Consider the following 138,178-nt stretch of genomic DNA (forward strand, 5'->3'; position numbering starts at 1 on the left):
TACAATTTTCAGTACATAATTACATTTTTGTTTCATTGTATTTTTTGAGCACCTAGGTACATATTAAGTTTTGATTGTAACAAATATTAAAAATGTATAATATTATTATATTGTAAATTAATATTGTTCTTTTACATAATGCTTTTTATATTAAAAGTAAGCAATGGATACCTAATTTAGATTTGTTAATAATTAATAACTCATACATGTTATTATTATTGATTGTTCGTATTAAAAATACTAATTTTGGTCATCTCCCTGAAATGGGCGTATTATTTTCATTTTACCCGTGTGTTAAAAAGCTTAGATCCGGAGGTCCATTTCAATGGCCCCCCCACTTTCGAAATTTGAACTTCTGACCACGCCAAACGTTTGTGCATCGTTTGTGCAGAAATGTGCACCAGGTCCCGATGTTTGTGCACAAAAACTCCCAGCGCTATCCAAAAAACAAAGTATTTTTAATTTATCAAGAAAGCATTATCTTGTTCTAATGTTTTTGATTTCAAAATTGTATGAATAAATACGGTCTGATGTACCTATGGAAAGTTATTATTATATTTTGCTGATGAAAATGTGTTTATGGACAGGTACCTCAACTCGACGTTGCTGTATGTCCGGTCCAATAATGTAAGTTATAAGTCATTGTGTATATTTTAATACAATAAAAGCATAGTAAAAAAATAATTAATAGACTATATTAATATAGTACCTACTTAATTAATTTAATATACCTAACCGTACCTATATACATATAAAAATATTATAATAATATTTTATTTATGTTTGAATTCATTAGAACAATGGCGTATCAAACGTCGCTCCCAAACCGCGCGGTCGACATCCATCTGCATAACTGTGAGTTGAAAACGTCTATATTTAAAAATTGTTATAGTATAATATTTATCTAATAGATTAATTTTCTTTAGCATTCCGCAAGAATGAGTGGTATAGTTTGAAAACTTACCAAAGTTATCTGGTGGATGTCGATACGTTGGTGAGCAGCCGTCGCACATAGGTCTGATGTACCTATGGAAAGTTATTATTGGATCGGTCATAATATTACGCTGAGAAGTTATGTGTCCATAAACTTATTTTCAGATTTTTAGGCCAATTCCGTTGCCATTTTTTAATCATTCTTTGTTTTTATTAAGGTTGAGGTGTAACAGCATTTTAGGGGCTATTGTAATTCCCACTTCCAGGACTTTATCATACATACAGCCGACAGCACGATGACCTACATTTTTGTGTATTCTGGTCTACACTATGATGGCAGCGAAAGTAACGATCACGTCACCGTTTATCAGATTGCCCAGTTTGAAAGAGTCTCCAACAATTTCATCGGATATGTACGCCATAAACCGTGGCATAGCGCTGGGCCAGCATCATTTTGTCCGGATCAATATCTAAAAAAATGGCGTCCCAATTATTAGAAGCTAATAATATAGGTACTTAATATTTATTGTAATATAATATATTAATATAATATTAAACTCATTATACCCAGTTATTACGATTAAGTAGAAATAATATTTTTCAAATAATATTACAGTGTCTTTGTCGAACAGTCAGCTGTACGAAGTTTCCGCTGTGCCACAAAACGGGTCGACGCCGATCGCTGAACATGGGAAGTCCTCAAGTCCACCCAGCATCGTATTGATGAATCAACAATACATCTTACATCTTACATCTATCATTGCAATCTTATAATTATTCACCTGAATGCATGTAATCCTGAATGTACAGTTACTTTATTACTACCCATCTACAAAGTCAACCCTGTATTAATAAAAGTATTTATTGTTAAAATAAAATTGAGTTCTATATTATTTGTAGGTATTTAAAAATAATTTGGGTATAAAGGAAACATATTTTAATCATACAAAATTAGATAAACGAAAAGACAAAAATAATAAATAAATACGTCGTGTTAAAAATAGTTTTTAATTAATATAGGTAGGACAGGTACCTATTATGTAGGTACTTATCCAAAACTCGTTTATCAGGAATTAAATAAAAAGGGAGGTCAATTAAAAAAAGGTGGGTAAGTGGATGTCACTCTGCTGTACAGTAGGTTACAAGTGGGTCACTGTAATGGATGGTGTTAAATTTGAATTCAATGATATAATATCATTGTATAAGAAAAACGATTCTGAGCGAAAACGGTCCGTCAGCCTATGATATTACCAAGTATATTTGATGATATTATAGTGAATAAAGTAATTTATATATAAACTATTTACGTGGAACCTTGTTTTAAATTTTTAATCCTTAGCTACAAAATTTGAACATTTTATAAATTTTTAACTACAAAATAATTATTAAATTATAAATTTGATAAATGTTGTCCAAATTTGATCTTTAAATGCTTATAAATAAAAATTGAGCCTATGTATTTTTAATATTTTTAAACTGCTATTAGAACGATATATCAGCAGTCTTATATTAAATTTTCACGCTTTTTTACCGAACAAATAAAATTTTATTGATATTTATAGAAAAAAAAACTAAAATAATTGAAAACTGACTATGTCCGTAAACCGCTCAAAAAGAGTCAAAATATTTTCAAAATTTTATGGTGTATAGAAAATGCTAATATAAACATTCAGTGAAATTTTCAAGTATCTACAGTCATACGTTTTTTAATTACAACAAAATAAGAAAATCGTTACATAAGAAATCGAGTGAATATCAAATGTTGTAAAAATATGAATTTCAAACGTTCATAAAAATTTAATTTGACTTTCTTGTAGACATTTTTTTTTTGATAAAGGTACATAAACTTATGAGTAATCTTATATTACATTTTCAAATCATAGATTTAAAAAGAAAAATTTTAATGAATTCTCAACTCAAAATATTTTGCTAATTTTCGTGATTTTTCAGTATTTTGTCAAAATTTGAACTTTAAATGCTTATAAATAAAAACTGTGACTAAGGATTTTTAATTTTTTTCATCCGCCTTTGAAACAATAACTTAGGAGCCTTCTATTAAATGTTCAAGCTTTTTACTCAACAGATAAAATTTTATTGATATTTATAGAAAAAAAAACTAAAAAAATTGAAAACTGAAAATGTCCGTAAACAGCTCAAAATAAGTCAAAATATTTGGAAAATGTTACGGTGTATAGAAAATGCTAATATAAGTATTCAGTGAAAATTAAATGTACCTACGGTCATTTGTTTTAGAGTTGCACCAAAAACCAAAATCGATTTTCTCGAAAATGGACTTTGCGTAAAAAATTCCCGTTTTTCCTTTGTTTTTCACGTCGCTTTTGAAAACCACTGGGAAAATTTTACTTTTGACCCCTCATAGTACCAACTAGATTCACTTTCCTATCAGAGAAGTTACTGTTAAAGAAAATTCAAGCACTTTTACTGTCCTAAAAGTTGATGACAGACACAAAAAAAAAAATATAAAAAAAACACACATCATTGTAAAATCAATACATTCATCGCTTTCCGCAGAATATAAAAAAAAAAATTGGAAGTGACTCTGCTGAACAGTAGGTTACAAGTGGGTGACTGTTATGGATAGTGTTAAATTTAAATTCAATGATATAATATCATAGTATACGAAAAACGATATTAAGTGGAGACGATTTGTCAGCCTAGGATATTGTATACTATATTTATATTGATATTATTAAATATTATTAATACCGTAGCCGGTTAAGTTGAATTATTATTATTTGTTTATTACCGTATTTGTATATGATAATATATTTTAGACGTTTCAATTACCCACGAATAATATTTTTAAAATAGGCATAGGTATGTATATATTACAAGTAACAACGAATTAAGAACGATAATGCAAAAAATAATTGCCGGAAAACATTAGTTTTTAACTGAAAATTTATTTTTAAGTTATATGTATTATAACTAATTGAAATTTTTGGTATTTTCATATGTACACGGTATACCACACTGCGCTTGCTCGAACAAATAAAATCAAAAACATCCCTCGACTTGTTATGTAAAATCAGCATGAGTGGGTGTCAGAATTATTTTTGCATCCTCAATTTTAAAACGTTGATTTACCTAGATTAAAAAAAAAATTAATTTGTAATACTTAAGCTCGGTAAACTTTAAGCGTTGTACGGGTGCGTAAAACACCGAAAATCGTGAACTTCGTAAGTCTATACCATAAAAACCAATGATTTGCAGGTAGTCGATTTTTGGACAAGTACCTACATAGGTAACTTATAATAATTCATATTGTAAATTAATTAGGTACCAAAAAAATATAACTTCTCAAACACTTTGTCTATTGGCACTGGCGGGAGAATGTATTAGAATGTCTATAAACTTGCGGACCTGCAGTTTGTATAGTTAAATTTGGCATGCGAACTATAATTGAAATAGAAAACCAGAATAGGTGCATTGCAGATCACAAAGATTTCTGTAAAAGAACATACGATTTATAAATATACCGTATTATAGGTTTACTGAGTACTTATATAATAATATTTAAGTTCTTTGGATTTATCATAGTAAATAATATATTTTATGATATCTATGGCCATCGTCAATTGTCGAAATTCGTCGGCGACGGTTAACAATTCTAATAGTTTCAGAAATACTATTGTATTATAAATATAATATATTGTATATTTTGATTTCAGTGAACAAAAAAATAATAGGCCACAAATATAAACGGACAGTTCGTTAAACCGGATAAGTTGTAACACAAACTCGCAAATTTCGTTTGATCAGGTTATTTTCATAAAATATTTCGATACTTTCAAGTTTCAGCTCATCGGAGTGAGATGATTAGATAAAGATGGATGAAGATAGCTGTTTCTTCGGCGATGGCGGCACTCTAGCTACGTTTCACCGGAAGAGTAGATGTTTACGAGTAAGTTTGTTTTCAAATTATTACCTACTATTTTACATTTACTTTTTAGACTTAAATTAAATATTTATTGCCACGGACAATCTGTTAACTACGTGACGTAGAAGCATTTATAAGTTTAATCCCAATAGCGCAATGTATAAAATACGCGAGACCGTCTTCGTTTCACCACGTCAAGTTTAATACGCACCTTTTTGCATGTTATACTATACGCCGGGTATCACCTTAGGTTTGCGCGAAGTATTTAAAACAATATAATGTTATTAATCTTTATATTTTATATTTTTATATACATAAATACATTATACACCTCAAATATTTTATTAGTATACTTACACCTTTTTTAGTGTAGTTTATACCCAGGATGGCTATAGATATAGGTATTAAATGTCTTGCAATTATATATTTTACTATAATCATTAATTTCGTTATAATATAATATAACAATACACTCTAAATTAAATTAGTTGTTATCAAGACAGACAAAATTGCACAGTTGTCGTAGCAGTCAGTTGCTAGATCAACCCGTGTGACATCAAATAGGAATTATTCTTGTTTTTTTAAACAGTTTTTTCGAAAAATATATGTAACATGTATAGCTCATACAATTATGAATTTATAGTTAATGGAAATGCGGATGTTTATACTTCATATATTTAGTTAATAATCGTGTAAATTTGATTAAACAATAAGGTACTTACCTACTCATCACTAGTATCAATTTTATTATATTACGTGTAAAATCACCAACACAAGGTGCAGACTGCGTTTAAAAAATTAAAAACATAAAATAATGTTGTAGTAGAAGCTGGAAACTGTAGTTTATTTTAATTTATAATCCAATTAATGTAACCGAGAATATAACTATCAAATTCATCATTGAATGATTATTCAGAGATCACTTTGGGATAAATGTAAATGTAAATTAAAAATAATTAAAAAACATTTTGTGAAAGGAACAAGATTACTGCTAATATTTAAGTCTTAATTATTATTAACAAATAAATACAAATAATAGATATTTTAATAGCTTTTTACTATTAACATTCAGTGTAAATATAGTTTCTGATCGACTTACCAATATGTAATAAACCTAAGCTATATGTAATAAAATAATTATTCATATCAAATAATCCTAACAATTTAATGCAAGGATTCTCATAAATTGATCTTACAGCAGCTTTAAAACACCAAAAATACATTTGTACATCATTTACAAAATTTTAGTTCCCTATTATGGTGTAGGTATTAATACAAACAATAAATTGCTATTCGAAAACACAATTTCGTATACCTATTATTATTTACTAAATACCTACAATTAAATTAAACTAAAAATAAACATATGATTACATACTGAGTGCCTATAATATAATATTATATATGAAAATTGAATCTTTATTACGAATACTTATCGTTTACACAGACCACAAGAAAAAATAATTAAAAATATTAAAAAAAAAAAACACACATCATTGTAAAAATATAGTTGGTATTATAGTACTTGATGAATTTACTGTATACGTTTATGGCTTTATGTTAACTCTAAAATCCAGTAATCACATTTTTATTTAATAATTCATAAAATACAATATGCTCTTATAAACATTTTCTTGTGCTTCTGATATCTATTCACCACCTTAATCAATAATTAAATTGATAAACTAAAATAATAATTTAAATAATACCTATATCATGTTATTATAATTCAAATTCAAAATTATAAACTATTTTGGTTTATTGTCTTATCAAATTTCAATGAACAAATTGGTCCTTAACACAGAACTCTTTGATATAAAAAGTTGCATTATATTATATCCGTGGATTCATCATATTGACGTACCTAGTATAATATCTATCATTTATTTATTTAATCTATGGCAAATCTCAAAGTCGTTGCAGAAGACACAGTCGATTAAAAATTATAAATTTTCAATAAGCAAAGAAGATATGAGCAAAAAATTTACTGCGTTTCGTATAATTTTATTTTTCATAAATCACAATATTCTAAGTTCTGGCTGTATTCTGGAGCGTTTCCTCATGGGCGTCGCAATTCACACACGTCACGGATTCTGCCGAATAAGTCGATAATTAAAGTAAGTTTGTTTTTATATTCTTTTGGGGCTTAAATTTACTTTTAAGACTTAAAACAAATATTTAATGTCACGAAAAATGTGCTATCCAAGTGTTGTAGGCGCATATTTTAGTTCCGGACTAGAAATGTATAAAATACGCGAGATATAAACGCCGTCGTCGTTTTTCCAGTCCCTGTTTGTAGAATAATTATAATTAATAGGTGCATACCTATACAGTATACAGGGTACTTAATAAAAATATATAAATATTTTGGTTTAATTTATAGAAGTATATGTTATGACTTATAAGTTATAACTGATAATAGTCATAAGATACAATTTTAATTAATAACTGGTAATTTTTTTTCCAAATACAACGTTATAAGTCAGGGATGGCGAACCTTTTGATAACTGCGTGTCAAATCAAAATGTTTGGTTTGATTTTAATTGCCTCGCGTGTCAGACCTTTTTTTTTGCTTAAAAAATAATTAATTAAACATATAAACATGATTTTATTTGTTGTTAGGTGTATAAAATATTTAAACTTTACAGCATTTTCTATTTAGGTACTATTGCATATTAATATAAGTTATAGGTAACTATTAATTTAGTGTCACATACTTAACTTCTATTGTTCACCTAATATCTATATTCTATATCATAGGGATTAGGGATGTATAACCATGTACACATAAAAGTATATTCACGGAATGGTCAACTGCCTATCCTGACGTGTGCGCACTTATGAATAATATACCTACTCATATACTCGTATAGGTATATAAATTAAATATACCTATATAAATAGTGTAATACTACATACACGAATGTGTTACCTATTATGTCCCTAAAAGTTCAACAGTTATTATTATATTTATTTATTTTTTAAATATAGGTAGGTACATTACAAGACTAATTAAAATCACATTTTTTTTTTATTTTTTTGAACACAATGTATTAAAAATCATTAATTAATATATAATTTATGGGTATAGTACTAAATAAATTAATAAAATAAAACAAACACAACTACTATAATTATTAGTAATAATAATATATCCACGTATAAATTATTAAAATACAAAACGAACAAACGAAAAACGATTCTGAGCAAAGATATCGTTAACTAATAAATAATATTGAGATTAAAGTAATTTATTTTTTCGGTAGTAAATATTTTTTTATTTTCATACCATGACGCGTGTGTGAAAAATTGTTTATATTAAGTATTTAAAATGTTAGATTTTGGTTCGGCTGATTGTCCACCCCCTCACTCTTCCGCATCAATGCATCAGAAATTATTATTTATAATATTTAAATATAAACTGCATTTTCTGAATTTTCTAAAACATTGCTTTCCAAGCAAAGAATTCGTTTCATATATTATCAACGAATTTAAAAATGAAATTAGAACATTTATATGGGATAAAGTCAATATTATAAAAACTTATTAGAAAAAAATTAAATACAATTAAATAAAGGTAATTTTTTTTCTTATATTTCTATTTTTTTACGTACCCATTATGTTTGATACTATAACTTCAGTCTTCAGTTATAGAAAACAACACTTGCCAATATGGAATTACTGTCGAATTTTTTTATTTTAAAATATTAAATAGCAACTGATCGACTGATGTGCTATAATGAAACTCAAAATATAACGAATACACTACCTATACACTTATCTAAATTCTATTTTATATTCGTTTAAATTGGACTTTTAATTTTTCTGGCCATTTTATTAAGCTTTGTAATATAAGTGCATTAAATCGTATTTTTAAGGCATTTTTCTTATTTTTAATGCATTTAAATCCACGTCCTATTTATAACTAACGTTATTTTGTATACCAATCGATTAGTGTACACAATAAAAAATATAATATTATTGATGGGTTAATAGGTTGATAACTATTATGTAGGTAGGTACAGTTTTGTAAGGGGGGTGGGGGGGGGACGTGAAAATTTTTAAAAAAAACACGAATTTATTTAGTTATTTTGTTATTTTGGTAATACATATTAATTAATAGGTATTTCTTAATTTTTTTTTATTATTTTATTTGAAACATTATTTTTAAATATTGGGATCAATAAAACTATTTTTATATAATTACTATTTTATATCAATTAGAATTTGTTTATAAACCAAGTAATAAATAAATGGTTACCAAGTAAAAAAACCGTTATCTATATTATAAATTTGAATTCAATATACCGCATTTGCGTCTAGTAGAAACAAATAAATGTTTTTTTGAAGATAATGTAAAAATATCCATCATCCATCGGTTAGGACCATATATATATTTTCTATGATTGGGACGGTTAGGTTATAATTATAAATAATCTATGGAAAATGACAATCGTTTGAGACGAACAGCGATTCCAATACGTACTCACATATTTCGTTCCATTTTGGTTATTAAGCTAAGTGCCTATTTTTATAAATGTCATTAATCTCAATACTTCCAGACTGAACTTTTGGATCGGAGATATGAAGACGGCGCTGCATTTTGCTTGGTGGAGACGCACAGCTCTGACACTAGACAATATTATACACTCGAAGGGAACGCGTTTCGCCGGAAGAATAAATAATAACGTAAGTATTGTCCTACTACTCTGTTGACGCGGTAGACCTAATGTAAATATTTATTGTCAGACAAACTTAACGCTAGACGTAGAGTAGTTTTTAAAATCCAGTTGTTATAGGTGTACAAAAATTAGTATATTACGAAAAATACCTTAAATTATAATACTTTGCCTACAACTGTTAATTTATTGTTATAGTAGAATAATTTTTAAAATTTGAAATCAATGATTAGGTAATGCTTTTATAAGTAGGAAGGTAGGTTTTTATACCTACCTAACAAAATAAGAAAATACATAATGATTAATATTATTTAATATGATTTGTAAGTACATAGCAGATTATACCTATCACTTGGTGACGATTATTTTTGTTTTATACGTTCTTCGTAATTCAGTTCCGTCACGATAGTTTTAGTTTTCGTTAAATGTGAACACATTTTCTATGCATACGGGCATTAAATATTCGGGTTTTAAGAGAACACCTCAAACGTACGTTTTATTTTGGGGGTTTTACGGGATATACCTATAGGAAATTTTCTTCAAATTTTCACATTTCACTATTTGATATTGTGATATTATTTGTACCTAGGTTAAGTTTCTGATTTAGAATCGGTCGATATGTTACCTAGGTATATCACATTCTTTAATTTAAATTCTGGTAGTCGAGTATTGGACAAGTAGCTACGTAACTTATAATTCGTATCGTAATTTAATTACTAAAGAAATATAATTTCCTCAACAGTGTCTAGGGCCACCGGCAGCAGAATGCATTATAGAATGTCTATAAACTTGTGGTCTAGTATATGGTTAAAATTGGCATGCGACCAACAACTGGGGGCTTGTTCTGGAAAATTTAAATGATCTAATAAGGTTCATCTCATTATTTGAATTAAATTAATTTTTAAGCGATTGTTGTGTTAATCAATTTTTTAATTTATTTCATTCAACACACTCGTCTCAGTTTTCTAGTACCTCTGGATTTTTAGATTCCGTCACGGGGTATGTGTTTTCTTATTTCTCAGTAGGTTTTTTTTTTATTATTGTTAATTGATCAAAGGTTGTATTGCCCGAAATTTTTCAATATTTGTATTGTAATTATACTGGTATAACACTATTCCGGCTATCAATAAAGTCGTGTTAAAAATTAGAAAATTGGGAGGTATGGTATTTTTTTAAGTAATTCTTTCGAGTAGGGAATTCGCTCAATGATATTTAAATATTTTCACCGATAATCAAGTACGATGACTTGTAGGTAACTAGAGACTGGGTGAATAGGAATTAGGTAGTGTGTAATATGGTGAAGATAAGGAAATGGGTCAACAGAATTTCAGAATGTTTGGTGTATGAAAGGGAAAGATGAAAAAGAAATGTAAGGTTAGGGTAGGTAAGTGGAGTGAGGGTAGCAGATATGAGAATAATAAGTTAGGTGTTAAGGTACAAAAGAGGATAGAATAAGAAATTAATTAATTAAGGGTAGTGTAGGGTAGTGTACATATTGTAGTGAAAACAAGAGAGAATAGGTTTAGGTGGTTCGGTCACTGTATGATAAGAGATAGTGAGAGTGGCTATAGAAGTTAGTTAATTTAGATGGGAAATGAGGGGTGAGAAGACTGAAAAAGAGATGGATAGACAGAATACCGATCATATGGAGGTGTGGAATGAGAGTGGCTGAACCTGTATATAGCTGTGAGAGACGGGGGAAGAAAAAGTGTAAAGGTAGAATAGTTATGTTAACGATGCCGAATACGTAGGAAAAGATCTTGAATTGCAAAGGCCACTAGCTTCAACTAACCATAGGTTTACTAACTAACCTTCTTATGACTCATTAGGACACTTTTCAGAATAAAAAGATCCTGAGTTAAAGGTTGCCGAACTTAAGTGTTTGATTATCAAGTTTATCCTCTGTTGACACCATGGATAGTCCACGCCTATGTTAAATACATTTGAGGCCGCGTTCCCGGAGGGGAAGGCAATTGAGGCTCCTTTATATTGATAGTCGATACTCGATATGAGTATACTTTATTTGGCCTCAATTGTTCCCCTCGAAGGACGAAGACCGCTGATAAGACCATTATGTCCTATCCATATCTTTATTATCTATGATGGAGCCATACAAAGCTCACTCGTGTTGCTGGTTGGGATGTCAGCGCACTATTTGTTTTCCATCTTTGACCCACGCGTAGCATACCAAATGTACGATTAAGAAAACACTAAAATGATTGTGCGTGGGTCGGAGAGAGAAATAAATGGTGCGCTAAAAATCTGACATCCTCTTAAGTGTTAAATATTTGCCTGCATGTATGCACTAAAAACAGGCAAATATATGCACTGAAATTTTCAAAAATATTCAAAAAAATACTGAATGAAAACGTTTTTATTAAAATTTTTTTAAATTAATAAATAATAATTCAAATTGGTTTACAAAAAAAAATCTTTATTTACACACTTGATAGGTAGGTAACGGATGAACCGAAAATATAAAAACATTATAAGAAAATAAGCATAAATACGAAGAAATCATGAAAACATGCAATTATATTAACTAACCAGAAAAACACGCATATTGGTAACGGTGTTGTAATAATAGGGATCTCCCCAAAAAAATACGTACTAATAGTTCAAACAAAACATAAAAGCCAACCTTAATAAATATTAATTTATGAAAAAGTATATTAAAAAGCATTATTATTATAAATGAAATAAAACTATCAACTATGGACCGTGACAAAGTATAGGTATTTCTATATTTTTAGCTCCATAATTTCTGTTAAAATATTAGGAAAATGTATTAATTACCGTAAAAGTGCTAAATTTGAGTAATTACTATATTCATAACAAATAATAATAGAAGGTTAGGTACTGTTATTCCACATACCTATATTATAGTTTAATGTAACTACAACATTCTAGTAGAGTCTGATAAAATTTGGTTCCACGACTTTGATCATACAAACTTTAAATACTAAACTATGGGTCTGAAATTTAGTTTATATAGATCTAAATAATCCAAAACATATAATATTGCTTCAAAATATAAAAATAAAGTGTCTTGTATTGTAGTAGGTAGGTAACTATCAAAAAAAAAAAAACTAAAAAAAAATCATACTTGAAATCTATGTATAATATACGTATATTGTAATAAACGTTCAAATGTTTACTATAGTACATTATAAAAAATTAACTCAAGTTCAATATAATACATTATAACAGGTGTTCAAATAAACATTTCATACCACAAATTTTGTTAATTCACACAGTCTCTCTTCAATTTTAAATTTTTCTTCAAATTCTAATTCTACAAAACATAAATGTTTAGTAAATCGGAAGACTTGATTAAGTATTTAATCATTTATCTAAAAGAGATGTGCCGGGTCGCCACATTACTATATCGAGGGGCCATGGTGCAAGTGTCATCCATAAATATCATAACATATATTATATTAGAAATACAAACTTAATATTCCACTAACAGTAAATATTGTAAAAAAATATTACGTAATGTACTATACTCATATTATATTATGATTGTATTATAGTTACAAACTCTTGAATTAAGAGTTATGTTTGAGGATTTAATTAATTTCCTAAAAGGAAATGCCTCAAGGTTGCCTCAGTAGGTTAGGTTTACTAATTATTACTAATTATACAAAATACTGAAAATTAATGAAATCACAAATATTAGTACAATAGAGAGACTGTGCATTGATTTACAAATTTGTCTTAAATTTACTTTTTGCATAGAGAATATGAAGGTGGGCTGGGCTCTTAATATCAGAGTATGGGGGACAGGTCTGGGATTTCATATTATCATTAATAGAGACTCGTTAATCGATTTTATGTGCTTCAAGTTGTTTACACGAGTGAGCTGGGTATGGCTCCATCATAGATAATATAGATATAACATAATGGATAGGACATAATAGTATATGGTAATAGTCTTACCAGCGGTTTTCGAGGGGAACTAAGGTGTCAACAATCTAAGGATCAACTTGATAATCAATCACTTATAAGTTCGGCAACCTGCAACTCAGGAACTTTTTATTCAAAGTGTCCTAATGTAATTAGTCATAAGAAGGCTAGTTTGGTAAACTTAAGGTTAGTTGAAGCTATGGTAATGATAGACGACTACAATCACTGGTCGTGAGCTTTGCGATGATCTTTTCCTACTAACTATAAAGGTATTCGATATTGCAAACATAACAATGAAAGAAAATATTTAAATATTATTAATTTGGTTATGTTAGGTTAGGTTAGGATAGGACAGTAAATTAGACGTTAACTAATTATTATAGTTTTTAACACGATCTTAAAGACTGTCAACTAGAGTTGTACCAGTATAGTTATTAAAAACATAAATACTGCGGAATTAAATAATAATAATTTTTTTAACAAAACAAATTATAAAATGTATTTTAAAATATAACAAAATATAATTTTTTTAGTATTTTATAAGGTTTTCAATACTTATGAGCTTTTGTAAATAGAAAATGTATAAAATCAATAGTTTTAATTTAATATATAGTATTGTGTTTATCCTACTGTCATAGAATTCACAGGGTTTTCTTTCCACATTTTTTTACATTGTACTAAATCTAATTTTTCCAAATTTTATTTTTGTTTTTTAAAATCTATTTGCCTGCGGGCGCCAACACCCTCCTTCAATTTTTTTTTTAGGATTTAACCTCTAGCCAAATATTTTATACATTGACAATCTGGTGTCCTATGAATAATCATTCTTTAATGAACTAAATATTTTGATAGTTTCTTCTGTTTAAGTTTCGGGGCATTTTAGTTTATACTTTGTAATGTGTATTCCTACAGTTACATTTATTCAAATTTTTTTTTTTAGTACTGTAACTCTATTTGAATATTTTGTATTGACCTGAAAATTGATAATTTGGAGCCCCATGAATAATCATTCTTTAATGAATTAAATGTTTAGAATAGTTATTTCTAAATTTTTTTCCAAATTTTATTTTTGTTTTTTAAAATCTATTTGCCTGCGGGCGCCAACACCTCCATTCAATTTTTTTTTTTTAGTGCTGTAACTCTAGTTGAATATTTTGTATTGACTTGAAAATTGATAATTTGGAGCCCCACGAATAATCATTCTTTAATGAACTAAATATTTTGATAGTTTCTTCTGTTTAAGTTTCGGGACATTTTAGTTTGAACATTGTAATGTGTAATCATACAGTTAAATTTATTCAAATTTTTTTTTTTGTTTTCTAAAATGCATTTGCCTGCGGGTGCCCACACCTCCCTTCAATTTTTTTTTGATAGTTATGTAACTCTAGTTGAATATTTTGTATTGACTTGAAAATTGATGACTTGGTGCCCCATGAACAATCATTCTTTAATGAACTAAATAGTTTGAATAGTTTTTTCAAAATTTTTTTCCAGATTTTTTTTTTGTTTTTTAAAATCTATTTGCCTGCGGGCGCCAACTCCTCCCTTCAATTTTTTTTTTTAGTACTGTTACTCTAGTTGAATATTTTGTATTGACTTGAAAATTGATAACTTGGTGCCCTATGAATAATCATTCTTTAATGAACTAAATATTTTGATAGTTTCTTCTATTTAAGTTTCGGGACATTTTAGTTTGAACATTGTAATGTGTATTCCTACAGTCAAATTTTTTTCCAAATTTTTTTTTTGTTTTTTAAAATCTACTTGCCTGCGGGCGCCAACACCCTCCTTCAATTTTTTTTTTAGGATTTAACCTCTAGCCAAATATTTTATACATTGACAATCTGGTGTCCTATGAATAATCATTCTTTAATGAACTAAATATTTTGATAGTTTCTTCTATTTAAGTTTCGGGACATTTTAGTTTGAACATTGTAATGTGTATTCATACAGTCAAATTTTTTCCTAATTTTTTTTTTGTTTTTTAAAATCCATTTGCCTGCGGGCGCCAACACCTCCCTTCAATTTTTTTTTTTCAGTACTGTAAATCTAGTTGAATATTTTGTATTGACTAGAAAATTGTTAACTTGGTGCCCCATGAATAATCATTCTTTAATGAACTAAATATTTTGAATAGTTATTTCTAAATTTTTTTCCAAATTTTATTTTTGTTTTTTAAAATCTATTTGCCTTTGGGCGCCAACACCTCCATTCAATTTTTTTTTTTTAGTGCTGTAACTCTAGTTGAATATTTTGTATTGACTAGAAAATTGATAATTTGGAGCCCCATGAATAATCATTCTTTAATGAATTAAATGTTTAGAATAGTTATTTCTAAATTTTTTTCCAAATTTTATTTTTGTTTTTTAAAATCTATTTGCCTGCGGGCGCCAACTCCTCCATTCAATTTTTTTTTTTTATTGCTGTAACTCTAGTTGAATATTTTGTATTGACTTGAAAATTGATAACTTGGTGCCCTATGAATTATCATTCTTTAATGAACTAGATATTTTGATAGTTTCTTCTGTACTTTTTTAGTACTGTAACTCTAGTTGAATATTTTGTATTGACTAGAAAATTGATAATTTGGAGCCCCATGAATAATCATTCTTTAATGAATTAAATGTTTAGAATAGTTATTTCTAAATTTTTTTCCAAATTTTATTTTTGTTTTTTAAAATCTATTTGCCTGCGGGCGCCAACACCCTCCTTCAATTTTTTTTTTAGGATTTAATTTCTAGCCAAATATTTTATACATTGACAATCTGGTGTCCTATGAATAATCATTCTTTAATGAACTAAATATTTTGATAGTTTCTTCTATTTAAGTTTCGGGACATTTTAGTTTGAACATTGTAATGTGTATTCATACAGTCAAATTTTTTTCCAAATTTTTTTTTTGTTTTTTAAAATCTATTTGCCTGCGGGCGCCAACACCCTCCTTCAATTTTTTTTTTAGGATTTAACCTCTAGCCAAATATTTTATACATTGACAATCTGGTGTCCTATGAATAATCATTCTTTAATGAACTAAATATTTTGATAGTTTCTTCTATTTAAGTTTCGGGACATTTTAGTTTGAACATTGTAATGTGTATTCATACAGTCAATTTTTTTCCAAATTTTATTTTTGTTTTTTAAAATCTATTTGCCTGCGGGCGCCAACACCTCCATTCAATTTTTTTTTTTTAGTGCTGTAACTCTAGTTGAATATTTTGTATTGACTAGAAAATTGATAATTTGGAGCCCCATGAATAATCATTCTTTAATGAATTAAATGTTTAGAATAGTTATTTCTAAATTTTTTTCCAAATTTTATTTTTGTTTTTTAAAATCTATTTGCCTGCGGGCGCCAACACCCTCCTTCAATTTTTTTTTTAGGATTTAATTTCTAGCCAAATATTTTATACATTGACAATCTGGTGTCCTATGAATAATCATTCTTTAATGAACTAGATATTTTGATAGTTTCTTCTGTTTTAGATTCTGGGCATTTTTGTTTGTACTTTGTTATGTGTATTTCTTACAGTTACATTTATTCAAAATTTTTTTTTGGTTTTCTAAAACGCATTTGCCTGTGGGCGCCAACACCCTCCTTCAATTTTTTTTTTAGGATTTAACCTCTAGCCAAATATTTTATACATTGACAATCTGGTGTCCTATGAATAATCATTCTTTAATGAACTAAATATTTTGATAGTTTCTTCTGTTTAAGTTTCGGGGCATTTTAGTTTATACTTTGTAATGTGTATTCCTACAGTTACATTTATTCAAATTTTTTTTTTTTAGTACTGTAACTCTAGTTGAATATTTTGTATTGACTTGAAAATTGATAATTTGGAGCCCCATGAATAATCATTCTTTAATGAACTAAATATTTTGATAGTTTCTTCTGTTTAAGTTTCGGAACATTTTAGTTTGAACATTGTAATGTGTAATACAGTTAAATTTATTCAAAATTTTTTTTTTGTTTTCTAAAATGCATTTGCCTGCGGGCGCCAACACCTCCCTTCAATTTTTTTTTTGCTAGTAATGTAACTCTAGTTGAATATTTTGTATTGACTTGAAAATTGATAACTTGGTGCCCCATGAATAATCATTCTTTAATGAACTAAATAGTTTGAATAGTTTTTTCAAAATTTTTTTCCAAATTTTTTTTTTGTTTTTTAAAATCTATTTGCGTGCGGGCGCCAACACCCTCCTTTAATTTTTTTTTTAGGATTTAACCTCTAGCGAAATTTTTTAAACATTGATATCGAGTACCCTTGAATAATCCTTATCTTTAATGAACTAAATATTTTAAATAGTTTTTTCTGTTTAATTTTCTGGGCATTTTAGTTTGAACTTTGAAATGTATTTTTCTTCTGTAAAATGTATTCAAAATATTTTTTTGGTTTCCTAAAATGCATTTGCCTGCGGGCGCAAACACCCTCCTTCAATTTTTTTTTTTAGTAATGTAACTCTAGTTGTATATTTTATATTGACTTGAAAATTGATAACTTGGTGCCCTATGAATAATCATTCTTTAATGAACTAATTATTTTGAATAGTTTTTCTGTTTAAGATTCTGGGCATTTTAGTTTGTACTTTGTTATGTGTATTCCTATAGTTAAATTTTTTCAAAATTTTTTTTGGTTTCCTAAAAGGCAGTTGCCTTTATAAATATTGAATATTAAATATTGATTTTGATGTTTTTTTGAATTATTCAATAATATTTGAATATGGAAATAGATATTTTTCATAGAATACCTACATAAATTAATTTTTATATTGGTATCGCCATTCCTATAGTTAGTAGGGAATGTTGGTACGGTTGATTGGGTTTTTTAGTTTTTTAATACATGATAAATTCAAAAATGTATTCATTATTTAAATTATTCAAAAATTAATTTTGCGGGAAATTTTCTTTTGTCAATCTTAATGTCGATACTTTTTTGAGAATATAAATTTGATTTCAAGGCTTGGTTGCGTTGAATCTTGAAGATTTTATGTCGATACGAGCAATATTGAATGATTTACGTTTTCGATATAATACGAATTTGGAAAACATAACAAACAATTTAAAAGGCTGGACTGCGTTGTATCTTAAAGACTTCATGTCGATAAGACTAATATTGATGAAGTTAGGATTTCAAGTATTTTTAAAAAAACTATAAATCTAAAGTTCAATTTTTGGAACTCAGATCAGCTATGATAAATTTTCATTAAGTACCTACCTGAGCAAAAGTATTCAAATACTTTTTAATCACTTGAATACGCGTATTTTACAATTTTACATACTTTTCAAAACAGGTATCTGTATTTGAATACTCTTAAAAAGTATTTTTCCTAGTAAATATTATATTAATATTGTTAAACTAACATTCTAATAGATTATAGATTTAAATAATAATTCAACAACTGTGTTCCAGAATACAGAATATAATATATAATGTATTATTTATGGATACATTTACGACTTATGTTACACTTACAAGTTATAATATATATTTTACAAGACTTATATTTATTTATTTGATTTTTTGTTTATTATAGTCAACAAATAATACCTTTTGGATAAATTAGGTATTAACAGAGTTAATTTGTAATTATGTTAATAAATTGTTATTACTTATTTGTTAACTGTTTTTAAAATTTACATTAACAGTAGTAATATTTAAAATAAAATTGTCAAAATTGTACTTCATTGTTAATGTAGTCGTTAAACGTCTGTGTTAAAAAATTTCCTTATTTATATGAAAAAAACATTATATAGCTATATAGGTAGTATTATTTAAACATTGTTAATTAATCAAAAGTTCATATTATATAATATCCATTTATAACTTAGAATATAAATTTAAAACCATAGTACGTGCAGTGCTACTTTACCTATGTTGTGTTAAAATAAATTTAATTATTTATCCAAGTAATCACTGTAGCTTATGAAAAAAACAGTCTGTTGTGGCATTGTTCATGTACAAAATGTATCTGAACCACTCAGAACGCCCTGAAAAAAAGTTCTAATGATGTGCCTGATAGTTCTTAATATACTATAGTGCAGTGGTCGGCAACCTTTTGAAGAAGGTAAAAAGAAAAAAATAACTGTTTAAAACTTTAAAATCATAGAGTATAAAAATTACAGTTTTTAATAATATAATAATTATAATATAAAAGTATGGAAATTACAACTGCTTTAGGCTTAATTTGATTTTTGTTGTTGGATATTGTTAATTATTTTTTAAATTTCCACATTAAAATTTCTTGTGCTGGCTCGAAATACATGGTGGAGATGGTCATTAATTAAACGTGAACGGTATGGATTATTAATTTTTTTCATATGAGAAAAGGCCTTTTCACACACGTAAGTGTATCCAAACATACTGAAGTATTTTGCAGCTATATATTTAATTTTTGAAAATGATGCCGGAAGTTCAACGAAAAAAAGTAAAGCAGATGATTTGAATGAGTCTTTTAAGATATCTTGTGACTGCAAATCTATTATTTCCATTTGAAACTCAACATCAACACCTTCATAATCAATATTAAATGGATTGGCGAGTAGTTGAAAAACGCAACGTTTTACTTTACTGAACAGAATAGAAAATTAATATTATAATCCAAATACACTCGTCGTATCTACTCTAGGTATCTTATCGGTAACTGTCAAGGTATATCTACCATTATAAAATATGACTGATAGAAACGTTCAATTATATATTTTATACAATATGATTTTTTTGATATAATATTCGATTAAATATCGTTGTCGTAGAATTTAAAGCAGTCCGCTGGTTGCCGACCACTGGTATAGTGTGTACTGAAAGAATTCAGATTTGTTTTTTAAAAAAATTAACTTAAATTATAAACTTGCTGTATATTTTATTATGATTGCTTCTAACAGTAATTCAAGAAAGATAATGTGTTTATTGGTGCAAATGTATGTTTTCTTGCCAATTATAAAAATATTCATCATATCCACATTTCTGCACAAACGATGCACAAACGTTTGGAGTGGTCAGAAGTTCAAATTTCGAAAGTGGGGAGGGGGGGCATTGAAATGGACCTTAGATCCGGCCCTGACTAGCAGTTACAAAATATGACACAATAGAATTAATACTTAATAGTTACATTTTTTATGCTATAGACAGGCGTATTCGAAAAATATTTAATTATTAATTAAAAACCGTGAAAGTTGACGAAAGCGATTTTAGATTCTGAGCGGAGCGATGGATGTATTGATTTTACAGTAATGTGTGTTTTTTTAAATTTTTTTTCAAATTGTTGTGTCTGTCACCACCATTTGGGGCAATAAAACGGCTTCGATTTTTTTCAACAGTATCTTGTTTGATGGGAAAGTGAATCTAGTTGGTGCATTCGGGAGGTCAAAATAGAATTATATTCACAATGGCCAATAGTTTTCAATAGCGCTGGGAAAAACAACATAAAAATTAAAGAATAACGAGAAATTTTACGCAAAATTGTTTTTTGACAAAATAAATTTTGGTTTTTGGTATAACTCTAAAACAAATTAACGTATATTCATGAAATTTTTACTGGTTATTTATATTTGCATTTTCTATATACAATAAAATTTAACATTGTAACTACAAAATAATTGTCTAAGTTTGTTATTTTGACAGATATTTTAAAATCTACCTTATGACAATAAACTTGAATTTAAGTATTTGTATAAAATTTATAATTTTATAATGAGTGTTTATATAAAATTAACCATAATTACTTTAGCTTAGTTTTTATTTATAAAATGGGTAGAAAAATCGTTAGGTTCTAAATTATATAAATCACGATTCTGTTCAGAACTTAACACTCCCAACACAGGCTGGGATTTTTGTACTCAACTATTATAATATTATATCTATAATACATTTATAAGTATATATTTGTATGGTACAAATAAAGTGTTAATATTATAAATAATAATAATTATTGTCAGTCAAATAGACAATTTACTCATGTCGTGTGGAAGGCTTCAAAAGAGTCTGTTTAATCTGCCTTTTTATTTTAATTTTTATTTGAACCTATATTTACCATCAATTGTTCTCATTATTCTCTTTTTTATAACAGATTGAATAAGAACTCATGGACGTATAAATTACAAACATACAGGGAAAAATAATAACGCTCTAACGATAAACGCGACGATTACCGCGTATGTATTGCAGGTGCATCTAAATTGCATATCTAACACGCCTTACTGTATGACGATATTTTTACTAAAAAAATGTTTGGGCAATTTATCATTTGTAGCCCGCCAAAAATCACAGCAGACAATTTATATACACAGGATGTTGCACGGACGTAACACAATAGCTCATTTTTTATCTATTTATATTTTAGAAAACACAACATAATTGCGCACAACAAATATTTTATATTATTGGTTTTAAAGAAGTCCACAATATTGTCCTATAATGTCTGTAACAACTTACTTACAGTATTATAATACCTGACATATAATAAATACACATCGATATAAATATTTATTATGTTTATCATTGTTATTTCATTATGTATGAATAATACATCCAATTACACATTATGAATCAGTTTATATTTCGTGACGAGCCATTTCTCGAATTATAGTATTTTTCTTTAACATAAAGATATATTATAATAATCAATTTCAGAATTTATTACTTTTAGGTATCTATTATAGTTTAATAATTGTTCTAACCTTGCGTAAGGTATAAAAACGTTGAGGAAGTCAACCTCATAAAAAATCAATAAAATAATCAATTCTGCAATTGAGATATCGACACTAAAAGTCGAAAGTGCGGTGACTGAACAACTTAACGTTCACGTGACACCGGTTCAAATCCAGTTGTTCGTTGCACTGGCCGATGATAACGAATTGGTTCCGGACGAGGAACGACTACGATCCAAGCAAAGTCAGCAGCAGCAGAAAAACCCCGGCAATGTCGTCGTAGATCGTTCTTATCAGCAGTGGGGAGGCGACTCCTCAAGTTTGGAAGGACATTATGCTGCTGTTGCTGTTGCAAATAAATAGGGTAGTAGGTACACTGATACCGACATGTGGTATGACAATACGAGTTTAAAAGAGGAGAGGGATGCAAACAGAGATGCTGACTGGTGGCATCGATCTAAAACTAAAGTTTATAATTTATCAAAATTAATTTTTGTTGTAAAACTTTAATCTTATAAGTTATAATGATTGTTAATTTTCTCATATTATTAAATAAACAATGAAGCATAAAATATTTAAATATTATTCATACTTTTAAATTTTTACTTCCATCTTTTTTTCTGATTGTTATAAAAAATAAAAAGCAGATAAGTGAATGTTGCTCTGCTGTACAGTAGGTTAAGAGTGGGTCAATGTATAATGGATTGTATTAAACTTGAATTCAATGACATAGTATAATATTGTATAAGAAAAACTATTCTGATCGGAGCCGGTGGGTCAGTCTGGATTTTTTATATTGTTATTATTAATTATTATAGCCTGTTAGTTGAATTAATATTATAATATTATTATTATTTTTTATTCGTTGCTCTGGCGATAAACAAAGCGTTAGAAATTATTTTAATAATTATTGAGAAAATCGAAAAATGACCTTTCTAAAGTATTATCTTGATCCAATTTTCTAAAATATTAGGTACTATATGTTGAAATCGAAGCACTCCTTCTGGTAGAAATTTTGTATACAGGATATAAAAAAATAAAAAAATAAAAAATAAACACCATTGTAAAACCACTAGCTTCCTCGCTGCGCTTAGAATCTAAAATGTGAGAAATAAAAAAAATTACATAATAAATAATAATATTAAGTAATAACAATAAAACAAATAATATAATTTAATGTGTACAATCGTTTTGAACACTAATTACTTTTTATTTTTATGATTATTATATATTATTATTATTATTTTATATGTCGTATTTTAATGTTGAACAATAAGCCTAACACACGGGAGATACCGGATAAATAGAACCACGACAGAGGTATAGCTAAATTGCCTATCCACAACGCCGTGTAATCATAACGATAACATTCAATTACACGAAAAAAAAAAACTTACGGCATTACAGAAAAAGATCAAATTTACAAGTATACAAAAATGTAGATAATAATATTCATACACCAATTATTAAGTTTATATACCTACCTAAACCTAAGATAGACCTTTTTTTAAGTTATTCAATGTTTAAAGCTTAAAACTTTAAGCTATATTTTAATATTTCTTTATACATTAAGTAACATTTTCTACTGCACAATAATAAAATATTTTTGAAAAGAAAATGTTTTAACTTGTTTTTATTTACCTGTATACTTTTGTCCAACAAAATGTAGCCTTCCCCATGAATTCCCGACCATTGGAGATAGTATAGGTACTGAAATTCACGTATGAAATTTAAAACTAATATTTTTGATCAAACATTTTTATTAATTTTGTGTTAGATATAGGTAAAACAATTTCAATAAATTATCCACTCCCAACTTTGTTTATTGTTGATTAATTATGTTTCTTAATGATCACAAATCGTAACATACCTATTTCAATACGATTTTCTATAAATAAATAAATATAAATTTAAATTTAAATATTATGTTAATTAAAAATGTAAAACTGTTTTATTTGACTACGCAGATTCAGTCCAAACTGAAAAATCCTCACAGTGAAACTACCAATTAAGATGTCGGAAAATATAATATAAAATATGCACTCGTTCAAGCTCCATTTAATATTATATAAAAAAAACTAATATTTCGTAATTATAATGACATGAGCATGATGTGCACGGTTATGCAGGGCACGCGCTTGCATACTCTGCGGGCAGACGTTCGTTTTAGAGGGGGCACATAAACAGGCTCAGACCATAACGCTGGGCTCTCAGTTCATAAATTTGACTGGTGGTAAATGATAATGATATTATAGCGATATCAATATGGTCATATGGATTTGTTTTTGAATTTACTGTGAGCAGTTCTCAATAATCAAATGAAATATGGGTTTTATTTTTAGTGTAGATATTTGCTATTTGGTTTCTTAATATAAGATAATATTTATATATTTTAATACATGCGCAGAGTGCAGACTAGTAATAGTATAAACAGTCCTAGTAACTATACACTTCACTATACGTATGCCGTTGCCGTATCACCTATAAAGATATGGACCGCTCGTCCAACGTACTCCTTCAATAGGTACCACCGTATAGGACCTTTATGAAATAGGACCTTTGTGGGTAGAAAGAGACAGCTATTATGGCTAATAGTTTGGGATGCCCATAATTTATAGGTCTAAAATGCATTGATGCATCGTAGACCATTGATATACACGGGCAGCATAGCGGCATAGAATCAACCTGAGTATAATATATTAATATGTAACCGTGGTTAACAGTGATCAATTTATAAAAAAATATCTTTACCGCGCATTATAGTAATCAAGTTACTTATCATTATTAGTATAATTCATTTTTTACTATACATACAATTACGCAACGTTGTTCAGGAGTATACTATATATATAATTGTAAATTGTATATTAATTTCTTTAGCTTAAATAATTTAAGGTGACGGCAATAAAAAATATTTATGCGCGCAATCGTGTATTGAGTTTTTTCAAATATAAAAAGGTAAAAAATGAGCAATCGTATCATATTTTTTTCAGGTAAAAGGGTAAAAAATGGTATTGCACCGATTCTTCACTTTCTTCACTGTCTGCGTCTGCCATTTGTATGAACCTCTTCTAACCTTTACGCAACCCACACCAAAATTGTCATAACGACCCACTCTTGGTAGCAATCCACAGTTTGGGCGAAGCTACAGTCTGCAGTGTATACACAAAGTATTGAATATAATTATAACTAGTGGTGATATTGTGTAGCATACCTACTTAAAGTTAATTGTAATATTTTCTATATTTTTTGATAACATGACTGATTATTTGCAGTATGTTGCAGATGTGGGTATATAACAGGTAGGAATATGGGTAAATAAATATTTATAATATTTTAGTACATTTTATTTGAATATTATTTCTAAACAATTTTTACTTACACACAGATACAATATATCAATATTTATATGTACAAACATTTTCGTAAACAAAATTGGTATAGGTACAGTACTATATTATGATGGGAAAGGAGGGGGACGGTTGCAGATCAGATATATTTGCCTAGGGTGGCAGAATATTTTGGGCCGGCCCAGGATTCGTATTTACAATATAATATATATAAATTACAATAATTTACATTCCATACAAAATCAAATTTTCACAATGATAATGATGATAATAATAATAAAAATAATAATAATAAAGATAATAATAATAACAAATTTCAAGCATCTTATTATACACGATCTGATCAAATAAGATATATTTAATATAATATATTATAAACGCACTATTGTCTATTAAAAAGGATTACAATATAAAGTTCCCGTGTTACTATTATATGATAACATTGTGTGGTATGCGATGAAGCAAAAAAAAAAAAATAACTATAATAATACGTGAGATACTATTCTTATGATATAAGTAATAATAAAAAGATTCTTAAAATTAATAAAATTATTTAATTTCATTTAGATAACAATAAAATATTTTCGGTGGTTTTTGGAAAAAGTAAAATTTGCTTATATATAGGAACGCGCATCAAAACTGCAACGGACGGAAGAAGAAACAGTTTTTTATTGGAGGGGAGGGGGTTTGCTCAAACACGGAATCATGTTACGTTCTATACCTGAACGTATTTATAATATGATTAAATAACCATCAAAAGTAGTAGGCACTATTGTTTTTGTAACGATAAAGCGTATAGTACGCGTTTTGTCTGCGGCAATAGCTAAATATAATGCGAATATACGAAAAACACTTTGTGAATAAAAATCAGGATTTAACAGCTTTTGATAAATAGTTTACTATATCCGTATATATAATATAATATACGCTCTACCGCTGAAAATTCCGTTATAGCGTATATTAGGTGTTTATAACAATGTTACAGTAAAATGGAGAGTGGAAAATTTTCGACGAAAAACATACGAAACGGTGAAGAAATGCGAATAATATACGGATGTGTATAGTGTACAGTGCGAGAAGGCGCTAAATCGCGTAGTAGTTGTTGTTCCCTATGTTGACGAGCTTAACTAATGGTAACTATGTGAATATTATTAACATAAGTTGCGGGCCGATGGACGCGGAACACTAAATCGTGCTGTATAATAATATAATAATAATAATAATAATATGATAATTAAGTGTTTGTAAACATGTGACGAGGAGAGTAAACTGTCCGTCTAGAGATTCTAACATATTAAAATACGAACGGATTGAAACGCAATGCGGGCTTCCATCCGGTAATTAAACATTAATTAATTAAATATGATTATATCACAGTAAAAATAATTTAAAACATTTTATTCTCTCAAATTATATTATTTCTCATAATAATAATAATTATTATTATTATTTCGGACGTGGTCAACGTGGCGGATGGTTGTTGGCCCCACCACGGTCTTCGTCTCATACCGGATCGCTGTTCCTGCCCACCGAACACATCATCATGGAGTCTTGAGACAGGTCGTCTAGGGACGACGTTTCCGAGGCTGTAACCGTACACGACAATTATTAATACCAAATTACGAACATTATTGGAACACTTTATTAATATACGGCACGGTGAGCTCCGCTCTCGAAAATCGACGGTTTTTGCGTTTACCTGGATTTTGGGGTATATAAATAGGAGATCCCCTCTGGTGCGAATGGTTCGACGACGGAGGCTGTTGAAACGAATACGTAAGGTGTAGATTTATGTGCCGGTTGAAATGATTTTCGGAACCGTTTTGTTGGTGGTGAACTGTAAAACGAAAACGACAATGTTTTATAATCTTGGTCAGAAAGCGCTTGTAATATAAGTATATCATATATATGTCAAAACTGAATACTCTATAGTATCGCATCGGCGTAACTGGACAAAGGGGCTTAGCTCTCGCACATTGGTTATTCTTGTTTTAAAATACAAACAATCGTAATGCCGAATGGATATATAAAATAAGATTGGTTCTTTTTCCTGTACGAAGAGAATTAAAGCGTAGGTGCATATAAGATCCTGTCACCAAACAGATTCAGTGATCTAGCATAACATTAAAAAATCACAGAAACATAAAATATACCAGGGGTGATGGCCACTAATCTTAATTTTGGGAGCCGAAAATGTATGAAGCTAATTCGAAGCGAGCCACATTGTTATGAGCTAGGTGTTTATAAAATAGATTATAAAATGAAGGAACATTTTCATTTTATAAGAAATGAACGAACATTTATTTACAAAAATAACTTGGAGCCGCACGAAACTGACTCAAGAGTTAGGAGCCACATGCGGTTCGCGACCATCGTGTGGCCACCATTATAATATACAATTAATGATAAATTATCATTGGTAATGATATTTTAAAAGTGTTCACTTTTAAATTTAGGCAATTATACGATTATAAAATTTTAAATGTGCTTATGCAGAGGAAAAAAATAAATACATATAAGATATTATATTTAATTATTTTCAATTTTGACTTTTGAGAATTATTTTTTAAGCCTCATTTGGAACTTTGATTTTCTAGCACTCTATATTATAGTCCCTGTAACCACTATTATCCTATAGTTACGTCAGCATGCTAATATATGGCTGTGATTTTAATAAAAATACGATCCTTATATAAGGTGAATTTATAGTAGAATATAGTGTCTTCGTATGCACCTACCCTATGATGAAAAATGCTTGTTGTGAAATACTTACGTAATCCGGATGGAGTGTTTTTCACTTTACCGGTGTGCAAGTGCTTTTTTTGTCTCGCCCTAGAATTCTGAAACCACACTTGAGTAACTCTTTTGCTCAGTCCAGTAATTTGGGCTATCCTTTCTAGGTCTTGCCCGTCGGGATTAGAATCCAATTGGAAATTAGCTTGCAACACCTGCAACTGTTCTTCGGTAAATGTGGTCCGTACACGTTTTGCTTTATTCTTGCTGTGATAACTTTCTGAATCTCCACCCTCTGTATAAAAAAATAATCAACAATATTATTTCTACTTATCATGCATATGTATCGGTTATATGTTATAATACCATAATATTCATATTTTCATTTAAATTATTAAGGTGCCTGCGCGTGATCTCTTATTTTACTCTAAAACAATACAAGAAAAACTCTCACGCCTCGTAGAATAATTCGATTTCGTTAGTTTTTTTTTCTTTGGAAAGAGATACACTTCTTACAGAGAGCATTTGACTTGGATTTTAAAAATGCTATTTAAACATCATATACTACGGTTTTGAATATGACAAATTTTCATAAGCTTTTGTTATTTTTATTATGTTTGTTTTTAGGCAACGGGATTAAAAATATAAGTCCAATGCGCCCTGTAGAAAACTATCCTCCTTCTAGCGAAAAAAAAATCTATAAAATCAAACCACTCTACGATGCACAAGAGGAAAGTTTCCCTTGTAAAGCCTGTTTTGAGCAAAACATTACGCTTTTCATTTTTGATCTTCGGTGGCGTTGACATGTGTGTGCAAACGACTATATAACACAAATGCCATGGGCGGCGGTAATGAAATTGCATATTGCTTATAAATATTGCCCCCCTTTTTAAAGTCACACGAGCAGGCTCCTTGGAAATTATATTGACTAAAACATCACATGACTAACACTGTATGAGTTCCACCACCACGGACACTTCCCCCCCCCAAAAAAAAAAAAAAAAATATAAACCAACTTCTCGTTTATTAAAACTATTTTAATTAACTCGGTTACATTTCCGTTGTCTGTCATTCTATAAGTTTAAAAATCCGTATATTTGAATTCATGTTGTGACACTATTACACCATATACTGTATATAGGTATACTGTATAATGTTTAATTATACAATGCCCGAGTTTTGCAGGTTGTTTGCAGAGACCGAAGCCAGAAGAAGATCATTTCAACCATCGCCAGTATTTGCCCCACGATTGAAGGATATAATATGTATCGTAAATCGTAATTACAGAGGAGGACTTAACCCTCATGAGCGCGATTCAGCCGGATGTTCGGGGCGCTTTATACTACAATCATTATATTCAACCTCGGCGACTGCGATTTGAATAACCAACCGCGCGCAAAATTATATGTCTATACAATTTATTTAATAAAACAGACACGCACGCGATGATGAATATTGCCGATATTGAAATGTCAACCAACACGTCATGTCGATATACTATATTATTTGACCTACAGATGTATACCTATGAGTTATTAAAACTATTTCCAATATTTATCATTTCAATATATGTATATATACTACTAGGTATAGGTATGAATTGTAAAAGTATATAGTTTTTCTCGATTTAAATATTTGGAACAGACTTGAAGAGTAGTAATAATTGGCTTTCGCTGTAACGTGCATTCACGTTTATATTAAAAGAGCCGTACCTACATAATATAATCGCATTATACGTATAGTACCTATATATAGGTATAGAATATGGACAGGTAAATATATAATTTAAACTAAACGAGAAAAAGGCTATATTTCACCACTATGTACAAATCCGATAGTGCCGCTTTAAAGCCGATTGAGACGGCAATAAATATTATATCTCAGGTTTCTATCACGTGAATCCTTGCGTTTTACTGCACTCGTTAAAGGTACTGTGTTGTCGAGTGGCAGACGCGTTTCGATGAATCGTCCGCAATACCGATATCTGCAGCGAGAAAATCGATCGAATCCGTTGACATAATAATATTATAATATTATAGATAGAGACAGAGGGTGGCCGTCTGACTTCGTACATACACCACCTACAAGATTTAAAATTTAAAAGACAACATACTAGAACACGGTTAGATTTTTAAAATATTTACACGAAAATAGCAGGACTATACGTGAAAATAGTCCTGCATGTCTGAGAAACGCACTAGAAAAAAAATCTCGAGAATAATATTATTATAGAGATTAAGAAAATATGCTATAAACCATAAAAACGTTATAAGGTAGTAGGCGAGTAGGCCATTATACCTAATATGCGCACGTATATGTGCGTTATCTTCGTATAATATGCAGCAATATAATTATTCTCAAATGACATAGACAACAAATAACACTGATTATTTTCAGTCTGTAAACTCATTTTCTCGAAAAGTATTGAAGATTTTTTTTAAAATTTTTTATTCGATTTTCAAAAAAAAGATTATTGTTTTGAGAAATACAGTATATAAACATAAAATTTCAAATAAATAGTTGATCAGTACTCTTATACGTTTTGATGAGCAGACTGGAGTGGAATGCTGGGGTACTATAGTACGTAGGTTTATGTTGGCCTGCACTACTGCTCGTCTCGTATAAACTTCAATGATGACTATACATATTAATTTACTAGTTTGAAATGTGATTTTTATACAGATAGTTTTGAAGTTCTCACGAAAATATTTTGCTTAGTAATATTAATTGTAAAATATACGTCAGCATTCAAAAAAAGTAATGAAATATACAAAAATTATAAAAATGAAAAATATGGTTTTTTGTTTTGTAACGACTATCTAAAAAAATATAACTTCTGAAAACGTTGTCATTTTTCCGGAAAACTAATGGTTTACTTTCGGCAGAACCGCCAGGTATGTACCTACGACCTACCCATATACTTAGACGTGCCGGGAACCTCTACATAGGTACGCATGTGACAGGAACACTATAACTGCATCCTGCATACTACCTACATATTATAGTAAATATTATTGTGCACGCTGCAGCGAGAGTGATGTATAATATACTACGTGCAGACGATCGTCATTCGCAAATGTATAAACACGTTTACTATTATCGTGATTTCGCGGACGGCGGTACATATTATACGAGGCGATGCACGTGTACGATATTTCTGTACAGATCTTATAGTGATTTCAGTATACTATATATAATACAATAGTATATATATATATATTATGGAAAGAAGGAGGTGGCGTCGCGCGTCGGTGCGAATTGAATCAGAAAAACGCCGTGCATAGACGATATTACATATATATATATATATTCTTTCGCAAAGGCGGCGATGACATCATATATATTGTGGGCGGCCGAGGCGAGAGCAAACGCAAGGGGTCGTGTTTTTCCTCCCGTATGGCCTTATGCACACACATTATATATATATATTTTTTTTTTATCGTCGGAACTATATAATATTTGATTATCGCGGGTAAATTCGATTTGGCGCGGCGATTTCACGGTTGACGGATAAACAATGGGTCCACCCCATCCACGCTCACGAACCCCTTAACGCGCGCGCAGACACACACACACATACACATGTATATAAGACTGCGAGATTGACCTAATTAAACGCACATTTGGGGTCACCGAAGGGTCGTCGAGCGGACACAGGGTCACCAATAAGACGTATATAGTTAATTGGACCGAATCTGCAGAGTGAAATCAAAGGGCAAATAGACGAGTTCAAATGTATAATAGGTATATGACGTTATAGTGGCAACGGTGATGATATATTTTGTAATTTTAGTGAATTACTTTATTATAGCATTATAGCCAATAACGCGACAATGACTATTTTCCCCAAGTTAATATAACGATATTTCCTATACAGTCATCTCAAATTATGTCTATCGGTCTCGGGCCACGATGAGATATTCATAATATTACGTATATTATTATGTATCATACATTCATACCTATAATAATAGTCATTATCATGAATGATAAACGAATGTAAATACGTTCTAGCAAGTACGTCCTAGGGGATGCAAAGGGGTGACATGTCACCCCCCTAGACAGATGTGAAATTATATCAATTTTTTTAATTATATTTACCTAGTAAACTATTTTTACTGATGATATTATGCATTTATACTACACGACATATTAGATAGGCAAATCTTTTAGGTATCTATGTTGTATTGTTGTTTATCTACTTTCTGTTATTTAATAAAAGCAATTTTGTTGGTTCTTAGTTTTTTTTATGATATTGTCAGGTTCCGTTTAATGGGCGCCTTTGCGTTCTAGTAAATAAAAATAATATTCATTACCCATTAATTATTACTTATTACAATGTGAAACCAATATTGTAGTGCATGTTTGTTTTCTAATTTCAATAATAAAAGGGCATATTTTTACATTTAAAAATATGTAAAAAAATAAATATACAGTGTACATTTTATATTTTATTATCTAGGTACATATCAATAATAGTATTATATTATCATACAAACAAATTATTATATAAAATAATATATAATATAAATATTATGAAATGTTATAATGAGTTTTTCTTCTTAAATCCATTATAATATACCTACTTATAACCAAACCACTGTACTACTATGTTATATTAACACTTGTATGCACGTAGCCGCAGCTAAAAATGATCTACGTAGTGATAACTTTATATAATCTAAACTCCCAAGTACCAGTCGTACGTATAAAATTCAATGATAATTCAAATAGGTAATGGCCGTCATAATTTATTTGTTATACACAATCAGAAAATGCAGACAATGCCTAGTCAATAATATTATATATTTTGTTGGAAAATAATTGGTTTAAACTTAGAATCGATAAGACAATAAGAGAGGAAGAAACCAGTATTGACCTGAATAACAAGGTCATAAGGGCCTATATAGATTATGTGTAAATGCAAAAAAAATAAATAGAAATATTTCAAATGGATTACGACTTCAAAGAAACACGAATCAATAAAAACACAGTTCCAACAATAAGTAAGAATGTGATTCCGATAGGCTATTTTTCCACGATACTACGGTTCTAAGCCAATAATTTCCCAAATGTGACCCCATCGTTATTACACTGTATGATATATAACTATCATATATACATGAGGAATGAGAAGTATATTGTTTTTGAAATCCAAGTATCGTATTTCGAGTTCCAAGTTCAAAAAACCCTATGCAGAGCCGGCTGCTGAGGGGTGAAATTGCTTACACTTAATAATTTTATATTGTTGCAAATTTTTTTAACATGGTATACCAGCCATATAATTTCCTATTTAATACACTCAAATGGACTCAATTAATGTGACCTAGATCCAATATTGAAAACGGGATGTTAATACAGTACCTATAATTATTGGTGTCTGTGGGTGAAAATTATAGCCTTTGACCGAATCTGCCTTTAATTATGTATAAATACGTCGCGTCGTACAAAATCATTATCTGCATACAGAGCAGTCCGGTTTCGTATTATTTCTATACGCGTAACATTGTATGGAAATCGATTTGGATTCTGAATAAGGCATTTACGATTTACTACGAATTCGATTTCAAGCTTCACTATAAAGGACTTGGTCGTATTATTATGGGTAGTATATAATTAGTATGAGTGTACAATGTATAATATTGCCTATGTTATTATGAGACGGCCAATAGATTCAAAACGGTAGAAAAATCACCGACAAGCATAATATTATCCAGTAAAAAACAATAACACAACAATAATAATAATAATAATAATAATAATAGAATATAGGTGTACCTGACGAGCTTGTAGTTCCGCCGTCCACGATGTCCAAATAATGAGGTTTGCACAGAACACGACCTTCGTGCAGAGCAAACTCTTCACCCGTGTTCAATTGTCGGTCACAGGCGTCGCACCGGAAACACGCCAAATGGTAAACGTGGTCCCTGGCCTTTCGCACCCAATGCGAAGCGGAAATGCCTTTCGAACACTTTGAACACACGGTACCGAAACTCCTGGAACACGGACACGGACAAATTAAAACCAATTGCACTCTATACGGAAACAAGGTAACTATATATATATTATATAATATGACATAAACGCCAAAGGTGCATTAATTACATAACAATATTATACACATTATCGTTTGCGCCAAAATATGTCAAATATATGTATATGCAAGTAGGTACTGCGCTGTATATTATATAGACCTATAACCCAAATTAGGACACGGTACAAATTTTATCGCAACCATTGAAATTTTCACCCCAGCACGCACAACCGCGTCGCCGTAGGTGAATAGTTTCCCGCAGAACACATATTATAATAATAATAATAATATATATAATATACGCGTAATCATTAATCGCATAAATCGACGTCCGGTCATGGCCGACGCCGTCGACGTGCCGTGCTCTGAACCGTATACGTACATAATATTATATGTATACACAATACACGCCTATATATTAAACACACACACGCACACACACACACACACACACACACACATATATATATATATAATTTGACGTTTCCGCGTCAACTGCATCGGTGTAGTTAATTGCACAAAGGCCATAATCCGTTCGTTCTATACACACGCGCACCTATAATATATTATTCAACGTCGATTTTACCCGTTTAGCCGATCAAACATTTCGCAAATGTCATAAAGGCCGGCGGCCCGGGTGTGAATTTCGAACGCGTCGTATAATAACGGTATATATTATATAGGATGGTATAGCGGTACGCGAAACGGTCGTCGGGTTGTGGTTTTCTAGATCGAATAATATCATACTACAATATGAGCTCGCACAGTATATCATCATATTATATTTACGTGCGTGGTGCGTCCGTGTACGGTGATATAACACATTATTATAATGGATTTATACCTACCTGGCATATGTCGTTATGGTACCTACCGAAGATCGTTGCAACAGACCTACAAAAATGCATGCAAAAATAGTTATTCAAATGAACGTCCGAAATAAAAAAAAATGTCTTATACAAATTGATACGTATATTATAATAATACCTCCGCGTGTGATATGAGATATTTGTCTAGGACAAATGTATGGGCCAATATCATGGGCGTGTTCCATCTCCAAACAAAAATATCTCGTTAAAAAACAACCATCGAAAACGAGGTCTAAGATAAAAGTAGGTATTTAATTTAAAACCGAGATATTCTATACAGGTAGGTACGCTTTAACACGAAATATCGTGTCATCGACAGCGTTTATTATAGAGTTTTAAATAATATATTTGAATTGTCATTCGATCATATATAGTTTTTAAACTATAATATTATTATTATTATGTCTTGTATAAAATATTTTTTTTTAACTATTTCGAATAGTATTTGACAAAAATGTCATCCTTGGCGTATATAGCGTTGGGCGTGACCGGAAGAGGTGAGTGACAATACGTTATGTATATAGGATTGCGATGAAAAAAAACAAACTTAAATAGTTTAAAAAAAACAATTTGTAATTTTTGTCACTGTTTTTAAAATATTATTCCTATTAAATAATAATATTATATTATATTATACTATTAGTTTCTATCACTTATACTGCAGTTATAAATATATGCAAACATATAAAGTCACGAGTTGTATATTATATATTATGCTTGAATTAAAAATGATTAATATTAATTCTTAATTTGGGTGAAATGGTAAATTCAGGACTGCCATTGGTATTTAAAAATTATACATGGATATTTTTTCACTCAAAATATTTAGTTATGATTTTTTACATAATTATGTATACTAAGATAGGTACATAAAGCATAATATTAGGTACCTACAGTTAGGTTTTTAAACATTTTTATCGGGGAAATTAAAATATATTGCGATGTAGCTCGGTGGTTGTATTTAGTCAGACGAAAGTGATGCAACATCGGCCGGTGTCACTAGTTCCCGGATGGGTATAACCACCCAAGTTTTTACTTTTTAGTGACTAGTCCTTGCCACACACATACACACGTTTTTCAATCCAATCGTCCCACCCTTCAAACATCTAATGATGGTCATAGTTACCAGGTTTAGGATCAATGATAAAAAAATTAAAAAAAATAAAATATTATATTATATTATACGGAATATAATATACAGTGAATATTACCTATTAGTTATTACAATATGCAGTAAGTACAATGACGCGTATAGGTAGTCTCGACGAAAATAAACAGAAGCGATACAGTCGTAGCAAAACGCCTATATATATATTAGCATATAGACAAAGAAGAAATCTTTTTGAGTAAAGTTTGAAGAAAAATAAGAGTTTTATTTTTTTTTTTGCTTTCGGGGAATGTTTATATTGTCCTCGTATTATGCAAATAACGGAAGGAAACAAACCTTGCGATTGCAACAGAAAAAAAAACGAGAGGGAGAGAGATATATAGAGAGACAGACAGACCGAGTTAAAGAGTGATGGTGACAGAGTGAGAGAGAATTCGGTACGGATGGAAAAAAGACCGGGCGTGTACATGAGGGTATAGAACCGTGGTAGGAAAGTTTCATCCGGTTGAGCGCGTGTGCGGGCGTGCAAAGGCGGTTAATCCAATTGGCCGTCCAATCAGCTCCGGCAAAGACTACCCCCCCCCCCCCCCCGACTTGGTCGATCTCCGTCCACCCCCACGTCCAACCACCACCTCGACGAAAACCACCCGAGCTGCAATAGGGATAAATAATTTAAGACTCGACGCAAAAACGCACGGGGTGACGTTCGTCTGTATATATGTGCGTGACTGTGTGTGAACTTTTATGAAAACCTGCGGATCACAATATTTTTTTTTGAGACAAGTATACTTAATAATATAAACGTTGTGATTCACATAATTCAAACACGTATATTATAGGCGGTACTTGTGGCACACAATTCAGTCGAGATTTTCCAAAACTGTGTAACTTAAAATTATTTAAGTTATATAAAGGTATACTAGCTGAATATCTTGCAGCAGGCTTCGCCCGTGTGCAGTTTTTCTCGTGGAAAATACTATATAATATATTATACGTAAATTATTATTTAGTGTACCTCAGTTCAAAGTTTGTAAAATAATTCAACTTATGGTTGGGTAATCGCAAGTCGCGGATTGGATTTAGCACTTGGTATATTTTTAACGTGGTTTACACTACTTACTCTATAACCTTTTCTAATTCCTCTAAAAACAATCTCTGAAATTTTCATCAAATTCAATCGAGTTGTTTTTGACTTTATAAGCTACACACATATACTGCACTTGGCTTCAAGATGTAGTTTCTTCAATCGAGGCCATTTAAACGCAACGATTTTATGCATGCCTGTACCTGATCTAACCAATGGCAACCATTTATATGTATACGAAAAAAAAAGTTTTGATTTCCACCCTGAATCTCAAAATCTTTGTTTGAGGACCTCTTTAAAATGCGAATTTCGAAAAACCCTTTCTCATTGCACGTCTATATAGGTTATTAAAGAAACAACCTTATTCCAAATTTCAAGTTCGTACGTTTTGTAGTTTTTGAGATGTAGCGATGAGTGAGTGAGTGGTATGTGGCTTTTTATATAGTATACATATACGCGGACTGCAGTCGAACTCGATCATCTCGTTAAGTCGTCGGAGAATTGATCGTGAAGAACAATAAGTTCCTTGCTCATTGACATCAAAAAATTGTATCATCCCCGCGTTAATTGTTCTGCCTAAACTTCACTGCAGATTCCTATACGGTGTATTCTTTATTATTTACGCAAGTGAAGTATTTAACAAACTACAGATATACCAAGCCACCGATTTTAATTTCCAATTCAATGACCAGCTGAGTATACATAATCGGAGAGTTAATAAAAAAAAATGAATATGTAGAATGATCAGATTAACCGATAAACATTGATTTACGTACGAAAATACGAAAATTTTTACAAGTTTTTTATAACGTAATAATAAAATTAAAAAAAAATTCAAATGTCAATATTAAGTAAATAATTTACCTATCTTAACACTTTACTTAAAATGCAATACATCGCACGGCCGAGTGCTGAGTCATTAATTTTTACGATTAACTGTAAACTGATTAACATATACTGAACACGATGACATACATAAATGTCAAAAGTTATTTTATTATCGATTAATAACGCCAAACGTGTATTTAAAAACGATCAATATTTTATTATCATATTACTCTCCACTAAATCTAGTATTATTTATGTACCAATGTATAATATGAATAAATACAATAGCTGAAGGGGAAAAATGTTTTTCGTAATTAAAAATTAAAACAAAAAATTATTCATTTACTGATATTTAATAAAAGAAAAAAATTTCTTTCAAGATTAACGAAACGAATTAAAAATTCAAAATGAAAATCGCAATACCGATTTGTTTCTGAACCATCCTATTCACTTGCATTTATAAAAATCTAAAGTGTCCTTCTGAGGGGTCGTACAAAAATATGTGCAATGCTATATTCTACTGCAATCATGCCTATGCTTAAATTTCGAGTTATAGCTGTTTATAGAATATCGTTCAAGGTAAACGCGATTTGTCTTAACCATTTGAGTAAGAAATTACCACGCAGGGTCCAGTAGAAATAAGTATTTATGCTTAACTTGTCACAATAAGGTTTTTTTTATTATTTTGTTTTTCGCCAAAATGTTACTATCCATATTTTTGAGTAAAAAAACTGATCAGAAAATTATATCCGACATCTTTTAATATTTTTAAGATTTAACCTTTGGGTTTTCTTAAACGTATAGGTAAAAATAAAAATAAAACATTGATTATAATATACGACACATTATAACACACTACACTTCAGCAAACCATTATTTATTCCATTAGCTGTGGTCAGATAAGGGTTTCTTATAGGATTTCTATTAAACAAATAAATATCAATAGGTTTTTTTTTTCAAATTTATTGCATATTATCAATTTAACTATACCTACGTAACAAAACTAACTCTAATAGATGTAAAATCTAAAAAAATGTTTTTTCTTATAATAATTTACTAATGTTGTTGGTATAATAGGTATAATAATAAATGGTGAAATGGGAAATAAATTGTTTTATCTGAAATAGCGGTTTTTTAATTAAAATTTAATAAATTAGATTGATTTTAAATTTGTAATTTAAGGTCAAAACACTCAAAATTTGAATGACTATACCTTTAGGTAAATGGCTTAAAAATCTCTAAAAACTGTTGAATGCACGCTTCAGAATGGTGACGGCGACTTTGCCCCTTACGTGTATACTTGGCATAAATTCGTTCAGCCCCACCTAAGACGATAAAATGTAAATATCGGGCCCATATGTGTTTAAGCTAACCAAATTTGTCTGTTCGTGCGCACACATGCATATTGTACCAGGAACGCGGTTGATTATACCTAATATAATATAATATTACACACGTGCGCAGTACCTATATACAACGCCACGGCGGTGGTATAGATAATGTCATTACGCAAGTTCTCTGTACGTTATTATTGTTACTTTATATACAGACGAAGCGCACACGTTGATATAATACGATATACATAATATGTATATACATTATATTATGTGTATTGTGTATATATATATACGATATACCGGCAGAATAATACCCAAACTCCAAACTATATATAATATAAAATACATGTATTATTATTGTATATATATATATGTACACTATTAGAACCCGTCGACTACAACGTCCCGCCGCGGCGGTCGTCCTCCTTTTAAACTTAATAATAATAATATAATATTCGAATCGAAGACAAACGAAAAAGTCGTCGCTGGGCTTACACACACACACACATATAATATATTATATCATCTACAGTTTTCGAGATTATTACATTACGCGATCCACGCTCCGAGGCCATCGCTCGCCCGCCGCGGATCTGCGTATATAATGACATTACGACGTGCGAATAACAAATATTATATATAATATATATATATATATATATATATATATATATATATATATATAAACGACAAACGCCGAACGAGACACAGAAAGAGAAAGAGAGAGAGAGAGAGATAGAGCTAGAATCGTGACCGGAATTATTCTTTTCATCTCGTCGTCTCGAACGGGTCCGTTCTTTAAAACAACAACAAAACATAAATAATAATATCGAAACTTTTCCGTTGACGGGAGCTTTTGTGTGTATAACGCGCGCGCAGATGAGAGACATATTATAATATAATATTATTATTCTATGCCTCGGCGGGACGTGGCCTGTGTATTGATCGACAGTCAACTATATATTGTTATTATATTGTTAGGATTATTATTATTTTATTGAAACTTCGCGACCGTGTACCGCGGAGAGACGGCGAGATAGTACAAGAGTCGTGTTCTGAGACGAGTCTGCAAATTCAATCACATATATATATATATGGATAACATGCGTATGTATTCTGACAGGGATTACGCGAACTCTCCTGCTCATTATTTTCGTTAGAAATTGTTTTTTTAGACAGTAATATTTTGATGTGTTGCACGCGATCTTGCCGTTTTATATCGACATTGTTGTGTAACCAGCTCAATCACGTATTAATGGGAATCGTCGACGGGACCGCACTAAATAAGCTTTTGATTTTTTGATATACCTACTATAGGTATCTATACTTTTGATTCCACGACCTGAGACGAAATACTTTTTAAAAATAATTATGTCGTATATTGAATGAATTGTTAAAATATAATACTCCATGTCGGGCATGTTTAAAGTTTAAATGGTTATTTTTAGAAACACTACTATTCGCATCAACTTTTTGTACACAAGATTTAAAAAGGTCCTGGAGCTGATTCAAATTGCAGTCATGGGATGATGATAATACTGTGATGTATTATGTACGAATCGTATTAGAAGGGTACAATATCAAACGAAATTAATTTATAAAAAAAAGAAGAGGCACCCAACTCTCCAACTCCCCCCCCCCCCCCGAGCCATGTAATTGAAATACAGTGTCTATGCGATGTTTTAACGTCTACTGAATTAAATAGAATTAAATAAATACATAGTATATCTGCACAACAATACGTTTATTTTTAATGACAACTCGATTATAGCAGTGTTAAAAATGAGTAAGCTCCGTCACCCCTATTATAAATTGCCATCATAATAATATCATTAGTATATACTACGCCGTTAATACATTTAAAAAAAAATTTTTTGAACACTACGTCACTACAGCAGGAAGTTAATTTAATAGGTCTCACGAACGCAGAGAACTGTTTTCATTTTATTAAAAAAATTCTCTCCTTAGTAATTTTATTATAAATACGCAATTATAATATTATATGTACATATCGCGTATGTTTTATCTTTATGAACGGTCCGCTTTTCATCAAATATACGTATTTATAATTCTAATATAACGATTGTAAATGTCAATTTTATACGAATTATCTATATTTAAAATGTTTTATTATTATTATTATTATTACTATTATTACCTATATTCAGTTCAGATATTTTGGTAACGCACGTATGATAACAAAATGTATGATTGTGCACAATGTACCTGCATATTACAATATGTATTATTATATACGAAGGTACATGTGCATGTATATAATAATATATTGTGATCTAATAAAACGACCGAACGAGTTGGGTATATTATTGAGAATCGCTCTCGGCCGCTGCAGGATTGATATTTTCAAGAGACGCGCGTCTTATTATTTATTCGAAAAAAAAAAACGTTGACGGCGATAATGTTATAATCATAACAAAGTGGCTGTGGGAAAATCGTTATCAAAACAAACCCCCTGTTTGTTTAGATACCTAATAAAAATACGATAGAGAAAAATAATAAACGGCCATCTTTACGCGAGCGTGTCAGACTCGGTGCACAGGTACTCATATAATATTGTGTATTTTATGCTCGTCAGGGGTACTTAAACGCGTACCAGCATAGACGTTTAAATCTCTCTCCGTCGATTCAATGCAAACGCCAAACATAGTTCGATCATGAATCACGCCGCGCTTATTATAATAACGTCATTATATTACATTTGTGTTTACAAACTCGATGTGTAGACGACATACACGCATGTCACTAAAAATAAAGTTATTATTCTATCCTAATACAATAACACAATATTATTATGATCAATGGTCGTATATAATATTATTATAATACGCATACATTCACACGGATTTCAAGACTAAGAAATTCATTATTGAGTCTTCATATAGGTATGGGTACTGGGTAGGTTAAGCTTTATAGGTATTATTATTATTATATCATATTAATATAATATTATCTCACTAACCACTATAGGACGATCGTCTGTTATATCAATTTATTTAATGTCTTCAAGTCTTATTCAAAATCTTCATTGGTTATATTGTACTTATATAGGTACCTTTTAAAAAATCGTCGAACATTGTTTTTATTGTATAGGTGCCAAATTACAATTATTTAGTTCAAAAACGATTTGCCTTTAATCAAAATAATTTACACTAAGTGTAAGTTTAGTGTAATTTTCGTATTCAACAGTCAAAAGATCGTATTCGTCAATTATTGTACAACACCATTATCGGCTTTGTCGTCACAATTGCATTTCATATAAACCGTATCACACAACCGCAAGTTTGAATATTTATCATTGACTCTACATAAAACTCTGAATGTCACATATCATATGAATCATGAACAATTATGGTGATTACAATAATTCATATGTTAACAAAGGACAAAGGTCGAACAATATTGAGGTTCGTAAAATTCGTATATGGTTGCAGTAAGTTCACCTTCATAAAACTGTTAACGGATTTGGTGAGCTAGCCGGAAAAAATCAAAACATCGTTCAAGTAATAACAAACAAGACTTAGAAACCGCAGCAGTGCATGCTAGAATATTAATGACAACTGAATATTTAAAAACATATGTATATAGGTCATTGCATCTAAAAACGTAAACTGCAACTGTAATGCGTTGTACTTACCTAATTATTTTTTGTTATTTAATTTTCATGTTCATTTATTAAAGTTTCAAGACTGTTTTTCAGAAATGTCATATTAGAACTATTTGAAACAAAAGTCCGTGTTTTTTGTAATCACATACATTTCGAATATTTTCGTAATACGTTATACATAATATATATAATATATATATATGGGTATTGTACAAAGTGACCACGTTATATAGGTATTTACATTTAAAAAAAACTAAAAAGTAGTACTCATGAGTCGTGAAAATATATAATTTCCAAAACATGTAGGCATAGATAGTGTTTGTGTTTATAACATGTTCATGAGGTTATGTCTTATTTTATTTGAGGCATCTATCGAATATGTCTTCTTGAAGGCGACATCGAATATCGTAAGTATACGACGTGTATTGATCTCGTATTGATCGATCTAAAAGAGGCCATGCGTGCGAAAAAAGTGCATACAATAAAATACGACAAGAGATGCTGGGACGAGTGTGACGGCCGATTGGAAAACTGCACCATCTGCATTGAAAACGGACGTCACCAGCTCCTTCGAGATACGATTTTCGCTACCCAAAATAAACTGCATGACCTCGCACGGACGTGATGAAAAAGGACATGTTTTTAAAAAATACACTCAAACGTAGTTTTTCAAAATGTGAATAGGTATTATAGCTGGTAACAGGTACCTAATATCTATATAGCGTGCGATCATACCGCGGTATACTCACATTGCATATTATAATATACATAATATTAAAAACGTTAATGTTATATTAGGTATGTGTAGGTAGGTACTTACCTATATCGGGCCATAACCTACGCGTTATATTATATTATTATTGTTTTATCACACGAACTACGCCAACGACCGCGGTATCCGGCATTTGCCTGCGACCGTGCAGCAGTACGGGCGAGCGGCATAATATAAACGTTTTTCAAAAGACACGCGTATATACATTATTCAAGACAAAATATAAAGAACGTATTTTTTTTATTTTATTTTTTTTGTTTTGTTGTGGACAGATTATAGTTTTAGGCCCATTAGTGACGGGGACCGGCGGAATAAATGAGAAGTTTTGTTTTGTGTGTTGGCCGGTCGGCGCATGGTAATGTACATTTTGTAAAAAATCACGCACACCGTCATACATACGATTATTATTACTATCACTATTATTATTACTATTATTATTATTATTATTACTATTATTATTTTAAAGGAATATTAAAAATACGAAGAAAAAAAAACACCGTGTAAGAAGGTCGAGTCTATACAACGCGCGTGCTCCGGAGACTTATGAAAAATTCAAAAAAAAAAAATATAAATACAACCGGACTTAACATAATGATTTGTCACACGTCCACCGTCCGTCCGTCGTCGGCTCGCGACTACGTCGTTTCGCCCGGAACGAATGTATTCAAATTTCGCTGCTCGCTCAGGGCTGCTTGTATATATTGTGTATATAAAAAAAAATGTACATATGTATATTATATTTGTCATATATATATATATATATATATACGACGGCGTACGAATTGAGCATTCTAATGGTTCGGTAGTTGCTCGACCAAACACAATATGACGATTACGAAACGCGTTATACGTTAGAAAAAAAAAGTAGAGTGCAATATTGTAGAGTGTATATGTTATTATTATTTATTATTATTAACTTAGATCGAAGGTTTCCCGATTTCGCCGCTAACCGTATAGACTCGTATAGATAGATAATATTGTATAGGTAGTATATACGTATATAGGTACTACGACCGTAGTTATAGCGAATATTATGATATAGTGCACCGCGGGATGTAAAACGTTAAAATTGACACCCGTTCGTAGGGTTTCGGTTTTTACAGTAATAATAAAATGACGTCCCGAGAATGATATTATTGTATACAGAACGACGTCAGTGTGATTAAAATAAAAGGATGAAAAAATAAGACTTTTAACGAACACGACAAAAACAATTTTTATATAATGGACATTATCGATTATTACGATTCCATAATGGGTAATTATATATAGAACAATATTCACAAAAATAATTAATAATTATGTTTTATTGTTTTGACTGTTTTCCACAGACACAAAAAATTGTAAATATTAAAATATCACCATCACGAAAAACATTTAAAAATAAATTAATACAATTCAATACATTACATCTGCAATTTAAAATGTATAGGAATACGTTTTAAGGTATTTTTATTGTTATTAATCGTATGAATGTATTATAATACTTGTATACCGGCTTATAAAAATCAATAATACAAAAAAAAAATACAATTGATTGAATGCATTATCATATTACAAAAAATCTCGTTAAAAATAATTTAATGTAATTTATCATTTTTTACTCAGTTTTTTGATAACAACATTAAATGTTATGTATACATTATATAGCTGTATTATAGGTATATACAATTCTTAATAAATGAATATTTTCGAATTCCTTCTACGTTGTCAATTAATCAAAAGAAAAAATGTTCTCAAATATATTATGTAGGTACCAGGTACCTATATATATCTATATTGTGTATATACAATATTAAACATTATTTTATTGAATAAACCTGATTTTGTACGTATAAATAATTATTCGTTATAAGGTAATTTACTAATAATTTATACACGGGCGAGTATAACTAGACAATTTAATAAAATAAAAAACCGATAGAATGAAATGGAAAATCGGAAATAAAAGTCGTCTGCTATGTAGTTTAATATATTAGAAATAAACTGTAAGTCACTGCAGAGTGATAATTAAACTATGATAATGTCCCGTTTAAAAATAAATATAGGTACGCGTTAATGCAGCTACCGAGTATACCTAACTTATATTATATATGGAATAAAAAAAACTAGATATGTATATATTATGTATATATATTATATATATATAGATAGATATACATTTTCAAATAAAAATTTGGATGCCAATTTACCATAATATAGCTGTTAAACCGGTTTCAAACTGGATTATTATATAGACACTATGTGAAGACTATATAACTTATTTAAAACAAAATGAGTAATTTATTTTTTTTAATTTTCACACGTAAAAATCAATCATTAATAATTGAATAGTCTTGTCTCGGGGAAAACTTACAGAACGTTTTTTTTTTTAATAAATTCCAAACTGCAGCAATGAGTGTAGGTAAACTTTATTGATTTTATAACGATGGGTATATCTTTTTAATTAAATTATCGTGCCATTGAATACGTTTTAGAGTAAAAAGTACTGTATTGTATTTGATATACCATACGTACAGTCGTACAGAATGATTGGTTTAGGAATAAATTTGACCAAGTTCCTCTAAATCGATCGGAAGTTGGACACTAAAGCAGATGAAACATGAACGAGGTTATTCCAACACGATTAGCGAAAAACTTTTTGAGAACTTACCACGAAATGATTTCGAACGAAATATTTTGTTGCATACTTACTTATAACTTTTGATTTTCTTATAGATTTTCAACAAACATTTTATGCGTTGGTGATCTTTAATCGAGAAGACAGGAATATTTGACATTATAATATTATACATGGAAACGCGCAGTATATTAAATATAAATTTTATATAATTTTATCATTTTTTGTTCGACGATAGCCTGAAGTTAGTAAGTACGTATATAGGTACCACGGTTATCGTCTGCTCGATATTCTACCGTGGTAGGTACCTGCCTGCATATAGCCAGTTAGGTATAATATTATCATTATACGGTGGTATCATAATAATGTGCGATGATAATATAATGTCATCGACTCGGACGAGTTAGAGAGACTTTATCGGGACGATAATAGATGTAGAAAACGTTTTAACAATATGTATAATATCATAGAAAAAGTAAAACGTTTACGCGTTTGCAGCAGGTAACCCCCATGATGTATAATAATGACAGTAAAAAAACGGTCCGGATAAATCAATCTTATTAGTCGCGCGCGCAGTATATATCACCAACTACCGACACATTACGCTATACCGCCTATACCTATATTATATAGGTACCTATCCATATAATAATATAACCCTTCCACATACATATATTATATATAACTTATAACTATAAATACACACGAACGTGTGTGTGTGTGTGTGTGTGTGTGTGTGTGTGTGTGTGTGTGTGTGTGTGTGTGTGTGTGTAGTGGGTTTTGATTTCTCTCGCGCATATCACAATAAAATATATATGTGCCTCGCGTGTGTGTAACCTTTGTACAAATAATATAAACACTCCGGATGAGTAGGCATGTTCTCGGTATATTTTTATTTTATTTTATTTTGTTTTTTTTCTATTTTGTTTTCTTTATTGTACGATCGGACGTTCGAGGAATCATTTGTCATCTCCTCTCCTCCCCAGGGACACCGACCGCGATGCGTTTTCTACGTACCATATATACAAGTGTGAACCACTCGACCTTGCGGCCATCGACCAATATTACGATCAATTTTTTTTTTCACCATCATTATTGTTATTAATGTAATAATTCGTATTGATCGAAACACGCGGAGGTTTGACCCCGAAACGTTACTTGTTTGAGGTCATCAACACCGAAGAATTATCGAAACCGATTTTTTATCCGCGACCGAGACTACCTATATGTAATATTATTATTCCGAGAAACACGAAACTTATACTGACCAGCAACTGTTTTCGCCACCAAAGTCCCGTGTATGGTGACACGTCCGACTAGCACCTTGCAGTAAACCCATCGAAATACTAATCCCACATCCAGAGCAATATTATTATTACTGACATGAGTTTAATATGTAATATATTTATTATTATGCTTACAAATTACAATTACACGCATATTTTAAACACATTAAAAAGATGTCAGCGCACTATTGGTTTTCTCTCTCTGGCCCACGCGCAACATACACAAAACGCATTTGCGCAGAATCGTTTTTTCTATGTTTTTAAGTAATCTTAGAGTAAAATCACCCATTACAAAAAAGATAGAGAATAATAATTTAGAGGGAATTTCATATCGATTTCTCTAAATATTGTTTCAAAACAATTTAAACATCATTTAAATTTACAATATTTTTTTGTTTATTTTGAAACTCAAATACAAAGTCAAATAAAAATAAAATCTAAAATCTATTAGATTGACATTCCATCAAAAATATTATTCTCTATCTTTTTTGTAATGGGTGATTTTACTTTAAGATTACTTGAAAACATAGAAAAAACGATTCTGCGCAAATGTGTTTTGTCTATGTTGCGCATGGGTCAAAGAGAGAAAACAAATAGTGCGCTGACATCCTCTTAATGTATCGACATTGTGATTGGCAGCAATGATTGCAGGTGGTATAAAAAAGATTGAATAATTATTATTGTAACGCGCTAGAAAAAAAACTCAGAAATGTTTCTTATTTTATTCTATTTATAGATCAATGATCTACGCATATCGTGTGTACAAGCCATATATTATGCTAATATTATTATTATTTTAAAAACCATTCCAGTTTGAGATTTTAAATTTTATCAGAAGATCTAAGCAATTGATCCTTTTTAAATATAAAACATTGGTTAAAATAACGGAAACGAATTACACATTTAGACGCGTCATTATCTCGGCTAACCGATCAAGATATAAAACCATGCAAGTACAAGCACAATAAAACAAATTACGGGATTTTCATCACACGTACGCCAATGAATCCTTGAACTACAATATTATTGACAGTAAAAATTCGCAATATAATATATTATTCTATAATATTGTTTAAACCCACTGAAATTATTAATGTATAGCCGCGTATAGGTACCATATCATATATATTATTATACAGAAACCGACACTAAACAGTCCTCATTCCATAAGATATTCTATATTTTGTATTTAATGGTAGATTATGATTTATAAATGAATATTTTAGATTCTGAGTGAAACGATGAATGTATTGATTTTACAATGATGTGTGTTTTTTTTTTTATTTTTTTTTTATTTTTTTTTTATTTTTGTGTCTGTGTACACGATAAGTAGTCGAAATAATGCTTCGATTTTCGACTTCAGTATCTTGTTCGATGGGAAAGTGAATATCGTTGGTGCATTGGGGAGGTCAAAATTTTAATTTCCCAGTAGTTTTCAAAAGCGATGTGAAAAACAAAAGAAAAATTAAGGAAAAACGGGAATTTTTACGCAAAATCGATTTTTAACAAAATCGATTTTGGTTATTGGTGTAACTCTAAAACAAATGACCGTAGATGCATGAAATTTTCACTGGTTGTTTATATTTGCATTTTCTATACACAATACAATTTTGAAAATAATTTGACTTTTTTTGAACTGTTTACGGACATTGTCAGTTTTCAGTTTTTTTAAATTTTTTTTCTATAAATATCAATAAAATTTTATTTGTTGGGTAAAAAAGCTTGAAAATTTAATAGAAGGCTCCTAGGTTATTGTTTCAAAGGCAGATGAAAAAAATTAAAAATCCTTAGTCACAGTTTTTTTTTATACACGTTTAAAGTTCAAATCTTGAAAAAATACGGAAAAATCACGAAAATTTGCAAATTATTTTGAGTTAGAAATTCATAAAAAATTTTCTTTTTAAATCTAAGATTTTAAAATCTAATACAAGATTCCTCATAAGTTTGTCTAACTTTATCAAAAAAAAAATTTCTACAAGAAAGTCAAATTAAATTTTTATGAGCGTTTTAAATTCATATTTTTACAACATTAGATATTCACTCGATTTCTCATGTACCGATTTCCTTATTTTCTTGTAATTCAAAAACGAATAACTGTAGATACATGAAAATTTCACTGAATGTTTATATTAGCATTTCCTATACACCATACAATTTTGAAAATATTTTGACACTTTTTGAGCTGTTTACGGGCATTTTCAGTTATTCAATTTTTTTAGTTTTTTTTTCTATAAATATCAATAAAGTTTTATCTGTTGGGCCAAAAAGTGTAAAAATTTAATACAAGACTCCTGATATGTTTTTACAATAGCAGTTGAAAAATATTGAAAATACATAGGCACAGTTTTTTTTTATAAGCATTTAAAGATCAAATTTGGACAGAATTTATCAAAATCTCGAAAAATTATCAACCATTGTAATTAATAAATTATAAAATGTTCAGTTTTTATAGCTAAGGATTGAAAATTTAAAACAAGATTCCATGTAAATAGATAATTCGGTTACCAAAAAATCTAAAAAATACACAAGCACAGTTTATTTGTATAGTCATTTTAAGTTCAAATTTGGACGAAATTACATAAAAACCTATTTTAGTACTATTTTAGTTATTTTGTTGTGATTGTATAATATTATTCGTGGGCACTTGAAACTTCTAATTTGTAATATTTTCATCGATATATTATGATGATAGTATCACGGTTTGTTGTTGATGTATAACGCGTTATATGTACCTAATGGATATTGTGATATGATTAATTTGGAATTTATTATAGGTCAATTTTTTTTTTAATACCATAGATAAGTGTATAATATGTCTTATACCTAGACTGACATATCGTCTCCACTCAGAATCGTTTTTCTTATACAATGATATATCATTGAATTCAAATTTAATACCATCCATTATACAGTGACCCACTTGTAACCTACAGTACAGCAGAGCGACATCCACTTGCCCACCTTTTTTACAGTTTCGGTTTGAATAAATTTCGAAAAAATAGTCTCCGTTGTTTGTTATACACTTATACCTACAATATTATATCTATATTCCATACTCCATACATGTTAAGTGTTTTAATACTTGTTTTGCATTATCCAATTACCTATATAAACGTTTAGAAAAAGTTATTCATAATATATTTGAAATTCTTATTATTCTGTTTTAAAGTTACAAAAAAAAAATAATAAATATACAGCAAAACTATTTTCGTATAATATACATTAGAATTATAATTAATAATAATAATACCGTACTAGATTGTATGCACTAAATTTAAAAATAAAATAATATCCTAGACTCGCTCGCAGTTCTGAACAGCTCTTCAAATAATCAATAATATTTAAATACAGCCTATTTGAAACGTAGGATTTTTAACGGGTATGAATATTATTATAATATTTAGTGTTTACAAGTTATAGAAAACGTTTGACGACGCACTGACGCTTTACTATATTATGTTAGATTATCTTATTTCTCGATTTTTTTTTTTTTTTTTTTGTTTAAATACTAACAACCGTGTAATAATAATAAAGTAAAAGACAAACCTACTGCAGGAGACCACCACTGGCGTAGGTAGAAATTAATTCCGTTGTCGTACGCCATATCGACTGGCAGATTTATTGGACGGTACGTGCCGTTTAATTGGGCCCCGTGTAGTTTTTTTTATATATACGCGCATATAACGAGCGAGTTTTCAAGTTCTCCTGGGTTTTTTTTTTTTTTTTTTTTAATGTTTTTGTTTTGTTTGTTTGTTTGTTTTTTTTTCTTTAAATATCATCAGTTTTAAAATCCGAGCGCGCGTGGGTAGACGCCGATACAGTGACAATATTGGCAGTCAGCTTAGGTTTCATGTAGGTAGCGGAAGACGTAGTTGTAAATAGTAAATTTGTTAATAACTTATACGACATATCATATAATAGGTAATAATAATATATATTGTACAGTGGAGATATGGTAGTATAGACTATAGAAAATCATCGTACGCAGTTTTAATGGATCGGACGAACGTTTACAAGCAATTCTTTGACGATATTTTATGTGACATAATACGATATTACGAGCGTACAATAAAAATATAATATTATAATACACAAAAATAAAATATAATAATATAGACACACGACGTATAAACGTAATTTTAACTTTTTTAATACTGTTACGACTGCAGTGTTTTAAGCCCATAAAAGTATCTACTAATATTTCCTCGCATTAATTATATAAATTCGTCCGTGTGATAACGCACGCGCACATTTTTAATAATAATAATATATTATATATAATATGTATAATAGTACTATGCGTTTCGCATTATAATAATCATTGAAAACCTATAAATAATAATATTTTACTATTCGAGTTTTGAACAAGGGATTTCGTTCTATACATAAGGTAATATGTTCTGTTTGTTATTACTATTTTTCTTTTTAATGACAAATATTCATCTCCCCGCTATTCTTCTACCCCTCGAAAAAAATATAATAATAATAAAACACCATTGAAAATCTAGAGACAAATAGGCGACACCATATAATATAAAGCCCTTGCGATATTAGTTTCGGTTAGATAATATAATATACAAGACTATACCTACACAATATTATAATATAACACTGTACCTACGGCCGCGCGTGGGGGTGGCGGCGGAATGTCAAAAAAAAAAAAATCGTCTTGGCCTACAGAAGTCACAGTGTCACATTAACAGGTGCGAAGCATTGTGCCACGGTGTCTTCAACAGGTATCTACGAAACACGTCTAATTTTATGATTTATACGACCGGCCGCTTCTGTCTTCTCGCGGGGCCCGCTATAAATCACCGGGCGGCGGAGAAAATAAAATAAAAAAACAATTTTTTTTTTTTTTTAAACCAGTATGCACAGTGCAGTATATATACAGGTATATATTTACCCGAGTCACGTTGAAAATTCGGCCACTTCTACGGGGGTCATAAATTTTTAAATAAACAATAATGTCAACGACGTATATTATATGTATATATACGACGAGACGTATGTCGGACACCTTCTTCACACTTTGGCCAATAATAATTGTCTGTAAAGAGGCGTTAATGATAAACACGCGGCTCCCATAATATTATATTCTCGCGCCGTGACCTCTCCAAATCGGTTTACAATAGGTAGTACGTAGGTACATCAAAACACACCAATAAACACCATTTTTATATATTTAATATAATAATACATTTTTCTACCTTTTTTTTTCATTTTCTGTCATGTCTCCGAGTGACAATAAGGCGTAGCGTGACCGATCGTTTGGCCACACCGGTGTTGATTTCAATAAATAAATAATTGCAGAAGTGTTTTTTTTTTATTATTATTATTATTGTTGTTTGAATTGTTCACCGGTTTCAGACCTCTAATTGTGCTCATTAATGAATTATGGTTGGGTTTACATTGCATTAGGGAAATTATGCATTCGGTTCCCGGTGGAGGAGGAGTTACACTCTTTGTTAAATATATGAACAGTAAATGAGCAAGGTATAATAATAACATATAATTTCGCTCATACTAGGTAAAATATGTGTGTTCAGTTTTTACCGTGCGTATAAGTACAGTTTTCAAATGAAGTTTAAAATGTTAATTTATACGTATAAATAGCTCTGATGATTGTGAAAAAAAATATGCAATTCATGCGCTAATACCGTTAGGTACCTACTATATTATAGGAACTGCAGTAAGTGATGTTTTTTGTGGGATTTAATATTTTAATATTTATTATTCTTATAACATACAACACCTAAATAGTCGTGTTTTAATTAAAAACTATATTCACTGTTTTAGTACTATACTTAACATAACGTCCTAACCTATCCTAACCTATTTGGCTACTCGACATATCGATATACCTATACAGTATATATAGTCTATACCATATACGTAGGTACTTACTATTCAATACTAAGTACTAGTGATTCACTAGTAGGTACTTGTAACATTAAATTCATCTTTTTTGCAACTCCAAGTATATACCTCTCTTAACTGTTGATGAGTTTATATGAACGTTAACTCACTTTGACTGTTGTTATAACTTAATCCTAATTTGAATCGTTAACCTATAGGTATGATATTCATTAAATAATATGATTTATTTAATATATTATACACTCGCAATATCTGTGACCAGCCACAGTATAATATATTATTAATTATACATATTATTTCTTTGTTGGTCGTTTCGTATTTATTAAGTTGTGTACAAATCAAACTAATTATATTACCTGGCATAGTCCTGACGACAATAAATTGAATCATCCTTGATAAAACACGACGGTTCGTCCTCTAATACCAAATTGCACACGCAGCATCTTAAACACGACACGTGCCAAATTTTGTCAGAAACCTTCAATAAAAACCTATCAGTAATTGGATCCGAGCATCCTCGACACTGCAACGATTCAGTCTAAAACAAATAAACACAACATATTATAAGATAAAACTGCAATATCATGATACAATTTTAAAACATTAAACATATTTTATGTTTAATAACTGCATTATTATTATTTAAATTGTAATCACACAAGTATTTTTTATATACTATCCATTGATATTTATTAACTTAATTTTTATCCAGTCAACATGTTATTTTAACCATCACAAAGCACTATATACTTTCGAAAAGTATAATATGTTTCTATCAATATTGTTTACAAACAAATCGACAGTAGGTACCTATATTATAAATTGTAAATAGGGGGACGGAGTGGCCAAGCGGACTAAGGCGTCGGTTGTGACGCACACCGGCGCTGGTTCAAACCTCGGTTCACGGGTGGCATTTTTCTTCGGGCAAGTCACGGTGTCCGCCGTCCGGAGAGAAGTGCGACCATCCCCACCCGGGCATGGCAGATACCCACGGGTGCCCACTAAGAAATCTGCCAAAAACTACACACACGTGTTTACAAACCAACAGTACCCTCCCCTACAAAAAAATAAAAAACAAAAACAGCTAATGGTTATAATTGCCGGGCTTAATGATCAATGAAAAAAAAAAAATGCAAATAAAAATATAGTTTTTTTTTATTTTTTTTGTTAAGCTTAAGTCCGGCGACTAAGGTCATTAGCTGTTGTAGGGGATTATGAACTATTGTACGGTAAGGTGTTGTTATGGTAGGTAAGCAAACACGTGTATGTGTGGCAAGGTTTTTAGTACTACGAACCCGGGAGGTCACCCATCCGGGAGCTGATAGCAGCGGGCGTTGCATACTCTCAATCGCGTACCGCGACTGCAGGTAGCAACCAACGCGCCGCGCCAAGCCTCAAAGTTTTTTCTTTTTAAAATATTTAAATCTACTTAGATTAACAGGATAATTACGGGAAATTCATATTAAAACATTTCGACTTCTTCAATGATAACTTGAGATACAATAATTTATGTTGAAATATAATTAATAAAAAATGATAACTTAACTAGGTTAAAATGTTTAATTTATTCATAAATATATAAATATATAATTATCTTTGTTATCTTATAATTAATTTGGTTCATACAGATTATTGTATAATGACTATTAAGTTGCATTGTATAACTACTGTACTGCAGGGCCCAGTATGGGCGTTTGTTATCTAAAATAAAAAAAATATCTATTATATTGTTCATTTTTGGTATCAGGTAGGTACTACCGGCTATCACTGTTTAATCACTTTAATCTATTTGTGTTAATCAATAATATTATACAATAGTATAATTATATTACTTCTACGTTCAAGTGCAATCGATTAAAAAATCCTATATGTTCATAATTATACAGTTTACCAATATTATGATAATCGAGAAAAACGGTAGACCATAATATTATAATATAATAAGAAATACACTCGCTTGCGATGTGTTAGGTTAGCATCGGGTAGGTACTCGGATTACCGATATCGTGTGTATATTTATGGGTACACCGAATATAATAATTATATATATGCTCCCCGCCCCCTGGTGTTTTCGAGTACAAATTGTGATGTCACGCGGTATAGTTATTGGTATTGGACGTTTCGTATAATAATAATAATAATAATAATAATAATAATAATAATAATAACATGATGTATATATACCTAGATACCTACTATATATTACTATACACGATGATGTGGTATGTGTATATAAATATATACCATGTGGGTATAATATGTACATGATGTGTGTATACACTCACGTATATAATATGGATATAATAGACTTATCGGCACATAAAACACGTGCGGGGCACTCGACTCGTGCAGTATATATAATAATAATAATATATGGATAGCTTTTTTGAAATATATATACATATTATACGCGAGTAATTTTATCATATTATTATGCATATTGTGTATATATTAATATATAAATCGGCGGGTGGTTAAACTATTCGTAACTACCGCGCAATACATCTCACCTACCTATATATATATAATATAATAATAATAATATATAATATAGCCGCGCGGGTTATTTACGATTTCGCGTTTGTCCGACAATAAATCGACAGACGAGCGTCCATTATAGTAATAGTGCCTATACGTACAATTCATGCGAGTGGTGTTCTCACAAGGTACCTACACAATCTGTGGTATTATGGTGCGACGCACAAAACTATTAAATCATTTTAAAGCTATTATTATACGCATCAATTTATTTATCAGCCGTGCGTACACACTCAGAATTTTATGCGCCGTAACACGCTCAAGGAAATCGAACTTTTCGTGAAAAGTTTACCGTTTCTGGACCGAAATGGATGCCTTAACTCAGCTATTACACTTGGTAAAAATTAATGCGAAAAAAAAAGGTTCGTCAAGCGGACACCTTTTCACGAGATGAATTCTTGAATTTGATTTATGTATCGTAATTATATTATCACTTTTTAGACACTTTGTATAATATAATTTACTATTGTTGTAATTAAATTGTTGATATAATACCTATAGCTGCTTTGGAAATCTTACATAATCAGCTGTAGGTATATAAAAACTAGTAAATAAATCATTGTTATTTAATAGCAAACAATTATTATTACATATAACGATATCAACTGCAAAATATAATAGAATGAATCTGCAGGGTTGGATTCTTTGAGAAATACCTACTTTATCAACTTATTTACGTAATTCAATTTCGTATAAAATTTGTATGGATTTTAATAAAAAAATATATTTTTTATTCTATTGTTGATGATGGATTCGTTTCCTATCCTGCCTATGATTAATCATCGATAAAATATCAATTATCCATGTGCAGACACTCGGCAGCTGTTAAATTTTGACGTGTCACGCAGATTGCAAGTATATTTTTATTTTTGTTTTGTTACATTATTAATTTATTTCGGCAGTCTGTAAATTAATTTTTTTACAATAAGTACAAGAGCTGTGGGAGTTGATGGGTTGGAGGCTTGAAAGAAGAATCTATCCAGTGATGGAACTTCTTGACAGATTTAATTGTTTAATCGTTTAGAAGATCCCGGGGCCATTTGCGTTCCAAGCGCTTGCTGGGATCACCAGGACAGCTAAATTCGAAACAAGTGGATTGCGATTTGTGGGTTGGATAGATTAGAGTGAAAGCGATCATAGAAATGTTTGGCTACTTCTTTTACTGTTGGAATGGAGAGGTCTTTGTGGAGTGTATCGTTTGATACATAGAAAGGAGCTTTTGTGATTTGACGGAGACATTTGGATTGGACAGCTTAGGTTTTTTATATTTGAGGCAAGTATATAAAAACTAAAAAACACAAAAATATAATTGCCATAATTTCGAATTATGAAAATTAATTCTAATAGATTGAACTGTATCCAAGTCATTGTGAGGTTATTTAGTTATATATGAGTATTATTTAGGTATAATAACTATAATGAAATTATCATCGCCGCTAGCACGAGTATTTATACATTTTATAATAAACTATATGAATATACGGTTCATAATGTTATATATCTAATACTTGTCTGTGCTCGATAAAAACGAATACCACCTCCTGTTTTACACGGTACAACATACAATGTATACGTTACCTACCTATAGTGCAAGATAATTAAATCATAAAACCTAAAAAAAGCCATTAGTTGTTTTATAAAAAAAAAAAAAAAACAAAAATCTTAGAAAAATATTCAACTCTCGTTTGCATCCAAAATAATATCATGTCAAACAATATAATATAATGTCAACAATAATAATTCAAACGTTCAGCGCGTACAGATAAATATTGAATTTTATCGGGGGGATTTAAAACTACACATAATTTTAATATAATATACGTCGTACGTGTGTACCCACAACTATATCTATACATCGTATATTACTACGACCACTATAATATACACAACATTATTATGGTTTAGAACATCTTTGTTTTACCTACAGTATGATATATACATTTTATACATAGGTAGGTAGGTACGATATATACATATGCATGCGGTCGACATTTATCGCGTATACGAATGGTCAACATTATAAACTCGCTATTAGACCGTGATATAATGGCTGGTATTGACCGTCGGACGGCCGAATTTTCGAGACAAGGAAAAAAAATCCTAATAATATACACGGCGATAGTACGAGGGGCATAAACCCCTCGAGTGGGCGGGTGGGTGAGGGGTGGCGCGACGACGTCCCGTAGTCACGAGACGACTCGGAGACGTATGTATAATATATATATATATATATGTAATATATATATATGTATATCATACAAATATCTATATAAATAAATTCCAAATACCATATTATTATTATTATAATATATATATATATTATTCGCCGGGACACATAATAATATTATTATTATTATCATATCCGTCCAGAGGTATCCTCCGACGATCCGGCTGTATTAATTATTTACACGTACGATATAATATTCACGTCCGCCGTCGTATACACATAGCGGGCGGCGCTACATTTTGATCGGGCGCGGGATAACGCGGATAGTGTCCATAAAAACGAAAACAAATTGCCGCGGAGTCCGCGTGCGTGCGTATATTTAAATAATATATTATGGGTAATAATAGCCATATAATATAGAAATAGACGGTATTATATATTATTATATAGGAACGACCTACCGTTGTATTATTTTCCCGTCCGAACTCCACTATTATATTGTACGATGGGTACGCGTTACACGTTACGTTAATAAGTATATTTACATTCTGTTTAGTGACTCCGAAATGTAAAACAAACGGAAAAAATAAACATAATATAAGACTATTACATTGGACCCCCGCGGATTCTGTGTATAAAACAATATTAACACGTCACATTATGTATGTATACTGTATAGGTATATAGTATTTACCACGTTGTATATTGTGCGATCGCTATAGTTGAAACGCAAATCGATTTGTATTTAATCTCTATCTCTCTTTCTGTGTGTGAGTGTCTATCTCTCTCTCTCTCTGTCTCTCTCTTTCTCATTTTTAAAGAGCTTTGGTTAAGCGTGCATATTTTTGCATGTTTACAGTGTCTAGACATTTTTAAATGTTAAGGGCATATAACATCCGGGTTTTATGATTTAAAATAATGATTAAAATATTAATCCAAACTACCAAATGTCCACTTTGAGGTACACTGAAAGAACCAAATTGTACTCAAGAGTGCTTATGACTAAATATAAATACCAATTGACGTCTATCAGTCAAGTGGATTTAAACCAAGAGAGCAAGGCTTTCCTACGCCTAATTGGTCGAGGATTTCAAATAAGCACTGCAGTCAATACAGTAGAACGGAATGGTTTACTGAATCAAAAGCTTTTGTAAAATAGTTTTCCCTATAAGTATTTGAAGCGATCTCTGATGGATGACTATTGATTTGGCGATATAATGGTAATTTAAATATACGCTCAATACATTTACGTACAATTTTTTCGAATAATAAGTTTAAGTACTGTTCGGAGACCAAAAATTGGACGATCATTTGACACAGACCTTGAGTTTCCTCAGGCGAAGTTGTGATTGTGTTTCCTTATAAAATTTGAAAAATACAAGTGGAAATGTCAACTGGGCTTTGAATTTTAACAAAAAAACTCAGCTGAAATACCATCAGGCCTCTGATTCTGGGTTGATTTCAGTTAATATAGTAAACCTTATTGCTGAATCTTTGATGTTATTAGTGTATATTTAATGAATACCTACCATAATAATATAGCATATACCAACTAACTAATATGATTAGAAACTTTGCAAATTAGAAATAAAAAAATTATTTCAGGTTTAGATCTTGTATAGCCGTGTCATAAAATCTCGATTAAAAAGGTATTTTCTATTTTGAAAATCGTAAGACGCATATCTAATGTAAATTTATTGTATATTTTCGTTGTTAGCTGAACCATAATATACCTAGTTAATTTTGTTGAAATGAAGGTATCTACTAACTACTTATGGCGGCAGATACCTAACCGCCGAAATCGGATAAATGTAGTTTAATAGAAAATTTAAAAAAATAAAATAAATAGATTATTGATAAAAATACAGAAAAAAAAATTACGTTATTATATCCTTTAAACGTATCTAAACTTACTTAAAACAAACATAATATATTATAATATATCCACTTAAATGTAATATAAATTGACTATAGTTTTAAATATATTAAACAAATTCAATAATGATTAGGTAAATAAGATAAGCTCATCATTTTTTGCAGATCTTTATATTACACTTTTGCTTTTACTTGCATAACTTCTGCAGTAGCATATGCATATTTAGTACCTACTTTCTTAGAGAGCATTTGAGTTCGAGCCCTAATCAAAATAAAGTAGGTATACGATTTCTTCGCAGTCACTAAACGCGATGTACCCATATAATATGATTATACGCGTCGACGTTAAAACGGTTTTATAGGCCCATATAGAGAAACCTATAGTGTTCTATACCTACATACTATTATATACGCGTTTCGTGCAGGCACAGACATCGGAAAAGTGAATAAAAACGTCAATATCTGTACACCGATCTAAAAAAAAAAAAGTTTTTATTAACGTCGTTAATATCGGCTCGGCTACTATGAAAATAAAAAAATAAAAATCCACAATAAATGTTTTACTCGCGGCAGACAACTGCAGCAAAACAGTAGCGCGTAATCCGCCACACTAACGCGCGCGTTCCATTCCATTCATTATAATAATATTATATATTTGATACTAATCTGTGATGTGCGGTATATACTTGTGGTATACCAGCCGTTCTTCATAGGTATATACATCGCAGTCTTGACTTTCAAGTAACTGTTCCATTATTTTGTAGTGTTGAATATATGGGCACCGTCCGAAGTGCACCGAAATAAGTGTATGTAGGGGGGGGGGGGGTACAGTAATCCGCAGTTACAATTCTTACATTTTGCGTTTTCATAAACTCCTCCAATGCAGCTGTTATCGGTCTTGTCCCGTTGTTTGTTATCCATCTCACTCATCTCAGTGATTAGTGCGATTATCTAAATAATACACTATTGTGACATTGTGCAATTATTATATTATTATGTTTAACGACTAAACTTTTTGGTGGAACTATATGCGTTCTTCCCCTTTTTTTATAACGCCGAATCACATCATAATAATTACGCGGCTCGTCGCATTTTGCATAGGACGATAAGTACTTAAAATATATTAATTCATTCATATTTATTGGCTTGACGTGACATTCGATATCAAACTTAAACGGCTGAAATCCCCACGACGAACGCCGGCCGAAGACGGTTTAGAAAAGTGTTTATCGTTACAGTATATTATTACATGAAACACATTTTTTAAACGAGAAAAAGCTGGTCGAACCGGTTATCTCGGTCGGTCCAACCGTCGTCGAAATGTGCGTTCATTCATTCTTTATATTTTCGTCGTACCTACATTAAAAGTTATTACACTTAACGTGGAGAAATAAACACATGTATATTATGCGTAATATAAATATGTGAACATTTATGTTATGTGAGTCGGACGATAATAATATGGTCTATACTGTATATGTGTGTGTCGTGTGTGTACGTGGTGTGCGCGCGAGCCCGTTTTTGATTCATAATAATTGGACGGTGGCGACTGGTCGCGATGACGCGGGTCGTAAAATCGAATTTAACTATGAAATTTTTTATAAGCTGTAGTGGAAATCATAATATATGCGTCTTTACGCATACAATACGTTTTCGTTTATTACCGACAGATATCACTTCGCTCGCGTCGTACAATATGTAAAATACTATTTTTTTTCTTCTATCCGCAAACACAAAAATAATAATAATACACGATCGCCCATTATAACTATAATTAACTGTATAACACGCGAATAATACGTATCTATATAACTAGGTGTCTAGATCGTCATATTACACAATATTCGAAATGGTACAATAATACTGCATCGACCATAATATGAACGAATATTATTATATTCGATACGCAAATCGATTTACCTACCTATATGATATACGTATGCAAATTTCAAAGTACCTAAATTATAATTTATAATTGCTAATAAAAATTTATTTTAAAACTCCGTAGACGGTAGACCAATAAAATGCATTAAACAGCTTATTTGTAATAAATTTGTGTTAATTGTATTTTTTTATTAAATTACAAAAACCATTAGGTTAGTATCTATATAGGCACTATACATATGCAATATTATATTAATATTAACATTATATATTATGTAGGTATAGTACGTTTTCGAAATAAGTGTAAAATAAATAAATATATGACTTAAGAATATAAGTTTTATAACAAAACAATTCGAAAAGTGTATGGTTTAAATATTTTCAAAATTATGCTTAACATAATAACTTATTTAAAATAATATATGGGTAGGTATAGTTAGGTACCTATATAGAGTACATTTAAATTGAATATCAACAGCTACATAAATAACTGACAATGATGTTTGTTTTTTGTACCTAATATAAAGAATATTGACGTAAGTACCTATTTATATTATAATATAATATTTATAGTTAAAATCCAGCTGTTATTTTTGACAATGCAGTACTGCGAATGTATATAATGCTGTATATATAAGTTAAACTACGAAATTATACGAGTTCCTTATACCATAAGAACTCGTTTATTAAATAAGCGAGGTAAATAATATATTTTAATAGTTTTAAAATTTACATACAACTACATTCATTTGAAAAAAAAAAAAAACTATAAAAAAAATTGCTGTGGAAATTGACTATACAGTACACTTTACATAAATTAAAACAAAAGAAATAAAGCGTATAAATATGACTTGTAATCGTTACTTCGACTATATATATACACAATAGTATACGTACCTATAATAGGTATATATATTATATGTATATAATATTATACATCTACCTATGGTGGGCTATGGTATCTACCTATATGGCTATAATAATATATGCAAAGTATATCAATATATACGTATATATGTATATTGTATAATGTATATATATATGTATATTGTATACATATATCGTATATAACTATATAACGTATGTACCTACTACCTGTTATGTACGAGTACACATTACACTATACAATATGTAGAAGATTAGGTATATAGGAAACACAAAACTGTTCAACCAGATGACCCATGACTATAGAATTTAGGTTTACTACAATAGGGGATACCGCGAAATCGGAAATACACACATAATATAATATATATCTAATAACTAATAATAATTTTATTGATGCACTCGTGTGTTTAGAAGTTAGAACCATGACTGTCGTCTGTATAAGTTTAAGTCACTTTAAAAATTAGTTTTTACCAAATTCAGATGTGCGTGATAAATAGTGGTTCTCTTTCTAAAAAAAATAATGACGATTCCATTTTATCCTAAACCATCAGGCAATATCTTAGCAAATAAGCACTAGGCATTTCAAATTGTTTGTTTTTTTTTTTTTAATTTTAAGAACAGTATACCTTTCTACATTCTAACTGATTAATATAGTCTATAATATATTAAGTAATAATACATTTGTATCAGTATTTTTTTCTTTAAATTCCTTATATTTCCTAAGATAGTCTTTGGTCCACGACAATGGAACCTCAGAGAATAATGGTAAAATTTACTTGGATGGAATCTGCAGGATAGGCAGACTACAGACGTGAGACGACGCTTTACGAAAAGAAAAATACGTTTTTTCCTGCAGCATGTGAGAAAATATTATATTATGTGCGGTTGCCACTGTCGCGTTTCGACAACGATAAAAATATAATAATACAATAATATAATATATATATGAGGGGGGAAAGCGACTACTCACACATGTGAGAAGCGTTTTGCCCCTTTCACGGGTCCGCTCCTCTCCGACACTCACTCTCTCTCTCTCTCACTCTCTCTCACTATCGAGCTCGCGCGTCCTGTCCTCTCGGTAGCAGCCGCAGCGGTGTCACGGTACGTTGGTCCGGGTGACAGGTCGCCGCCGCCACGTCCTTCCTTCCTCCCCGTCCAATCGTCGCGCCACTGCCGACGACCAAACAGTTGCCTTTTCACCGGCAACAAATTATCGTTGTTTTCACACCGGTCCTCTTCGACCGTACTTTTTTTTTCCGCTTTTTGTCTCTACCCTCCTTTTCATTTCTTTTTTCTCTACACACACACACACACACACTCGCTCAATTCATCCCACCATTTAAACAATATGGCCGTCATTGTCTTCGCCGTTGCTCAAGGACGACGCCCATCACATGCTCGTCACACTTTATAAATATATATTATTATTATAGTTTATTATTATTATAACACGTTATATTATTATTATATGCCAAACCGGAACCGCGCGTGTACTTAACGTTTATTATCGGTATGAGTATAGTTAGGCACCATCGTTTTTATATGTTGTAAATCTAAAGCATTTGATGATTTAAGTTATACCTACTCATAACAAACTAAATGAGTGATTTTGTTCATATAATATCTTCCAGACTATACTGCACATTACACACACAGTGACAGTATACTATAAGTCTAAATACTTATACTTATATAATATCTGCCCGTAAATAGAAATATTTGCATGGACGAAATAATATTTTAAATATTACGAACGTGTATAGGTAATCCATAAAACCAAAATACGATGAATACCTTTAATAGTATTTAATGTACGTGATGCATGGAGCATATTATAATAAAATCGAATCGCGGATAAAAATATAAACGTGAACACCAAAACACATGTATACTCTACTCAGCTAATTAGTAATTACCATGTACCTATAACAAAATATAATAATATATAATAATGAAAATGATATCTATTCGTTAATCGTATAAAATATAGATTGTCTATCATATAAAAATATAAATATTAACACACTATGTACACTTCATGATATATTGTGTTATAACTCTTAAGTAATAAAACATCAGTATTAGGTATATACATATTATACTACTATAACAGATAATAATCATAAAATATAATAATAACTAGTAATACCTATAATATAATATTGTTAATTGTATAAGAGGCCAATATAGGCAATTTTATATACGGATACTTTTATGTAAAAGAAATAAAATAAAATCTTAAAATTTCAAATATAAATAATTGTATATACCTAAGACAAGTTTTTTGACTCATAACTTATAACACAATAAATCATGACGTATACATAATATTATATTCATATCTATATTTTATACAATTAACAATTAATTATTAACTAATTACAGGTAATTACTAATTAGGAGTAGAGTACACATGACGTGTTCACATTTATATTTATATTTCTGGGCTTTTTTTCCGTCTACCAATAAAATTATATACCTTTAACATATAGTATAGTAAATATATACCAATCCAAATGTTTCCTGTAGGGATTAGGGGTAAAATTACTAACAATCAGTAAATGTATGCGGTTAAGCAATATATGATAGATTAAATCCTATTTAACCTAATTTTTAAAAATTGTACGATACGTTATTGACCTGATACAAAATATCTGGTATACATTTTTTCTATGACTTATTGTGGTGAAATGTCATTCCTGAATGACCTTTCTGCAGTATTTGAGCTTTGAGTATGATGGTTAAGTTGAAAATCAAAACGTATAAGCGTATGACATTGTTTAAATATTATTATTATCCCTAGATTAATTAATTAAGTAACGAGATCTAAACGAATACGTCAATTATTTATCGTAGATTAATTTATAAGCTTAATTTACTCTCATCATATTTTTTTATATACATAATACATATTAAGTTAATCAGTGGCATGGTGAACTTCATTAACTTATGAAGCTCAATCATTTATATTAGTAATTATAAATACTTATATAAATAATTACGTATTTACTTAAATGGTAACTGAGAATGATTTTCTTAGTCTTAGTATGTACTTAATAAATTATTTACTATATGTGAAATGCCCCTATAGTCTCCAGGACACCCACCACCCTTTAAGCTGAGACACGTGCCTCAAATAAAGTCTTTCGTCACGCCACTGAAGTTAATAGTAATTAATAGTAGTTAATATTACGTTTTAATAAGTACTTAATATTATGTTAGCAAAAGTGGAACTGTGTCTTAGAATATAATGTTGAAAATGTATTAAAAGCGTAGTGAATTACCTTGCGAGCGACTTTTTTTTGATATGTAAAGTTTTATAATTATAGTTAAATAATCATTTTTATGCCCTTTCCTAGCAAATATTGAAATGAGTAAATGGCCCTGATGTTAACATATTTTAACACTGACATAGATGATTAATTTTATACTTAATGTTGTATTATAATTGAATAGTTATCTTATAATAATATAGAAAAAAAAACCTGATTTCAGTGAACCGTAATAATCTTGTTTAGGATTTGCGTTAAAGTTGAAAATATTTGTGTCGGACAGATTTAGTTAAATCATTTAATTTCATTTTTGAATCATATTATGGATATATTTAATATAATAAATTTACTATACCTGTAATAATATGCAGCTATTATCTGAATTAAAATAATTTATTAAATACTTAAATCTAATCTAGAAAGTTATGTAATAACCCTAACTACCATTAAATACCTATACTTACAAAAAATAAACTACAAAGTACGGTATGCAGGATTGACGTATGACTGCTAAGTGAATTTCGTTACAAAATTTACTCGATAATAGTTGTTGTTTTTACCTATTCAGGGTATAACTGAAAGACCTGACAAATGAAATAACTTTTGTTCTAAACAATATTAAACATTTTTTTTTTATAGACGATCGCGCATCGTCATAATTTTTTGTTTTTATTTTATAATTCTAAAAATTAAAAATACCTAATTTGTAAATCTAATTAAAATACATTATTTGTATGTTAAAAACATTTATTCAAGTCAAGCCGTTTATTTTTTACTATTACTTAAAATATCAATATTTTTTAAGAGTAAATTAATTTGAATCTTAATAAATTGTTTCAAAATATTATTATTGAAATTTCCAGTACTAATAAGTTAATCTCAAATCATTTATTTTCCAAAAAAACTTTCAAAATGTTTTTCATACGTTTAACTATTGTACCGATTTTTCATTTGTCATGTCATCTTTCTGTTACACTCTATACCTATACCTAACCTTTATGTAGTTCAATCGTAAATAGAAGCTGGTACATTGCCTTTATGGTTTAAAATAGTTTCCTATAGGTAGTAAAATACTATGTTAGATTAGGCTGTGTACTCGCATTAATTAATTAGTTTGTAAAAATGACTTCCCAACCATCGATACTGGCATATAATATTATATACATACAGCTTTAGCGTATAGGTTAGGTACATCAGATATAAGTTATACATGAGTATATATATGCATATAATATACTGACTCGTGTATGGTAGCACGTAGGTATATAACTGTTAAAAGCATAAGGGTAATATTATAATGGTATTTGGTTAAACAGTGACTTAACGTCGTGCGGGCAGTGGGTAGGTACCTATACACTCGAAATGTGTGAAACTGCCCCCAAGTGCATACATCGGGACACCCCTCGCGTCATTGCACACACACGCACACATACATATAGTGATATTTCATAATAGAATAATAATATGCATTGACCTCGTCGTTGTGTGGACACGCCAAAAACCGCGTATATAATATTATGTACGGGACTACATTTATACATTTATTCTACGAGTCATCCGAACAACGGTTCGGTTTAGGTGTGTAACGCACGTTGCGGATTTTATTAAATTACAAACTGTGTCGGACGAAATATATACAATATGCGACGCGTATGCGTATATAACATATAACATTATATTATATATATTATAAACTCACCCCGATAATAATATTAAGCACGCGGGCGCGGCGCTCGCCGCCACTCGAGAGGGTGTGTGTTTTGGCAAACGATTGTTGTGCGTATAATATAATAATAATGTGTAATTTTTTTTTTTTGCCTCTCTCTAGCCGCGACTCTTACAATGATAATATATACACGTGTGTACGTATTATGCGTATATATATATATATATATAATATTCGCATGTACAAACCGCAGACTATTACCGTTGCATCATCATTGTGCGAGTATCGTATACATATATATATAAAAGAGTCTCGTATGGGCGGAATAGGGGGCGTGCGCATTGTGTCTTGCAGCGGCTATATACACACGCGCGCGCGAGCTGTATATTACATTATGCTCGCGTACTTCGGCGAGTGCGTTAAAAACGTATAATATTGTACAAAAATACGATTCGGACATCAGCTGCGGGAGGGCGCCGCCGGGACGAGTGGCTTTTTGACTTTTTTTTTTTTTTATTCGGGAAAAAAAATGTACTCATAATACTATACATATCGTACAATATATACATAATATATTGTGTTATCGTGCATAATATATAGCATACCGAGAATCGGCGGGCGCGCGTCTGTCCATACGAATCGCATTATCGTATTATATATATATATATATATATATATGTGTACAAAGGACTTTACAAATACGCGTGACAATGGACCGCAGCGATCGGTTAAGACCCGAAAACATGTACAATAATAATATAACATATACCATGATGGGCACGGGGACCGCTGCTGACTCGTGGACTCCGCCGCCGCTGTTTTTGTGTTTATTCGATTATTATTTTTTTGGCATACAAATTTTACACACTACACACACACACACACACACACATCCATATAAACATATTATATAGGTACCTAACCTATATATATATTTTTAATATTATTATAATATACCTCCTATAATGCGGACGCGAGCAGATGGCGAGACGTTGTTCCGGCGTTTATACTTAAAATATATATTGCTGCAGTATATTCTATTATATTCTATTATGTTATATATTATTACAAACACACGCAAATATTATATAGGTATATATCGCGGGCACAATATAATAATATCGTGGTCGCGGTATATACGTCTTTCGACATGTAATAATATAATATATGGGTATATACGCGATCAAAGTCAAAGACGCGGAATAATTACGAGCTAACCGCTTTAATGCGACGGCGGCGGCGGCGGCGGTCTCTCTGGGGGAGGGCGGCGATGACATATCCGAATGAATTATTATAGACATCCCGAGATTTCTATACCTCTATACATGTGTGTGTGTGTGTGTGTGTGTATATATATTATAATGTATATTATCGTGTACGTACGCTCTACATGCACGATTGTATATATATATATATACATTTTGTGTGTGCGCGCGCTTATATACCGATAGTATATAAACTTATTGTATATTATTATTATTATACAATCGTGGGATTCGTTTTATAGTCCTCATGTTATATTATTACAGAAGACTAACGAATTACACGTAAACACGTTGTATAACAATCGATTAAATTGAAAAAATAATAAAATAGTAATGCGTACCGCAATATTACAACACGTAGGTATAATATATGGGTATACATATGTCTACAGATCACAACAGTGCGATGACGGTGATGACCTGTATCGTATACGATGTGCTGACCGTATCGCAAATTTCGACAAACAATCGTACATATATATATATATGAATGTGCACGAAAACGTAACATTAGCAAAACGTATAATACCCACTCAGAGCAGGCGCACACTATTATTCTTTCGGAGGCGTCGAGTATGTTTTTTAACTACACACCACCATATGCTTACTGAAAAGATTTCCAAAAAAATGTCTTACCTTGTCTACTACTATTCGCTTGAATATAAAACATAATGATATAAGCCTACCGGTCTGGGCCAGCTTATACGCCACCACCAACCCTTATTTTACATTGGAGAGTCAGCTGATACCCCTGTATGCTTACTTTAGTACGGACTGTAGGTGCATACACGGTTAATATAGAGACTTGATGAAAGTTTTTCAGTGACCTCTTTTTTTGCCTTCTACCTAATAGAGGTTACCATTCTATAAAACTTACATCAACGTATTTAAAAGTTCATAAAAAAAAAAAAATAATATCCCTATTATATACGTTTGTAAAAAATGTTGTCTGCTTTAAAACCTCCCTTATTTTCTAGCACGTATTTTAACTATCCGCTGTTGAACAGCTATACTAATTTTCCATTAACTATAGTTTTTCAAAATATTAAAAAAGCACCAGAATTAAACCTCAGCTGTTATAATTTAAATATACAATAATTTGTATTACAATTAACAGTTAATTAACTATTACTTTTAATATGATTTTTATCGTAAATTATGTATAATCATCTATTAGTTTTCATTTCCGTCTGAACTAACAATAAAATAATGTATAGTTATATTTGTACTATTTTAGGAGTCTTAAAAAGTCGTAAAGTGTACACACATATATTTACGTATATTAAAGTATGTAGATTTTAGAAATATGTATAGAAAGCCATAAAGGTACATAATTATATAAATATGTATAGGCACTACGTCGTATGACATAGGCCTTGCAAGCATATTATATTATATATACGTGTGTATACATTATAATAATTTATTTATTTTTACATTGAGGACAGTATAAATCGTCCATATAACGGTAAAAATATACCGGTGCAGTTTGCGCGTACCTTGACGTATTGGACGAATTCGTACTTTTCACGAAAGTGTAAACTTTTGTTCTCGCATAAAGCATCTTCCGCTAAATGTCTTGACTTGTCCGCAGTTTTCTCCTGCAATCATAATTAAGTTATTGACGTCTCGTATATGACATATACATGGTGTGTGTGTGTACAGTGTACAGCATTTAGGGAACATATTATTATTATTTATTATCTATATTATTATAATATAAAATATCAACTATATCAATAATCGGGTAGACAAATATAATATAATATAGCAAACGTGCGCCCATTGAATTCTAGCGGACATTATATATTTTAATATTTATACATACCGCGTGTCCACATAAACAGGGTGGGTACACAGATAAAGTGAAGTTGTTGCTCACTCGCTAAATACAGCAAGAGTTGAAAAATTGTAAGACATAGGAATTTATTATCCAATAGTCTGGTATCATGTCCCACAAGCAGAATTTATAAATATGTATATAGGGTACTTAGTAATAATATATAATAAGTAACTGAGTTATAGAGTGCACCCCGTTTTTGTGGACACACGGTATATACATCACCCGCCGCCCACATAATGCATATTATTATATTATAACTACGGTTATGGTTATCTAAAATAGATAACCGTGATTATAGCATAATACGCGTGACTATGATACAAAAGTATTATTATAATATAAACTCATAGTTAAAATCTCGACGCGCGTATATATAGACAATATAAAGTGCCTATACTTATATATATTTGAAGTCGCGCGGCGCAAACTTTTTAACGACTCTGCCATAGCAGTTTTTAGCGAGACCCTTAGCTCCTCTAAACGTAAACATTATAATAATATATTATATTATGTTATGTGTTTTGCCCAAATAAGGAAAACATCAAATGTGGACCATTCATATTAGACTAACGAACGATTGACATCTTTAGATCTGTCGAGACCAAACACAGATTGACTGTGCACGCATTATCACAAGTCATTTTTCGCACCTTTCACTGCGGCTAAATCGATTTATCAAAACTTTCCATCGCTATTTACGAATTTAGTCAAAATCTTTTTTACGCGTATACATATTATATGAATTTTCCCATATTCTCATACGCCATGTTCGCTATCCCACGTGGATTGTATAGTATTTATATAACATATGATAATGTTAACCGTTAGCATAATATTGAAAGCGTTGTCTATATGAAATGAAAAAAAATAATTAAAATATAGGTATACCTATTAACAAAAAAATATTTTAGGGCTGGCCGGCTGGGTACAGATATTTTGATTTTCTGACTAACGGATTTTGCGCAACGTTTTCGTTATTGGTACCTATATTAATGATTCATAAATTTCCATTGAAGATAAAAAAAATATCCAGTAGCGTGCTACGTTTCTTACCATCCGCATTATTTTTATGTCGGGTCAAGTTGGTTGTTTCAATAATAGTAGGTATTTAAAAATTTTAAATTTTTTAAGATCAATTATAAACTTTTTTTTAATCACATATATAACATATAATAATATGTATGTACACTGCGTAGGTAGTACGCATGTTTAGAATAGACAAATAATTATTAGAAACTCGCTCAAAGTTGTATTATACGTGTAGTCTACTATTATTAACTGCAGTTCGATATTAAACGAGTAGGTTGCACGCCTATGTATGCGTTATAAAAACATATAATAAGATTGTAGACGCATTGAATATTATATGCATTTCAAAACAAAACACAGATATACCCTGCCATATAATATATAATCATTGGGATATTTACGATTATGCAAAAATATATTCACTAAACGTCTCATTTAATTAAGAGATGTTAGGTATATATAATATTTAGGTAGGTAAAAAATAAAAATAAATGTCTTCAATATTAAAATTAATGAGGCGAAAAATCATAAACTTGGTGCAAAACACCGCTCATATACATAAACACTTCAATATAATCGAAACATTTAAATTTAATGTGTTGGATATATTTTTTTTTATCGCTGTTAAAATGGTGCCCATTAAACGTTTTACTGCTACCGGTACTACTACTGTTTTACTTTGGTTGTTATACGACGCGCGCATATCATGATATATACGTGTCCACTATATGTGTGTGTAATAAACATATATATATATATATATACATATCTGTGTGTAATGCGTTTTTATTTTCTCATATATTTTCGGATTTGCTGAGCTGCAGCACAGGCGGGGCCCTGAAAGTCGACATAATCGTTTTCGTCGCTGACGTATAATATAATACAATATATTAATATACCTATAAACACTGCGGCAACACGACCTGCAGACGTGACGGCCAGCCACTGTTGCTACTGCTGCATCCACGACAGTATTTACGGATTTTCGCACGTGATTTGTCCTATATTATTATAATATATAATGTTTCGAGATGCGCCGGTGCAGACGCGCGTTATAATAGTAATATGGGGTTTTTGAACGGGTAAGCGCATAATATATTATAATAGTGCATGTTATAATATTATATATTTTATAATATTGTTATAACGTTTGACTGGGTCGAGTATACCGAAATACGGTAGTGAGCATAATTTTGTTCGGGATCAAATTCAATTATATAAATAACGTGATGGAACGACTCGCGAGTGCGGTCGAGCTGTGTGAACGGGGCGGATAGCGGTGAGGGGAGGGTGGTGGAGAGTTGGAGACTCACTAAAACGCTTATTTCGCGTAAACAGGAAATTATGAAAAAAAAAGAGGTGGAAAAAAATAATAATAAATAAAATCGTCGTCGGCAACATGTGATAGCACAAAAGCAGAGGATGTGGGCAATATTTCGTCGGGGACTTGCAGTGGACAACCGGTACCATATATTCCGAACGCAGCATGACTTATTAGCGTACTTTGAATATTTTTAAATATACAATTTTTATTACACTTATTTTTTCCCTCCTTCCGAACACACCGGGCCGGGCCGGGCGCGTTACAGACGCAGTTTAAAAGCCGCAAAGAAACGGCGGCCGCGGGCGAGAAGGTGACATCGATAAATAAAATCTACACCGGTTCGCCCAGTAAATAATATTAATAACGTCGCGGACGCCCGGGTGAATTGGACCGGGCACATTATACACATTATATGTATATACAGGGTGTTCAAACGAGACTAGTTCGCACGCCGTTCACACCGAAATGGAATATTAAAAAAAAAAAAAAATAATACCACTCCTGCGACCACTCTAACCCGTGAAAAATGTCCAAACAAATGTTTGTACATAAAACACATTTTCGATTAGTTACTTTTGCAGTTTCGCAATATTGATTAAACCCATCATAGGACTTATATAAAATATTGAAAATATACATTTTCAATACGAGATAGTATAATATTATATAATATAATATATTATAAACATAATTATAGGGACCTATAGCTCCTATAGTCCTTATAGCTCTACAACAAATGTATTACCTAATGACGTTACAAATTTCCTTATGCAACAAAAATGCTATCGAACAATAAAAGAAAATCAAAAAAAAATTACTAAAAAAAGTGGAAAAATACAAGAACACTCGACGTTCAATAAACTTGATTTCCATTGCAGCACATATTATCACATATTATACGAACGGAATTGACTCGCAACTAATAATTACACTGCACGAAGTCAATAATAGTCGTAATACCTATCGATGTTATAAGGACATTTTAAATTTTTTCATAGTGGCATTATTGTACTCATTTAGTGTAGCCATATGTATGACTATCTACTTTTTTTTTCAAAAAATTACGATTATTTCCGTTTAAACTGGGTTCTTACGTCTGGTGTACTCGCCAAGTGCACCAATAATCAAATGGGCCAATAATTTTCGTATAGTGCGCGTAAAATGTCTAGACTGAAATATTTGTCAAGTATATTCATATAAGTATACATTTATCGTTCCTTTGAACTTTGATTCATTAACCGACAAATCTCGGAAAGCGCACAAGGGAAAAGTAATTTATTGTACAAGTGGACCGTTTCTACGGTATGTAGAGGATTATAACTATTTCGTGCACAAAATCACATACATTTGCAGCCGTGCATGTATATATTTGGCTAACGGACATCGTGGTCGTTGTCTGTTTTTTACACATAATATACAGACCATATTATATTATATGGATAGGCACGCCTTTATCGACCGACTAGAAAAATTGTTAAAATACCTTTACGGGTCATATAATAACGGATGTTGAAACTTAAAACAATAAAATACCACATAAAATAATATATAATTGCATTATTAAATTCTATGATTCCTGCACGTCCAATGCTGGGTCCCATCTACCTATTGCGCATGCCATCACGATAAACGTTGCTAGAGATTCCGAAGAACGGCGGCGGTGGCACAGTAGTTCGTGCCTCGTGGCATATCGTCTCGAAGATTTAAAATCGGGAAAACGACGCGCGAACATCCTGTATACACACATAATCACCGCACGGTTCGGTGCAGGCGTACACAGCGGCGTATACACAAACACACACTTACAAAACACATTAAAGACGTGTAGAACAGGAGTCACGCGGTTATAATATACATAATAATATGCGCACCGGCCACAGGTATTTATAAGTATGTAAGTGTGTAATACGTATGCATATATCATATATACACGCACACACATCACGAGCAGTGTCACACAAAAACATATTATTGTACATACGTACCGCGTGTACGCACATCTCAGAGGTACCTATATCATAACGCCTACCCGACACACACACACAAATATACGTTTATACATTATAATATTATTGTGTACAATAATATGAGCGTTGTTGGGCCGTCTGTAAAACACGATAATAATAATTTTTTTTCGGTTTTTTTTTTCGTCCTCAGTATGTATATTATATATAGACGTGACGGCGGCGTCCGCAGCAGCCGCAAAGTATCGCTGCTGCTGCTGCTGCTGCTGCTGCCGTCGTGGATCGCGGGGTCCATTCATTATTACACACACACACACACACACACACACACATACATATATTACATATTATGTGTATACCGAATTCACGACGAGGACACCACCGCCGATGGCACACGTGATATTATTATAACCACCGCCGAGAGGATTAAACATCTGCCCTTCGACACACACACACACACACACACGTATACTCGCGCGCGACTATATTGCACACACTCCACGGTCCGCTGAACAACCGTGTCACCCTGTAAACACGAATACATAGGTTAGGTGTGTGTGGTACTGTGTGTTTTATTGTATACACATCCCGGGGCTTATCAACCGGAATAATAATGATGCGCGCACAGAGTGCTAATAATAATAAAATATTATATTATACAGTTAGGTGCCTATATAATATGTTTTATATCTCTAATAATAACAATATGCAGCTTGTAAAACGGAGTCAACGAAACGCCGTAACAAAAACACGCGGACACACGTTGGTTACGCGGGGAGGATGACAAATCTGTGCGTGATACGCCCGAGCGTAGACTATAAAGGAAATTTAGTTATAATATGATATTAGCATTATTATCATCATCATAATATATTATTTAGAATGTATTATTTCTCTTAACAGTCTATTAGTTATTACTAACTACTTCTATTATAGTAATGCATCATTATAAAAACACCAAAAACTACCCTTCTCGTATATTTTCCAAACAGTAAGTCCGTGTTTGTTAATCATTCGCATACTGCACAGATGGGTACAATATCATTACGATTATACGCTAGAGTTTACAGTTAAACGTCACGTGTGTCTGCTATTATAGTTGTACTTATTGATTAAATCGGTACGGACGAATAGGCGATATAGTATATTATATTCACCTATCTCCCCGAAAAGAACATTAATCGTTAGAAGTTTAAGTTAGTTTTGAAAAAAACTATTATTATTATTATTATTATTGTGTAAATACTAAATAGATTGTTCGTTAAACGACCATCTAAAATACTTATGCATTTGAAATATCATATAATGCTAATTCACCAAATTAAATCATTTTTGTAGGAATTCAGAATATATGCATGGATACTAATATACTATTCTATAGGTTTAGTGACAGTAGTTAGCATTATAGAGACATTAGTATAGTATTATATACCAAATACATTTTTAAGTAATATTAATTAAATAAACTACACAAATATTATATAGTTTGTAAAACGTGATGGTTTCAATTTTTAATTGATACAAGTATTTTGTCTTACTATATTGTTGTATAGTCTAAGCATTTTCGGGATTGTTCATCTATATTCTATAGGTCTAGGATTTTAATCTACTCAAAACGAAACTAGGAAAGAACATTAAACACGTCGCATGTCCATTATCAAATCTTCAAGCCACCAAGGTGAGATTTAATTGAATCGTATAACGCATGGACTAAAATACTAAAATATATTCTATATTATGTTAGCTTGAAATGTATACGAGGTAAAAAAAAAATATATATTAATGTAATATTTACATATTACACATATAACTTGAAACTAAACGCGTGCATGTTTATAGAATATTATAATATCATTATATGCCTATATACCTATATACCTATATATAAGCGTAATGTTTGTGTGACTGTTACAAATCACAACTGTGTCGCCGCGCAGAGTGTGAGAATATAAACACGGTACCTATAACAATAAAATAAAGATGATGGATTACAACACCGAACATTGAAACATATTTTATACAAACTACCTATATGCAGTATATTACATACTGTGTATACTGTATAGTCGTGATTTGCATTCGTCAGACGCCGCATATCATAATGGTTGTGATATGGCGAATTTAAAAAAAATATTGATATAGATACGCACGTTATACACATATAGGTATACGTAAACGATATTATCCAGATGTTGTGAACGTCGGCCTGCACATATATGACATAAATGGAGGGAATATACGTCTGCTGCAGTGTACCTGCGGTGTGTATTATATAGTTTACTGTTTAATAATAATTTAAGTCAATAATAAATCATCACGGGAAAATCGCACCATCTGCAGCAGAACTCGTGCGCAGTCGTAACTATAAAAATACAATTTTTTGAGATGATATTATAAAGTTAAAATACTTTTGCGAAATTAAAATGTAATTCAAGTATAATTTTTTAATTACTATATGGTACTATCATAGTATCATACATATTGTACATAATGTTCAGATGGTACGAAATCAAAAAACCACTCGTTTAAAGACCGATTTGTATTGGTTGGACTTAAAGACCATATTATATAAGAATATAAGATACAAACATATATTATTGCAGTTTCTGGACCATTATTAAATAACATATTCGCAATAAAAAAATATGTGGTATATACTAGTAACACTATATATATATATTACAATATATAATCTACGCAATGACGTCACGGTGTTTTCGGTGTGTACACATTTTTTCCCCCGAGTACCTACCACCTATGTACATTCAGGAACTTATGAAACAGACACGACCGGTTACAAATATGGGAGGAATCGAAAAACGCCCCGCAAAATCTCCCCCCGTGAAATAAAACACGATTTCTTCCCCCAGGGTTGACGCCAATGCGACTGCCCTTCGTCACAGCGTAAGTATATAATACATACATAACCACGTTAAACGCATATTTCGTCTGTATCGATATTGTATTACGTAAATATAGATCAAAATTTTCCACGATTATAAATTATAAGGTTTCTTTTGGTACATAATATAAATTTTAATCAATAATAATTTATCCAACTACACAGGTACATACTATCACCAAACACGCACCAAATGTGCTGAACAATATACTAATATACTTTTGTATTGCAACACTCTAACATCACGCATATATTATTACAATACCTACCGCAATAGTTTCAAAACGAATTTGTGGGCAAAGAGTGATTTTTTTTAACAATGGACGCTTGTAGTTTCAATAAATATATTTTTTTACATTTTTTTATGGATAAAATGGCAATCAAACATTTTAGGTAGGTCTACATAATACATGTATATATTAATATGAACCTGAAACCCTGAAACCCACACTATCGACTTTCAGTGCTGTTGAATGACAATCTATATGTTTTAATTGCATAAACTGAAACCTAACGTCATCATTACTAGATAGATAGAAATAAACACGCAACAAATATATGAACGTATGCGAAAAATAAGATAGATAGAGTAACAAACGAACACGTATTGCAACAAATCAATTAGAAAATGGCAATGGTAGCTGATATTTTCTATAAAAACAATACATTTAAGGTCATACTCTGAGGTATCTAGCTGGCTTATACAAATAGCTGCTAGGGATCATACCGAAGGACGTCCAAGAACGAACTTTTTATCACAAATCTCAAATTTGTAAAGAACTGGTCCTAAAATATGAAGATATTATTAAAAGGAAAATAGAATTCAGAGAAAACGAAGAGCAGTTATAGGAAGGTTGAAAGATTGATAAAGTTCAAGAAGAAAAATTGAGGCAGAAATGTATAATACTTATATTACATATTATAATTTTTCTAAAAAGAAAACTGAAAATAATTGTAAACACTTAATACTTTTGATAACATTATTATAATATTATGTCCGTTGACCGTTAAGAATCACTTTAGATGTAGGTATATATTATTATACATATTTTATATGCATCTGTGCTGCACAAATATCACGACATATTATATTATGGACATATTATATATCATATAGGCTGTATTATAATTTACAAGTATATTACAGTAGTACTAACAGTATTATAGACTATAGCAGTAGTACCTAGTAGTAGTAGTAATAATAGTAATAGTAGTAATAGTAGTATAGTAGTAATAGTAGTATAGTAGTATAGTAGTAATAGTAGTATAGTAGTAATAGTAGGTAGAAGTTTAGTAGTAAAAGTGATATAGTAATGGTAATATAAATTATTAGTAGTGATAGTAATATACTAATATTGTACGTAGGTATATATATAAAAATCTAAAGAGTATTTTTTATCGGCATCGCCCCAAAGACGACGATGCCGCAAATGGAAAATTAATGAACACTACCCGAACTAAATAATATATTTTATAAGCAGGAAATTTCTTTTTTTTTCGGATTATGCTGGAGGACTATATAGGTATATATACATCTATAATAATATAAATAATATAGTACGGGACAAAAGGACAGACGCCGACCACACACGCCCAAACAAGTGCGCGCGTCCTGTACAATACCCAATTGTATATACGTACACTGGTGTGTGTGTGTATGCGATGCGTGTACCTACGATATAACATACGCAGTATATAATATATACCTATATATACCTATAACTGTTCCGCTTAAACTTATATACAAATATATATTATATATATATATATATATATTGTAGTCGTACGGACGAGTAACATAACGACGACGTCCGGTGAAGTATGAAAATCCGAATAATAATAATAATAATGATAATATTATATAAAAATAGTATATACGCGTTTCGTCGGTTGCAATATATATATATATATATATATACAGGTACCGTAATAAAAAATAAAAACACGTATACACACTTATATATTATACATGTATATAATCCCAAGGCGCCTTCGAGTATACATAGTGTAATATAATAGTATATATTTTATAAAGATACCTATAGGTAGTATTATAGTAGCCAGTACGCCGAGCTCGTGTATATTAACAGCATACATATAATATAGACCGCCACACAGACGTAATGGCGCGTGTCGTGTTGTTGTAATATATTAGATTTTCAAAATATACTATACGCTGCGCGCATACACGGTCATTATAGTGTGTTTTAGACTTTCACGAAGACTTGTGTCTAATATGTATATATATTGGTATTAGAATTAGATGGTATAATACTATAATGTATATGTACATTATATTATATTCGCAACCGATGGGGTTTCGCCAATGTGAAACTGCAAACTTCGAATACAACGATGTGTACCTATATTATTTTACATCTACGTATAGTTAGGCATTTTACTGATACAAGTTACTTATCTGCAATTGCACACAACACCAAATGCGTTTAGATTCGAATATTACTATTATCGATATACTCGACGAAAACATATTTTGCATTTCAGCACAGGGCCGGATTAAAAGTTTTAGACGTTTTTGCGCTTCAGAGTTATTTCTTTTATGGCACCCCAAAAATATATTTTCCCAATAATTGACTAGGAATTAATATTTTCGCATTATTTCATATTTGTTGGTATACAGTTTTATATTCTGATAATTTTTTTAGATATAAGACTACATCGATCTAATTTTAACATTCATAAAACTGTATTTAAAAAAGTATACAATGTTAATCTGGGCCAGTTTCAGTATAAATAGTAAGTTATTTGACTAACATTTAAAATAACAAAATGTGAATATTATATAAATAATAACACTATTGCATTGTACAGTAAGTATAATGTATATAAAGTATAAACCTATTCTAGCTGTATATATAATGATATTTAGCTGATGAACAAACATTAATACGACGGATTACATAAACATTATGATTTTATTATTTTATTTATCACTATTTAATAATTGGTGTAATACAATTTATAACGATTGCCTTATACTATCAATATTAATATACCTACGTAGTACGTTTACATCCAACGTGTATTTTAAATGTTTTTAATAGATTCCTGCTATATCATTATAGTAGAGAACATTTTCATAAAGTTAAAGTACTTAACAAATAAAACAACAGTGAAAATACTAATTTCGATAACATCTTGTAAAAAACGCAATTGTAATGTGGAAAAATTGTCCTAGCTATACCCATAATGTTCAGTATATAAATGAAAATAAATTTGTTATTTTAAAATTATATTTTATAGTGGTTTTACTATGCCATTATGGTACTATACAAATACAATATACAATATAATAATCGAGAATATTTTATAAAGAACTCACGTCAAAATTATAAGTAGTTTCCTTGCATTGAATTTTACACATCTTCACTTGCATTGTGTGATGTCAACAATCATCATAATATATTATATTCCGATACTAATAACTACTTTCATAAAATAATATATTATATAACTGGTTGTACTGGCTATACTGCAACAGAAACAATGCATTATTGCTCAATTAAATCGCCATTCATAAATTAAGTTTAATTTAACTACCAGGAAAATTCGTCTAAGTGAAAAACGGAAATAAAAAGTAAAACAAACAATGTCACAAAAATAGTATGAACAATAACTAAAAAAATATTTACACAAATGTCTCATAGGATAAATTCTGTTATATAATATATGTACAATGTACCTATGTCCATATTATACCTATACAGTATACTGCATACCTATGCCCTATATATTATATACTATAGAGCAGGTCTTCAACCTTATTCAACTCACGACCCATTTTAGTTATACGCCTGATTCATTTTTTTGCAAATCATTGTGTTATATGTTTTAGAGAAAAAAAATGCTAATACGTGTAAAAAAGAACCAATTTCTAATCAACTTTAATCAAATTTTTAACTCTTATTATAAATAACAAAAAATTGATATTTTTACGTTAGTTATAATAGTTTGTATTTGGCTCATACAAAGTATAAATACATTTTTACTATTATTTTTTTAACCATTCAAAATATTTAGCGATTAAATATAATATTACTCAACTGTGAACTATAGCTGTTGTACCAATATTGAGAGTTTGAACATAAATAGTAATATGATAATAATATAATATGCAATCAATCTTATATTATCATTATTATTGTGGGTTTATTTTCAGTGTAAATTGTAGTTAAAAATATTTTAATATTGTTCAACATACATTTTTATTAATACATATCTTAGATTGTACCTATGGTAATGATAATTGAAATAGCTTTCAAAAGCTTTTTGTTTCTTGGTGTTGAGAAAAGTTGTTATTTAGAATTAATTTAAATATTTCTTTAAAACAAAAAGGTTTACGTTTTAAATAATAAGTGTCAAGGCGTAGTCGTAAATTCTGTCTCTACTATTGTCTTTTGTGCATTGTTATAGTTATTTTTTTTAACAGAACAACTGAAGGTTTTGTTTGACAAATCGATATTCAAATACAACGCATACATAACACGTATTTTTCTTTTGATACAAAACTACATTCCTTAAAATGCTAACAGTTCAAGTTCTGAGTTTATACTATAATACTATTGATCGAATAAAAGTTATAAATTTAACACGTTCAGCAGGTATAATATTATATATATTATGTGTTCAATAATAATAATGCAAACATTGGATTTGGTTTGTTCGATTTAAATATTTAAGAATAAAAATGTCAAACTGACATATTTCTTTAATATTATATATTTTAATAGCCCACCCGATATGAACATTATATATTATAGTATACTGTCTAATACCTATATATCATATTATATTATTATATAGTAGTTATTTTCATAATAAATTAATAACTTATAGTGTTTAAACCACAGAAAAGTAAATATAGTACGTACAAATACATATTATACCTAATAATTCTAATACTTATAAAGTACAATATTATTTTATGATTTTATTTTTTTTTTTAAGTAAAGCAAAATATTAATAGTATTATTTTAATTTTCCAATGAAATGAGCGTCTGTGAAAACTGAAATTTATATTATAATAAATTTTTTTTTAGTTAGTAATACATCACAATATGTTAATATATATTCATACAAGTATACAACAAGCCACTAGGGTAATTGTTTATAAATATGCACCAATGTACCTATATAGGTATATGTAGTTATAATATTTGAATTTAACTTTCTTAATTAAGATATACATTTTAAACTTATAATAGTATTTTATGTATATAACTAGTAAAGTTATATTAAAAAAAATCATCATCAGCTACCTAATAAATAATAATTATGACTTAAAGACGATTTTTGACCCTCTCTCAATGTTAATATTATATGCACCTAAATATAAGTAAAACAAATTAAAAGTAATTGATCATATGAATACGTCATGGTTACATGAACATATTGTATAAAAATTATTATTTTACTATAATATGCCTAAATGTTATTAAAACATTATTATAAATTATGATTCAATATTTATTAGTATAATTATATATAGGTATGTTAATTTAGGATATTTATGATTCAGGATTAGTAAATTGTATACCTTATAATATATTAAATTTAAAGTAATTAAAATGCGAAAGCACAACTTAAACGAAATCAAATGTAAATATAGGTTCATAAATCATAATTGATAATTTTTCAAACATGCATTAAAATTAGTATCTAGGATATTTTGAAGGTTATAAAATTATAATTATCTACCTAGGTACTTGTCCTACTCACAAGCAAAATTCCAACTGAAATGTAAAATCTTAACATTATCATACCTAATAACTTGATTTTAGTCAAAACCACTTTTAGATTAAAATATAGTAGTACCTTACCCTTAAGTTGTCGAGCGTGTTTCTGACAATTTAATAATTTTTTTACAAATGAATAAACTTTGATTTGTGATAGGTATTCGAACAAACTAAAAATATCATTTAGATCTAAATTACTGTACTATATATTATATATTATATATACACAATTTTCAATAAAAAAAAACATTATCTAGTACTATAAATAGTAGATCTGCAATAATGATGGGGGTATATAATCTATAATATAACTCAAAATGAATAGAGGCGAGAGGGCGATTTTTCACATAATATGTAAATATGGCATCTTATGAACCCGCATTATGAAAAATGTAGTTTTAATTTAAATTATTATGTAATTATTTTAATGACTCTTATAATTTTTCACTTAACTCTTATCTTTTTTTGTATATGATTATTGAATCGATCAGTCGATGCAAAAGGTATTCGGTATGTTCGTTATCACAAAATCTATAAATGGGTATTTTGACATTGGTAGTTTTACTGTCGTCTCTACTACTAAACAAATCTCAATATCTGTATTCGACCATGTTTTTTTTTTTTTTTGACAAAATCAGATTACCTTTTGCAACTATAGTCTACTCGTTTTAAATACATATTTTAAATTTTTTGTTTCAATATTTTAAATACTGAAGATTACTGAAGATACTAGTATAGTAATATACCTACTTTTCCATTTGGGCAACCCTTGACAAATTAATCTCTAGTCTCTAAAACTTAGGGTCGTATTCATAGTTGATACTTAAGAAAAAGTATTGCTTAAGCTATATTTATGACTCAAATGAGATTCATAAACGGGACTTTGGCTTAAGAAAAGAAAAAGTATTACTTGTTTCTTTAAGATTGGCTGAGGACCTTAAGCATTGATTTTAGTTATATTATCACACAATTTTTATTTTTCAAATTATCAAAATTAGCTTAAGCAATACTTATTCTTAAGCAAAGACTATGACGAACGACTACTTTTCCGGCCCTTAGGTACTCACTATATATTATAATAAGTAAATCAACATAAATACCTACAACCTACAGATCAAAATTTTTATTTTATTTTTTAGCCATATGTTTCTGAAATTTAAAATAAAAATTTCTAATACCTAGACAGTTATAGAACTCAGGAATATTCACGCAAATATTAGCACATACGGTATCAATGCCTGCAAGATATCGAATATTAAGTTATATAAGTACAGTTATTGAATTATAGATTGATGAACTTCCTGCAATAGGTATATTGCACAGTGGAAAAATTGTGAATTCACGATTAAATCATTTTAAAGTTAACAATCAAGACATTCATAAATAATACCTAAAAATGTTACGTGCCGCAACTCATAAGTATAAAATTACTTATTGGTCGTGAGAAATTCCCGGGAAATGTGCACAATCCACAATGCCCTATAGATATTATATATCCTAAGTAAGAAAATATCGTTATATTTTCAAAGAACTCGATCATTTTGTACAATGGTGGGTTCAACAATGTGAAACTATAATATTGGTATTATAGGCACATTAGAAAATTATTAACAAATGAAAAAAATAAACATTTAATTATTAAATATGTAATGAATTATTAATATAGTTTTATTTAATTATTTGAACATAATTGATTAGGTATATTCTCAAGTGACATTTTGGGTTACATTATTTTCCATTACTCCTACATTATTATGCAGCGGCACCAGATTATTTTTCCATTTTTTGAGTATAAGAAAATGTATCATACAGGGTGATTCATTAAGCGTAAAACACTCATTATCTCAAAAAGTATTAATGTTTTTGAAAATATTTTTTACTTAGTTTCAAGTTGTCAAAAAAACCTTATAAATTTAAGGTTTTTTACTTTTTTAAATGACAACATAGAGTTTAAATTTCATTTTCCAAAGCAGAAATATTTTTCTAAGTATTTTGATACATAAAAATCGAATTTAGAACTAGTAGTTTATGAGTTTAAAGTTTAGATAGGCGGAGGGGAGTGGTATGGGGTAACCCCGCAAGATCTTTGTCCACTACTCCGCTTGTCTTAACTTTAAATACCTACTCATAACACTCATAAACTACTCGTTCTAAATTCAATATCTATGTATCAAAATACTTAGAAAAATATTCTGTTTTGGAAAATGAAATTTAAACTCTATGTTGTCATTCAAAAAAGTAAAAATTTAAAAAAAATATAAGGATAAAAAATATTTAAAAATATAATTTTTTAACAAAAACGTTGTTTTTAACAACTTGAAACTGTGTAAAAAAATATTTTCAAAAACATAAATACTTTTTGAGATATTGAGTGTTTTTACGCTTAATGAATCAGCCTGTATATAATATAATATGATATAATATATCATGCGACCTTCGTGATTTTAAACAGCCTTTTTTATGTAGGTAAGACTATATTATTTTTAGCAGGCATATATTTTATTATACTATAATAGTATCAACATAAAGTTATTAATACCTTAGAAACTATACTCGTAAAAATTTCGATTTTAATTTCATCAATATGTTTTAAAGAAAATTCGTTTAAACATTAAATTTAAATATTTAATTAAAAATGGTAAATACACTATAAACAACATTATAGCAGATAATATTTAATGCTGTACCTATATTATATCATATCGGCTCATATAGTTATTTTGTAGTGGTTCTTTTTCACTGTTATTAACTATTTCCTTAAAAACTACTTAACTACTTAAAGAAATTAAGAAATTGCATCTATTCAATAATGTTCCACTGAATGCATACAATTGCTGAATTTGTAAAATCAGCAACACCGTTAGAAAATAAGCAAAATTGACATTCTGAAATGCATACCAAAAAAATTACTTGGAAAAATTAAAGTTATGTATTTAGGTAGGTATACCTAGAGTAATGTTCATAACTTTACATAAAATGCACAAAGATTCAATACTCAAATTTTGGAGGATTGCAGGTCATTATAAATTCCGTAATTTATATAATATATATTATAGTTATTACCTTTTAACTTATATATAGGTAAGTCAATACACCAACCTATACCGTATGGTATATAATGGTGGCAAACAACATATAATTAGCTAAAAATTAAACTACAAATATTATCAATATTTAATATTGTAAATAGAAAATACTGATATATATAATACCTATAAGGTAAAATTTACCTATAAGGTTGAATTTACGTATTCAATCATGTAAAACCACGGTTTTGATGAATTTAGTCAAAATTTGACGTTTAATCTTGTATTAAAAATTCTGATATTTATTTTAAATATTTTATAACTACCTAATTATAAGAAAAAACCATAGGTTATAATAAGGAACCTTGTTTATTAAATTTCAGTTTTTGACTTAAAAACAAAATTGTGATCAATGTATATAATTCGAAAAAACAACTATCAGCACAGCTATACTATACGGTATACCAATATTTTATAAAACCAGCAAACAAATTTTGCCGGTTTCTGCTGAATTGTGGTATCTAAACTTCCGATTTGCTGTACCCGGCAATGGCGTAATTGATTTCATGTATTTGATATTTTGATGTAGCATATACAGAGTGACTCACCACCAATTTTTAAATATATAAATTTTTTTTGTAGAATTTATTGATTTATATATAAGGTTCGATATAAGGTTTTTATATATAAGGTTCAACCTCGTTTACTATAAACTGTCAGGCGTTATATAAGTAGATAACTTATAGTAGATAACTTTTTTTAGTTTTATTTATCAACATTTATTTAAAATCGAACGAATAAAAGTTTCTGAATTTTTTAACTTTGTGTACTATATAACTACTAAGGATAATATCTTCATGACCATATAATAATAAGTACCTACCTATATAAATTTGAAAATTATAGTTATTGTAAATTTATTAAAATTGTATAACTTGTAAAATTGTCTATGTATAATATGTATATAATAAGTGTTACCTTCCTATACGTACAATATCACATCTATATTTTATTTTGTCTAAAAACATTTTTAAAAACTATGTCTATTGTCTATTATCCTTATTCCTTTTAAGTTATAACACAAGTCTTCATTTTAATAACTTTGCCAGTTGTTGCCACCGCTGTTTCGGATTTTTATTTGATTTGAAAACATTTCTAAACAATTATTTTCTGAAAAATGTACGGTAAAAAAGTTGGTTCTCATTTAAAAACATGGAGTTTATATAGATACATACAAGTGTACAGAATATTCTCCTTAAATGGTACAAACAACCAAATCGTATTTTAAAATATATAATGGTACCTTATATACCTATACCTATTTACAATTTACATTTAATTCCAAAAACCAGAATTTGAATAAGTTCTTCGTCGACCTTGTATACGTCAGAAATATATAAAATTATACAAGCAATCATTTTCAATATTTGATATGCCTATCTAGGTACGGCTATATTGATGAGCAATTTCATTATATAATACTGCGCGAAAATGTTTGAGATTATTTTTGTTACCACAGCTTTATTAAATAGGGTTACGGAAAAAGAAACGAGAATATAATATTATATTGTATGTATAATATGTACCTATATATAGCTGCTGGTAACATATATCATAATAAGTAATAATACATATAACACAATTATAATATAGTTCGATAAGCTTTTCAAATATTTGCCCCGGGTCTCGCCAATCTTATATATATTGAGATAGAGAACGAAACTATTTATAATATTCGTAGTACATACATAACGATAATATTATAGTATAGACATTTAATTTAGGTAACGCGCGTTTTTCCTATATATACATACATACAATTTATTATGTATAGCCATGTGGGTAATATTACATCCATTATCCACACATAATTTAATAGCACGATATTATATTATATATTATATCCTCACTCGCAGAGAGCAAATCACGCATGTGAAAGAGTGGAAATAATTCAAAAAAAATGTACCTTCATGTTCTTGATGTACGTGGTCGGAAAACCGCACAACTCGAAACGGTTTTCCTGGATCATATCTGCGGTTGGGCTGTATATGTGTATTCGGCGCAAGCGGATGGTATAATATAATAATAATAATAATACGCTATATATTATTATAATAAAATCTGCACCGTCGGATGACCGCTGCAGCTGAGAGTGCGTCGCGTCTCTCCGACCCTGCGTTCAAAACAGTTTTCGATACATTTCCGTATAATCACGACGGAAAATAAGATTTCGGGTGGAATGAACGGGGAAAAAACACGCACGCGACCCGTAACGTGTATTATAATAATAATTGTGTGAAAAAAATTCCGCCGTCGTCTGTGTCGTATAATATTATGCGGATAAGTATATATACTTGTCCCGCCGCCGCCGCTGCCTGCCACTGCACTACGACGAACGCACTGTTACAATTTTGCGATATTAAAAAAAAAAATTCGTAAATCGCATAGCAATAACGATACAATTTATTACAAATTTTACGGTGTTCGTATACGGAATAATATTATAATATAATATACGTTTTAACGTACCTACACGAAGGAGCGCGCACTGCCGCCACCGGTGTGTGTGTGGGCCGTTCGCCGCGGAGCGATCCAAACTGACGGGCGACAGAGATGACCGGCCGGCCGTGTGGCGGACGCGGGCCATGGATTCTGCGCGCGGACTGTCCGGTGGGCGGGCGTGAGCGGACGATGTGCGCCGCCGATTGGTCGTAGGGGCGTGGTCTCGGTCCGCACAGTCTACCACGCCCTGGGCAAAGGATCCGGATCCGATATATATTATTATTGTATATTATATATATATATACGAAATATGTATATATATATTTATATGTAATATATATATATATACGTAATATGTATATATATATATAGAATAGATGTATTATAAGGTTACCTATATATAGCAACTATTATTATTATTACTACACACGTATATAATATTATATATAGATGAGGTGTATAGTAGGTACCGTACGAATTTTTTCTTTTTCGTTTCCTCGTGTTCTTCCGACCGGACGCAGACAAAAATAATATTATTATGATTGCTTTTATTATATATTATAATATGACATATGTATATAGGTACTATTTTACAACTGGGCCAACAACCGCCCCTCATTTTTTTTTCGGTCGCTTCGCTGTTTTCTTTTTGTCTCCTGTACATCCGACCGTGAACGCCACTCGTACCTATAGGTAAGGACGTATAAGGTGCTGGTATATATATAGGTACCTACGTCCCGTCACATATCATATATATATATATATATATAAGAAGTAGATACTCGAGTATTACATATAGGTATATTTGTACACTATACATAATATATAATATAGCTGGTAAATACATATATTATATATATATACGCATACTACCTACATACCGAGTATGTGCAGCGTGCAGCGCGTGTGTGTTTTACGTATTGTATTTTCTTGGACCTGATCTGAGGGAAATAAAAAACAAAACGACAGCAAAAAAATAAAAAGCCCCATCGCACATATTATACAGCAGGGACGAACGTGTATTATATATTATATATAAAATATAAATAGGTATAATAATATGAGCTGTGCAGTACGCGAGACAAGATGCGCGACGTGTAATGTATTTTGTACACACGCACCGCCCTCGCCCCTCGTCACGCGTATATAAATAATATTATTGTATTACGTACCTATGTGTGCTTTACGAAGGCAGAGAACAAACAAATACATGTACAATATATTATATATAAATATTATATAGGTAAGTAACAGTATCGTATATATGAAGAAGAGCGTATTATTGCGACCGTTACGGTTTTCGAGCTTATTGGTTTACATAAATTACTATACAATACATCATATGGGAGATTGCATAATATTATATGATACAGGTATAGTAGGTGCATAGACATAGATATAGGTACGATAATATTATTATAAACGCCTCCGACGGGGAACACAGAAAATGTCGATTGAGGGTTGGATGGGTTATTATAGTTTAGCCTATAATAGGTACTACAAAATATAGGTACGCATGTATATATAATATTATATTATACTAGCTGTATAACCAGACTTCACCCCCGTGAAAAATTAACAAATATAAAATATAGCACTTTTTAGATGTGTCTAGATAGACCTGAAAATATTATAGAGACACAAAGTCTCTATCTAGCTATCATAATATATAGTTTGAGCTCTACGTCTATCTATCTGCAGTCGGTCAATCAGTTCGAATTCGTTTGATTAAAATAAAAAATTATTTTTTTGTATGGTCTTTATATTTATATCGTAATAAAAGTACTGTAGTACACTATAGCCCACCAACTTGGACATATACCTTGAAGAGCCCGATTTAACTATATATACGCCACTGCGGAAATACTGCCATATTAATAACTATATATATTTATTTATTTATTTATCAATTAAACGGGCGAGCCCAATTACAATAGTATGTGGAATATAAAATAGTATGTACATAATGGTAGTTGTGGAATATAAATTAGTATAAAATATATATATAATGGTTGGTGTGGAGGTATAAAAATATTTTAAGTGAATAAATTTCTAAGATATAAATTAAATGAACTCACAGAATAACAAATAAAAAGATCGACATTAAAATTATTTACATGTTGCATACATCTAATTAAAGGGGCATTCTTGCCATATAAAGTGCACTGAAATGGAATATAAAAGGTGTCTGTCTGTCTGGTTGAATGACCAGGAACTAGAAAATATATATTTGACAAAAGATCAGGACAGTAAATATATCCATTTAATAGTTTAAATATAAAGCTAATATCGTTTTTAATCCTTCTGTTTTGAAGAGTATCAATCTTTAGATATAGTAACAATGGTTCATATGAAGTGTGAGGTAAACGTTTAATATTACACTTGATGGATATGTGTCTCAAGAAACGATTTTGAATCGCCTCAATAGAATAAATTGGACCTAGTGTGTATGGAGACCAAATTATTGAATTATAATCAAAAATAGATCTAACTAAAGCGCAGTAAAGTGATTTTAGTGCTAAAGGATTATCGAAGTTTTTATATATATATATATATGAATTAGGCTATAATATATATAGGTAGGTATTTAAATATATAATATTATTTATTATATACCTGCGTATATACAAAACGAGATGAAAAGGATTCACGCTCTCGGTTTTAAAAACATCATACCGTTTCGTGTAAATTCGCCACAGTATAGCATAACAACGACAACCACAGTAACGCCACAACGACCGCGTGATTTATCGTGTACACTTATATATTCCAATATATAATATTATAATAATATTATGTAAAACAGTGTTTTCAATTATAATAAAGCTGCGCACTGCACTCTGCTTCTGCACCACTCTCGACCATATATTTTATAATTTCACGTCGGCACATCGTTTAGCTTTTATTTTAATATATATATAGCGATCTCTACCTATCTCTATAAGTGTATATATACAAACAATATTTGATAATACATTCCCCTATAGTGTAAATAGTAAATGCGCGAAACGAATATTTGTTATTCAAATGTATATTTTTAGTATGTCAATCGTAATAAATAATATTGTATATATATATATATCCTATACGTCGCATGAACTGAACAATATAAAACAGTTACACGAATCGCGTTTTTAAACATTTTGACGACCCGATTGTTGATTTATGTGTCATTTTGACATGAATAAATAAATTGAAATACGGCACGGCACACCCTTTATACCAAGTACTTATATAATACATTATAAACAATAAATAATCTGTCAGTATTCAAATTTACACGAGGATAACGAAAAAAACTAAATAACATTATACGTAGCCACGTAAGTTTACCAGCTGTATAGGTTAGGTATAATAATATAATATTATACATAATAGATTATTTAATTGACCACCTATTATATATTATAGTGATTATAGGTACATATCATCGTTTCATTGAAACTGCGACAAAAGACTGTACCTATATAGAATGATATACGTATAATAAATACATAATATATCATTGATATGAATTATTGACATATTGAACAAAACGAATAAGAACGAGGAAAATTAATAATTACAAATGTATGATAAATAGGTTTTTAAAAATATATTTCTACATAATATATTTTTGTTTTATCTTGTATAACATTGGTTCAAACAGTCGTATATTAAAAACAAAGTACTTAGGTACAGAAGTGCAGCACAGCTCTGCCAAAATCATTAAATCAGGCATTTATGCATACTACTATTATATTATTATATAACAGGAATATTCACAGAGATAAAATGATAGGTAACATATTATATTATATACCTACTACCTACCTATAATATAATATGTTAATTATTTTACCGTTTCATATATTATTATGTTTACTCTATACGCAGGCTCAAAATTGTAGGTATATACACCAGCTAGGTCCTATATAGGTACCTGAATATACCTAATATACCTTTATTATTATACCTACTAGTATATGGGCATTGGTATACGAGTGTTTCACACCAACACCTATATATAATCTATATGATAAATATATAGTAATTATTATCCAGCGTGAAATTAAATCATGTTGTTATTATATTTTTTTTTACGCGTTAAACGCATGCCCACGGTGGTTAAACACAAATTGCACAGTGTAAATGTTCATTGACACATGCATAAACGTATATATATATATATATATATAGAATATAAAGTCCCCTATATATCGTTTGTCCCGCGAAGCTGCAGTGTAGTTTGTGGTGCTCTCGACGTGTTATTGAACAGTGAATAGCCGTTAAATGGGTCGACAGTGCCTCAGGGGTGACCGTGCGCGCGTGATCGTCTCTCAAATTATATGAATCTCGCTGTCATTTATAAAAACAGCGTTTGTGTTTACAGTCACATATTTATTATGACGATTTGTCGTCTTTCAGATTTGGACGACTGTGTAGTATATTATGTAACTATAGTTGACACGGCGCAATGCTTTGCTATTGCTATAGGTTTTTGCGATTTTTCAACTAATTTTGGGTGTAACACGCTGTGGAAGCAATGTCTTTTTAAGCGTAAATCATGTATTATATTTTAACTTGTAGCCATCCCGACCGGCGTTGTCCGTGAGATTCGCTTGTGATTATGCGAGCAGTATATTAATAGGTAGGCAATCTAACGTGCGTACGTAAGTGTATAATTTAACTCTAAAGTATCAAAAAATGCAAAAAATTGGTCCACTGAAACCGTGTTTCAAACTCGATACATTCTGTACTAAAATACAAAGGTTGATCACATTAATAATAATAATAATAATTATTATTATTATTATTATTATTAAAACCAATAGCAATCATTTATAAAAAAAAATTTCCATCGTATACATCTCAAAATTCTTGTTTGAGAGCCTCCCCGGGTTGGACCTCACGCGACAAAAAAGTAGCCCATCTTCATTCTTCTTCCCCAAGATCTATCTCTGAACCAAATTTCATCGCAATCGGGTGAACGGTTTAGGAATGCATAAAGGACATAGGTAGGTAGAAACAAACGTTTGTTGTACTTTATATATATATAAATATCTCCTTATCAATAACGCGTTTATATACTCGCACTATATCCAAAGTAAATATTTATAAGGTATGAGTAACACAATAATTATTGTATATTTATATATATCCATATATTATATTGTATTGTTATGCTTTATATCTGATACCCATAGGATGGTTAGATAATGGTGTTTAATATATGGTCTGGAAATCGGATTGAATTGTTAAAATATTTATTTCATTTAAAACGCCACATTATAGTATTATACTCATAATAAATATTATTTTAGTATTGAGCATTCTATGCTCAAATAGTAATTATAGGTACCTAACTAATAATGGTAATAGAACATCGTGTATAATTACAATATATAGCTCATAATGTGCAACATTGTCAGTTGTCTCATAGTTAATTTGTTAAACATAGTTACGTAATATACATTAATAAATTATACATGTTATAGATTAGGTATAATATAATAGTTAATAATAAACTTCAAACGATAAACCTATATAGTATTCTGCGAAGTATAATTTTACAACATTTACTTCTGTGTAGGTGCACACAATTTGTATACAACTGCAGTACACCTATTGGTGTGTGTGTGTGAATACATTTTTGATTTCACATTATTAATGACAACATACAATAGCATGTTAAATTTTGTAATCAAACAATATATTATTTTAGCCTTGAGCACAATAATTTAAGAGCATATAGGCGTAGATTTGATTGATTTATTTTTTGAGGGAGCTCATATATTAGGGTTCAAATATTCTTACACAAAATGAGCCGATTAATATATAAACATAAAATCAAAAAATATTATTTTTATTCGGGTGGTAATTAACATTTTTGAAAAGCACAGCTCAAATGTCCGCCTTTGATGAAAGCTATATATACTCTCACGAAAAAATTAAAAACTATTTTAAATTTGTTTTTGTTATTATTACATAAGCGAATTACTATTATAGAGTATAGGTTTTATGAAGGCATCTTTAAGATTACTTACAACCATATGTTAACCTCCGTGCTGTTATCAATTTTTTAGAATTCCTGATATACCCGCATAGAATAAAATAAATCTACCTTGGCATCCCATTGTATAATTAAAATATGTAACTATAAAAAAAAAATATAAAATATTTGAATATTTAAATATTGAAACATATTCCAAATTAATAAATTATAATATAATTTATAGTTAGAATATGGTACTATTACGATATTGTTAAGCGGTGACAATAGTAGTTCATAATACTATAATCTTTCATCGTCGTTCGTCATCGGTCACCATATAAATGGGAACTAGAAATATCGATCCACCATCATTCCGCGGCCTCTTTATATATTTTATAGACGTCTTAACTCTCTAAAACCCATTTTTATTAACGAAAATACCGTGTATTTCAATGCAGTTAATAAAATCGTGCTCAAATCATCAACTAAACAATCTTAAAATATGAAAACTTGCAGTGTAGCCTATATACAGTTATAAAACTAGTATAACTTATAATAATTATACCTTAGTAGCTATTATTCATTAACCAAGCTAATCTCCAAAACTTTTTTCGGTGCAATCAATATAGCCTTGTAGTAATATTTATATTACCAGTTTACCCGTGCACGGTCCTGCGTACAATTACAGAGGCTTGATAAATCCTAAAATATGATATGGTATGTTTGTGAGGTTTGCGAAAAAATGTATTTTTTGCATGTACATATAACTTGGTTTATACAACACTTGAAGTTAAAAGCCCAGAAATAAAAGGAGATTTTAATTTACAGTACTTCTTTCATCTTTGTTTACAATGTTAAAAATACAGTCTGCATCTCTCAATTCTTTTTCCGTTAGGTGTTTGTTTATTACGTTTTAATATTGAATATTTGAAATTTCATTTGAAAAAGGGATTTAATTTCAAAGAAGGTATTATTTTTTACGTCCTGTAGTCGTTTTTGGTTGTTTTATTAGCAAAAATGTATTTGTTAGATGCGTATCCATTAGACACGGTTGTCCAAGGTGTTTGTGAGTAGCGTATCCTTTAGAGACGTTGGCTAATGGTGAAATTTTGTTTCATTTAAACGTTATTTTTAACGAAATTGAGCATTTGAATGCAAATTAATTGAGCGATGTCAGGAGCGGAAGGAAAAACGCATCGTTTAATGTGTGAATTATTGAATATGGTGCAGTATTCGTTGAGAAAAAGGGATGTTGACATCTGAAATAACATAAATGATTATTAGTACTTAAGTATTGTGGTTAAGACAGTTTTGAGAGTACCACCTATACGCACCCCATCACTACCTTCAATATCAATATAAAACCGATCGAGATGACTGACTATAAGAAAACATAATATTATTAATATAGCGAATATGGTAAATAGGGATTGTAGATATTATATATTTATAAATAATAATATTAAATGAAACTTAAAGGGAATAATTTCAAAGTGGTATATTATATTTTATTTTGTGTATACTTTATGTATACCGCATTGTACCATAAGGTAAATATGGGTAAATGTACTAAACGCATTAATATAATACATACATAAAGGGACCCCACGACACATGTTATACATTATAATATGTGACATTTTACGGATATACGGTACATTGGTTTTGAAAAGTATTAAAATATGTTCTTCGGCCGAGTATTTACACCAACGTTAGCTAATATTGGTTTATTTTCATGGATAATGCATTTAATTGTATTACTACAGGATATTATACCTACATTGTATTATATGTAACACGTTATACGTTCTGTACATTATACATATTTTGTTTGAAAGACATTGCAAAGAAATTAGTGTCCATTTTAAATTCTGCAAAAAGAAGAAAACTGCAGCTATTGATTTTTTTTACCAATTTTTAAAATATATTTCTATGTATAGCTACAAATGTTGTACCTATTTAGAAACTCATGGGTACCTTTATATATATATTTCTTCTGTCCGTATATATATGTCACTTAACCCCTCCTAAACGGATGGACCGATTTTGATGACTTTTTTTGTGTGTGTTTGAGTGAATGGTTTAGATCCACAGTTGAATCCGGCAAGTCCAATCCGAAGGGTTGCTATCGAACAGGAATTTTGATATTTACGATGAAAATTTTTGTTTATAATTGGTTGCCATTAGTTACTCTGGCAGTTAAAAGCATCCATCAAATCGTCACATTTTTTTAGTTTCAAATAAAGAAATTATATCTTAAAACAAATATGAGAGTTGAATGTAGCTATTACATAGGTAAGTACTCGAAAACTACCGATCGAGGAAAGTTTAAAAAGTAGATTGAACCACGTTCGATTTATACCAAGTGCTATATCCTGCATATACCACAAATTAATTGTCCATCTTGGTCGAATTGGTGCTAATTTTCCTATGAACTAATATAAGTAGGTTACCTATAATACTATAGGTACCAACACCAAAACCAAGATACACTTATAAAATCTGAATTTTGTATTTTTTTTCATTTTTTCCCTAGCGAAATCGGATTAGGTATACAACTAAAACTGGAGGTTGGTTCATCCGAAGTTAATAGCCTCAAAAAACGACCAGGCGGTTTTCAATAAAAGTTATATCAATATATAGATTAGGTACTTGAAACTTAGAGGATGTTTATAGCTTAATATTTCAAGTTTCAACTCCTATAGTTTATAGATAACTAAAGGGTACGTCACACAATATGCTATTTTCAGCTAACAAAAAAATACAATTTTTTTGTTTATCTAAATGGTTGCAATTGGTTACATATTATATTATTATAATAACTAGAAGAAATATGGCACATATATTTTGTACGAATATATTTATTGAAAATACAAACCTTTGGCCTAGACAACGTCGAGTGGAACAGCTGCTAGTTAAAATAAAAAACTGAAAAAAACTAAAATTTTGTAACATGGAGATCTCCAAGGAGATATTTTTTTAGTTTTCGACTTTCATACTGCAAACATTTTCAATACCTACAAAACTTATTTTAACAGTATATATTATTTCTATTCGAAATCTGCCGGTTTTCTATACAGTATATACTTAATATGTAAATTGGATTTTCGTCATTGTCGTTTTCGCATAATAATATTATATTTTAGGTGTATATATAATATTAATTCAAACTACGCGAATAATATAGTTATAGGTATAGGTACCTATACACAAAATAAAAAAAGAAGATTCAAGTTTACTATATGGTCAATGTTATGAACTGTTACAAATTTAAAATTTATTTATAATTAATTTAGTTTAAAAACGTAAACATAAATATTTTTATCAATCCCTGATTATAATATATGTGTTAGGTATTTTTTCCAATTTTTTTGTATGCACTTGGCTTGAAAAAAACGTGAAGTGATCAAAAAGATTAATCTCAGCCGAGGTTTTTAGTTACGTGTGAATTTTGACACATATATAGATACAGCAACCAATCGTTACGATCTAGATATACTTTAAAAAACGTGCGTTATGAAAAAAAAAGTAGTTTGCTACTCCGTGTGAATTTTGAACGTTTATTTAGATGGATCTTTAATCCTGCAGTTGTTTGAATTATTAAATCGTACAGAATTAAGTTGATTAGTAAAATACTAAAATAAAATGTCTTATATTTTTTTAATAAAAGTTCCCTACATGATATATAACAAAACAATTTCTCTCTTTTCTATTAAATGTTATCAAAGCAAGAAATCACTGAACCATTAAATACAATGTTTGAGTTCGAGTTTCTAATGTTTATACTTTATATTAGTATTTAGTATATTTAGTTAAAATACGACATAAAAATAATGTTTTGGTATGTAAAATATACAGGGTGATAAGTGATTCACCAAGCACGCTATCCCCCTTTTTTTTCAATAATGCAGTTATTCAAAATTTGATTTTTGGAATTTTTAAATATACCTACTTTAAGGCCATATTTACAAATTCCTGAAATTTTGGAGATACAATTCCTGTGGAGGTACAAACTTCTGTTTTTCAAATGAAAATACACCTTTTCAACTGTAAATTATACAATGGATATTTTTTTTGGAATTGTTGGCGTTTCATAATCAAAATTCGTACGAGTAGTTTTGAGTTGTTTAACTTTGTGTTCTAAGGATAAAAAGTCCACGGTAATGTGTTTATTAGCTATAGTTATTTGAAAATTGTAGTCATTAATATTAATCTATCAATCAATAATCAATATTGGGCTCTGCCCGTAATGTTCGAAATAAATAAATATTAATAATTTGTAAAAATGGCCCAAGTATAATAAATACTATAGATACAGTTTTAACTATTGTAAATGTACGTCTATTTTATATTTATGTAAAACTATTTTCAACGTCTACAATTTATCTGACTGAGAAACTACTCATTCGGATTATTTTGAATTGGGCACATCAACATTTTCAAAAAATGTATCCACGAAATAAATTACAATAATAAAGGCCGGCACGCCGATCGTTACGAATTATTTTATAGTATGATACTTGACGCGATTATCCCCGAAGCAACTTTGATATATTGTTTCCACTTTCCGAATAATTTTCGACGAGGATTTGCACTTTGCAGTGTAATTATTAACATGTATGTCTGTACCTCAATACCCATACTATAATATGCGCACGCATTACAGGACGACGTGTATAACGGTAACGACATTACGATTTTGTTTTTAAGGAGTTTTGGAAATACGGGGCCGGGATGCCCCCACAGAGCACGCGGCGTGTATTGTATCAGAAGCCTTCGTCAGCATTTAGTTCACGCCTTTTCCAGTCGACCGAACAGCTCGACGGATTTCCCAGAGCTGGTTGATTCAATTTGCCGTGCGATTTGCTCGGAATACGGGATTGCCGGCACACAAACTCTGGGGTTGTTCTCTTTCTCATCCCTTTTCGCGGGGTTTTCAAATGGGGTACAAAACTTTACGTGCGCGCGAGCCAGTGTGTGTGTGTGTGTGTGTGTGTGTGTGTGTGTGTGTGTATATACATATGTACGCTGTATGTATACGTGCTGTACGCGCACACCGAAGAAAACAACGCGAGAAAGAAAAAAAGAATCCGAGAGAGGGGAAAAATGGTGACTTAAAATTTCACAAACAACCCCGCGACGTACAAAGGATACATTATATTGTTATATATGTATATATAGTGTGCGTGTACAGGACGATCGTTTTTATTTTCTTGGAAAGTATATATAAACAGAGACAATATTGGAAACCCAGTGGGAGTTACATAAATCTGTACAGCTTTCAAAATTAGCCGAACAATATTTAAGCAATTTACTATTAAAACGATTAAAAATGAATATAAGCGGTACTTTAAAAAATATTTTATTGTACTCTTATTCGTTAAAAATCGAAATTAATAAGCGTTAATCCATAAAATTAATTATTTATTATATATACATATAATAGTACACGTACACCACATTGAATGTATTTAAATAGATCGTAATACAAATTATATATTATATTACATATTATAATATACACATTATAAAATAATACGCGTTAACGATCATACATTGTCAATTATTTTCTAAAAGTGTACCTTGGAGTTCTCAAGCTTATAATTATTGTTATACTTATATTATTTATAGATACCTATAATTATACCCGACTATGGTAGATTTAATTATATTAAATTTTCCATAATATCATATACATTATGTTCAATTTTTTATTTCTAAATAAGTTGGGTCTATCATTCAGACGAAAAGTTTGTCAAATTGTTAAATCAATGATCAGTTATATACCTAAACGTCCTAATACGTATATTTAAATAAGACAATCTTAAGTTTTTTTTTAAATTACAAAATATCATATAATATATTTAACAATCGATATCTTATATAAGTATAGTTACCTATGTACAAAAGCTATCAGCTTATTAATTTTTGCTTAATGATTAATGATATTATATTATAGTGTTTTAATATTTCGTCAAAGTGTTAATAATTTAGAACTGTATGCCTATCCAATCATGCGTGTATAATATATTATATAAACTTCACACAAACACTAGTTACGGTATATATACACAGTTTGAGTATATACACTTAAAACTGTTGGAACTCAAGTACATGTATAACAGCCGAAATATATTTTATTTGCCCGCGTCTAAATAGACCGAATGTATTTCCTATGATGAACACGTTTGTTCTGGCAACAAAACTGAATAACAAACATCCATTCTAAGTATAACTGAGTTTAAAATTGGAGAGTCTATATAGGACGACTTTAAATTCGTTTTTGGTAAATTGTAATTCCAAAACCTCGTTGGCACAATAATACAACGTGACTAGAAAATTTAAAATTTAACGAAATACCAACCATATACACTTATAATATGGGGTTTAACTATGATAATGCGTGTTGTATAATATACCTAAGTATATAAATCAATAATTAACTTAACAGTTTTTATCAATGAAATAATGTTGTTTTTGTTCTTCTACGCCATAAATTATTAAATAATACAAATAAATATTTAAACTATAAATGGCAAATGCTAAACGACAAGCCTTCATTTTTATTTTTTTGAATTTACATATAAAAAAATTAAAGTTACACAGTTGCTTATTAAAAATCTCTACATGATTATAGATTTTTAGCGAAACGATACACTTAAAATTCACCAAAATTGCATTAAATTAAAGATATATAATATATATATATATTTATGCCTATATGTATTCAAGTTATATAGGTTCTAAGTAAACTTTTGCAGTGGCACAGCTGGGCTTGCACGATGCGTTATTGCCTACAATATAGATAGGTATACTATCTATAATATTATGATTATATTATTATGCGTCGACAGCCCATAGACCGACGACGAGTGGTTATACACGTAGGCACCTATATATATATATATATGGATTGGGGCGGACGGGATGGCGTATATTATATAGAAGATTAGCAGACTAAATTATATCGCATTATACTCATATACGCACATACGCATTGTATAGTATTTACGGCATTATTGTGACGGCGTGCCTTTTGAAGAGAATAAAAAAACCTCGCGCGTATTATTATTTATCGTCATATTATTATTGTAACTCCTGCAGCTCCTGTTATATTATCACTATTATTACTATTTATATAATATTATAATAATACGCGGCGGCGGTCGGGCGGCGCACGTGTCGATCCGTGCGTGCCGGAAATCGCGCGTCGAAAGACTCAGGTCAGGTGGAAAAAGTCTCTTTTTTTCTCCACCCTCTCCCCCAGAACTGTCCACTGAATATGTGTAAGGCTTTCACACACATCCGCATACAACATTGTGCGTGTAGCGTGCGATGTCACCGCACTGGGAAACGGTCGGCGGACTGGAATGATCGCGTTATGCGCAAAGGATATAATATAAGTACGCAGGAACGACAGCGACGACGACGACGACGACGACGACCACTACTATACGCGACGTGTGCTGGCCGCCGACTGTGGAGTCCGCGTCGGTCGCACGCGACTCCTCGGGGCACAGCGAGAGATCGCCCGCGGAGTCTGTAATAATATAATAATATTATGCAATCGTCAAAAAATATACGTTCCCACGCGCATTGCAATGCGTCACGCGCGCGCAAAAACGACACAAAAATAAAATTAAAATATAAATATCCGATCGATGTGAACGCTGTATGAAAATATATATATATATTTATTATAGGTACTTATTATACTATTACCTATATTATATACACCTATATAATAAATGTATGTATAAACACACACACACATACAGCGGTATTTACGACTATCCGACTACTGTGCGCGCACACAATCCGCGTCCGAAATCGAGGTTAGGTGTTTTTTTTCTTCAATTTTTATTGCCACGTGTGTGCCCGACCAAAGTACCTAAGTATATTATTATTTCGCGTTTTACATCGTAAAAACTTCTCCGTAAATACATCTATCTATATAACCGCACACACACGGGTATACGCGTTTACCGTATACATTATATTATTTTCGACGCGCACATTTTACACGGTCGTATTTTATAAGAGTATAATTTATACTCTGTTCAATTGTAAATACGCGCGGTACGTATGCACGATGAGGAATTTTAAACCAAGTCACATCGACGAATCCGCCTTGAGACGAAATGAGCCATTCGACGGGATTCTTTTTTTTAAGCATAATTAGTTAACTTGGGCTAAATTTCACGCTTCCGTTTTTTGGAGAAAAATACAACTATAACAAAGCGGGTATCGGAATAAAACTCAAGTCAGTAGGTGCGTCGGAACTCATATAGATAGGTACCTGGTAACTATAGGTCTCTTTTTTGCTACAAAAAACGGTGGTATATGGAATCCCCATAGTTTGTACCTGTATATATAGATTTAAAATATAAATTAAAACAATATAGTTTAAGATGTATGTAATTTATTATTTTCTCTCTGTAAGCCTAATGGCCCGAATGTTGTCGAGGGTATAAATATAAATTAAAAAATAAATAAAACAATATAGTTTAAAAAACAATGTAAATTCTCGCGTTCATACGTGCTGCCGCGATAAAATGTATACAGCAATCACGAATAGGCAATACGCGCCGAGGTGGATGGTGTATATAAGTATCATGGTAAATCATTTGGGTTCGAGCTGATACCTCATAGATAGAATAATTGATTAACGAGTCATTTTTTGTGACTTTTGCAATTTATTTTTTCCCACATAAAATCTATAGTAAGTACACTACCTACGTACGTATAAATATAGTCTGCACGCCCGAGACGGTTCAACTTGTATACTGTTCAACGATCGTATCGAGAGATAATTATTATATTTATATATATATATCCTCGCTAATTTTATGATGCATATATATTTCTAGAAAAGTCGTGACATATATTTCTTAATATGGATATAATGTGTTAACCATATGTTATAGTTATCGCTGTTTACTCCGAACACGGCGCATAATATATTATATACCAGTATGGTCTCTAAAAATTTATCAAAATATTATATAATCGTACGTTACACGCGGTTTACCCATTTTGGTGGCCATCATAATATCGAAACTTTTGATACACGCACATACGTAATTATTACGGTCTAATATATAATATTATGGTACAAGAACGACGACAAGTGGTGTCGGTGGTCGGTAAAAATTGACGATCGGTCTCCGTGTAATACAATCAACCCGCCGAGGCTAATGAAAGAGTGTGACCGCCGGGTCAATCCAAGCACTATGATTGCGACCTCCCTCTCGCGTACATAATATAATATTATATAATATTATATACATTTTGTCTGTGGGGGTCGATTGCTATACATATAACAAGCACGTCGTCCGGGACCCACACCCTTATATATTGCATTTACTATATATATATTATATACTGCACATCAGTAAGCAGTCGGATGTATTATATTATTATTATGTACATAACGGTCATTCGGGAATAGCAATTACACCACAGGTTTACAGTTTGTTTTCGGTGCCCTTATAGTTTTTCAACCCATTCGCCGAGGTGCCGCAGCGTATATTATATAGATACAACTTTAATATTATATTATGTACATAGCAATCACACTGTATCGTAATTGAAACACACACATCTATGTATATATATGCGAGTCTATATTGGCAAAAGGCATCACGTCTATGTACTATATATATATATCGTCGTTAGCAACCCCTACATGCGTATATATAACATAATGAAATGTTCATATACTATTATACTATAGATATATAGTGTAAAGTGTTGTTTCACCATGAGCCCATGGTTAACAGCTAAGGTCTCAAGAATCGGCACAGAACGATTCCAAACATTTATGGAATCGTGAAGATTTTAATAACTGTATCTAATATACATCTACAGGTACACAATTCCAAAAATATCATACGTATATTATCAGCGACGTCGCCGTTACATATTTTGATTAATGATTTCGTTTATATTATTAATTAAAATTTTTTTTTTTGTTTTTATTGATCATTTATTGATTGTCGGCAAATTTTCCATCAGTATATATATATTTGTATTTATATTTAAAGATATTACACTATATGTATAGATATATTAAATTTTATAAACTGGATTTTTTTTAAGAAATAAAACTAGGTTCATTTTATCTTGATGGTTGGGTGCGAGGGCTTAACTGATTTGCTCGGAGATGTGGAATTGGTTGAGGTAAAGTTCGAATTTTTGAAATTATAATTTGTTAGGTAGGTATGTTATATTTGTTATAAATAAAATACAAATATAAATTTGAAAATAGATAAATATTGAAATTCTTAGTTATTCATTAAGTAAAACCAAATTGAGACGTATAGGAAGGTATAATATTTTTAAGATTTTTCCATTTTTCAATTATCATTGTTATGAAGTAGGTACTCTAATAAATTGCTATAATATAATTTAAATGTTATGTTTTTTTTTTGAGGGGGGGGGGGGAGACTAATAAAGTATAGAATAAAAAATTATAATTTATAATACTGCCGTCGTACGAAAGTACACGATGTTTTAGTATACAATATAAGCTTATGAAATTTCCTACAAAATCTGTTAAAAATTCTAAAATACAGCTCTAACCATAAGGAAATAAACTTTAAGTCCAAGTCAGAATATCATATACGATAAGTCCAACAGTGTGTTAACTGTTAAGTGTAAAACAAAATCATGTATTCGTGTTGTTTTCAAAACAGCAAAGTCGTAAATTGTTCATAACGATTACGATATGTACGTCACAAGTTGTAACTTATACAACAAATCATGCGGGATTGTGTAAATAAAAATTAAATTGGCTGAATTCGGACGCTTCATTATTCTGAATTTTTATCAAAATACGCGAGATACCATCATAATTTTTCTTATGGATTATTCCCGTAACCATAGATCTATAAATTATTTAATATTAATTTATTCATATTAACTAATTATTACTAAGCTTATATTAACCAATTTACTTGTATTCTTATACTATATACTTGTATATTATTTATAAATATTTTTTATGATTTAAAGAGGGGTATTAGAGGGTGTGGGGGCTAAGCCCCCGTGGCTGATGACCTTTAAAAAGTTATGGGGACGCTCTTTTTTTAAAAGTATACAGAGTCTCCCTACTTTAATTTTGCCAGGTCGAGCACTGGGTCGATGAGGACATAATATCTTAACTACGTGGCAAGGCAATCATTCATAAGCGTGCGCACATTTTATATCGTTGTTTTTTGAAGACACAATTATTATTTATTATTAAAAAATATTTATTGAATACTGATGTGGTATTTGTATGTTTAGACTATAGCCGTATAGTCCGTATAGATTAATATCCCTAGTACCTACTATATGGTTTAATAGAACTACAATAGGTATACCATACCTAATACCTGTACATATAGACTATGGAGGGGTGGTGGTGTCCAGACAGCTGGACCTTCACAACTCCGGAAAATGTCTATCGATGCAATGGATGTCGGGCGGGCGTATAGTGTACAAAATAAAAAAAGTGGAATGGCCACAAAAACATATATCCGATACTAGATGAACATCCAAAAGCGGTATTCAAAAATCTGTTACTATCACGACAAGCCGCGATAATCAGTGTTGTTAAAGAACGCGTTCCTATAAAAGGACTATTCCTTTTTGATGATTCTTTTTTAGAGGGATGAATGAAGGTATAAATTCCATTATTTTTAAAGGATTAGGAACGTGAATTAATTCCTTATTTTAAATTTTTAGGAATAAAAATGTAAATGTTATAATTCTTTTGTTCTTTACGGAAATGTTTTAAGAAACATTTGGGGATGTAAATTTCATTATAATTACGAATATAATATTATAATATTACTATATTTTTAAACTATGAAAAAATAATAGACACTACCAATTTTTTATTCACATATGTGAATATGACTTGGTGTTCTGATTAGTGATTATGATAATTGTTGACAACTCATGAACGACGATTAGGAACGACGAAAATAATGAGTTCCTTTTAATATTAAATGAACTAGGGTCTAGGAACAGAACGAATTTCTATTTAAACTTAAATAATAAATTATGTTCCTTCATTTCCACTCGTGGTAGTCCACGCGCAGTTACCACATACCGTCTTTCACCTCCACCCCGTGGTGTATATTATAATTCATTTGTACCGGGACGTCTATGTCACGGTTGGAGAAGAGGTAACCCCCTCTCCCTATATCTTGAAGCCGGTGGAAGACATAAGCGACAACATTTAATTTAAAAAAAAAAATGCCAAAATTCTAGATACCTGAGTGCCACAGTTAATAGATAACAGATATTAAATTTAGAACTATATATTATATTTTAACAATTAATTGTTGACGATTTTTTATAAGATCAAAAAAATCAACCGATTTAATAAAATTATAATTAATTTCTATTATATTTATTAACAATTTTTTATAAGATTGACATTTTTAAATAACTATACTTACCTATATAAAATATTAATTTTTGCATAAATGATATGTCGGTTTTGCGCCTTTGGCGCTTCTGTCATATGTTAGGTATAACACCCAAGTGTTCTATCGTCAGTGGTACCTACTTCACATTGATAGAAGGTTGGCTTTTATTCTTATTTAAACAGATGGGAATGGGTGAGATGTGTATGGCCTATTCTTGATCTGGTGGTAACAATATCTACTATACTGACTGTATAATATGTTAGTGGAGGATCTCCATTTTTTAACAGTTTTTTTTATATTTGAGTAAATATGGGAGTACCTATACTCTAAGTGAGTAATGTGTTTAATCTTTTTTTATACAAATTTATAATAGAAAATGTTATAATATTATAATTTAAAAAGATTATGATACAATAAAAAATATATATTCATGTTACATTTTCGTTGTATCTATTGACTATTAATAACTTAGTTTTTGTAAACTAAATTGTACTTTATTTATTTGGTATTACAGTTTTTTTCCCTATAATGCCTGCAATAATAATATAATACATAATAAGTTTAAGCGAATAGTAAAACGAAAAGTAAAACCATAGGTTTATTATGGCAACCATGCTTACTGCAACCACAAACAATAATTTGAATTTATCCACAAAAAAGTTTTTTCTCTTCTCTTTAAAGTTTAGATGGTTATGAATAGCAAACTTTTTTCTGTAGATAATAATTTGATAAGCGTTCTCATTTTTGAAAAATAACGTATCACACTTAAGAATTTAGAAACTTGCTCATTTTCTGTAGTGAAAAGTATTTTATTATTTTGAAATAACCAAATCCAATAGGTTGATCAAGTTATTAGATTAACAATTTTATTCTGAAAATCATTCCAATAAAGCATCATACCTAAAATTAGCTATTCTACTTGTATCACTTTTAAAACATTGAAACATAAATGGATACCGCTAATTTTCAACTGTTTCACCAACAAAAAACAAATACTAATCTATGCATATATAAATGATGATAATGTTTTAATTATAAATTCCGCATGCAATACCTATAATAATATTAAAAAAGTATTCAGGTAAAAAAATAGGAAACGATGAAATTTGTATACTATTTACCAAGGCTGGGCATTAACGAGTTAAAAAGTTAAAGTTAAGTTGACAAGTTAATTTAATTTTAACTTTTTAACTTAACTAGTTACTTTTGGCTTTTCATTAACTTAACTGTTCACTTAATAAATTTATTAACTAACGTGAAATTAACGAATTAATTTTTCATTTTAAGAAGTTAGTTAAGTTAATTTATTTTGTTTTTAATTTTATTATATTTTACTATTTCAGTCAATTTCGTTTTCATGTCAAACAATATTTACCGTGAATTGTTTAAAGTTAAAAATTTAAATCATTCGAATCTAACTTGTATGGAAAAGGTATACAGTATAAACACTTTAGTCTATAATTTAGTTTTGGGTTGGAAAAAAATTGAGTTATAAAAAACGTTATAAAAAGTTAACAAAAAGTGTGTATTAACTTTTAACTTAACTGAGTTAATCTATAGTTAAATAATTAACTTTTAACTTTTTGTTATTGGAGCATATTAACTAAACTTAATTGAGTTAAAAAAAATCATAAGCTTGCCCAGCATTACTATTAACTACTTTTCTTAAAAAAATATAAACCGGTTTTGATTTTTTATATTATTCTCTAGTATCTAAATGCTAATTTATATATTTAAGATTATATAAAAAAAAATAATAACCAAATAAATGTATAGTATATAATATGTGTAGCATTTATCTTCATAATTTCCTAAGATTTAACGATATAAAATAGTTTTTTTTATATTTAATGTCATGTGAAGCAAATTATACTATGTGTATTTTGTTATTGTATATGTCATTCTTAAATTACGAAAGGAGTGCTTGCCGAAAAATGTTAATGTGTATAATTTAGTAACTTTTAGTCTATAGATGGTAGTATACTAGTATATGGTACTTTATAAAGTGGTTATTATATAGATAAATTTTCTAAAAGGACTGACAATGATAAAAAGTTGAGAAAATGAGAAATGTATTTTTTTTATCTTAATTGTGTATTAAATAAGTTAAAAAATATAAACATTTTATATAAACGCACGAGTATAATATGATTTACTACTTAAAAATAATATTTATGTAGTTATGAAATTAATTATAATATTAAGTACCTACTGAAAAAGTTCAATTATATATATTTCTATATTATTATAGACATATAGCTAACACTAATTATATATATAATATACATATATATATATATAACATGTGTACAAAACATCAAAGTAAATTAATATCTGTTTCGAAACGTTTTGAAAAAGTGATGATTTATGATTGTTTACTTGATAGATTATAAATGTATAAAAATAAATAACAATATCACTGGTGTATCGTGCAGTCTTGCGTTGCAGTTGGTGAAAAAAATATATAACGTTTATGACTCTATCAGTCTGGCTTTCACAATTTGGCAACCATAAAATTAATGTAAGCACTAAGTCGACTTAATTAAAAAAGTCCCTATTCTTCAATAAAGCTTGTATTATAATTTAATTTATTCAACAAAATTCCGCCCATCTCAATTTTTATAAAATTTCAACCGCAATGCGTGTATTATAATCATAAATATTAAAACTAAGTATTGTACGACATTTTTAACTAAAAAAAAAAATAGTATGTTAATTTAGGAATTAAGTAGCTTAAGTTGACAATATTACGATTTAATTATATACATTATTTTACTAGGTACCTACCTATTATAATATTGTGTAGTTCATAATTATAATAAATAACTTGGCGATTAAAAATGGATAAGTAATAAGTATAGACGATAGATATAGTATTTACCTATGTATTATTAATTCCTTATAATCGAATTATTTCCTATACGTGAACCGAACACAAAATATAATCATATGACAAAAGGGATTGATTTGACGATAATGATTTTCATTGAACATAAATTATTATACTTAAAACCATTATAACGGTACCGTTTTTAAATATAATTCTGGGAAGTTAAACATTTGAGAGGGGAATACCGAATAACTGTCGCGATCAACCGACGAATAATCACTCCGGCGAGACTGCGTGTGATATCTTATTAAAGGGTTACGACTGTTAAATTCAGAAATCAAATTGTAAACATTCACAAATCATCATCATCATTAACTATTATTGTTACAAATACCACAAATTATAACTGTTATTAATTATTAATTACTAACGTAATCCCATCATACAGGATTAACTTTTTAGGTAGGTATGTCATTGCCACTGCAATGGTATGTATAATATTATAGTACCTATTATGTACAATACTAAACGCCAGTACCACACGAATGGTATGTTGCATTATTGTGACAATTGTGTACGGGAATCGTGTCCGAAAACCAATTGTATCCGCCATCTGTGGTGAACGGTCGTTCAGTTTTGACGATTATTCGAATACAGTTCAAAATAAAAACAGCAAATCAAAATTTAATTTATTCGGGGGTTAAAAAAAAAATTCAGACATGGAGGCGCGATTTTAAATAAAATATTAAAATCTATTCATATAATTATATTCTTCGAAAAAAAAACCGGAGTATTTTCTCTTCGCGCGAATAATGACGATTGTTCTTTTTTTTCGCACCAAACGTTAATTCCTCAGCAAAAAAAATTGGTAGAGGGAGAGTCGTTTATATTAAAATATATATATATTTTTTTTTTTACAGCCACGTCGTAGTATTCATAATATTAGAATACGTATATATTTTTAAAAAATAAATTTTAAATGCTAAATGCGCGGAGAGGGAAATAATTTCGAACGGAAACAAAAACGGTGGTATACATATATATTATATAAATACATATACTTTGCCACAACGATTGATAGTTCGGGGACAGTGGAGGGGATTACGGTCGTGCGTTAAAAAAAACAATAAAGCTAAAAAACCGCAATTTCCACGTCCCCTCGACATCCTCTTCCCTACACCAACGCCAATCGCCGTCGCGCCCAGAGGTTTGGCTGTTTGCTCGCCGAATATATTATAATATTATTATTATTATGAATTTTAAACAAATATAATATATACATAACAAGCGGCCGAAGGGCATGCGGAGTCACGACGACGATACACGACGACGTGGTTCATTTACATCCGCACCGCCGCCGTCGCGGTTTTTGGCACGTCAAACACCGCCGCCGGCGCCGACGGACGACCGAATGCGCTCGAACCATCCCTCTCACCCTCCTCCCGTGCCCGCCACGAGGTATATATATATATAATATATATAGGTGTATGTGCAGAGTCATTGTGTCGTTACCACGGTAACTTTGTCGCCGGACGTTGGCCACTCCCCCCTCGGTGGTTTTATTTGGAAAATTTAAAAGAAAAAACAATCCCCCGGACCGCCCCCTCGACCGCTTCCTGACTATACTGTATACGAATAGAGAGCGGCGAGTAGGGCATCCGGAGGTCGGAAATTTGGCTCCTCTCCTGCTCTTACCTGCAATGGCGAACCATATTATATAACTCACGCGCACAACGTAAAAAGTGGAAAATAAAACATTTATGAACCTGTGACTATAATATATAATATTATGTTTGATAGTTTGATGTATAGGTGGAATGTTAAATGTACCTATTAACAGTTCGTCTCAATACATTTGTCTAGAAACGCCACTGTGACACATAAAACAGGTGAGAAATATGATTTCACGTGTGAAAATAATGAAATGACCCGAGTCTTTCATGATATTTTTAAATTTGTATAGGTGGTAATATTACCTATATATATTATGGATCTCTGATCACTGCATATTATATACTATAGAAGTTCCCGTCTAATGAAGTGCAGGTGGAAAACTATATTACAGCTCGCAACACAAAATCTATATTACCATTCCAATAATTTATAAGACGTAATTATTCGATTATACAGTGACTATACGTATCTACAAAATTTGAGACCGGAAGTGGAATTTTAAACAGCCTTAACCTTAAACTGTATAAAGGGAACATTGGAACAAATGCATTGTGTATATTATAGGCATGTTTGGTTTTGTATCTATAAGATATTATCTTTGGTAAAACTAACAAAACAGAAAGGCCCATTTATAGGCAGATATCCGAGAGATCATATAGTGGCGGTGTTCACTTAAATTGTTCTATAAGCTTTTTTAATATTATAGTAGGTACATACATTTAATTAAATAGGTATATTGTTCCGCGAAAACCAACTATAGTAGGCATTATTATAACATAATAATATAGGTACATTGTATTTTGAGTAAAACCGTCAAAGAAGTCTTGTTATGATATTTTGAAAAAATGCATATACCATACACTTTCAAGTATTTAGATTTTTAATTTTCCATCGACCGCACATTATCTGATCCTACCTTGGTTATGTCACTCGTCACTGCATCCTTGTCTTAGCTACTATTTATGATATTTGTGCAGTGTATTTTAAATGTACAATATATATATATATTGTATTTTAGTCAATATTTAAGTTATTACTCTTCGTATACATTTGAGATAGACACTGCTGCAGAAATAATCCTGTGCTTTTATATAAATATATACGATTCGAGTGATTAAACATCAAACATATTACCTGTTCACATGATGGAACTTAGGGACTGCAGGGTTTCAAACTATAACCATTGCCAAGTATTGCTATGAATTAAATCTTATTTTAAATAGTATATATAGGTACATAGCAGCTATATACATTAATATTCAATTGCGCCTTGCTGCAGGGTCTTTTCGGCTAAAAAGTAAAAACCATTCGACCGCGACCACACGCCGCGTTTACTTATATAATAGGTTTCTGGTTTTGTTTGTTTGCCCTGGAACAGCGTGACACGCGTAAGACGCATTTTTTTCTACAAAATATAAAAACTGCCCATAAATCATCAGAAACACAATAAAAATAAAAAAAATAAAAAAATATTTTAAAAATCGCCATGGGATGATCGCTGCTGCGCAGCTATACCTCTTTGGCTCTTTCGATACTATAAGTATTATTGAACCATACCGACAATATATACACAATGATATATTATTATATTATTGAATGTGTAGTGTCTCTGTAGTAAAGTATACTTTGTGTGGCAACTCACTGTGTATAAATATTATATAATATTGAATATAGTCGCTTTTCCAATAGTTTTATAGTATTTTTGAAAAAAAATGATTTGTACTACCATAATAAATTAATTAATCATAGTATAATAATCATAATTATTGTTTAAATATCATTGTTCGACATAGGGCCACTTGTACTGTATACGGTTACACTTCGATTATGCTTAATCGTCTGATAACAGATTTTATAACCAGGCAAATTCGGCCAATTAAACTTCGGTTAACTTTAATCGGAGATGGTACAACTGGCCCTAAGTATTTTATATTTTATTTTAGGTGCCTTCGTGGTAGGTATTTCAATATTTATAAAATTGAATAATATTCATACAATATGCTTATAATTATAACTATATTATATAATATTATCTTTTATCATGCATATTATATTTCAATGCGTGTGTACGCTTGTTTTATAGTTATGTTCGAGTATATATTAATAATATATTATTGTAATGGATACAATACAATTGATTATTTTTTTATATTTTATTTACAAAATATTATAATATAGGTAGTCGCTGATTTAGTTCATTGAATAATTGCAATAAACAATTTTTATAAAATAATACATTTTTAGATTCTGAGCAGAGTGATATGAATGAATTGATTTTACAATTTATAATGATGCGTGTGCTGTTACTCGTATTTTGAGTCTGGTATCAAGTTTTGGAACAGTGAAAACGCTTACATATTAGTTGTTGTTAGGAAATGTTATTCTTTTGGTGTTTTGGGGGGTCAAATGTAAAAATATGCAGTATTTTTCTTAGACTTTGGGAAAAACCACAAATAAACTAAGGAAAACTGGTAATTTTATGCAAAATCAGTTTTTTGATAAAACCTTTTTTTATTTTGTTGTATTTCAAAAACGAACAACCGTACATACTTGAAATCTTCACCAAACGATAATATTAGCATTTTATATATTATATGGTATGATTTTTATCTTTTTGAGATAATTATAGGCACTTGAAATGTTCTGTTTGTTTTCATTTACTTACTTTCCCCCTTTTTGCACATAACAATATTTATAACTGTAGTAACAAGCTGTTACATAATATTATAACTTATTTCAAAATCATTTTAATAAAATGATTGTCTACTAACTAGTTATTACGACCACGATAATATTATACGATAGGTTTTTTTGTCGTCGTTGGAACTGATATAGGACACTTAGCCACAGAACATGCATCTTCCCCTTCCTGTTATATTTTTACAATTTTATACCCGTTACTACGTCTTATTTTATATTTTTATCTACTACAAACTCATAGTTTGACATTTGACTTACTCATTTTAGTATACTTTTGTACATGCATAGATTGCGATTGTACCTATAGGTACTATGTATTATAGTATCTATAGTCAATTTGTTTTTTAAAATACAACATTTTAATTGATACGATCTCGGTTGTGATTTAAGGATTTTATACATAGGAGGTATTCTATTTAAACGGCAGTTAATTTATGATTCATTGTATTCCGCATACACCAGCTATTATATATTATACACTTTATTAGGTACAGGTTTTTTTCAAAAAAGTTCCACTATTGGCGCCAGATACAAATAACAACAATACGACGAAAAACATCCCTGGTAAGCCTATATATATATATATATATATATATACATTATACATCCACCAGGTATATTTAGGTGTACGTATACCCTCGTCCTCGTCGTCGTCTCAGTCTACATTTTACGATATGTATATTACGCCTCCACTGCATCGGACACGATTATAATGTATCATAATTATATTATTTTAACGGCTATATATTATTATAGCAGTCAAACACGATAATAATGCGTATAAGATTACGTTTGCGGCGATCTCTGTTTTTGCCTTGTAGTCTATTAAACTGTATATCATAATATGTATACTATATGTCTATATAGGTACACCTTTATAAATTATCGCGTCATCCCTGTCCGCTGTGCGGCTGATGCGCGACACACATGTTATTTGACTACCGGTTTAAACGTCCTCTCGCCATCAATGTCGTACACATACATACTATACGTTATAAAATGACGAATGTATATAATATATTGTATATGTATATTGTGTGTATATACCTATATATATATATATAGTGACGAGTGTATTACACGCGCGCAATAATATTCGTACAATACCATCGCGGTATGGCCTATACAATAGCATATTATATATATATATAATATATGTATTTGTGTGTGGGTGTGTGTGTTGCTACTGTATATAATATTATGTATAGACAATGGGATTACACGGCGGCGACGGCGACTCGCGTATGTCGCGGCGTCGGGCCCCGGAAGGGTCGCACCGCACCCTTCACCCGGCGCGAGCGTAATCTCGTTATAAGTCCCGCGCGCTTACATATTATTATTATTATTATTCGTATTCGTACTCGTATTATTACGTCTGCCTACGGCGACCGCGCGATATCGATACAAAGTCCGATAAACCCATGTACCTACATGTAATATGTATACACCTATACGTATAATGTTTTATAATATTTTATTGTATATAATACGAGATACGTATAATGCATTATTATGTGACACACAACGGTTTCCAATATGATATATTTTAATTTGCCATGATGAATTTACGACCCGAGTTTAGGTGCACCTACACACACCAGTGCGGTTTTTTACTATAACTTAAACTTATCGCGGTTCGATCGACCCATACCGCGCTACGCACCCCATAATATACGACTCCTGTCGTCACCTGTCACACAGCAGCTTTTAGATGTCATGATAAGTGATATTACATTATATTAGACGAGTTTACTGATGTGAATATATGACGGACGACACGACATAAGTGATAACGGCCGGGAGGGGGTATATTATATATTGTGGTAATAATATTGCACGCAATATATCATATGATATTATGCTTAGTCTTGGGCGCATCAACCGATTTACACAGATAGCTAGGTGATGCATCAATTATAAAACGTGTCTTCTAAGCGTGACCAATATTTTGCCTTTATTATGAATTTGTACAAATTATAATTTAGATATAACGAAATAAAAATAAATTATTAATTAATTGATAATAAAATAACAAATCTGGATAAGCCGCTCTACAGTAGCTGATAGTAAGTTTCGAGTTCTAATACCTACCTAGTACTAACATCGTTATTGAATTGGTTGCTATAATTTGAACTCACTGATAAGTCATTGTATACAAAAACTATTGTGAGAGGAGGCGGTGCAATATCATTCTAAAGAATATTTTATAATTGTTTATTTTTCTATAAGTAATATGGTAGTTCGGACTTGTTTTTACTAAAAACATAGCATACAATAATTATTGTAATATGCGTATTCTCATATACAGTTAGACCCAGTTAACTCGAAGTTGAAGGATCTCATCGAAAAGTTTGAGTTATCCAAGTATAATACAAAAATAGGAAATTCTAAGGACCGGGAAAAAGTTTGAGGTATCGACAATTTTGAGTTAAAAAAGTACGAGTAAACTAAGTTTGACTGTATTATTGTATGTATTGTAGAACGGTGTAAATATCGTGGTATTATTATTATTATTTAGTTTTTTATTTCTCAGCTTATTTATAAGTTTAAAACTATTCTAAATATTTCGAATATTTATCTGTCTAAATAGTAATAATATATAATATGCAATGGCTGAATGTTTCAAGTACTTACCTGCGATTAATATTTTTTGAATAACAAGAAAGGAACTTTAGTTTTGTGTAAATATTCCCCATTTTTCTATACCTAACTAATTTTAAAAGTACGGAAAATATTGAACTTTTGAAAAAGTACCAACAGCTAGATCCTATATTTCCTGCCATAGAAGCCACCCTTGAGGTTGAAGATTGAAGCATTTTTACTTTCCTAGATAGTAGATATGTGATAACAGAAACCAACAACAAACACACACATGCATATCATTATTATATTGTAAGACCATCGTTCTGCTTGGGATCTAAAAAGGATTATGCCCTATATTATAATATATAAAATCAACAAAAAAATAATTATTTTTAAAACCTAATGTGAATATATTTTTTAGTTTATTATTTGGTTAGTGTAGGTACCATAAATTGGTGGTGGAAGAGGAGGGTTGTGTAAGATATCGGACTGCAGTATTTACAGAATAATTACTCTACAACTACGCGTATTACACGATGATATACCTCCCCACAGTGTACTCCCGAGTAATACGCGTATTATCCGTAAATGATGGTTTACCTGTCGCTAGTTTTAAATCGATATCTCGGGCGGTGGTGACTGGTGGTACGATTGACGAGTGCTGAACAGTTGAAGACTACATAAAGTCATGTAGGTACACTATATAGCGATATTATATTGGACCTTAAAATGTGTCGTTCGCGAGGCGGACGTCTGAGACGTATCACGATTTCGATAAAAATAAATAAACAAAATTACTATAAATAATCATCTCCGTCACCGGTAAACGAGTATCGTTTTATTTGTTTAAAACGCAATACTCCATATAAAGTTTATAATCTATATGGTATACGCGTATAAGGCCGTCGCATATATTATTGTAATGCGTTATTGTAATTGTATGCGTGCGGTGTATATATTTATATATGAAAGGACATATAGATATAAGTACATTATACAGTATATTTTGAGTGCATATTATATTGTACAAGAAGAAACGCGAGAACGCCCAAAATGCGTGATGCGGCGTGTTGGCCTTGTGTGTATACAAATATTGTTTATTCATATCTAGTTAGGGCTGGTAATGCGCGTATTTGTGCGTAACGTTTGCCGGTATTGAGAGAGAGAAATATAGAGATAGAGCGAGAGAAAGAGAGCAAACAAGGTTATACACAGTGTAACAGTTCCTTTGGTTGTTTGAGTTCAGATTTGCCCCGGCCATATCGACGAGTCCCGCATGTATATATAATGTACACATAAATACATAGTGTGTGTGTGTGTGTGTGTGTAAACGATGAGTAGAGGAGGAGATGTGTAACAGTAACAAAGACAAAACTTTCGCACCCAAATCGCGTGTGCTCGCATACACGTATATACGTATATATAATGTGTGTGTGTGTGTGTGTGAACCCGGTACAGTTGTTACATTCCCGAATAAGAACGATAGGCCGAGCTCTCCTGACTGTGCTTATTTACACATCAAACTTAGACAGTTGTATATAAGGTACACAAGGATTAAAGGATATCGTTCACTACCTATATATATAATAAATTAAAACCGTTAATATTCCGGCGACGATTTAATGATATAAAATCTGGAAAAGGCGTGCGATGAAAACGAGATAAAAGTTTCAGCACTGCATATAACGTATACCTACATCACGCGTTTGCGACTCACCTGCAAACTTAAGGAAAACTGCAATAAGTTTTTGTACGCGAGTTTTATCATACCTATCGATATGCAATTCGTATAAATCCAAGTGACCACACAGTATTCGACCAGACGTGTGGTGATGACTCTGTAGTCTCAAATTGTATCTTTGAAATAGTGCGATAGATACAAATCGGTAGTATCGTGATACGTGAAATGTGAAACGGAGGGATCTATTAGCACATTTAGTGCAAAGTTGACGACAGAAGACCAGTGAGTGTCCGCGTATAAGATTCGTAAGATACTGGCAACAAAACTCCGCATGTATATATATTTTACAAAATATTTATGTGTAACGCGATTACTAAATAAATCGTCTATCGCGCGTTTGACATTATCAAATATCGTTGGGTTGCCGATTTTCAAAAACAGAAAATAATTCAGTTGTGTCACACAGCCCATATCATAGGCAATAGCCAATAGGTATATCTCTCTGCCTGCTCTCTCCTACCATCTCACCCCCTTCAATCTATCTCTCTCTCTCTCTCTCTCACTCTCTCTGTATACGTCTCTGCCTCTCTATATCGGTAATCGGTATATGTATAACACGCAAAGCCAGTTATACGCGTTCAGCTGAGGGGGGGGGGGGGGTGCTTTTATTTTTTTCCAACATCAGTCGGGTCAAAATATTTTGTAGCTAATTGTAATAAAGGAAACGACGAATCGATATTCGACGGCGGCACAGTGGGATTGATGAATACGACGCGGGCGCGCGTGTACGGTTGAGCGGACTACAAGTAAAAAAAAAAATAAAAAACGAAAATCCGCAGACTATATGTACGCTGACGAAGGGGTCTTTTTTTTATGCGCAGAGTTCAAAGGGCCCCGGCAACACAACGCCACATATATACACGCCGGTAATAATAATAATCCCGTTTCGCGGTCCCCCGCCCGCACTGGGGTGCATACCATTTCGATTTTGGACATTTGTAAAAACTCACTGGCACTGCACCACGTACAATTGTACGACGTACATATATATATATATTATATATTATATCGTCACGTGATTATTACTTTTATATTTGCTCTCTGCCGTTTGCCTTCCGTCTGTCGGCAGGCCGACGATCAAATCCTTTTATAGCGCAAAGTTCCGACTAAACGATTGACAACGACATCTGCCATAATATGTATCACATTCACACACGCACACATATACGTATACACACACACACACACACACACACCGACGATAATAATTATTCTGCTCGCGCCCTGCAGAACCAACATCATCATTTGTGGGACACGATATAATAATGATATATGTAGTAAGTCGCAGTTTATTTATATATAAAGTTAGTGTCGGAGACGTATTTATAGAGGGAGGCTATTTCGTCGCAGTGTCACTAGTGTCAGCCTGGTCAAGGCAGCTAGGCAGCGATCGCTGCCCGAGCCCCTAACCTTTTTTTTTAACCAAAATACATTATCGATAAATAAATGGACAATATAAAATATTATGAGCGAAAAAATGCAAATGAGTTGAAATAGCTAAATTATTAGTAACAGATATAGGCAACGGACCAACAAAAATGCATGTATTTTTCCAAGCATATACAATAGTAAGATAACATAAAAATATCAGCAGTTTGGAAAAAAATATAGGTTCCTATATCACGCGTGTTGACCAAAATGTAAATTACTACATATAAATTACTATAGTCAATTAATACATGTTTTCAATTTTATAAAATGATACCATCGTGTATTTTGTAGCTCACCGGTAAATTTGTTACATTCCTCCAGTTTCCAATTGCTATTATACGCAGAGGGAAATTTAACAACTCCAACAAGTTCAGGGGCGTGGCTAACATTTTATTTGAAAAATAGTCAAATGTCGAAACTATTTTTATGGCTTCACTAATTTTAGATATATTTTCAATATATTATGTACAAAACTCTGGGCCTCATTCGCGTTATATCTCTTTTATTTATTTAGCTATCTTTGGACGCAGCTATAAAAGTTGCATGCAGCGGTACAAAAATTTGATCAATGTGAGGATCGTGGTCCACGGGAAACGGCCGGTGACGCACTACGTCCGACCGGAAGTAGCGAGTCCCGCAAATATACGCTTATACCTATATAATGCACAATAGACTCGCCTCGTCGAGATGTCATCGCACTGCACAACTGCACATTACGCCATCGTAAAATTAGGTTTGATCGACAATCGATCGGCAAGGCTCGGACGGACGCGGAAATAGACCGTCGCGACGGCTGCGTTTCCATCGGACTGACCATTTAGGGTTCCTTACGGTAAAACCCGTCCGTCCGTCTGTTACCAGGCTGTATCTCATATGAACCATGAAAGTTAGAAAACTGAAATTTTCACAGATGACGTATTTCTGTTGCCGTTATAACAACAAATACTAAAAATCCTAGAATATATAATACAAGCAGTGTTGCCAACATGTTTATAGATTATGGTACGGAACCCTTCGTGCGCGAGTCCAACTCGCACTTGGCCGGTTTTTTTTATTAATGATGATTTTCTATTAAAATGTACTTACATCAAAATGTCATTAATCGTATTATTTCTCTATAATTTTTCAATCTTTCGAATAAATTTCAGCTAGGATCTAATAACCACACTTTATGCCTATGTTGACGCATGGCCTGGTCGTCTAAAATGTGTTTGCACCTGCAGTGCCTCTAAATAATAATTGACTAATTGAGGGCACTAATACTGCAATTATATTAGTATAAACTATAATTATTAATTTGTAAACACGGAAGTGATGAACAATATTGAACAATTATTAAGATAAAATAAATGATGTCAAAAAAAGTTACAATCTGTTTGCTCACCAGGAAAAGAAGAGAATGAAGGCGACGTTTTGTTTTTTTCGAAAACTACGCTGTGCAAGTATATAAATTCCATCACACCACGGTACTGCGTATCTCGTATAATATATTGAACCATAATTATATTATATTATAAATATATATGAAACGAAAAGCTCACGGGGGGAGGGGGGCGGAGACGCCTGCCTAAAAAGTTACCGCGAAATAAAAAATACCGAAGAGATATATAATATACGATTATATATATATATAAATAATAATACCTAGGAAGCCACTGCAGCCGAGGGATTATGGACGATGTTTGGAGTGATTGAATGAAAGGCGACGGCGGTGGTTTGAACAAGAGCGACAATCAAGGGACGACCCTCGGTCCCGGTCGCGCGTACCTTTTTCCCTCTCCTCCCGCAAGTGTCCTGCCACAGTTATCTACCACTCCCTTTTCCACCCCTTACCACCTCACGCCAACGCTTGTAGCTGTGTGGGTATGTATATATATTATAAGTCCCGAGGGAATATCGCAACGTCCTTCGTCGTCTTCAGCCGACGGCGACGACTCGGCGGGTGGCAGTCGCTCGTTTTGGATCGCGAAAGCGGTGGTCTATAATATACTATAATAATATAATATATATTAACATATTACATATACTAAATAATAGTTTCGAAATATATTGTGCACAATACCCTACGGCCAGACGCACGCCGTCGTCTATGGTGGTGATGGTCGTCGTCGTTAACAGCGATTACACATCCCTCTGTGGCTCTATTTTATATTCGTTAGTTACACATATTGTAGTCGATTCAAAATTTTAGCTATTACATCAAAATAAGGCTTTTATTTTTTTTTTTTTTGCCCAAATGCTGAACGCATGGTGATCTGTAAATGTGTATACTTACAGTGGCGTAATAATTGAGAACAAATTTGTGTTGGGGTAAAGGATAAAAAATATATATATGTACATGAGTTGTTACAACTCTCCCTACCCACAAGCACCATTTAGTTTTTTACATTTATTTTTAGTCGACTAGATAAATTAATAAGAATTAATCTTATACCTAATTTCTTAATTTTTTCCCCCGAACCACTGAAAAGGATTTTTGCCCTGTCCCTATTATAGCCATCCGCACATCTGTGGGTGTGCCGTGCGGTATAAAATTATAGGATACAATATTATTACAAATTTACGAAGAAATAGTTGGTTTTCTGTGAATAACTTATCTATAAATACCTACCATAATGTTTTATTCACAATTTTAGATTATGAGCACTGTTGTGTATTTTTGTATCCATGACATGAAAAGTATTCAAAAAAATGGTTCGAAATTCAACTTTGGAGTGGTTTCTAAAAAAAATTGAATTCAGTTTTTACTTTTAAAATAGAATATTCTCAGTAGTTTTCAAAAGCATCAGATCAAAAAAGAAAAATGAGAATTTTTACGCAAAACCAGTTTTTAACAAAATCGTTTTTATTTTCAAAATATTTTGACTTCAAATTTTAAACAATTTATTACATTTGAATTTTTTTCTATAATAATATCGATAAACAATTTTCGCATAGTCAAAAATCTTAAAAATGTAGTACAAGGTTCCTCATACATTTATAAAAAATATATTTTGAACAAATTCATCAAAATCACGAAAATTTTTTAAAAAAAAAGTGGTTAAAAATAATAATTTTTTAATTTTTCCAGCTAAGGATTGAAAATATTTAAACATAATTTCTCGAAATTAATCCAGTTAACTCCTAAACTGTGCGTGTAACTGTAAGTTAATAAACTCCAGTGGCACTTTTATCAGTGTTGTTCTGTGCTATGTAATAACGTAGAAACAAGATAAATATTATAAAAACGACTCCTGTCGATAGTTATATTAAAATCAGATGTTAAAATAGTAAAATTATAATTTTATGTTAAAAGCACATATAATATTATAATAACTGCAATCAATAAAATATATTAAATTATATGCCTTACCTGATTTGCAGTTGTTTGTAGATAATATTGTAGAAGTTTTAGGTTTTAGATGAAACAAAGTAATACTTCAAATACACAAATTGAATTAAACAACGCACCGATTATTGCTCGCATAAGGAGTCCAGTTGTCGCCCGTTGAAATCGGTTTTTTGAGACTTGAGAGGTTGTTACTCTGGTGGTTGGTGCTCATGCACTGGTTTAAGGGACGACACGGATATGCCGACCAGAGAGTAGTAGGTGGTTTTATCAAAGATTTTTGTATTTCCCCGAACTAAATTTCTCTTCGGCGGCAAAGACCTTTTTGTCGGTGACAATAGTTTTATTGGGGATGACCGATTTCTACGAACGACAGTCTGGCCGTTATTTATTATTCTGTAAGATTTTAGTTTATTTATTATAATGGTGTGTGAGCATATCATTACATATAGTATTATTTATCTATCAGTTATCTATTTATTTATTTATTAATACATTCGCACATAAATCGTTTTACACATAATCACATGTAAGTATTGAACAAGTAGTTTATTGGAAAAATATACATTGATATACATTTTTATAAGAATAAACGAGAAAAGAAAATATATTATATTATTAATAATAATTTTTTCTACAATAGTAGATATTGTGAAATTATAGTTTTAGTAGTCACTAAATAGTAAATAGTGACACTTGGGTCAACCTTCTTTTGGTGTCAAATGATAAAATTTAAAAAAACAAAATATTTCAACTATTCATCATCGTTTATAAGTGCTACAAATTATGAAAATAATTAACTTTCCAGTCTAAGAGGGATGGATAGTTTTAAACAAAATAAATTGAGTGATCGAAAATGACTGCTGGAAGACGTGGTGGGATGGCATTCCTCCAGATATCACAAATTACACAATGAAGCCCAACCACACCCACATTGACCACTAAAAACATATGCACATTCCACCAATTAAAAAAAAAATATTTTTATTTATTTTCAAACGATTATAATAGAGGAGTACAAAAAGTGGCCCGAGCAACAGTTTTTCGACGAAATGTGAAGATTTCAAACGTTGCAAAATTCCAAATCCCATATTTCACGTTTTATATCAAACTCCAGTGTTTTTGTTATTCTATATTGAAGGCGATTTTGAATTACACAAAACACAATACACAACATTTATCGAAATCCGTGATTCATTTTGTACAAACAATACAAATAATTTGTAAAATATATTTAAATTATATTCAAAACAAAAAAAAAACTGAACGCTTTAGCGTATTTTACGTATTTTTTTTTCTATTATATATGTGTGTACGTGTAGTGTATTCGTGTGAGTATGTGACATGTGAGTATTGTGTATTATACCTGTGTAGTGAGAGTAGGTATGTATTATATATACATTATATTGATTTTTGAATTTCATTCCGGCGGAAACGTTTGTTTACCAGTTTACGTGTACCCATATAATATAGATATATATACTATATATAACACGCGGTGAAATAAACAGTCGTACAAGGAGTTAACGAACGAAATCGCCGAAAGCAAACATTCAAAATTCGATACGACGGATACATAATACAATAATATATACGACGAGCAGAATTTATATATACATAATACATATAATATGTATACTCCAGCCGGCGACTGGTATACAGACGGAGAGTCGACTGATAAAGATTTGTCAAAGGGCTCACACTTAATATATATATATATATGCTTAAAATACATGTATATATATATGCAAGTATACCCGCGGGGAGCGGAAAAACTTGGTCCCTTGTCACGCGGGAAATTAGTCGCGAGCGGCAAAAGTGGCGGCGGCGCGTTAAAGTCCGCACAAACGGGCGAATCGTCGTCGTCGGGAAAAACCGCTCCGAGGCGAGAAACTCGTGATGTATATTATATAATATGCAAATCGGCACAACGAACCCTTCCCACCGAAAACGCCTGCGTGGATGGAGATTCGCTCGCTCTGTCTCTTTTTCTTTTACGCGATATTATACTGCGTTATTTGCGTAAATAAAATATACGAGTCGGGCCGTTAATGATGACGAGCGCGTAAAGAGAAAAAGTTCCGCTCGATTTAAATATTCCGATTGTCTTCTCCCCCCCCCCTGATGAGAGTGTATGTATGTATATAAATATATAGGTATACATAATAAGTATAGTTTGAGTGATGGGAGGGGAGTGTAGTTTGGGTGATGGGAGGGAAGTGTAGTGGTCGTCGCGATCTTTTTCCGCGAGATAGGTGCGCGGGGCTCGTCAGAGGAATAATATTAGTCGGTCGAATCGTGTCTGCGGAGGCGTTGTTCAGGACGACATCCGGCTGTACATATTTTTATATATAATATAATATTATTGAAATATTATGCTGTAAAGTAAGTATATATTCACCAATCAACATTACACTGCGTGCTATATAATATTATAATATCGTATAGTCTTTGAAAAGATCTTTTCCTTGCAACCTGCAGTTGTACGACAACAACCCCATTAGTCATTACGCGGCATGCGTGGTTGCAGTCTAGTTGGATTTTGTTCGAATTCGTTCATGGTTTTGTATTTCAATTTTCAAATGGTGGAAAGATTTTAAAAAAATATTGTGATTGAAATAAATGGCGATACTAGAGACGATTTCAACGAATCACACTTTTTGCGTGTATTTTATCGTTCAGTAAATTTTATATTAAGTATAGAGACTATTTTAAAATTTAACGAGGTATGCCCACGGCGATTACGCGCTCGTGTTAATACACATCAACACAGACTAATAAGTAGGTATCGTTATTCATAAACACGTTTTATGTACATAGCACGCTGCGCAGTCACAGCGTCTTTTACAGTTTAAAGACACTGTCAACATAATAATAGTTTCACTTTGATGATTTTAATTATCAAACGAGTTATATCCTGTTAATTGGTTTAACAGAAATCCGTAATTGCATACCTACATAGGTAGTGCCTACATATTATACATAATTTTAAAATTAGCAATTTGTGTAAAAGTAATTCTAATCGATAACCCTTCTAGCGTCTTTAAATGAGCTACCCTACTTAAAACGCCAAGGCAGGCCTATAGAAAATAGAACCAGAACGCATATGTACACATATCTAGCCTAATTAAAGCTGAATATCTATATTGACAGAGACGTGTGTTCGGGTATTTTTAATTTGTGGGGGGGAAGGTTATACATATATAAGGCTCGTTGGGTTAGTCTCTATCGTAAGACATTTTCAGCAGTCAGCGGCCTCTCGACTCGTCGCAGACCGACAACTCACTTCACTCATCGCCACTGCAACCACACCTGCATTTGAGCCTCTATCGTTCAGCGTGTTTGGCGTCTTGCATCATCCTAACAGCCCATCAAACGATTACCTCGACCCTATAATAACATATTCCCTAGGGTCTAGGGCATGGACCCTATGAAACATTTTCCCCTCGGCCGCCAATAAGACTCGCCCACTGCCCACTGAAGCTAACTTCCCGAATGGTCTCCGACCTGAAATCGCCGTATCGGATCCACGGCCAATCGCCGAACAGACTTCGCGGCCGGTCACCGATCCAATTCGGCAAGTGACAGCCCGAAGCTGCAGAAACTTTGCCGCGTTTAAAGCGAAGTCAACCACTTGTATCGAGTGATGAAAAGGTCCCCCTGAAAAGACACCGGGTCGTCGTGGATATCGTGTTCGATGGCTATTCATACCTTGATACTCACGTGGTTGAGAAGTTCTACATGACGGCGGCCCGTCGGTAGATGACTATAAAGTATAAAGCACTTCAATACAACATTCCTGAGTGGACTATTCATTACAGTGACCCACTTGTAACCTACTGTGCAGCAGAGCGACATCCACTTGCTCGCCTTTTTTGATATTATCCCCAAAAAAAATTTCATATTAAAAAAGAGTATTTAAAAATTGTCGTATTTTAATTTTTGTAGAGATTAAAATCAAAAATTAAAAAATGTTGAAAAGTCGATTTCAAGTAGACCTGACGAAAAATTCAAATCTGTTTTTAGAATTCTTATTGTTTCATTAGATCAATTGATATGTTTGGCAAAGAACCAGTCTAAAATCCTATGTTGCGCGTGTGTTAGACAAAAACAGAAAAACACGGTATTGAATCCTCACCTTAAAATAACTTATCAACCTGAATACAAAGGATTAAAATAAAACAAACAAATACTGTACACTGATTTGATTTTACATAGTAAGGAAGCTATCTATTAATAGCACCTCAAAAATATATAATATATATATACAAAAAATATTTATACAATAGAGATATACATGCCTACTGGCTATTACTCATTACTTATATTACAGTATATTTTATGTCTATTAAAACAAAATTATTAGTTATTTCAACGTTTCTATGAAATCGTATGTACCTATAATAAGTATACCAATCAATGCAAGTCAGTATAATAGTGTCTACTTATCATTTTAACAATTAAACCTGTCTAGAGATTAATTATTAGTAATATTACAATGTGTTATATATAGCTATAATAGTAATCAAATATATATTTTTATTAAATTACTCTTCTATGTATAGAATAGGTATACATACCTAATCAAAAATATATAATATAATTAATATATATTGATTTATCATATTATTATAATTCGATATTGTTCTACACATAAACATATTATGTACCTAATAATTGTGCATTTTAGTAGAAAAAAAATTGTTTAAAATTAACTTTTGGAAGTCAACACGATTACACGAGAAGTGCTTCTGTTTGTAATAATTAATAATACATATTATTATCTACCTACAATAATTAAGTGGTATAACAAATTTAATATTATATTGAACATTTGAACCGCTGCAGACCGCAAATTGGCATCGTTTTCGTAACGTTACCTATTGCCGATACACAAACAAACAAACCACGTATACGAGCACATAGGTACATGCAGCTAGTTAAAAATCATAAAATTTTTCATAACGATCGACGTATTATAATGTGTATAATAATATTATAATAACTGTCGATCGGATTGGGCGATCGATGGTCGGAAACGCGCGATGTACCTATATCATTTCGTACATGATGGTTTACGTGAGAAAACACTGTGAAAAAAAGTAATAAAAAAAAAAAAAACCGATCGCTTGTCCTCGTACCTATACAGATATCGTAAAATTTACGCGCGCGTCATTTGAATATATAATATGTAAATTCGATTTCGGATTGAGATCTCGTCTATTTCTCGTGTATACCTATAACATACGACGACGACGTAACGTTAAAAATAGCTACAAACACATTACATACGCATACCACTCGAAAGTATATCGTAATAATATATTATTATAAACTCGCATACTTATAGCCTATATATAGGTATGTGTATATTATACAGTATACTATTATATAGTAATATAATATACGCCTATATAAATAATATTAAATATAAAATATTATTATATCCGTTGGCCGAATAGTAGGTACCTATATATTGGTATTAATCTGTTCGTCGCGGTGCATATATATATATACACCTATTATAGGTACCTAATACACGGCGTATGCACGCCGGTCGAGTACACAGTGACGAATAGTTAAAAAAAAAAAATAATAATAATAATAATAACAATAACAATGAACAGCTGCATCACCACATAATACTATATTATATTGCAGGTACGTAGCCGCATGCAGATGTAAATGATTTTACGCTCGCTCTGTACACGCGTACACGCATTTTTACGTATATGGTATATATATGTGTGTGTGTGTGTGTCTGTGTATGTGTATATAACGCATATGTATATAATAATAATATATACCTAATAATATATAATAATATATAACCGGGTCGTCCCGCGTCGTAGTGTCGCATTCCTAAAATATTCATACGGTCATGGTCGGAACATCAATCATACAATGTACCGTGTGTGTGTGTGTGTTAGCGCGGCTTTATCGTATATTATATTATACACATTACACACCTGTGTGTGTGTGTGTGTGTGTGAGTGCGTGTGTGCGTGTGTGCGCGTAAAGTGTAAGTGGTGCGGCGGCGAGCATTTGTCATCGCCGCCGACTGCCGCCGGGGAGGCTATATGGCCATGGTGTTCTTTGGGCGATCTGCGCGCACACGAGGTACGCACGTCAATCAAAAACGTAAAATAATAATGATAATAATAAAAATATTAAAACATATACATCTACTATCCGCGTGTTCCGTCGTCGTCGTCGTCGTCTTGTATCGCGTGTATTATATATTTTTTTCCCAAGTACCTATACCTATATGTTATATTATTATGCGTGTATATAATATTATAAGCGTCTCGACGATTCGTTCGTGTCGCGTATGCCCGCGATGACGCGAGTTCCTATCCAAAAAGCTGATGAATAATAAATATTATATATTATGTACTCGTATAGTATATATAAAGAGACCTTATTCGTCGAAAAATGTCCAATCAAAATGCATTTGTCCCAAACAGAAACGCGTAAAAATTCATATCGTGCATATGTATTATATATATAGTTATCTGGTACAATATATATTATTATGTATAGGTCGGTCGGTAAAATGGCGCGCACACTAGGCATAATAGGCATATATATATTATATATAGATCGATGAGCCGAGAGAAATATTTGAGCGCGAGCCATAGTGTTATGTGTTTGTGCAGAGACGTTTTCTATCTTACCAACAGTTGCACCGACTTTGTACATGACACTAGACTACAGACATGACAGACTCTATCCACATACCTGTTATATGCGATAAAAAAAAATCCATCTTCATCAAAATTCTAGCCTTGGAACGACCATCCTTAGTAGGTGTATAGTTAGTAGGTACAAGGACACTGTAGGTACCAGGTATACCGACCTACTCAAAAGTGAAAATCTTGCAAGTGGAAATGAAACTGGCACTGAAAATATTTCTTAATTTACTTATTTAGTATAAAACGTATATGGAGTAAACGATGTCCTTGAGAACGATAGGGCTTGAGTTGCTTGAGATTAGTTCTCTTTTATTTAGCGCTAAACAAACTAATAGGGATGCATCTGCTCGCTCCTTAATTGCACCAATTATATATATACAAAAAAACTATGATATCACAAATCACTGCAATCATGGTGCACTTGTGCCTTGATAAAAATATGTGACATAAGATTGCTAGGTTCTATATAGAATTCACAGTGTTATTATACATTATTTTAATGTGCACACTCATGGATACTCCTTATTACCTATATCGCAGCGGAAATAAATGTACACATAAAATGTCCTTTGACTTTACATAAAAATCTATAAGTATTACACTATTAAGTATTATAGATACCAATCTAACGTGAGTAACAAATACCCTAGAACCCACGTCACGTTACTGATGCGGTACTTATAAGAGAGGGTGCCCGGACTCATCGAGTACCTAAATTATATACACGCGAGTAATCCGTTCTTCGGGTCCTACTATTGTTTCGTCGATGACTGTATGATAATACAATATATACTATATCTCTGGACTAAACGTACCACTGTTGTATAGTTACAACTTACAAGTGTATCGAAAAAAATTATAACACAATATTATAATATAGTCGTACAGCATTACGCGCGTGTATAAGCTGTATAGGTACTAGAAAGAATTAAACTCTAGTGCGGAGAGATTTCATGTGTTATACATAATACATACTTTTTCTCCTTGTGTGTGAGTCGAAAAAAAGAGGGGTTTTACTTTTGTTTTTTTCTGTTTAGAAGGATTAACGAAAAGAAACACTTACCAGCTATACCGTTTTAAGTATTTTTATTTAGATATATAGGTACTATACTTACACAGATATACTGCTGTAGTGAGGTAGAATAAGTAATATCGTCTGGAACAAAAAATAATACACATAATATTAATCCAATAAATTGTGTAATAGGTATTGTAAATATTGTATTTATCGTCAATATTCAATCCATGACAATATGACATATTTATATATAAGTACGGAACAGGTTACATTACTAAATTAACTATATTATAGTTATAATACTGGGATTAGCCCGTTTCACCCAAATTTTGTTTTTATGTGATTCCCGTTTCACCCAGACTAGTTTAGACCAATTTAAAATTAAGTTGGCAATGATTATTTTGAATTATATAATATTTTAATATTTGTGTATCATTTAGCGTTCTAAATTAGAGAACATCACAAGGAGGCGATAATCTTTAGTCATCCGAAATAATGGTACATATAAAAAATTTAAAATTTAGTCCACAATATTTATAAAAAAAAGAATTATTAAAAATCAAATTTACTCCACAATATTTGAGGGATGGAAATCCATAACGTACTATTGCCAAAATACTGATTTTTCAGGAGAAGCGATTTCTAATAAAAACAAACCATTTGTAACCAGACAAAACATTTAAAAAAATGTAAAATGTAAAATCAATACATTCATCGCTCCGCTCAGAATCTAAAATAATTTGAACGTTTTCAAAATGTTTATGAATTTTGTCGAAATTTGAAATTTAAATGAATATAAAAAATAATCATACATGTGTATCCTTAATATTTTTTTTAACGTATATTAATGAAACTTATAAGGAACCAAGCATTACATTTTCAAGTTTTTTTACTATGTGAAAAAGTTTTATCAAGAATAATATAAAAAAAAATCAAGAAATTTCTCAACTAGCTCAAAGATTCAAAATGTTTTGGTAATATTTGGTTAAAATGTCAAGGGTCAACAGTGAATAATTTTTGAATTAAGCCAAAAAAATAAAATTAATTTTTCAGAAATTAGTTTTGCGTAAAAATTACCACTTTTTGTTATTCGGTTTTCTTGACGCTTTCTAAAACTACTTGGAATTTTGAATTTTGACCTCCCAAAAGTACCAACTAAATTCACTTTTCTATCGGAAAAGATGCTGATCTCGAAAATAAGAGCTTTTTCACTAACCAAAATGTTGCTGACTGACAGAAAAAAACACACATTACTGTAAAATTAGTACATGCTTTTGCTCCGCTCAGAATCTAAAATATAGGAAATATATATAATACCTTTGCATAATTTTTCTTATAATTTCTTATTTTTATTTACTTTCTTGTACCTATCTAATTAAAAAAATATTAATAGTGGGAACTTGAAAGTTGAAACTTTGTACAATTTATATGTAGGTATAAATTATTTTTAATATTTTCTATATTCTTAGGTAGATACCTAACCTAACCTAACCGAACATAGGTGTACCTACCTATGTAGGTAATCTATGATTTAAACACATTGAACATTTTTAGACCTATTTTAAGCTGCCTTTTATAAAGCTACAATAAGATATATTAATTTTACCTGGAACCTATCCACACAATGAACAGCAATAATAGGTGCCTACTATTATATAATTAAAGCGTTGTTTTTTGCAAAAACTGCCTATTTATATAATTTATTATGTCTCATAAGTAATGATCTTAATTTTTACGTCGTATTGTACGTAATTATTCAATATAAAAATTTGTTGTGAATTAGATTTTGACAGCCGCTCACTTTAGACACGCTGTATTATGTTGTTGCCTGCATATACGGATTATATACGATTCTTGTTTGAATTTAATTTTCTCATTAATTCCTATTTCAAGCCAACCAAATACGGTTCACGCCATATACCTTATATAGACCTATTATAGACCTTAACAAAAAAAAAAAAAAGGTGGGCAAGTGGGTGTCGCTCTGCTGTACAGTAGGTTACAAGTGCGAGTCACTGCAATAGATAGTGTTAAATTTTAATTCAATATAATATCATTGTATAAGAAAAACGATTATGAGCGAAAACGGTCAGTCAGCCTATGATATTACCAAGTATATTTGATGATTAAATTTCCAATCCTTCGCTATAAAAGTTGAACATTTTATACATTTTTAACTACAAAATAATTATCAAATTATAAATTTGATAAATTTTGTCGAAATTCGAACTTTAAATGCTTCTAAGAAAAATGTGTGCCTATGTATTTTAAATATTTTTCAACTGTTATTAGAACGATATATCAAGAGCCTTATATTAAATTTTCACGCTTTTTTAACAAACAAATAAAATTTTATTGGTATTTATAGAAAATAAAACTAAAAATATTGAAAACTGTCAATGTCCGTAAACAGCTCAAAAAGAGTAAAATTATTTTCAAAATGTTATCGTATTCGTATATAGAAAATGCTAATACAAACATTCAGTGAAATTTTCAAGTACCTATCTATTCTACAGTCATAAGTTTTTTAATTACAACAAAATAAAAAAAATCGTTACATGAAATATCGAGTGAATATCAAATGTTGTAAAAATATGAATTTCAAACGTTCATAAAAATTTAATTTGACTTTCTTGTAGACATTTTTTTTTGATAAAGGTAGACAAACTTATGGATAATCTTGTATTACATTTTCAAATCTTATATTTAAAAAGAAAAATTTTTATGAATTTTCAACTCAAAATAATTTGCTTATTTTCGTGATTTTTCCGTATTATGTCAAGATTTGAACTTTAAATGCTTATAAATAAAAACTGTGACTAAGGATTTTTAATTTTTTTCATCTGCCTTTAAAACAATAACCTAAGAGCCTTCTATTAAATTTTCAAGCTTTTTTACTCAACAGATAAAATTTTATTGATATTTATAGAAAAAAAAAACTAAAAAAAATGGAAATTGACAATGTCCATAAACAGCTCAAAATAAGTCAAAATATTTGGAAAATGTTATGGTGTATAGGAAATGCAATTATAAACATTCAGTCAAAATTTCATGTCCCTACGGTCAATTGTTTTAGAGTTACACCAAAAACCAAAATCGATTTTCTCGAAAACAGATTTTGCGTAAAAATTCCCGTTTTTCCTTAATTTTTCTTTTGTTTTTCACATCGCTTGTGAAAACTACTCTGTCATCACCTTTTAGGACAGTAAAAGTGCTTGGATTTTCTTCAATAGTAACATTTCTGATAGGAAAGTGAATCTAGTTGGTACTTTGGGGGGTCAAAAGTAAAAATTTCCTAGTAGTTTTCACAAGCGACGTGAAAAACAAAAGAAAAATTAAGGAAAAAACGGGAATTTTTACGCAAAATCTGTTTTCGAGAAAATCGATTTTGGTTTTTGGTGTAACTCTAAAACAAATGACCGTAGGGACATGAAATTTTGACTGAATGTTTATATTAGCATTTTCTATACACCGTAAAATTTACAAAATATTTTGACTCTTTTTGAGCTGTTTACGGCCATTGTCAGTTTTCAATTTTTTTAGTTTTTTTTCTATAAATATCAATAAAATTTTATCTGTTGAGTAAAAAAGCTTGAAAATTTAATAGAAGGCTCCTAGGTTATTGTTTCAAAGGCAGATGAAAAAAATTAAAAATCTTTAGTCACAGTTTTTAATTATAAGCATTTAAAGTTCAAATTTTGACAAAATACGGAAAAATCACGAAAAATAGCAAATTATTTTGATGAGAATTCATAAAAATTTTTCTTTTTAAATCTAAGATTTGAAAATGTAATATAAGATTACTCATAAGTTTATGTACCTTTATCAAAAAAAAAATGTCTACAAGAAAGTCAAATTAAATTTTTATGAACGTTTGAAATTCATATTTTTACAACATTTGATATTCACTCGATTTCTCATGTAACGATTTTCTTATTTTGTTGTAATTAAAAAACGAATGACTGTAGATACTTGAAAATTTCACTGAATGTTTATAATAGCATTTTCTATACACCATAAAATGTTGAAAATATTTTGACTCTTTTTGAGCTGTTTACGGACATTGTCAGTTTTCAATTTTTTTAGTTTTTTTTTCTATAAATATCAATAAATTTTTATTTGTTGAGTAAAAAAGCGTGAAAATTTAATATAAGGCTCCTGATATATCGTTCTAATAGCAGTTGAAAAATATTAAAAATACAGAGGCACAATTTTTTTTTATAAGCATTTCAAGTTCAAATTTTGACAACATTTATCAAATTTATAATTTATTAATTATTTTGTAGTTAAAAATTTATAAATTTTTAACTTTTATGGCTAAGGATTGAAAATTTAAAACAAGGCTCCACGTAAATAGGTTATATATAAATTACTTTATTCACAATAATATCATCAAATATACTTGGTAAAATCATAGGCTGACTGACCGTTTTCGCTCAGAATCGTTTTTCTTATACAATGATATTATATATTTATATCATTGAATTCAAATTTAACACCATCCATTACAGTTACCCACTTGTAACCTACCGTACAGCAGAGCGACATCCACTTATCCACCTTTTTTTTTTTTGTTTTTCTCGTTGCTTTTAAAAATTACTGGGAATTTTAAATTTTGACCTCCCCAATGCACCAACTAGATTCACTTTCCCATCGAACAAAATAGGTACTAAAGTTGAAAATGGAATCATTATTTCGACTACTTATTGTGTACATTGAACTTATATTACTTAATATTATAAATCTTCTAAAAAGAAAACTGAAAATAATTGTAAATACCTACTTAATACTTTTGATAATATTATTATAATATTAAATTATGTCTATTCACCGTTAAGAATCACTAGATGTAAGTATATTACACATATTTTATATTTTATTTTATATATAGAGATATCCATCTGTGCAGCACAAATGACACGAAATAATATTATATTATAGAAATCTCTTCTCTATAATATATAAAATGACTTATCCTGAGTGTTTCATCACCGCCTAGCTGAAACCGCTAAAGCTATGGTTATGAAATTTAGACAAAACTTTTGTCTTGTGATGTAAACAGTAAACACCCACTAAGAAAGAATTTTTATTATACTATACGGGGTTAAAAAGGTTAAAAAAGGTAAACATGAAAATAATTACCTAGCTGGAACCACTGAAGCTATGAGTATGAAATTTAGTCAGTAGTTTCATTTTATGATGCAAAAAACCCTTAAGAAAGGATTTTTCAAAATCAAAAATAATAAGGGGTTGAAAGAATACAACAGTTACGCCATCAATCAAGCTGCAATATCTAATTTAAATATACAACATTAGTTTTGAAATACAAAACGTACGAACTTGATATTTGGAATAGTGGTTCTTCTAATGATCTAGATGTGCCATAAAAAAGAGTTTCTGATAGGTATTCATATTTTAAAGAGATGGTCAAACAGGGATCTTAAGATTCAAGATGGAAATTGAAACTTTTTTTGTTTATTGTGGCCTTTGAATTGCTTCACAAAGCTAGGTACAATTACGCCGATTTGTCCGTAAAAATAAAATAAAATAATCCCCTAAATATATTAAAATATGTATAAATATTAAATACTCCTAAAAATCATAAGCGAAACTCATGGGCAACTCCACGCGGAATGGCTATAAAATAAAATATAATATAATTTTGCTTCCATATGCACAGCGGCCACAGCGAATTACACCTAAAAGGAGTTAATTAATCACAATTTTTCCGTGGCAACGCCGGGTTATTTAGCTAGTGTTCTATAAGTTGGAACATGAAAATATCTAAAGTAGGATATAAAATATAGTAATTCAAATTATAACTATAATAATTTGAATTTACAAGTCCACTGGCCACTATAATTGAAATTATGTGCCATATTTTGTTGTGTAGTTTTACAATTATAGCTCCTATACGAGGTATGCTATATCCTGCACTATCCGTAGTCGTATAATACTTATATGATAAATTTATAAAACATATAGGTAGTAAAAAAAATGAAATTATTTAAGAACTTTTTTTTATATTATTGATATTTAATTAATATTTTATAGTATAAACTAGAATTTCAATAATAATAATTATTATTTATCAATCTTGAATCTTGAATTATATAATCATACTTATTAGTTATTACTTATTACTTATTGATATATGGACTGCGAGGCCCACATACCCTGCTACTATAGGTTGCCAAGTACAACATTGATAAAAAGAGATAGTCAATACCCCTGTAATATAATGGGACCTTAACAGTGTTCGAAACGTTTACTAAAAAATTTAATT

At 30.6% G+C, this 138,178-nt stretch overlaps 1 protein-coding gene and 1 long non-coding RNA gene across 5 annotated transcripts; one reads left to right on the top strand and one right to left on the bottom strand.

Moving 5' to 3' along the window:
* Positions 1 to 545: 545 nt before the first annotated feature.
* Positions 546 to 1,769, top strand: LOC132939439 (uncharacterized). The gene is made up of 4 exons (XR_009663977.1): positions 546 to 627; positions 797 to 855; positions 927 to 1,445; positions 1,550 to 1,769. It is a non-coding gene; the product is annotated as an uncharacterized LOC132939439 (long non-coding RNA).
* A 23,649-nt stretch (positions 1,770 to 25,418) lies between these two features.
* Positions 25,419 to 89,597, bottom strand: LOC132939416 (LIM/homeobox protein Awh). 4 transcript variants are annotated; one of them, XM_061006570.1, is made up of 8 exons: positions 88,961 to 89,597; positions 81,556 to 81,705; positions 70,650 to 70,751; positions 53,952 to 54,133; positions 33,931 to 34,148; positions 28,193 to 28,447; positions 27,119 to 27,256; positions 25,419 to 27,005 (listed from the first exon to the last, which is right to left on the bottom strand). In XM_061006570.1, exons 2-8 carry the CDS (start codon positions 81,607 to 81,609, stop codon positions 26,923 to 26,925), a joined length of 1,032 nt encoding a protein of 343 aa, XP_060862553.1. In that variant the 5' UTR covers positions 81,610 to 81,705; positions 88,961 to 89,597; the 3' UTR covers positions 25,419 to 26,922. The 4 variants fall into 4 exon arrangements, with proteins under 4 accessions (XP_060862553.1, XP_060862554.1, XP_060862552.1 ...); XM_061006571.1 differs by having other exon boundaries at positions 81,556 to 81,700; positions 88,961 to 88,992; XM_061006569.1 differs by lacking the exon at positions 81,556 to 81,705.
* Positions 89,598 to 138,178: the final 48,581 nt, after the last annotated feature.

Source organism: Metopolophium dirhodum, chromosome 2 (genome assembly GCF_019925205.1).
Source record: "Metopolophium dirhodum isolate CAU chromosome 2, ASM1992520v1, whole genome shotgun sequence".
NCBI classification, from domain to species: domain Eukaryota; kingdom Metazoa; phylum Arthropoda; class Insecta; order Hemiptera; family Aphididae; genus Metopolophium; species Metopolophium dirhodum.

Coding starts and splice junctions, on each gene's coding strand:
- LOC132939416 (XM_061006569.1), bottom strand. CDS start 89,023: ATGATCCAGGAAAACCGTTTCGAGTTGTGCGGTTTTCCGACCACGTAC. Junction 54,134..70,649: donor AATTCGTCCAATACGTCAAG/GTACGCGCAAAC, acceptor TATTTGTTTTAG/ACTGAATCGTTGCAGTGTCG. Junction 34,149..53,951: donor TGTCGTCAGGACTATGCCAG/GTAATATAATTA, acceptor TCCGTGTTCCAG/GAGTTTCGGTACCGTGTGTT.